The sequence below is a fragment of the Bactrocera dorsalis genome, chromosome 3 (genome assembly GCF_023373825.1).
Source record: "Bactrocera dorsalis isolate Fly_Bdor chromosome 3, ASM2337382v1, whole genome shotgun sequence".
NCBI classification, from domain to species: domain Eukaryota; kingdom Metazoa; phylum Arthropoda; class Insecta; order Diptera; family Tephritidae; genus Bactrocera; species Bactrocera dorsalis.
The window spans coordinates 23,080,086-23,189,075 of NC_064305.1; the positions used below are offsets into that span (position 1 = coordinate 23,080,086).

At 35.1% G+C, this 108,990-nt stretch overlaps 2 protein-coding genes and 1 long non-coding RNA gene across 3 annotated transcripts; 2 read left to right on the plus strand and 1 right to left on the minus strand.

Annotated features, from left to right (window-relative positions):
- The first annotated feature begins 12,138 nt into the window (after nt 1–12,138).
- LOC125777318 (jerky protein homolog) lies at nt 12,139–13,036 on the plus strand. The gene is given in 2 exon segments (XM_049451789.1): nt 12,139–12,961; nt 13,016–13,036. Coding segments are annotated over 2 exon segments (825 nt in total). The 5' UTR covers nt 12,139–12,157.
- A 5,002-nt stretch (nt 13,037–18,038) lies between these two features.
- LOC125777319 (tigger transposable element-derived protein 6-like) lies at nt 18,039–20,005 on the plus strand. Its single transcript, XM_049451792.1, has 3 exons — nt 18,039–18,360; nt 18,416–19,508; nt 19,580–20,005. The coding sequence occupies exons 1-3, from the start codon at nt 18,329–18,331 to the stop codon at nt 20,003–20,005; spliced, it is 1,551 nt and encodes a 516-aa protein (XP_049307749.1). The 5' UTR covers nt 18,039–18,328.
- A 15,947-nt stretch (nt 20,006–35,952) lies between these two features.
- Nucleotides 35,953–108,782, minus strand: LOC125777774 (uncharacterized). The gene is made up of 2 exons (XR_007422385.1): nt 100,912–108,782; nt 35,953–40,349 (listed from the first exon to the last, which is right to left on the minus strand). It is a non-coding gene; the product is annotated as an uncharacterized LOC125777774 (long non-coding RNA).
- Between the last annotated feature and the right edge of the window lie 208 nt (nt 108,783–108,990).

The following is a 108,990-nucleotide window of genomic DNA, read 5'->3' on the forward strand; positions in this document are numbered from 1 at the left end:
AAATTTTTTCTTTAGTTTTATGATTTACAGCACGAAACAGTAAAAGCAGCGGACGATGTCGGAAAACTTTATAAAGTATTACGTAGCGCAGCGCAAATCTTCGTGCTTTTCTCCAGGAATTTTTTTTTTTTTTGTTTATGATGTGAAGGATCCCCGGTTACCAGGTATAGGTAATCGGAACGAATTAGAACTATAACAGACCGAGGGTTATTGAGCTCGTTCAAATTTAACGGGAAGGCAAGAAGGCCTTGCCTTTATCTCAAGTTTGTTTCAAGAAAGCCGGGTCTTTAAAATGAAAACGACTTCCATTTATAACCCAAAGGCAGCAGTATCGCTCACATAACTGTATTTTTTGGTTTAACGTGACCAAAGTGATCTCCGTTATGTAACGATTAAATACCATAGCAGGATTCCACAAATGTTTCATTTGAATATAAGTGAAGCGAGTAAGCTGTAGTCATAGCCAAATAAAAGACTGCCACTCTTCAATTATTATTAGTACGTAACATCAATAATATAATTTTTTGCCTTTTTGCCTTCTTTTGCGTCGATTGTCTCAATGGATGCATCATATATAAAGGTGTATTTCCCATTTCCTTCATCTGATGGCATTATCTCTCCAATTGTGTGTAACGAAGTATATTTAGTGGACTACAACAACACTAATAACATTAATGATCTTTAACATAGCTTTTGTGCTTTCGCCCCTTGGTCACTGCAGCCGGCAAATCGGTATAGGTTTCCTGTGTGTGTGGTTATGACCGAAGGAATTGCGCCAAGAGTATTTCACAAATTATATTTAGCGCCTTGCCTTGCAACAAATTATAATATTTTGTGGATTTTTCGTAACGATGCTAAGTCGATTTTCAAAAAACAAAATATAATAATATTTTTACTGCTCTGCATTAGAGCCGAGTATTTTTTATGTTCGCTTGATTCGATCCGTGTCAAGCAGGTTGCGGCTTGCTGTGAGTCCGCATGCTGTTAAGACCCGCAAATATAGTAACATTCGCTAGAAGCTATTTGAGAAATATAGGCCTTAAGAGAAAACACATATCTTTACTGGTATCCATTGCGTTTGTGTTTCTCTCTCTCGTCATCAAGTTATTGCCCATTTTTTATGAGTTCTAACGGCATAGATCGGTAGTAGTCAAATTAATATTACTGTTATATTTCTTTTAAATATTTTGATATTTTTTTATGGTCCATATGGCAGCCTCGATTAGCTGCAGGGCCAAAATCTTCAAACATTTTTGGATGCTTTTTGAGTTTCTAATTTTTTCCTTGTGATTTAGTAGTCTTTTAAAAATCGCCAGAGCCTCGTCTGCTATATACAATAACAAGATTCACCGCGCGTAGGTGAGGTTGACATTTGGATTGGATAGGCTATGTATTGCGCGTCACAATCCCTTGAATCTCAATAGAAAAAAACAAAGAAACAAATTTAACATTAATAAGTACGTGTAATAGCATTCCCAAATGTATGTATGTAATCGATGTAGTGATACAAAGCTTAAAACTGTAAGAGAGAAACGCTATTTCGATAACCGAGTTCATTGAGGGAAGCTTTACAATAAAAAACGACTGACGCATTGTAGCCGCACACGCTTCTGTGCCGATGAAACTATTGAAAATTAGAATTGAATTCCTCGTCAGGTCTTCCAGCTCCCCTGGATAATGATATGAACAAATTTTTTCAACCAAATCGTTCAAAATGACGAAGAATGAAGAAGAAATTAGTATTTTGTTTGGATGTTTAGTGCATTTGAACAAACTATTGTATAGTGAAAATTAAAACGTATTCTTGTAGTAAATTGAACGATCTAAAAAAATGTTAATATGATTTTTTTCGAGGTCGACTCATTTATGGGGTTACATGGGTTTCTTCGGGTAAAAATAGCTTTTTTCCAAAATTTTTTCTCATAAAAATTAAATATTTTATTAAAATTTTTTATTATTACAAACATACACTATTGACAAAGAAATTCTGAAATTTTTGGAAAAAAATATTTTAAACTCGGCCATTTCCAGTGAACCCTCGGAAAAAAGATACGCCCGCGTAGGCAGGATAACTCCTTACAGGATCATCTAAAGTAAAAAAAATACGTGCTTTAGTTGAAACCTTAACTTAGAACTTGGACAAAGGAAAATACTGAAATGTGGATTATTAGCAGACATTTTTACAAAAAAAAAAATGAAAATTTCACGATATTTTTTCAAATAGTTTAAACGAAAAAAAACCTTCGTTCATGTCTTCAAAAATTGTATCTCAAAGACTTGTGTAAAATTTCATGAAGATCGGTTGAATAGTTTTCGAGAAATCTTGCCAACCGATTTCAAAAACACAGTTTCGAGAAAAACGCGTTTGAAGATGGCGCATTTAGCCTAGCTAGCCTCGAAGCACAAGTTCTCAAGGCTGTATCTTCGAAACTATTACTCGGATCAACTTGAAAATTTAGGACAATATTTGTAGAATTTAATAAATCAATAAAAAAAAATCGATTTTTTACAGCCCGTGAGCCATGTAACCCCTGAAACGTAGTCGAGGTCAAAATAAAAACGTAACTTTTTTAACTTTACGTAACACTGTGGTCTTTAATTTTGGTATGTAAGGGACTTGATAAAATTAAAGTCCGATTGCGACCATTTTTAAAGAAGAGTATTCAAACTTTGCACAATGTAAAACGAAGAAATCTGGTGGAAGTTCATATTGTACTATAGGGAAGTGGGCGTGATTGCGGTCAGTGGGTCATTATCTAGCTGTAACGTAAAGATGTCAAGACAAAAGATATTTTCTTGGCATGGTGTACTCCCAATTGTTAGAATCAATGGAAAAATGGACAAGTTTCAGTACCTGTACATTTAAAAAACCATATGGTTTGAATTGTAACCTCACTTTCTGCAATTATTTAATACGTAGGAATAAGCCTTTAGAGAAAACCCAAAGTTTTGTTATTTATTAAAAACTCTTACGAAACTGTACAAAAATATGAAGCCATAAAAAATGTGTAGCTGACCTCGAGCGCGCAACTTTTCAAGGCTGTATCGGCAAAAGTATTACTCGGATCAACTCGATAGGGCAATATTCTTGAGTTGTTATAGATAATAAGATAAAAGCTAAAGCGGTGGCTAAGAATTAAAAATGCATCAAATATGGAGTTCATCACACACGCTTTAGCCTAGGTAAGGTCCTTCAGCCGTCTAATCACTGAAGATGGCGGGAGATCACACTTGGACTGTTATGTGTCCTAGTACTGTTTCTAACCCTTGCAAAATATAATATATATTCAACAAAAATTCAATACAAATGTGGTCCTTACATTTTAATGCTCACAATTTGCACAAAAAATCTAGCGGTTATTAAAAAAAATTACAAACTCATATGTTTATAGAATAATGAATACCATAAATACATTTTTGAAAAAAAAGTACACAACCATCACTTTAATTCCTATCACACCTCTACGCACTTCTTTCGGCTCACTAATATTTGCATGATTAAATTGTTTGGTCATTACAAATTTTTATCTGAATATACGTGGGTTGAATTTTTTAAATAAATAAAAACATACAATGCAAAATAATATTACCTGATTTGCAAGAACTCAAAAAGATGTGGTCTCACATTTTTTTTTTTTTTGCATATTTTCGAAATTACATTTCTGTTCGGTTTTACTTTCGTTTTCGAGTAATACTGTATGCCTTCATCCTACAGATGATCCTATGCTCAGCGCACAAACTGATTAATCTACTGTCGCTGCACGCACACACAAGCGCCTATACATTATTTGCTATGTATGTGTATGTGGGAGGGAGGTGTTAAATAACAAACTAAGTATAATCACTTGAAGGCGTGTGTGCGTCTGCGCTGAAAGAAACACGAAATTGTAAACTATCAGTTTTCATTTTCAAAAGTACTCAAATATATTCATATACATATGTATGTATGGTATATAGTGAAATTGTAATGGATTTTACATAAAAGTTTTGGGTATATATTAGTGAAGATAAAATATACACATGTATAATTAAAAAAAAATTATATAATATATATTCATTAATTCAATGTGTGTTTGGTTGTGCAAGGTATTCTGAAAGTAGATACACATATTTTGCATGAAGAGTCAATTTGAAAAATACATTAAGTTTATTAATTTGCGTTTTAAAATAATTTTAATTTTTTGGCTCAAATTAACTACTGATTTACTAAATATTACAGTATTTTTATTGAAAAATTTTGAGATATTGTGTTCAAGTAACTAGTTTCTGCAAACAATTTGCTTTTGTTATACTTTTTATGTCTCCTCCAACACTACTGTAAATACTTACTAAGTGACAGCTCCACATTCGTCCTTGATATTCTTACTTTACCGTTCTACTTGTTCAACTTCAGCATTCACCAGCTTTGTGCTCACCAATACGCTGCAAAGTTAAGAAGCTTAAAACTAAATATTCCGAAATTTCTTCCCATAAAGCAAATATGCGCTGCAACATTTTCAGACTCTCACGGCTAAGCTAATAAGGACCCTGATTTTGATTCCTACTTTGGCAGTTGTACTACTTTCTTTTGGGTTATAAGAGTGCGGATCCAGAAGTCATCCGTAGATTCCAAATCAAAACAATTACCACGACAGTCTGGTTCTGGTTATAACCAAAAATAATTTTCATATAACAAAGCAAACCACTAGAGAATTCGAATAAGTGACCTCGAGGAAAAAAATCTTTGAAAGATTTGTGAACTTGGAACTTGGCTGTCCGGAAATTACTCTTTGTCGGAGTTACTTTTCAGACAGAAAACTTTCCCTATTCCCTAGCATGGATGGGTTCATATATTATATTTGGAACCTCATGATGGACTCCCTGGTTGGGCAGCTCGAGATATTTATTTTTAATAATATTTCGGCTTTGCTATAAGTAAGCATGTTCAATGATATTTGAACACAGTGACTTTGAATGGTAAAATTTACATAATGGGCGGTCAGAATGCCTTTGGCATATTTGTTGACTTCAAGGGGGCTTTCAATTAACTTAGCTGGGATCGCGTGATACAAATGATTCAGATGATCCTGAAAGAAGTTTTGCTGACAACGTGGGTGCAGCTTTTTTCCGAGGGACTGCCGGATATGGCATCGTAATGACTGCTATTTTGATATTTTTTTTGGAAAATTATACAAAATGTTTATTATATATGAGTCTTTTAAATAAAAAAAATTAATTAAAATATTTCATTTTTTATATGTAAAAAAATTATTGAAAAAGGCCGTTTTTTGCCCGAGGAAACCCATGTAACCCCTTAACTAAGCTGAGAATGGGTTCATATATTTGGAACCTCATGATGGACTCCTTGCTTGGGCAGCTCGAGTCCCTCTATATGTGTTGTGCATATAGCGACTGACTCCTTCTGGTTTCCTGCTTACCGGGCATGGGCCTCTCAAGGCATTTCGGAAATTTTGATAGCATGGGAATTAACTTTACCGACAGACGTTTAGAAAAAAAAGCTAAGTGGATTTTTTATCGATAATGGAAGAATTCAAGTTTTGTATTTCCGATTTATTTGAATATATTGAGGAGCACTACTACAACCAACCCGAAGATGAGTCTATTTATACTCTGGAAATAAAAAGAGTTGAACTCAACGCAATATACGTCAAGACAAACAAGTCTTACGAAAAAGATAAAGATAGTTTCTTTTTTAGCAATAAAATAGGGTCTTTGAAAATTGTCAACCAACAAAATCAACCCGATACTTTTCGTTGTGTTATTTTGACAAAAGTTGGTGATGTTTTCAGAGAGCCTTTGGTGTCCTCAGCTGGATTAGGTATTCTAGTAGGTAAAAATATAGATAGGGACATTCAAATTATTAAAAGAGTAGATTTAAATTATAAGTATTTTTCTATTCCAATAGGGAATAAATTTATTTTAATTCCTCATAATTTATTTTATAATTTTACATATGAATGGATTTTTCTTTCCTCATTGACTCCTCCTCATCGGAGAGCATTAGTGCACAGTAGCGAGATGGTAAAATTACTTTATTTTACTTATATGTTTTGCATTGTAACTTTCTTCATAGGAGAAGAAATAAGTCGATTTCGTATCGCCGAACCCCATTCGCAACGTGTGGCCACTCAACTCCAACCTAATAAAAGTGGCGATACTGCGTTGGTCCTGCAGAACATCCTTGACACCCTTGGTAGAATAGAATTTCGGCAAGAAGACATTATAAATCGGCTTTCAGCTGTAGAAAGCGCTCTAGCTGAGAAGGTATTTATTGAAATAAAATTATTATGTTTTAAATGGGGCCCGTGGAGAAGGCAAAGCAGTCATTATTTAGTGACGACTTGGTGTGGCTATACAACTGCGATGAAAAAGCGGGAAAAAGGGCTTTAACTAAATTAAAAATAGTGGATATCACTCTCGGTAAATATTAATCTATTTAGATACGTTCACCTTTTTAATTATTAATATTTTATATATAGCTGCATTTGCAAGTATGCACGTGAATACAATTTTAGCTTTAAGACATTTTGTTAGTTTAAGCCACAATCGCTATAAGCAAATTAGGCGTAATATAAGGAAGTAGATCTTTTTAAATTTAATTTTAAGATTTTTTTTTATTATACAGGGTAGGCCATTTAAAGTTGACCCATCTGGCAACGCTGTAACTTTTAACAGCGCTGACAAATCGGCTAATGTCATACCGCGTTAGAAGCGTCATTCGAAGACAATTTATACCATGGAACAGTACACTCCAAAAGAACGCGCTGAAATTGTTCAGCTTTATATTCAAAATAACTTTTCAATTGTGTTAACTCAACGTGCGTTTCGCAAAAAAAATAAAGTGAAAAGTGCTCCAGTTAAGAACACAATTAAGTCTTTATACGCAAAATTTGTGAACACCGGTAATCTCAGTAATGCCAGTCATGCACCCAGACAACGCACAAGACGTTCTGATGAAAATATCGAAGCTGTACGAGCCAGTATTGAGGAGACTCCATCGACATCGAGTTATCGCCGCTCTCAGGAATTAGACATCTCTCGCACCACTCTCCGACGCATAATTCATAAAGATTTGAAGATGTTTCCATATAAAATTCAAATGGCACAAAAACTAAACATAGCTGATTATCCGCGACGCCTTAATTTTGGCAAATGGGCCATCGAAATGGCTGAAAACGAACTTGACTTTTGGCGAAAACTCATCATGTCAGACGAGGCACATTTCTCGTTGAATGGAGGCGTAAACAAGCAAAATTGCCGATTTTATGCCACCGAAAATCCTCAATTAATTGAAGAACAGCCTCTTTACGACCAAAAAGTAACAGTTTGGTGCGGTGTTTGCGCGAATATGATCATCGGACCGTATTTTTTCGAAGACGATGATGGAGCCACGACAACAGTCAATGGTGAGCGTTATCGAGCCATGATAACGGATTTTGTGATACCCATTATTCGCGAAAATGACATGGATAACTTCTGGTTTCAACAGGACGGGGCTACATGCCATACAGCTCGACCAACAATCAATTTATTGCGACCATTTTTCCCCGGGCGATTGATATCGAAAAATGGTGATGTTGACTGGCCACCGAGATCACCAGATTTGACGCCACCAGACTTTTATTTGTGGGGTTATTTGAAATCCAAGGTATACGCTAATAAGCCAAAGACCTTAGCTCAACTGAAAGCCAACATTCGACGTGAAACAGCCGCCATATCATCCGAAACATTGGCCAAAGTCATGGAAAATGTCGAAAAAAGAGTGCATTTAGCTGTCAAAGCTAAAGGTGCCCATTTACGCGATCTAATTTTTAAATATTAGCTGAAACAAATCCCCTTGGACCAAAATAAATTATTTTTGAAATGAACAAAAAACATTGTTTTCTTTTGTTCTTTTTTTTTACAAAACAAATGGGTCAACTTTAAATGGCTATTATATTAATATTAGCTAGCAATGTTTTTTATTATAATAATAATAAAATTAATTCTAAAATTAAAAATTGTATTTTTGATTTAGAAAATGATGTTTTAAAATACTAATAAAAATTCGCTTAACATCTTAATATTGATTTAATCTTTATTTAATATAATTGGTTTTATTGTAATCATATAATATTATTGGATAAGAAATAATTAATGTTTTTCTTAAAATAATCTTAATCAGGTATTAATAATGCTTTTCTTTAATTAATCTTTTTTCAGATGATAATTATAATTTTTTTATTAAATATATTGTCTAAATAACAATGGTAGCCTTAATATATTTAATCATATTAAAATTTATGTAAATATGTATGAAAAATTATAAAATTAATAATTTAAAAATTAAAAGGTTTTGTTTGAAAACTTAAGATATTTTAAAAGTAGGAATATTTGGAGCAGTTCAGCTATATTTTTACATATATAATTTATATGACACTGCTGAATGAGCGCAACAGAGATGCATGATCACATGTGTACATGTAATGTTGGCAACACCCTGCGTGATGCTGGCAAGCAGCAACCAACTTCACATCTCAAGGAGTAGCGACAGTTGCGATTACAATTGGCAAAAGACAGTTAGCGAAGAAGTTGGCAAACGCAGCTGATCATATATTTTTCAATTCATTCATTCATTTTTCAATTAATTGTAACTTAATTACAAACAACATTTTTTAATAAACATTATAATCACTTCCTTCAAGTTCACCACTTTTTTCACTACTTTTGAGAGTTTGAAAACTTTTGGCTGGCAGGGTGGAAATGCAATAGATGCACAATAACAAATTAATACAAATTCAATAACTTCAAAACGGCTAATTAGCATAAATTGTAAAGTTTATATCTTTACGCAACTTGGTATCGACTGCTTAATGTATATGTATTAAAAAATCGGTTCTAAACAGTAATATAAGATTGTGAAATTGCTTCAAATATACTGTCGTTATGGCTATACGACAACTCTATGACAACTCCAATAACTTCAAAACGGCTAAATACAAATTCATTTGCTGATAAGATAATACGAATGGGAGTGACACGGACGTAGGACCAGAAGTGGACGTAGCTTTGACGTGACAAGAATGTAACAGATAACAACCCTGTTGCTACAGGACAAGAACGTAACAGATAACAACCCTGCTTCTACAGAAAAGAGACGAGACAACGAACGAACGAACAAGTAGAGACAGAGAACGATTATTAGCTTAACCGACTCTAACGAACGATCAAGCAGTTTCAGTTTTGGCATCAACCAGAGCGGACGCTCCGGTTATATCATACGTTAAGGACAATTGTATTAAGCTATAAGTGCATAATTCAAATAAATAAATTAACGCTTTTAATTAAATATAACCGCCTATATACGTGTACTTTTAGATCAGACCAACGACTTTTTATGAGTTAAGCGTTGGTCTGATAATTAATTCAAAAACATAGGCTAAGAATTTTGTATAAAAGGAGCCGCTCAACAATAATAAAATAGATTTGAAATACAGAACAGAGCAAATTGAAGAAATTATTCAACAATTCAAACATGCTCTTAAAGATGAAGTCGGATTTCCATTGCCAGAATGTAAACAGAAACCTCAAACTGGCGCACAAGAACAACAGCAAACTACGTCAGATTGGAAATTTACCATTTTTAGAAGGAAAATTGAGAACCTCCGGAAGCAAATGGCTCACTTGAGTTTCGAAGTGGTTGTCAACTCAGATCAAATCGCATATTTGGAAATTGAGGAAGCTTATGACGAAACAGTAGCAGAATATTTTAAAGGCCTCTCTCGTCTAAAAAATGGCTTAAAAATTTAAGAGCCAAAAGTAGCATTTCGTCATAATTTGGAATTAGAAAACTGAAAATTCCAAATTTCTATGGGGAAATAAAAGAATGAATATATTCTCACTCAAACAAAGATCTTTATTTTTCTCCCACCAGCGGTAAGAACTTAAAGATTCTTTTTTGAGTTCAATGTTTGATGATACAAATGAAACAGTATTAAGTGTTTTAAGTCATATAAGTAATAAAGAGGATCCAGTTCAGAGATATCGTGATCACCGCAAAACGACTTTTTTGAGTGTTAATGAATTTTCATATAAGTATTAAGTGTATAAAGTCATACAAGTTGGTTAATCCAAACAAATACTCCTCTGCATTACTCCCACAAATTACAAAAAGTAATAGAGACGTAATGCAGAGGTATATCAACCGCCCCAATTTTACATAACAGAACAGAAGAAACAAAAGAGAATAACTTTCCCGCGTTTTTGCAAAAAGGCATATTATTATCCCGCCAACTCAGGAGCGATATAGAAGTGAAAAAAATAAAGTGAGTTCCATAATTACACAAGTGAAATACAAGTGAACACGGAGAGCAAAACTTTTCGAAACAGAGTAAACAATTATTAGACAAAGTGCATATTACATTAAAAAGCAATAAGTACAATCTCAAATTACAACATAAAGTAATACGGATACAGCACAAGGACCCACGCAAATTCATCAACAATACTCCACAGCGAAGGAATCAACCCAACACACAAAACGGATTAAAGTGTTTGTAATATAAGGACTGCGTCGAATAAAATTGTCCGTTACATTTTTTTCCATACCGTGCATATAAAAATTTTAAATAAACAAATTTTTATCTTAGTAGCTCTGAAATAAATGTCAAAGAATATTATATATCCGTTAGAGTCAATAAAAATTTATTTAACGCGAAAATGGCAAGCGAAGTGGAAGTGCGCGAAAAAATTATTAAATTTTTTCAAAAGAAACCGCAGTGGTCGTTTAAAAAAATTGCCAAAGAGGTAGGGGCTAACCCTAAAACCATTTCTCGAGTTATTAAACGTTTTAAGGAAGATGTGCGTATTGACAGGAAGAAAGGTTCTGGTAAAAAGACGGGGCCACATGATCGGGAGAAGGCGAAGAAAGTTGTTACCATTCTCAAGAAGGACCCAAGCATTTCGGGCAGGAAATTGGCGAGGAAGGTTGGCTGCTCAGAATCTTTCGTACGCAGGACGAAGAAGGAAGCTGGGCTGAAGACGTACAAGGTTCAGAAAGTTCCAGATAGAAACGCCGTCAAGAACGAAACCGCAAAACAACGAGCGAAGAAGCTGAGGAAAGATTTTTTCAACAAATTGGAATGCTGCAAAATGGATGACGAAACCTACGTTTTAGCGGACTTTTCTCAGCTACCGGGACAGGAATTTTATACAGCCGATTTTCGAGGAAATGTTGCGGAAAAATTCAAAGCCAAAAAAGTGACAAAATTTCCAAAGAAATTTCTTGTGTGGCAGGCAATTTGCAGTTGTGGCAAAAGAAGCAGCTCATTCGTTACATCGGGTACAATCAACAGCGAAATATATGTGAAGGAATGTCTACAAAAGAGATTGCTCCCATTTTTAAGCCAACATGAAGTGTCCACGTTTTTCTGGCCTGACCTCGCTTCATGTCACTATAGCAAAACAGCCTTAGAGTGGTTCCAAAGGAATGGAGTGATTTATGTACCAAGAGAAGCAAATCCACCTAACTGTCCAGAACTAAGGCCGATTGAGAGATACTGGGCTTTAGTAAAAAGGGAGATGAAGGCAACAAAAAAAGTGGCCAAAGACCTTCAAAATTTTAAAAGAAAGTGGTCTTCAGCAGCTATGAGAGTATCGGACACTACCATAAAAACACTAATGGACGGGGTTCCGGAAAAAATAAAAATATTTATTAATAACACATAATTTTTGGTTTATTCTTCAGTTTTCCAAATTTAAAATAAATGTTTTTAATAAAATATTTTAGTTTATAAAAATCGGACAACTGGTTTAAAAGATTTTTTCATTTTTGTAACGGACAACTTTATTCGACGCAGTCCTTACAAGAACATGTATGTACAGCGCACGCTCGCTAATGTGAACACTCTATAGTTCGAACACTCCATAATGTGAACAGACTTTTTTATGCATTAACTACTCTATAATATGAACATACCCAAAAGGTTCTATAATATGAACAAAAGACGTTAAAGTATTTGAATGTAGTTTACACAGATCTCAGCTAATTCTGAATTTGGGGAATCCCCTAATTGTAGAATAAGACTCTCATTTGTATTGCATGTAATGAATGCGTAGAATACTTCAGTTGCAATTTTGTATTCGCGTGGAGTGTTTCGTTTTAGATTTTCTGTTAAAAATGAATTCTAAAAAACACACGTTTTTGACATTGAAGCAAAAAGCTGATATTCTCGATTCTTTAAAAAGAGGCTCATCTATGACGTTCTTAGCAAAGAAATATAATGTTGCTAAATCAACAATTTGTGGAATCAAAGGAAAAAAACAAGTGATTTTAAAGTTCGTGAACAACACATACTTGGGACCTGGTCAAAGAAGAACTCTGCGTCCTTCAGAGCTGCCCAAAATGGAGAAAGCTCTTTATCGTTGGTTTATCAAAATGCGGAATAAAAACTGGCCAGTAAGTGCCTTAATGTTGAAAGAAAATGCCAAAGTACTACATGCACAAGTAAAGGAAAATGAATCTAACTTCAACGCTAGTGATGGATGGCTTCAAGGATTTAAAAAAAGGTACGGTGTTCGACTGCTGCAAATATCAGGCGAAAAACTATTTTCGCTGCCTCAGCTCGTGGATCCATTTAAGGAAAAACTTAGAGCTAAAATGGCCGAACTGGAGCTGTGTAACGACCAGTTATATAATGCTTATGAGTCAGGCTTATTCTGGAAACTTCTGCCAGAAAAAACGTACGTGTCCAGTATGGAAAAGAGAGCTCCAGGCGTTAAGTCGGAAAAGCAGCGGATCACGTTTTTATGATGCTCAAACGCCACTGGATCTCATAAACTGAAACTTTTGGTAATTGGAAAGGCAAAGAATCCACGCTGCTTTAAAAACTTCCAATGCCCCACATACTATAAGAGCTCAAAATCCGCCTGGATGACGTCGGCTGTTTTCAAGGAATGGTTTCATGAGTCCTTCGTTCCACAGGTGAGGATTTATTTTGTATTTTGTTAACTTTTTTCATTTAAATTTGTTTTTTAGGTAACGTCATTTTTAAAGTAGAAAGGTTTGCCAATTAAAGCTCTACTCCTAATCGACAACGCTCCTTCTCACCCAAATGAAGCTCAGCTGGCAACGGAGGATGGACAAATTTTGGCAACGTTTATGCCACCAAACGTTACTCCCCTCATCCAACCAATGGATCAAAATGCCATAAAGATTACAAAGTTGCATTACAGAAACAGCCTTCTATGCCCAAGGCACACATGTAGTACATAATGTAGTATAATATAGAACCTATATGTGTGTCATCAGTATTTCACATATTTGTTCCAAAGCAAATAGAGTTCCGTACTACAATAGCATACTACATACCATTGAAATTCAGTGGTGTTCTGCAAAATCTCATTCTGTCAAAATCATATGTTTTCGCTGCCAGCTGACAAAATAAATAAATTTATCAGTTGTGGCGGTAAGACAAAAAATATGGAGAAAGTCCAAAAAAAAAATAATATATTGGGAATGCCGCAATAAGAAATATAATTGAAGTGTGGGCACAATTTAATTCCCAACTGCGTGGAGTTCACAAAAATAGCCTAATTTACTCGGCAATGAGCACGCAACTTGTAAATGAACACGGTGTTTTCCTAGCGCCAGCCGAGCTGCGAAATCGAATTAATAATTTAACAAAGAAGTACAGGTTTGTAAATAATTATACAATAAGACGTAGAAAGCCTAAGCAAGTGAACGCCGCACAACCTATAAACGAGGAGGTAGTTAGAACTGTTCAACAAACAACGTCAACAGGACAGCATTTCACTCTGATTTAGAACTTTGGCATAAAGTTCAACCACAAATTAAACACATATGTATTTGACAATTATCCCAAAGTATTCGCGCAACTCATATTAAAAAACGTTACAGCGGAACAAGACAGAATAAATATAGTAGAATTTAAGTGCCCTGTAGTGCGTTTCTGTAACTTTTCGTTACGATATCGAAAGAAATATGTGGAAATATCACATCATTAAAGGCAAAAACAGTATATATATATATATCGAATATCGATATTTATTTGCCATTTCTGGATTATACGGCCTTACTTTTTCCTTTCTACTTTTCGCTCTTTTTCTACTTGATTCTTTGAACAATAAACACGTGTGTCTGCTATAAATTAAAATATCCGCAACAAAGTGTTTTCTTTATTTGTTCCTACTGGAAATATACAAAACGAGAAATCAAGACAAACCAAGAAGATATTAAGGATTACAGATATTAATCCACTACCTAAAGGCTCTGCGGATTGATCTGTTTTCTACAGATTTTGTACAAAATATCACTTTTGCGTAACGAACGGTTTATAACAAACAATTGTTTTGAAATGTTTTTGTAACTCAGAAAAGTCACCTTTCGTTATGGTTGTGGTAAGTCGTTATCGATTTTATCGAAAATGTGCTATAATTAAAATGAATGCATAAACATCTGTCAATGTACACGAATATATTTGTTTTGTTTACTGCAAAACAGTTTTGTTTACTCTTATTTTTTTTATTCGTAAGTACAAATAATATTTTATATACTATATATATATTTTGAATATATAAATTTATTATCAATGTTATAATTTCTTAGTGAATCAAATTATGATAGCTGCTGCATTATTTGCCTTATTGGAGGACCAACGGAATATGTTACGCGTTTATCGGCGACATCTGAGGGATACAACTGACCCATTTCATTTGCCGGAAGCTCGCTTTGAAGAGCTATTCCGTTTTAAAAAAGATCCCGCAATAGCCTTGTTACAAGAGCTAAGTCCTTATATGAAAAGTGGCGAAAGGCGTAAGTTTGTCCCAAAATCATTAAGAATGACTGCAGCACTTCATTACTATGCGGCAGGATCATATTTGAGAGACGTTGGCCAAGATTTTGTGTGCTCATTAAGCAAGACAGTTGTGTGTCGTGCAGTAAAAGAAGTCACAAACATCATTGAAGGAAAATTAATGCGGAGGAATTAAGGTAAAACTATTAATAGATTCAGGCGCAGAAGCATCAGTGAGAAAACCAGGAATTTTTCCACAAGTGTTAGAAAGAAAATTTAGAATACCGAAAAATGTTATAACAGGAAGACAACAAGAAATAACAGACAAATACATCAAAACGTGGTTACCCAGTGAATTTAATGACAGTACAAAACAGACGATAACTTTTCTAGTAATGAATGCTTTTAAGAACAGAAAATATGACGGAATATTAGGAAATGACGTTATGATTCCGTTAGGAATTGAATTTTCATACAAGACGAACACATTGAACGTAAAGGGACAAATAGTAAAATTCAAGAATTTAGACGAAAATAAATGTGAAAAATTCAAAGAAAACAAACTAAAAAGTGTAATTGAAGAAAAAAATAGTGAAAAGTGTTACGAGAATATAGAATATTACGACGGTATAAAAGATTTATTTAACGAAGAAGATTCAAGTGCATACATTAATGAAATATTAAAAACTGAAGTGTTAGCCTTTGTGAAAGATGAAAACAAAGAAATTTTTAATAAATTAAAAAACGCGAAAATGAATTCCGAAGAGAGTGAATCATTACAAAATTTGATTAATAAAAATGAAGATTTTTTTTCAAAGAATGTGACGTGTTAACAAGTGTAAAAGAAGTGCAACATAATATTGATACAAGTACAGTTAGGCCGATATATACGAAATTATATAGGTACCCCAAAATACACAAAAGTGAAATAAAAAATAAAATTACTGAAATGGTAAAGAACGGTATAATACAAAAAAGCTGTTCACCGTATAATGCACCCTTATGGATTGTACCAAAGAAAATGGTCAATTCAGGAATGCAAAAGTGAAGAATAGTTATTGATTATCGCAGATTGAATGAAATCACAATAGAAGACAAATTTCCAATACCTAGTATCGAAAGTATTTTTGATAAGCTGGGAAAGGCTCAATATTTCACAACGTTGGATTTGGCCAAAGGATTTCATTAAATTCTAGTAAACCCGAAGGATAGACACAAAACAGCATTTTCGACAGAATACGGACATTATGAATACATTCGAATGCCATTTGGATTAAAGAATGCACCTGCAACTTTTCAAAGGATGATGAACCATGTCCTACAACTATTCATAAACAATATTTGTGTAGTTTATCTCGATGACATACTAATTTTCAGTACAAGCCTTCAAGAACACGTATGTAAGTTCAATTAAAAAGATATTCAACAAACTAAGAGAATATAATTTAAAAATTCAAATAGATACATTTTTTTAGGTCACATTATAACAAACGAAGGATTGAAACCAAACCCGAAGAAAATTGAAGTAATTGAAAAAATCAAGCTACCTACAACAGTAAAGGAAATCAAATCGTTCCTTGGAATAACAGGATATTACAGAAAATTTATAAAAGACTACAGTCGAATTGCTTATCTGATGGTAAAGTATTTGAAAAAAGATAAAAAAATTGATACTAATGATATTAAATACATTAACGCTTTTGAAAAATTAAAGCAATTATTAATTGACTACCCAATTTTAAAATATCCAAATTTTAAAAAACAATTTGTCTTAACGACAGACGCAAGTACATTCGCAATTGGTGCTGTAGTTTCACAAGACGGACACCCCATTTGTTACGCAAGTAGAACACTTTGCGATAGTGAAAAGAATTATTCAACCATTGAAAAAGAATTACTAGCAATAGTATGGGCATGTAAATATTTTCGACCATATTTGTATGGTAAACGTTTTAAATTACAGACAGATCACAAACCATTAATCTGGTTAAACAATTTGAAACAAGAAAACAGTAAGTTCACTAGATGGAAATTAGCTCTTAACGAGTATACATTTGATATTGAGTACATTAAGGGTAAAGAAAATAACGTTGCAGATTTTCTAAGTAGGCTACAGGTAAATGCTTTAGAAGACATGGATGTTGACGAAACAACTTGTGCAACTATTCATAGCGCAATTGAGGATACAGACGACCATATTTGGATAACAGAAAAACCAATAAATCTATCCAGAACTCAAATAATAATTTCTGAAAATAAAATAAAGGGGAAAGATATTTTTGAAACAACAATTTTTAAAAATAGACGAATTTTCATTTATGAGAATGTGATAGATGAAAATTTTGGTAAAATTTTAAGAAATTTAAATTTAAAAATTTTTACAGTATATTGTCCGAATGAAACAAAATACATACAATTTCAAAGACATTTTATATCGAGGATGAAGAAAAAGCCTTCGAAATCATAGAAAAAGAACATTTAAGGCTTAATCATCGCGGCATAGACGAAAATTTCAAAGAATTGAAAAACAAAATTTATATTCCGAAATTAAAACAATTAATTACAAGATTTATAAATAATTGTGAAACATGTCAATTAGCAAAACATGATAGACATAAAGAAAAAATTAAATTTGAAAAAACAGAAATTCCAAATTCTACTAACGAAATAATACACGGAGATTTATATATAGCAGAAAAACAAATATTTTTTACTTTTATTGATAAATTTAGCAAACACTTGTTTGTAGTACCAGTAACTGACAGAAATAGTCAAACGTTTATTGAAACATTAAACTATAGACATTCAATATTTGGAAAACCGGAAAAATATGTTTTTAACAACGAATTCAATAATTCATACATGCGGGAATATTTTAATAACGAAGAAATTAATGTACACTTTACATCACCACTAGTAAAAACGGGTAATGGTGATATAGAGAGAGTACACGGAACAATAAACGAACATCTAAGACTTTTAAAATCACAAAATAACAAAGAAACAATTACCAAAATAATACTAATAAAATCAGTGCAATATTACAATAATAGTATTCATTCAACCACTAATAAAAAACCAATTGATTTTATCTCAAGTAAAATAATGAATACAGACTTCATAAAAATAAAAGAACAAATTGAAAATAAACAAAACACATCAATTAATAACCAAAATTTGAAACGAAAAAATACACCAGTGGCTAGATGAGTTAAAAGTGTGGTTGCTGCTAAATTCTCATTTTCATATACAGTACTTTTCGGATATAAGCCTCCCGGTTAAAAGATTTCCCCGCTTATAAGGAAATAAAAGCAGGTCACAAAAAATTGCACATAAGCAATATACAGAAAAATCCCCGGTTAATGTGTTCCCCGTTTAAAAGGTTTACCCGCTTATAACATTGAAAATGTGCGAGCCCTTTAAAGAAATACGTACAAAAATCCCCGGATATAAAAAAGAAAAATCTGGCTACACTTATTTGATTTTTTTCTTTTTTTGCGGTATGGCAATCTGTAAAAACATATGTTTGTTGATTAATGGCGGCAAATGTAAAATTTTTGGCAAAAGTGTAAGTGAAATAATTTTTAAGTTTGCAAAATTTAGTAGCGTTTATTTTTTTACAGGATGGCTGGTAACAAAAGAAAGACGCTTTCCATAAAGGAGAAACTTAAAGTTATCGCTGAAAGTAAAACCATATCAAAACCTGAACTGTGTTCCAAATATGGGTGCTCTTCAAGTACACTAAATAAAATTTTAAGAAACGCAGGCGAAATTGCTAACAAATCGTCCACGCGCAAATTGTCTGCAAAAAGAATGAGGCAAGGTAAAGAAGCCCAGGTGGAGCAGGCGTTAATGATATGGTTTAATCAACTGAGATCCTCTGGAGCAGTAATCTCTTCAAACTTAATGCTGGAAAAAGCCAAGCAGCTTGCAGTGAAGCTAAAAAAAGATTTTACGCCAACGCAAGGATGGCTCTGGCGATTACAGAAGCGCAATGGCATTCAGTTAAGAAATATTCACGGCGAAGAACGCTCCACTGATAAGGAAAATGCAGAAATATTTCTGAGCACAACTCTTCCACATATTATAGCGAACTATGATCAGGTGAATATTTTCAATGCAGACGAAAGTGCCTTGTTCTTTAAAGCATTGCCGCAAAAAACGCTTACACATAAGGGACAAACAGTGAAAGGGTTCAAGACCTCTAAGGACCGGCTAACGCTTCTTTTTATTTGCAATGCCACGGGAGAATTTAAGGAAGTCATTGTCATTGGAAAGTCAAAGAGTCCGCGATGCTTTAAAAATAAAGTTTTGCCATTAAAGTATTACTCTAACAAGAAAGCGTGGATGACGCAGGAGATTTGGGGTAAAGTTTTAAATAAGTTGGATACACAAATGAGAGAACAGAATCGAAAAATTGTTCTGCTGGTTGACAATGCGGCTTGTCATAAGATTTCTGACACTTTGACAAACATTAACCTTCAGTTTTTGCCTCCAAATACAACTGCAATAACTCAGCCTCTGGATCAAGGAATTATCCACTGTTTTAAGGCGTACTATAGGCAGAGTATTATTCGGAAACAGGTTGCTGCAATTGAACGCGGACAAACAGTGGCTGAATTTGAAAAATCACTCAATATATTTCAAGTTATTCATATGATTAAACATAGCTTTTGGATGGTGAAACCTGAATCAATTCAAAACTGTTTCAAAAAGGTACGTTCGTTAAAATTTCACAATTTTTGCTTATTATATTCATTAATTTTTTTTTATTATTTTTTTGATAGGCAAAATTTATAACTACACCCACTGATCAGCAATTTGAAGATACAAGTGCTGAAGTAGAAAAAATCGTTAAGAGCCTGGCAGGTGCAAATACACAAAGCTCATTTGAAACATATATTGTATGTGATGACGACATTGTGTGCTATGGCAATTGGACTGATGAGGAAATTGTCAGTTCCATTGTTGATACAGAAGCAGATCCACTGCAAATTGATAACGACGGGTCTGAAGATGAAGAGGAGACTGAGGAAGTGTTAAAAACAGCGTCACTTGCAGAAGTTCTGCATTGTATTCACAGCCTCAGAGCCCACTTCCTGCCAAAAAATAAATACATTGCTGAATTAGAAAGCATGGAAGGAGACATTCTCCATAATGAGATGTCTTTCCAAACTAAAATAACAAATTGGTTTTTTAAACGTAATTTTTAAGACTTCTTTTTTCAAAATAATGTAATTTTTTAAGACTTCGTTCTGTGCAAAATTTTTTCAAGCATGGTCGACAAAGATCTCATTTGCTCCTTACATTTTTATGTTTTGTTTTTTACATGAATATTACTTTTGTTTTTTTCTTTTCACTATGTAGTGATGAATACATACACATGTATGTATACTAAAGTACTTTTAAAAAGTATCTAATAAATATTTACATATTCGTAGCTTAAAAAAGTAGTTGTTTCATATGTGCATTTTTATATAAGCTTCAAAAGGTACATAAAGCGGGACTTTCATATAAGCCCCAAAAGTGCTTTTAACCGGGGTTTTCATATAAGACTTCCCCGGATAAAGTGTTCCAATTTTGAGCATTTCGCTCGGCTCTTATATCCGAAAAATACTGTACATACGTTCAAAGTGCGTGCTGATAATTCCCTAAATCCATATAGTGACATATTCACTCTCACATCCATCTACTAATATCCAATTACTGCAGCATCAATATTTTGGTGACACATTCATTCTCACACCCATCCATTAAAGTCAAGTAAACAAATAACAAGAGCTGCGCATCATTTTTGCTGTGCAGAGAATTTAATGTAAACAAATGACCGATATTCAGTGGCGATCGCGCCTTAAGCGTCTTCGCTTATACAAACCAAATAATCTATAAGCTCTCATCCAATGAATCAAGCGACCAACTGCACACTCATTTTAATGTAAACAATAGCCAATAGCCAAAACCAAGATTTTCATTCTCTTTGTAAATTAGTCTTAAGCTGAAATCCAATTGACACACACGAAACCTTTCTTTCGTCGCGTACAATTTTAATAAATAATAAAACATTTTAAACATTTGTATTTAATTTATTAAAAAAATGGATCTTAGCGTTGTCCTTAGTCTTTCGACGGGACATTTATTTGTCTCAAATATTTCAGTATATAAGTTAACATAAGCTGCCCTTTATCAACAAGTCAGCGAATCCACATTCTCATCGCTGGCAGCTAGCAACATCAGTGATCTGCAGTGAATACTTGGCTTATGAATACACTCTCATATTCATGAATCACCCCAAATATTCACTCACACTTGCTCTCACTAAAAATATTATCTTCTCACAATCACATGGCTTGCTTGTGTAATAATGAGTGTGAATATGTCTCACAATCACTTATCGCTCACACTTGGCTTGGCTTGCTTCTCTGTATACAATTGTTTGAGCTATTCGTTGCTTACCATTAGATGAGTTGAAAGGCTCATGAATACATTCACTAATAGGTGGCTCATTGTTTATTCATGAATACATTCACAAATTCCTTGCCTATTCAAAATATATTTTATACCTACGCGGAGGGGTTTTAAAAGGAACGAAACGCGCGATTGTAGTGACTACAAAACTGAAACTTCTTTGTTTATTATCCTTTTAGTTAATTATTTTCTTAAGCTTTATCTTACATTCTAGAAATTGGAGAGCTTAGGTAGATGAGTCCTTGAAGTTTATACCTACGCGGAGGGGTTTTAAAAATAACGAGTGAGTCTAGTGACTTCGTAAAAACTACAAAACTGAAACTTCTTTGTTTCTTATCATTTTATTCAATTATTTCTTAAGCATAAATGAAAAGCTTTATCTTACATTTTAGAAAGTGGAGAGCTTAGGTAGATGAGTCCCTGAAGTTTATACCTACGCGGAGGGGTTTTAAAAATAACGAGTGAGTCTAGTGACTTCGTAAAAACTACAAAACTGAAACTTCTTTGTTTCTTATCATTTTATTCAATTATTTCTTAAGCATAAATGAAAAGCTTTATCTTACATTTTAGAAAGTGGAGAGCTTAGGTAGATGAGTCCCTGAAGTTTATACCTACGCGGAGGGGTTTTAAAAATAACGAGTGAGTCTAGTGACTTCGTAAAAACTACAAAACTGAAACTTCTTTGTTTCTTATCATTTTATTTAGTTTTCTTTTAAAATAGCACAATAAATCGCATTAAAACATAGTAAAATACATATATTCAAGAAATGTCGGCGGGTTATGTGTTAGGCAAGATGTGTGCTTACGACGGTCCGAGTACTCTCCTACCTATTTGAAAAGCGATAAAGAGGAAAAGATTTTCAAAGGCGAGTACAATTTGGTTTGAAGCTTTGAACAGTACACAGATTTAAGAGTAAGAAAATCGGAAAAGTAAGTCTTAGTAAATAAATTTTTTGGTAAATATCATCTTGGGAATTAGTAAAAACAATAAATTACATTATTTAGTTTTAAAATTAAAATAAGTTATACGAGGATTTGTTAATATGTATGTATAATGTCTACATAATCGACCAAGTGAGCAAACAATTAATGCGATTGTGACCAAGTTTCGCACTCAGTTTACTTTATTGGACATTAAACCAACCACACGAATGCGTACAGTGCGTACAGAAGAGAATATTGCGTCTGTTTCTGAGAGTGTGGCTGAAGACCGTGAAATGTCGATTCGTCGCCGTTCGCAGCAATTGGGTTTGTGTTATTCGACCACATGGAAGATTTTACGCAAAGATCTTGGTGTAAAACCGTATAAAATACAGCTCGTGCAAGAACTGAAGCCGAACGATCTGCCACAACGTCGAATTTTCAGTGAATGGGCCCTAGAAAAGTTGGCAGAAAATCCGCTTTTTTATCGACAAATTTTGTTCAGCGATGAGGCTCATTTCTGGTTGAATGGCTACGTAAATAAGCAAAATTGCCGCATTTGGGGTGAAGAGCAACCAGAAGCCGTTCAAGAACTGCCCATGCATCCCGAAAAATGCACTGTTTGGTGTGGTTTGTACGCTGGTGGAATCATTGGACCGTATTTTTTCAAAGATGCTGTTGGACGCAACGTTACGGTGAATGGCGATCGCTATCGTTCGATGCTAACAAACTTTTTGTTGCCAAAAATGGAAGAACTGAACTTGGTTGACATGTGGTTTCAACAAGATGGCGCTACATGCCACACAGCTCGCGATTCTATGGCCATTTTGAGGGAAAACTTCGGACAACAATTCATCTCAAGAAATGGACCCGTAAGTTGGCCACCAAGATCATGCGATTTAACGCCTTTAGACTATTCTTTGTGGGGCTACGTCAAGTCTAAAGTCTACAGAAATAAGCCAGCAACTATTCCAGCTTTGGAAGACAACATTTCCGAAGAAATTCGGGCTATTCCGGCCGAAATGCTCGAAAAAGTTGCCCAAAATTGGACTTTCCGAATGGACCACCTAAGACGCAGCCGCGGTCAACATTTAAATGAAATTATCTTCAAAAAGTAAATGTCATGAACCAATCTAACGTTTCAAATAAAGAACCGATGAGATTTTGCAAATTTTATGCGTTTTTTTTTTTTAAAAAGTTATCAAGCTCTTAAAAAATCACCCTCTATATTGGAAGGGTTTGTTTACTGCCGAAAATGCAAGCATTTGTTGAAGTTTAATGGCAAGCAAACAAGTAATTTGATGCGTCACAAATGCTTCGCTAACACTTCTGGACAGGAAGTGGTTATAAGAAATGTAAGCCAAGAAGATAAGGAATGCGCTATCAATGTCTGTTCACAATGGATAATAGAAGATTGCCGCCCTTTTATTGCCGTTGAAGGATCTGGATTTAAAAAATTAGCAGAATTTTTTATTAAAATTGGATCGAAATATGGGGAAAATGTGAATATACATGATCTTATTCCAAATGCAACTACTATCTCGCGGAGGACCTATAGAATGGCTGAGGAGAAGAAAAACGAAATTAAATCGTGTTTAAAAAAAGTTGTTGATGAAGGAAATGCTTCTGTAACCACGGATCTATGGACTGACAATTATGTGAACAGAAATTTTTTATGCGCAACACTTCATTTTTTTGACGGTTAAAATTTGAAAAACATAGTTTTGGGTATCAAGTCTATGGATTTCGAAAAATCAACAGGTATAAATATTCAAAACAAGTTACTGAGTATATTTTCACAGTTTGATATTTGTAACCTCGAATCAGTTATATTTGTGACTGATAGAGGAAGTAATATCAAAAGCGCATTACAAAATTACACGAGAATCAATTGTTCCAATCATTTGTTCTCTAACGTAGTAAACGCTGCATTTGAGACTACACATGATTTAAAAGCTTTAATCAGTTCTTGCAAAAGCCTCGTAAAATATTTCAAAAAATCGAATCTTCAACATGCATTGCAAACATCTTTAAAAAGTCACTGTCCCACACGATGGAACTCTTACCTAGTAATGCTTAAGTCCATTTCAGACAATTGGCCGACTATCGATGGTATTTTAACGGAAAATAATCAACAAAGTCGTTTGTTAGATATTAATATAAATATCGTCAACTCTTTAGTAGAATTGTGCCAATACTTCGACCCAATTTCTAACAAATTACAGGGGTGTAATTTTGTGTCAATATGTTTTGTACTTCCTTCAATTTTTAGATTAAAGACGATATGTGAAGCAGTTCAAACAGACGTTCCAGCAATAGTCAGCTTTAAACGTAACATATTAACATATATCGACAGTATATGGCTTGCTAATTTAAGCATTTACCACAAAGTGGCACTATTTTTATATCCTCCAGCAAAAGCTATGAGAGATGTCGATATTGAAGCTGTGAAGCATTTCTGCATTGAGGAGATATCAGGCAATATTGAGTTTTACACTTCCGAACACAATGAGACCCCACAAATTCCATATTCACCAATTACTTCAACATCAAATGCGTCTTCACCTGCAAATGACCTGAACTTCTTTTTTCCAAATATTTCAAACATGGGCGCGCAGGAACGTATCGAAGATGAGATAGATCGATATTTTACAGAAAGAATACAATTTGATCATGACTTTGACGCAATTCAATGGTGGAAGCAACATTAAGCTAACTTTCCACGCATATCAAAACTTGCACTTAAAATATTAACTATACCTGCAAGTAGTGCGGCGTCTGAACGTGTATTTTCCTTGGCAGGCAATTTAATAACTGATAAAAGAAATCGACTTGCACCCAAAACCGTAGATAATATAATATTCCTGAATTCTATATTTAAGACTAACTAATATGGCACCTTAGAAACTTAAAAAACAAAAATATACAATGATATTGAAAAGTAATTTTGTGCAATACCTCAATCTTAATATATATTTAGAAGCTATACTTATAATATATACTTGTATCTTTGGAGTTGAATCTTATGTATGTACATAAATCTTGAAGTAAATTTTATGCTTATTATTTTTATTTTTTACCGAAATTAACTGAAGTTTGCTATTTAGTTTTTTGATAATAATTCATGTAATTTTTATACCATTAAACTGATGTGATTTTTAATTTTAATTTTAATTCCATTGAAAGGAACTAAATTATCATTTTATAAAATAAAATGTAATATTATAAGTGATAACATATTAATGTATGTAAGTGATTTTTTTAAATAATAGAGAAAATTAACACAAAATATGAAAATCCAGTTTTTTATTTCATTATATCTAGTCATTATTTGAACCAGTTACAAAATCCTTGTTGTTATACAATAATATAATAGTAACTCTTACTAATTTCATAATGGATTTCTTAGCCTTTGGTTCATAGCGTTACGGCTCAAGTGGCTCAAGTGGCTTGCGCACAATTGAGCTTCTTCGTATATTCACAAGTGTTTTGTATTCATGAATGTCAGAGAGTCCTAAGCAAAGATTCATAAGTATTGTGAGCTCATAAGCAAACACTTGTGAATATATGCTTCATACAAGCTAAGCAGCTCACAAGCCAAAACTCTCTCTCTCATAATTGTAAGTGAGTAGTATTCACACTTATACTCATTCCGTGAATAATTTGCTTGCTTCATACTCAATTTTTCGCAAGTGGCTCAAAGTTGTGTTTAACTCATTCACTGCAGATCACTGGTCAACATAAGCAGCATTTCGTCAACAACAAAGTCCGCGCGTGGCCTGAGTCAGCGAATTCACATTCCCACGCTGACAGGTAAGGCACAGCGGTAGCGGCAAACTGCCAACGCAAGCGTCGGCGTCGTATCCGCTGCAATAACTCCACAACAACTGAGACAAGGTGCAGGTTTAAGACATTTAGAATGTAAGTTTAGTTTTAAACAGAGAACTCATCAGACAGGATGGTCTGTCTGATCAATAAAGCAATATAACAAAAACAAGACGGTTATTTGTAATTGGCGCCCAACTATATGGGAATAAAAGAAATTAAAGTTCGTTAAAAAATAGTAAAAACTATTCGGGAACAAAAATTAAAGTTCGATAAAAAATAGTAAAAACTATTCGGGAATAATTGTACGGACCATCAAGGAGGAGACGTCACAAAAAAAGGAATCACGGACCAAAGGGGATCGAAAATTTCTACAAAAATTAGACAATAGAATTAAGATTCAAAAATATATAAGTAGAGTGCAAAAAATATAGTATGTTGAATTGCTCTAATAAAAAAAGTAGATAAAAAAGAAAACTTGTGTTAAATATAACTGTAAATCTTTGCACGAGTTTTTGAGAAATAAATTTTGCGCAGGCCAGCTTATTGGTATCGGTTTTACTTCAAGCTCATGAGTGATCAGGACCTGGACAAAATATTTGAGAGACTTAACGGAATAGAAGTTAGTAAAAAACAGTGCAACAATAGGGATAATACTGAAAATTGGTGGACAGAATATAGAGTGGCAGACAAAAGACAAGAAATGGCGCTGAAACCAGACCAATTAAGGGCATTAGTGGAAAGTGCAGTTTGTAGTGCACTTGCCACTCAAAGAGAAAATTTCGAACAAAAGCTTGCAATTATTAATCAACGACTAAATGACGTTAAAATCGACACACCGAACATAGAAACATATAGGGAAACAGAAATTGTACCCGGGATTAGATGTGAGGAGCCACTCGATATTGTAAAGTCCTTACCGGACTTCGACGGTAAGCAGGAGAATTATGTATCGTGGCGGCAGGCGGCACACACCGCCTACAAAGTTTTTGAGGGCTATGAGGGTAGCAGCAAACATTATCAGGCTGTTGCCATCATTAGGAATAAAGTTAAAGGCCCGGCCGACATGGTTCTGGCCTCATTTAATACCGTTCTAAATTTTAAGGCCATAATTAATCGACTCGATTTTAGTTATTCCTACAAACGACCAATTTACTTCATCGAACAGGAGATGTCAACTCTCCGCCAAGGAAGTTTGTCACTACTACAATATTACGACGAGGTAGAGAAAAAGTTAACCCTTTTAACTAACAAAACGATAATGACTTACGAAAAATCAATTGCTGCATCACTGAACGAAAAATACAGAATGGATGCATTACGCGTATTTATTTCAGGGACTAAGAAACCCCTTAGTGATGTGTTATTCTCAGCCCGGCCTAAAGATCTACCTTCGGCTCTAGCGTTAGCACAGGAGGTGGAATCTAACCATGAGCGATACCAGTTCGCAAGCACATATGCCAGGAACCTGGAAGACAAATCCCAAAGGCTAAATATAGAGCAATCTAGGCAAAAAGGTACAAGGAGTAGATATCAGACGAATGACACGTATCTTGCGAAAAATCCCCATTTTAACAGAACGCGGGACTTCAACAGCAGGACTCCGCCGAAACTAGAGCCAGTACAGCCAATGGACGTTGATACCTCGCAACGCTTCAGAGAACTTTCAGCACAACAGAAAAATAGTGGATACTCATCTCGATATCCTAATAATCAAAATCAAAAATACGGACAGACAGTGAAGAGACCAAGTAATGATTCTGCAAAATTCACAGGACCAAAACAACAACGGGTTAACTACCTGCCAAACGTAAATTCTACTTCTAATCAAGAAGATACGACGTATCATGAGGTAGCAAACTCAGAGGCCTCATCAATCGAAGACGACCTTACTGAACCTAACCAGTTAAATTTTTTAGACAGGACTCCTTGCTACCGTTCATTGAAAGAACAGTTGCAGGGAGAAAACTAAAATTATTGATTGATACGGGGGCATCAAAGAACTATATAAAGCCTCTAAAAGTGCTTAAGCACATAGCACCTGTCGAGAATTCTTTCTTGGTAAAGTCAATCCATGGCTTTACTCACATTAAAGAAAAATGCACGGTAAACCTTTTTGACACAAACACTACCTTTTTTATTCTCCCGTCTCTTTCAACGTTCGACGGAATAGTAGGTCTGGATTTGCTAACGCAAACAAACGCAACAATAGATCTAAAATCAAAAAGAATAATAACTAATAATGGCTCAGAAGAAATAAAGTTTTCAAAGTGTGCAAATGTGAATTTCACACGAGTAGAGGACATAGAAGTCCCCGAGGTTGTAAAGGGCAAATTTCAGAAAATGTTGAAAAATTTATTACGCGTTTTTTCTGATCCTAATGAGGCCCTACCATTTAACACAAATATTGTCGCCACTATTCGCACCGAAAGTGACGACCCGGTGTATTCTAAGCTATACCCTTATCCAATGGGTGTAGCGGAATTCGTGAATACTGAAATTCGCGATTTACTAAGAAATGGTATTATCCGACCGTCTAGGTCACCATACAACAACCCAATATGGGTTGTAGATAAAAAAGGAATGGACGCACAAGGCAATGTGAAGAAACGTCTTGTAATAGACTTCAGAAAATTAAACGAAAAAACCATCGATGACAAATATCCCATCCCCAATGTAACCATAATACTATCAAATCTAGGAAGGGCCAAGTATTTCACAACACTCGACCTGAAATCGGGCTTCCACCAAATAATTCTCGCAGAATCCGATAGGGAAAAGACCGCTTTCTCGGTAGGCAACGGAAAATACGAATTCTGCAGGCTTCCTTTTTGATTGAAGAATGCGCCCAGCATTTTTCAAAGGGCTATCGACGACGTACTGAGAGAACAAATAGGAAAGTCCTGTTACGTTTACGTCGATGACGTTATTATCTTTTCAGAAACCGAAGAAAAACATGTCGAGCATATCGAGTGGGTGTTAAAAAGGTTACATGAAGCTAATATGAGAATTTCGCGCGAGAAATCACAATTTTTTAAGGAAAGCGTTGAATACTTAGGCTTTGTTGTGTCTAGGGGAGGCATTAAAACGAGCCGCAGCAAAGTAGATGCTATACATAACTACGAGAAGCCCGCCACTCTTTTCAATGTCAGATCCTTTCTAGGTTTAGCAAGCTACTATCTTTGTTTTATTAAGGACTTTGCGGCAATAGCAAAGCCTTTAACAGATATTTTGAAAAGAGAAAACGGCAAGGTTAGCGCCACACAATCGAAAAAGATTAAAGTGGAATTAGACGAAAAACAATCACTTGCTTTTAACAAATTGAAGGAAGTCCTTACATCGGAGGATGTTATGTTACTCTACCCAGACTTCAGGAAGCCATTTGATCTAACGACAGACGCTTCATCTTTGGGTATAGGAGCAGTACTGTCACAAGACAATAGGCCAATCACCTTTATTTCAAGGACTTTGAAAGATCGTGAGCAAAACTTCGCAACTAACGAACGCGAGTTACTTGCCATAGTCTGGGCCCTAAAAACCCTTAGAATCTATCTCTATGGCGTTAAAAATTTAAACATTTTTACAGACCATCAGCCACTTACGTTTGCGGTTTCAGACCGAAACCCAAATGCCAAAATTAAACGCTGGAAAGCGTTTATCGACGAGCACAACGCTAAAATTTTTTACAAACCGGGCAAGGAAAATCATGTTGCTGACGCGCTATCACGACAGAACATCCACGCTCTAGAGGAGAATGCCCAATCAGATTTGGCTACAGTCCACAGCGAAATGTCACTATCCTATACGATAGAAGGAACTGAGAAACCATTAAATTGCTTCCGAAACCAAATCGTTTTAGAAGAAGCAGACATGACTTTAAGACGAAATTTCATATACTTTGGCAATAAAACTCGTCATATAATTCAATTTACAAATAGGAAGCACCTTATTGAGGAGATAAAAATAGCTGTAAACCCAAATGTGGTAAATGCCATACATTGCGATCTACCAACATTGGCCAGCATACAAGATGAATTAGTAAGGAGTTTTCCGTCAACAAAGTTTTGGCACTGCAAAAACATGGTGTCTGATATTGTCAACAAAAACGAGCAGAGGGAGATTGTTGTTGCTGAGCACAATCGAGCTCACAGAGCAGCCCAGGAGAATATTAAACAAATCCTCTGCGATTACTATTTCCCAAAGATGACAAATTTGGCGAATGAAGTTGTCGCGAATTGTAGGATCTGTGGTAAGGCCAAATACGACAGACACCCACGTAAGCAGGAACATGGTGTAACTCCAATCCCCTCCTATACCGGGGAAATGTTGCACATTGATATCTTTTCGACAGATAAAAAGTACTTTCTTACCTGTCTGGACAAATTCTCAAAATTTGCGGTGGTGCAGCCTATACCTTCTCGAACAATTGTGGATGTAAAGGTCCCAATCATTCAGTTAATGAATATATTTCCAAACACAAAAACAATTTATTGTGATAATGAAGCTTCTCTAAATTCTGAAACGATAACCACATTGTTGAGGAATAGTTTTGGTGTGGACATCGTAAACGCACCACCCCAACACTGGACATCCATCACAGGCAGGCTAGGAGCATTAACGTTTTAGGTACTGCCCTAAAGGTTATCGCAGGTACGCCTGACTTTGACGATTTCGAAAACTTAAAGTTCCGACAACAGGAACTCGTAGACTCAGAGCGACATCAAGTAGAAATAAACACAAGGATACAAGAAAAGATAAATGAACTGACGGAAACGGTTAACCACATCATTAAAAACTCAAAAGCTGGACAGATTGACACTGGTCACTTGTATGAAATGTTGCTTGCAAGAAATAGGATCATTATAAATGAAATTGAAACTTTAATTTCAACTACTACCCTTGCAAAGATAGGGATAATAAATCCCATGTTGTTAAACTCAAATGATATAAAAAACATTATTGAAATGCACTCTACAAACACAACTATCACTGATTTAATGGAGGTATCATATATTAAGGTTCTATTAGATGGTAATCTTCTACATTTTATTATCAAATATCCCAAGCCAGTACTAGTCTGTAAGAGAATTATTATTTTTCCTGTCCAACACAACGGAACAATCCTGCACCTTGGGAATGACAACAATGTTGCCGATTGTCATAATCAAATTATGGCGATTGGAAATTGCAGCGCAACGCTCACATCAACGTTTTGCAAAAAATTACAACATCCAACGTGCGCGCAGCAGCTTCATTCTGGTAATGTTGCCCACTGCAGCACTCGCCCTAGCCACCTTGAACCAATTATGGTGGTCGATGATGGCATAATCATCATTAACGATAATACCGCTTTAGTCAAGACTACCGCAGACACCGAGAAGACCATAAAGGGAACTTATTTACTTTCCTTCGAAAATGAGATTCAAATTAATGGATCCTACTTCAAAAACGTAAACGGCATGTTTAAAAAATTACCAGGATCAGCAACGACGGCGCTCCTCAATATCACCAGTCATCAAGAGATTTTGAGTCTTCCATACCTTCACAAGATAAGTATGGAAAACCTGCGTTTTATCGGGAAAATCGAAGGGAGGACTATGATGGGACCAACGATATCAGGTCTCACTAGCATTGTCATACTAATTACCTGTTACGGTCTAATTAAACTATACCGAGAGCGAAAAAGAAGACTCAAATCCCAGAATCTTCAGAACGTCATAAACAATCTTAAGAAGTCCGTGGACGGCCTTCATTTAGAAGGGGAGGAGTTAACATAAGCTGCCCTTTATCAACAATAAAGTCCGCGCGTGGCCTGAGTCAGCGAATCCACATTCTCACGCTGGCAGCTAGCAGTCAACATAAGCAGCATTTCGTCAACAACAAAGTCCGCGCGTGGCCTGAGTCAGCGAATTCACATTCCCACGCTGACAGGTAAGGCACAGCGGGAGCGGCAAACTGCCAACGCAAGCGTCGGCGTCGTATCCGCTGCAATAACTCCACAACAACTGAGACAAGGTGCAGGTTTAAGACATTTAGAATGTAAGTTTAGTTTTAAACAGAGAACTCATCAGTCAGGATGGTCTGTCTGATCAATAAAGCAATATAACAAAAACAAGACGGTTATTTGCAATTTATATATCGAATATCAATATTTATTTGTCATTTCTGGATTATACGGCCTTACTTTTTCCTTTCTACTTTTCGTTCTCTTTCTACTTGGTTCCTTGAACAATAAACACATGTGTCTGCTATAAATTAAAATATCCGCAACAAAGTGTTTTCTTTATTTGTTCCTACTGGAAATATACAAAACGAGAAATCAAGACAAACCAAGAAGATATTAAGGATTAATATCTGTGTTCCACTACCTAAAGGCTCTGTGGATTGATCTGTTTTCTACAGATTTTCTACAGGTTATGGGCCCAGATCCCCATCGAAGATAAGTACACCTTGTGATTTACATTTATTATCATGGAAAAATCAAAAAGAAATATAAAGCCGTTCGACGGTGAAAAATATGCGATTTGAAAATTTCGAGTTAGAGCGCTTTTAAGCGAAAATGATTCGATGAAAGTAATTGATGAAACTGGTGGTGAAGTTACTGAGAAAAGTGCTGTTGAAAAAGGTGATGAGTGGAAAAAGTTGAAGAAATTGGCCAAAAATACAATTATTGAATATTTAAGTGATTCTTTCTTAAGTTTTGTCACAAATGATTGCAGTGCTAAGGAAATTTTTCATAATTTAGAGTCAATATATGAACGCAAAAGTTTGGCTACACAGTTGTCCGTCCGTAAACAATTACTTTCACTAAAATTAAAAGGCGATATGGATTTGATAAACCATTTTAATATATCTGATGATCTAATAACGGAACTTTCTGCATCTGGCGCGAAATTAGATGACATGGAAGTTATTATATTGCGCTCGAATGCAGCATTGCAACAACACAGCTTAGCGCATGTCATCACCACGCAACCTTTCGACAGTGGCGCTTAGCAACATCAACACCTCGCGCATATGTTTTCTAAGCTGTCCAACAACGGAACAGTCCGGCGCTTAAGAACACTGCGCCCATGTGTTTGCCTAGCAACATCGCAACGACGCAGGATAGCGCGTAATTCTATCACCACCTAACAACAGCAACACCTCGCGCATGTGTATGCAGTTTAAGCCGCCCAGTAACAGCTCTACCGTGTGCATGGGTTAGCCAAGCAGCCCGCCAACAGCCCAACTCGGCGCACGAGTTCATCGCTTGCTTAACAACAGCTTCACCATGCGCTTGGGTTAGTTAGGTAACCCAGCAACAGTATAATAAAGCGCATAAGATCACTGTGCGCAACAATAAGAACAACACCTGACAGTTCTTCGAGACAACTCATTAGTTACAAGTGATAAATTAATTAATAAAGTTTATTAATAAAACCTAACCTGCTTAACTTACACAACCAATAATATTACAGGAAAGGCATTAAAGAAAACAAAAATTAAAGAAAACATTAAAATTCTTGAAAAGTACCAAAAAGAACTCGATACCAACCACGAAAAGCTAATGGCGAATGGTATAGGAGAAGAAGATTACTTCAAGAAGAACGTATACAATAACACTATGATTAAAATCGAAGAGGCAATCAATGCATTAAAGATAAGCATTGCAAAAGACAAACCTTTAGTCGAATTTGATCAGCAAATTGAAACAGTTCAAATACGATGCAATAACCCAGATCAATCGACTTCCATATTCATGAGGAAAATTGAAAACCTCAGATGAAAAATGGAAGATCTAAGCATGGAATTAATGATCGACAAAGATCAAATAAAAGGCTTAGACTGTTCATTTACAGACATCCAAAATCTAAAAAGCAAATTAGATTTTAATGTTGAAATCGAAGACATATTCGAAAAAATATATGACGAATATTACGAAGAACTTCAGAAACTAAAAAAGAAATTAAAAAAAAAGTGCCTAACATTTCTTATTGCCCTAACTTGGATTTAGAAAAATTAAAAATTCCAATATTCTATGGCGATATTAAGGAATGGGCAAATTTTTATAACGTGTTCCAAGAAATGGTACACAATAACGAGCTGTTGCCGAGCGCAAAAAAAATGCTGCGTCTTCGTCTCAGCTTAAAAGGCGAAGCTGCGCGTTTAATACAGCACCTACAGATTTCAACAAAAAATTATGAACCAGCATGGAGTCTGCTAAAACAAAGGTATGACAACCAAAGAATTCTGTTCACAACACAGTGGGATCAACCAAATATAAATAGTGACAATGCTGAAAGCGTGAGACAACTATTAGATACAACAAATGACTGTCTTCTATGTCGCTATACAGTCACTGGGAATAAGCATTGAACAAGCTGATCCATTTATTGCGCGTGTAATTGTCCGGAAGTTAGACAAAGAAGGACTGAAATTATATGAGCAAACAGTTAAAAAGACGAGAGAAATTCAACAATTATCGGACATCAGAGATTTTTTGGATCAACACTTTCAAACATTGAAAGCAGTGGCTGATAAAGAACATCTTAGTAAAAATCGTAAACAACATATGTTCAAGGTCAATAATACCTTGAATAATACAATACAGCCAATCAAGCAGATGTGTTCCTATTGTAAAATTATAGGTCACACTTTACTGCAATGCAGAAGATTCAAAAGCATAACAATTGATGATAGGCGAAGAAGCAGCGCAGATATTAAAACTGCCGAGAATGAATAAGATCTCCCTAAATAAAAGTCTTGCATTGCCCCCCACCAGAGGTAAGGATTGTAAGAAACTATATTGAGGTATTAACACAGATTATATAGACAACACTTGGAGAAGTTATAATGGAGAGGTACACAACTGAACAGAGAACCAGAACAATAGAATTTTATTATTTAAACCAGAGATCAATTATTTTAACACAAAGAGCATATCGTCGACATTTTAACATTTTAAGTTAACATATAATTATAGCTGACGCTAATATTTGTCAACAGGAAGTAACATCCGCCACGGGCAGCTAAAGGTACAAATCCTAAGAATTATAATATAAGGAACAGGTAGAATAAGGTTACTTTTTAACTTAAGTATAAAATGTAAAATCAGTTGCAATTTAATTTTTTAATAAAGAAGGTCATACGGACCTTACAAAAAATTAAAAAACATTTTTTTTCGGTTCCGAAGTAAAGGTCCTATAACTTGTATGTTTGAAAATAGACATTTATTTTTAATAGTATTTCGGTTTTACTGATAAGTAAGCATGTTCAATGATATTTGAACACCGGGACTTTGAATGGTAAAATTTACGTAATGGGCGGTCAGAGTGTCTTTGGCATATTTGTTGACTTCAAGGGAGCCTTAAATTAACTTAGCTGCGATCGAGTGATACAACGACTGGAGGAACTTGGCTGTCCGGAAATTACTCTTTGTCGGAGTTACTTTTCAGACAGAAAACTTTCCCTATTCCCTAGCATGGATGGGTTCATATATTATATTTGGAACCTACCTCATGATGGACTCTCTGCTTGGGCAGCTCGAGATATTTATTTTTAATAATATTTCGGCTTTGCTATAAGTAAGCATGTTCAATGATATTTGAACACAGTGACTTTGAATGGTAAAATTTACATAATGGGCGGTCAGAATGTCTTTGGCATATTTGTTGACTTCAAGGGCTCTTTAAATTAACTTAGCTGCGATCGAGTGATACAAATGATTCAGATGATCCTGGAAGAAGTTCTGCTGACAACGCTGATGCACCTTTTTTCCGAGGGACTGCCGGAAATGGCATCGTAATGACTGCCATTTTGATATTTTTTTGGAAAATTATACAAAATGTTTATTAAATATGAGTCTTTTAAATAAAAAAAATTTAATTATAATATTTAATTTTTTATATGTAAAAAAGAAATATTGAAAAAGGACCGTTTTTTGCCCGAGGAAACCCATGTAACCCCTTAACTAAGCTGAGAATGGGTTCATATATTTGGAACCTCATGATGGACTCTCTGCTTGGGCAGCTCGAGTCCCTCTGTAAGTGTTGTGCATATAGCGACTGACTCCTTCTGGTTTCCTGCTTACCGGCCATGAGCCTCTCAAGGCATTTCGGGAATTTTGATAGTATGGGACTTAACTTTACCGACAGACGTTTAGAAAAAAAAGGTAAGTGGATTTTTTATCGATAATGGAAGAATTCAAGTTCTGTATTTCCGATTTATTTGAATATATTGAGGAGCACTACTACAACCAACCCGAAGATGAGTCTATTTATACTCTGGAAATAAAAAGAGTTGAACTCAACGCAATATACGTCAAGGCAAACAAGTCTTACGAAATTTCAAAATAAAAATTCCTCAAATAGATAGGTTTATTATTAATTGCAAAAAGATAAAGATAGTTTCTTTTTTAGCAATAAAATAGGGTCTTTGAAAATTGTCAACCAACAAAACCAACCTGATACTTTTCGTTGTGTTATTTTGACAAAAGTTGGTGATGTTTTCAGAGAGCCTTTGGTGTCCTCATCTGGTTTAGGTATTCTAGTAGGTAAAATTATAGATGAGGACATTCAAATTATTAAAAAAGTAGATTTAAAATATAAGTATTTTTCTATTTCAATAAGGAATAAATTTATTTGAATTCCTCATAATTTATTTTATAATTTTACATAGCATTAGTGCACGGTAGCGAGATGGTAAAATTACTTTATTTTACTTATATGTTTTGCATTGTAACTTTCTTCATAGGAGGAGAAATGAGTCGATTTCGTATCGCCGAACCCCATTCGCAACGTATGGCCCACCCAACTCCAACCTAATAAAAGTGGCGATACTGCGTTGGTACTGCAGAACATCCTTGACACCCTTGGTAGAATAGAATCTCGGCAAGAAGACATTATAAATCGGCTATCAGCTGTAGTAAGCGCTCTTGCTGAGAAGGTATTTATTGATATAAAATTATTATATTTTATATAAAAGGGGTCGGTAGAGAAAGTAATGCAGTCATTATTTAGTGACGAGTTGGTGTAGCTATGCAACTGCGATGGAAAAGCGGGAAAAAAGGCTTTAACTAAGATTAAAATAGTTGATATCACTCTCGGTAAATATTAAGCTATTTAGATACGTTCACTCGGTTTGCTCACATTGTAAGGCATTGAAATACATATAAAAACGAAGCTAATCGATTCTATTGCGCAAATGGTAAAGTGAAATTGATACCATTGGAACCACCACCAGAGACATTGCACTCATTCGTTTCAGAAATAGGAACAGATTCCATACACTTTTTGACAAATTTCCAACAATATAACAATTGCTTTCAAATGACTTCATTTGGGTCAACAAACAACTTTCAAGGTATGTATTATAGCAGTTAATCATAATTATTTTAGCGAACAATATGTTCTGTCATCTAAGTTAAGATGTGTCACTAATCATAATCATCTCTTAGTCATCGAGAGATGGTATTATTTGGTGAGACTTTTATTATTTTGGAACCCAATATAATTATTTGATGATAGATATTTTAATAGGAGAGGGATATAATTTTTAAGAATTTAAATGCACTTGGTCCACCATCAAAAGACTCAAATGCATGGAGAAAGATAAGGTATAAATTGAATTGAAAACGAATTTGTAAAATCTAACGTTTTGTTACAGGTTTGGATTGACTGGAAGTGCTATATCAAACGCAAGCTAACTAGCAATAAGAAATGATGAGCACAGGGGAAGGCAATGTCGTTTACAACGTATAAGTCCACTTGAGGAGAAAATTGTGCGCTTAACGGGGTAATTACATCCCTGACAAATTGACCGAACTTGACGAAACTAATGAAACGAACCCTAACACGGACAAGAACAGCTGACAACGACAGTTGAAGTTGACCAGCGCCGCGAGCAAGTCGCAATTTATATTTTAAAAACATAAATGTAAAACAAAAATCATTTAAACTAAGACTTTGTACGTGAATTAAAATAAAATAAAAACAAAGTGTATTGTATAAAAAAACATTGCCTACATGTTTGTTAAAATTGAAACGTAGAGATTAACATTCATGAGGTTGAATCAAACCAAACTCCGATCTGAAGAGTATATTCACCTTCGAGATGTGATTAATGGAAATACAAAGAATGTTGATCGGACGAGCACTATTCTCAAGATGCCATGTCGTATTTTCTCATTATGGTATAGCAGATTTGACTGCAAAACCGCAAAAACTTCATATCCATACTATAATATATAAATGAAGAAATAGGAAATCTAGAAAAACTCCAAGATAGTTTGGACAAAAAATGGTCAGAATTTCAACGAAACTATTTAGAATTGTTCAAAGATCCCAAAAATAAAAATATATAATTATTTTAAAAATGATGTTGAAGGGACGGTAGGTACGCTTTATTTGACAGCATGTGCCAAGTTAAGCGAATTGATAGCTATAATTCAAGAAAATAGTACTCCCAGGAAAATTAAATACTTTCCAAATCTTGGTTTAGTTCGCAGACTTCAATTCTTATTAACAGAATTAGAAAAAAATATTGAAGACTGCGAAATAAACGAAATATGCTCTCTAGACAGCACGAAAATGAAGAGTTAACAAGTAAATTCTATGATTTAAGAAATAGACTTTACAATCTTAACCCATTTAGACCTACCGTCTCATATACGATACACCAGATGTATTATTATTTTGAAATACCCTTGATAAGAAATTGTTTATATCTTGTGCTGGTGTCAAGTGCACGGTCTAAACAATACTACAAAAATAACTTTACAGTTCTATTCTGAAAAAACCTCTCAACTGAGTTGGGAGGAAAAATTTGAGAGATTTCTTGTGAGGCATATTTTGTGAAGCTATTCTTGCTCAAACCTCATAAGAAAAAAGCTTAAAAAAGTCACCACATGAGGTAAAAAGCTTTTTGCTGTCAAACAGCTGTTTTAATAAAAATAAGCAAACAAAAATGGACACACAAATGGATAATCAGCATATGTAAGTAATTTTGCAAATTTTAAGTATATATATATAAGTTAAGGTAACTGGCGTTGCCAACATCGATGTTGCTGGTCCTAACATGAGTGTTTGCGTTCCACCTCCTATTGAGTTGCTTTCAAACTCACACTCAAATGCTTTAATAATGCTCATATTATTATAATATGTTAAGAGCGCGCCTAGCAATAACAACAGGCGCTTGGTGACAACAACATACTAAATATATGTATGTACCTCGGCAAACCACGCTTAGTGATAGCGCTTGGCTTGGGTGTCTGAATGCAGGGCAACAACGCATAACACTCACTTAACCCTAGAAGGGTACGGTTAAATTGTAGGCGCTTATAGGTACCGATGAGTAAATTTTACTCACACAATTTAGTACGTAAAGAGTACCGATGAGTAAATTTGACTCACACAATTTAGTACGTAAAGGGTACCGATAAGTAAATTTTACTCACTAACTTTTTTTAAATTGTCCACAAGCGCGATAAATCAAACAACACCATTCAATGCTTGCGGCAGCCGATTAATGACAGAGTGGGACAAGCACTGCTAGTGGCTTGACTTTCAGTGTGGCCAACCTGCTGATTTATGAACAAATCTATTCCGTATGTGAGTAAATTTTACCCACAGTACCCTTCTAGGGTTAACAACAAGTTATTGCACCGCCAAAAACTACCGTACGCCAAAGTAGCAACAAATCTCGCTTACTTTAGCTTGGTAACAACATACGTATTAGATGGGACACGCGTTTTGATAGCGCTTGGCTTGGACGGCTGCATGCAGAGCAACAACAGTAGCGCCAAAGCACCAGGCACGCGAAAGCAACCACAAACCTCGCCTACCTTAGCATACGCTTAGCAACAATTAGTAGAGGACCGCAAGGGAAGCTGCTGCTCTGCTCAACGCACTAACTAACGCTGACAGAGGTTTAGTAAAGCGACATCGATGGACAATAGATTATTAAGTAATTAGCAACCAAGCGAGTAACATCGCCATAAAGTGTGAAAAATTGCATACGTTTAAATAAATTAACAAAGGAAAGCACATTGTCCTTTAATTTATATAATAATTTCATATATTTCTAGGCATATAAAAACGGAAAGGACAACTCAGGAGCAGCTGCACCATTATACGAGCATCCTGAGTTGCAACGTCGGAAGCTAACTCCAGCCAACCCTCAAGGGCTGCAAATACTTTGGTCGAAGTTAGCAGATAATTTAAATGCCTTAAAAGGTCCAACTCGGCCGGCAGCCAAGTGGAGGGAGGTAAGTTCATAAATGTGGGAAGCGATGACAAGACAACACGTAGTGGACACACCTATTAAGACGTACGCATACTCACTTCACTTACAAAGGGCAACACTGACCTATGACAATAGGCAGCACTGATAGGGCACAACCAACTTAACAAACAGGACAAGAACACAGTCGTTAAACAGTCGCCACACGTACAAGACGGTCAAACTTCACACATTCAGTTCAAAGGAACATTTAACATTTATAACATAAGTATTTTAAATAAAAGTGTTTAACTAAAAGCGTTTAAATAAAAGTGTAATCATAAAGTTGAACTTGAACCAAGTGCGTTTGTTTTTAAGGGCTATCCTACATAAATGCTTGTGTATGTTTCACATTATTAAAATATGTTTCCATAGTACTTAATGCATTGGAAACATCAGTTGCAGTCGCGAGCGAGTTAAGGCACATGTAATTTACAACACATCACTATCACATGGCAACAACCGACCACACGCAAAGGGTCAATGTCCAAAGTACGTGATAACACTAAACTACATTATCAAGAACGACAAATTATATCTATTGTACATTACCCATTAGTATAAATAGAAGCATAACCATACACGCTTCGTCTTTTGTATTTTGAATATTACTGAATAAAGAACGTTCTGCTGTCAATGCAGAAATATTTTTTTGACTAAAATAACCCAAGTGTTATTAATTGGCGTCCAACGTGGGGCACACATCAAAAAAGGATTCAGTGAATAAAATCCTTACGCGTGTGGCTCCTGATCAAAAGTAAAAGGATAACCTTTATCCTTCAAATCAACGCAAGTAAAATAAATAAAAAGTGTAAATTTAATAACAAGTTAAAACCTAAAAAATGGACGGCGAAATTCAAGCTCTCCAGACTATAGTTACCGAACTACAGCGAAAAATAGCTTCAATGGAACTAGCTAACCCAACATTAACTCCGCAAGCGGTGAAGAGGACGACGTATGTGTATATAATAATGCACAGGAGATAGATCTAAACATGTTCAAACTAATAGGAACATTCAGCGGCGATCCTAAAGAATATCGACCATGGAGAAAAATAGTGACCACTCACATGAATAACATTAGATATGCAATTCAGAGGAACAAACTTATTTGCTCAAGCAGTGCTCTTAATTTTAGAGAAAATAACCGGCAGTGCATCACAGGTCCTGGTTAACCATAACACCAGAACTAATTTTAATGCAATCATCGATCGGCTTGACTTAACCTATGCCGACCAACGACCACTGTATGTCCTGGAAGATGAAATGAGAAGGTTACAACAAGGAAATTCATCACTACATGAATACTACGATCAAGTGAATAGAAATGACGTATAAAAACGAAGCAGTCCTAGCATCACATAATAAAGAAGCACAATTAAAAGCCACGAGAACACACATCTCCGACATTAGAAGTTCCTCAATCAAAAACGCATTTACTCCAGATACTGTGCATCACTCACAGAAGCTCACGATATACATAGCTAGAACTATCCAACATGATGTCGGCTATCATCACCTAGAATACATACCCAGGATGCGACCACATCCGCAAAACAATTATACACTAAACAACAGGAACACATTTCCTCAAAGGATCCAACAACCCAGAGTAGAACCTATGGAAATAGACTCCTCAACACGATTCCGACGACCTACGCGTCAAAGAAACATACAACCACCAAACAACCAACCAGTCCAACCAAGACAGCAACCAACCTTCAATCCCTTCAGACAAGCAGTCCAAACATTTGGCAACCGATTCAAAAGGTATAGAGACGAAACAGACAACTGTACAAAGAACAAATATGAAAGAAATCCAATTAAACACGTAGGTAATCGGAATAACGCCAACACCCAATTTAGCTGGCACATCAATACAAATGGAATATTCCAAATACGCGGCACGAGATACTTATCTAGCATTTGTCGCTACTCTAAATACACATACTTACGTAAACTCGACACGAAGCGACAATTCCATGAAATAATAGAAGAAGTCATCACACAAATATTCCTCCACTGTACCGGACTGATAACAGATCGGCGTCGGCACAACAGCACTAATGAAAAAGCTATAAATTAAACATACACTCACAGCAGTGCATCATTCAACATCGAACGCATAAGTCGAACGGTTACATTCAACGATACTAGAAATATCTAGGACATTAGCAGCAGACAAGTATAGCAGATGAAGAAATATTTCAGGCAGTAAAAGAATACAACAGGACACTACATTCAGTAACCGAAGCAAGACCAGTAGATGTATTTTTTAACAGGAACCAACATCCTGACATAGCAGAAAAAATAAAAAAGAAACAAAATTACATGCTTGAATACCACAACAAGAAAAGAAAACAGAGATTTCCCAAAAGGACAAATAATCTACGAAAAAACAGACAGAAGAGATAAATCCAGTCATCGTTATACAAAACATATAGTAAAAGAAAACCGTGAGGACCCAGCCTTAACAACCAAGGGGAGGATCATACACAAGGATAACATACGCAATGTCAACAGAACAAATATGGATATTGCTGATAACAATACTACTACTACATAAACAACTAAAAACATACGATATAACGAACGTCGAAGACAAAAAATATATTCTAACACAAACAGACCCATCTTACATATACAACGAAGAAGATTATTTATTCCACATAGTGAATTTAACAACAATCTTAGACTATTATGAAACCATAACAACATCCATAAACGGACACCAGAACAATGAGCAAATAGCAGATACGATGCTCATACAAAGGATAGAAGCACTAAATGATCAGTTATTAACAAGGAGACACAAACGAGCATTAAATTTCCTAGGCAGTATATTCAGCTTCATAACTGGAGTTCCAGACCATGACGATGTCATAGCAATAAAAGAAAAAATAAATAATATCATAAAAAATAATAATAAACAACAAATAATAAACTCACACTTCGAAAAATTATTAGAAACGATTAACCTTAAAGCAATTAAACAAAGAATGGTATTGCAGGAAATACACAGGGAACTGTTAGACTTAACAATAACAATAAATTTTGCAAAAAATAATAAATTTTGTTCAGGTGCAATAAATATAGATGAAGTGGAAGTGGATCCTGAATACAGAAAAAATAACCCTTCCAGCTATAGATATATTAGAATACGCAGAAATACATATAGTCAGGGTAGACAACGCCTTCATTACTATATATAAATACCCAATCATATCGAAGCAATGTAATATCTCTAAAATATCATCATGGGAAACTTATATTAGACCCATTGATAGCACAATGTAATAATAAATTCATAACAATCACTAAATATAAAAATAATATGAGTAAATACATTTGTAAGCAAAACAAACAAGACAATTCTGTGGTCCCAATGTCCACACAATGAACTTAAAATTCAAACAACCGAAACTGATACTTGTAATAAATGTGACTGCTTTAAATCCCAATTAGACCACATCAATAAAAATATGCCAGAATATACAATGTTGATTGAAAAACAAGCAAGGCATCATGCAGATGCAGATAGAGCTTATAAATCAAAAGATTTTGATAAAGATCTGTCAAAAACTCACATAAATATAAAAACGTACACATTTGATTTGCAGCAAGTTTTACCAACTCCTTACCTCAAAACCTCAGTCTGCTACTATAAGAGGCAATTGAATACTTATAATTTAACCATATCCGCTTGTGAAACGAATAAGGCCCTTTGCTATATGTGGCACGAAGCAGTTGGGCAGCGAGGTGCTAACGAAATATCATCATGTATTTTCCAGCATTTAAAGAAGGTGTCAACAGACGGACATGTTGACTCAATCGTATTTTATAGCGATTCATGCGTTGGTCAAAATAAAAACTCCTTTGTGGGCTCATTAAAATGATTGAGCATAAGTTCCTTGAGCCAGGACATACACATATGGAGTGCGATGTGGCTCACGCCCTCATCGAACGAAAAAAGAAGAAGACTACTATCAAAATCCACCATCCACGTGATTGGTATCAATTCGTTCTTTCAGTTGGTACTAACAAAACGTTTGAAGTAATTGAAATGGAAAATAAATTTTACAAATTTGGTACAATCGCTAAAAATAAATTGAATTGGAGGAAAGTGAATGAAGATGAGGAAAAGTTTACGTGGTCTGATGTGAAGTGGCTCCGATATGTCGTTTAAAAAGTTTAACGCGTCTGGTTTCTATAATACAGAGGTCAGCATTTCAAAACGACCTGTGGAAGGAAACAGTAATCTAACATCCATATAATTTATTTCTTTAAATTTGTTTAATTTATTATGTTTCCAACCTTTTTCCAGAGGTTATTGACATTTTAACTACTATTTCCAAACAGCTTGACGATTTGACGACGAGGGTATGCGATTTGGAAACTAAAATCGATAAGCATTTAAAAGAAAATTTAAGTGAACAGTTTTTATATGCATACATTATTATTTTTCTCTACATGTCTCTTTGTTTCTTTTTCAGATTATTCATAAACGTGAAGAAATGGCGCAGCAAAAAACGGTTCGTGAATGCAAGGTCCTCATCCGCAAAATTCATCAATCGGTATGCCGAATGACTGGTGAAGATGTCGACAACGTTCAAACCGAAATTGCTTCCACCCTACCATTAAATACGCTTGCTGCAGCTTTGGAAATGGAGGAAAAATTGAAATGCGACGAATGCTGCTACAACGGTAAGTAAAATAAGTATAAACTTTTTTCAATAAACAATTCAGTTTTTACATACTATTTTTATTTACAGAAACAATTCGTTTTGAGGATAAAAGGTACTTCAGATAGTGTACATGATGTGTTGCGAAGTCTGTACACTGATGAACTTCTTTATTTATTTAACTGGGACGGTAGGGGTGGGAAGCAACCTCTCTCCAAATTCCTGCTGGTTTCCAACATTTTATACGGTAAATTCTGTTTTTTATTTAATTTTACTTACAATTATTTGTTTTAATTTGTAATTTACATTATGTTTTTTTATAGATTCATTCATAACGTATGGATTGGCAATGTTCGAAAAACAAGTTCGAAAAGCCATTGAAATGAGCCACCATAGGCACAAACAAAGAATTTATAGGAAGAGGAAAACTGAGGAGTGACCCCTTTAAATATTTAATAAAAAGTTATATGTATTTCTGATATTATTAAAAATAATTATTTTAATACATACTAGATTTTAAGAAAGCATTGCAAAGCAGGAATTGAATTAATAATGAAATATTTATTTTAATTTAAACTTTAATGTAATTTTTGTTAAAAATAATTTGAAAAAAAATTAAAAATTAAAAAAATTAAAAATCTTTTATTTTGAGATTCGAACTCGAGTCTCACGGAATACCAAGCCGTGCGTTTAACCACTAGGCTAGTATAGCATGCAGCGTCGCGCTTTCCTGGAACCAGTTTTCCCCGTTTGCCTTAAATTTAACTAAAGTGTGAGTAGCGAGGATATAGTTTTATTGTAGCAGAAAATGTGTGCTCAAGAAGGTGATAAAAAATCACATGTATACAAAAGTTTTGGGAGGTTTTCTGATTCGCCTTTAAGAACGTGATAGGAAAGTGTGACAATTAAACCGGCACGCGTTACCGGCATGTCACTAGGTAACATGCCCGGCACTGTTCTAACTGGGTACACCCAGCAAAACTTCGCTAACGTATTCACCAACAAATAAGCAAATCTTAAAAAAAAAATAAAAATTTACGTGAATGTGAAAACAGGTCACATGTTGGGAATATATTTCGTACTCCCTCCCTCCACAGTTGTGCTACAAGAATGGTTGTGCTATATGCAGATATGCATTGTAGTCGTTTGATGTAAGAAGTAATCAGTATCAGTAGAAGTAATCAGTATATAACAAAGTGGAAAACTGCATTTCTCGCATTTTTGTGAAAACTTGTGAAGTGACTAGACGTGCGCGCGCATCTTTAATCGTTAGTTAAAAAAAAAAGAAATAAAAATGTTGGAATCAGCTATACACTTTGACAGCGACAAAATTGAGGCAAGTATTTATTATATACAGTTATTAATTGGCGCCCAACGTGGGGCACACATCAAAAAAGGATTCAGTGAATAAATCCTTACGCGTGTGGCTCCTGATCAAAAGTAAAAGGATAACCTTTATCCTTCAAATCAACGCAAGTAAAATAAATAAAAAGTGTAAGTTTAATAACAAGTAATTTTAATGCAATCATCGATCGGCTTGACTTAACCTATGCCGACCAACGACCACTGTATGTCCTGGAAGATGAAATGAGAAGGTTACAACAAGGAAATTCATCACTACATGAATACTACGATCAAGTGAATCAAGCGTTAAACCTGATCCTGTCCAAGTTAGAAATGACGTATAAAAACGAAGCAGTCCTAGCATCACATAATAAAGAAGCACAATTAAAAGCCACGAGAACACACATCTCCGGCATTAGAAGTTCCTCAATCAAAAACGCATTATACCCCAGATACTGTGCATCACTCACAGAAGCTCACGATATAGCAAGAACTATGTTAAGAATTAGGTGAATTGGTGCGATATGGCATCGACGAAATACCACGACGTCAATGTTGAAATAAATGAAAGATAGAGATGTAATGAGTAGTAATGAGTAGCAATGTTTAGTATTAATTTGGATTCGGTCAAATAAACATCGTTGGGTTTTCTATCTTTCCCTCTTAAGAGAAACATTTGGTCCATGTCGAGAAGAATTTGTGATCGGCCTCGATATAAAGAGGAGATAAGATTAAAAAGACAAACAAGAAATTATGCTTTGAAAAGACATTTCGAATATTTTCACAAAAAAACGGAATGAAGAAGAAAGACAACGTCTTTTTAATGAAGAAAGAAAAATTTTTTTGCAAAGAATTAAAGGGTGGTTAACGGAAACCGAGGGTTTGGAGGATATAGGCCGTTCAAATAAAAAAGTAAAAACGGAAATTTCATGCTTAATTAGCTTTGATATTGTAAAACAAGGCAGACCTTTTGCTGATGGGGTATTTGTTAAATGTCAAGAACCGATTCTTAATCGACTTCGACTGCTGGAGATCGATTCCGAAAAATCGATTATTTTACGAGAAAACTCGATTTTCGAGTAGAATCGGAATCGAGTTTACCATCCCTACTGGCAGCTATCGGGGCACATATAAAACCTCCGCACAATAACCACCACAAAAAAAATGATTTTTTTCCATGTAATTTATATGGAAAAAAGAAAATTTGAAATAGGCACCTCTTAATATTAAGAGATCATCTTTTGAGTGACTTTTTTTTTACACATTTTCGAAAGTTTTGAGCCTGTTTTTCAGTTGAAAAAAAAGGTTGCCTCAGAATGACACACCCTAATACACATACATATGTATGTGCACATGTAGTGGCAGTCAAAGTGGCTAAAAGAAAACAAGAGAGCGAATGTTCTGGAATTGGAACTTATTCTATATTTCTTGCTTATAAGATGGAGTGAAAAGGTAAAAGATTGAAAGAGTAGCAGTACATATATATGTATATATACATATGTAGATACTGGCGTCGCCTACGTAGTTTGACGATGAAATTATTTGTTAAAATGTAGAAAGGACAGTTGGTGACAAGAAGCACAAGGTGAAATATATACATATATTGAGAAGATATTTATTGTTTTATCATTTGGCGAAAGATTGTTAAAAGACAGTAAGTCTACTCTTTGCAGAAGCAGAGAAAAGCGTATATAGATTGAATCGGAAAAGGTGTAATTGATATATTATCTTTATTGTATAAACAGCAGAATGGGAGGACAAGAGCTTTTGGACAGCCTATGCAAATCAATTTCGCGAACAGGTCAAAGTTCGTGCAGAGAAGCTGGAAGTTTATTACGCACGCTTTGTAGATGCACACGAGAAGCAGTTGGATCAGGACAGTGCACAAGTCAATGCATATGACGAGATCGCAGCTTTAGTGGAGTCGCGCTATTTTACAGCCCTGTTGGCTGCTAAGATTAAGGAGCTAACACCAATGCCGATTGTACTGGAGCAGCAACCTATGACAGCTTTTAAATTTTCTTACTTAACATTTACGACAGTTTAATCGTCTGCCAGTTATAGGAGGGGTACCGCGAGCGGATGAGCTTCAGCGAATGTCTGATGTGACACATGAAGTGTTGCGGCAACTCCGAGCTCATGGAATCCCAGTCGAGTCTTGGGATATGATAATTGTTCATATGTTGCATGAAAGGTTAGATTCAGATACGAGTAGGCAGTGGGAACTACAACGAGAGACAGAAACCCCAACTATTAAACAGATGTTAGATTTCTTGGATCGTCAAGCAGCAGCTTTAGCTAATGTAACAGATGCACGTTATTCACGGTTAAAGACGTCAAGGTAGTTTTTAACAATGACCAAAACACAGGTAGTAAACGGGAACGTGTAGCGAAAGGTGAAAACTTCCACCAAAGCAGGTCGTTAGGTAAAAGATCATTTCCATGCATTGGTTGTGGTGGCGATCATCCACTATGGACGTGCGATGACTTTATCGCACTCAATTTGAGATCTCGTGAAGATTTTGTGAGAAGAAACAATATCTGTCAGAATTGTTTTAAGAAGGGGCACGGAGCTGGTAATTGCTTTCAAAAAGGGTGTTCTCGTTGTCCAGGGCAGACTAAACATAACAGCTTGCTTTGTCCGATGAGGGAGGTGGTAAAACAAGCACTAACGGTTAAGGTTGATGAACCTTATCGCAGGCGCAAGTTAAAAGGCAAATGTGGAGCAACAAGCACTAAACGGCGTCGTAGCGCAGAAATTGGATACGTTCATCCTGAGCAATCAAATATCGCAGAGAACCTTGTTGCCTTGTCTAAATGGGTTAATAAGGAAGCCTCCAGACTCATCGAAACTGCTGGGCGAGAAATCCGACTGAAACGCAAGCACCCTTCCGACCTAGTAAGACAACAGTAACAGCAAATGTATTTCTTAACATTTAGCTTTTAAGTATCTCTTCTAATTATTTAGACCAGAATTGTTGTTAGTATTTTATTTTTATATACTAGGTACAATGTAAAATAATAATAAAAAAAAGAAAAAATAACTGTGCTTGTGTATTTTAGTAACCAAATTGTGAGGATCGGCTGCAAGTTGTATTGCAAATCTGCCTTCAACCTCGACAAATTTTTCAATTGCATGGAACCTTCTTAATGTAAAATTTACTAATAAAATTTTACTAGCAAATAGTTATTTCAAACAAATTTTAGATGCACCAAACTGACTGAGACTGCTTTTAATGTACGAAATTTTGAAGAAAAAATTTCTGGAAGTACACAAGCATTGAAAAGCCTCAGTTTGTCTGCAGATAATTTGTTACAAACTTTATTAAACTATATATATAAAATTAGACATAAGGATAAGCAATGGCACATCGTAAAAAGTAATGCACATTGTTTATCCTTTTCCTACCGAAGAAAAAATACGTAATTAACCAATAAAGAGAGAAGCGATCGACTCGAACTAAAAAACAAGAAATATAAAAACCTTATATTTACTTTGTTAAGCTTACTTATGATTTTACCATGCATAAAATGTTTAAATATAAGTTACTTTCAAAATATTTCTGGAGTATCTGTTGGGTTGACCAAGACAATGTGGGATATAATTGTTCACATCGATTTATCAATACTCGGTTGAAAGATATCTTATTTCAAATTCAATTTCATTTGATACACTCAACGATATTTGAAGAGAATTTAGTGAACTCAATGATTCAGCAGCAACTCAATGATTGAACAGCTTCACGACATCATCGCGTTCACGGGGAGGAGGATGAAAAGGAAAACTAGGACAGTGTTACCCTTCAAAGGATCATTATACTACTCTTTGTTTGGGCTGATGGATGAAGAGCATACAAAAGTTTTTACGGAAAAAATTGAGAAGGATAAGGAGAACGAAAACTACTAGCTGGGATTGCTGCAAAATCATGCTTATTGGAATAACTTTAAAATAATAAACGACTAAATTTATTCAATGAGTTCAACTCTCAAGTTATTCGCCTATCGCGTCGCACGAAGAGGTAACACGAGTGAGCGAAATTCCAGGGTTCCTGGAAGGGCTGACAATGACGCGACAGCACGTCATCAAGCGCTCCAGGAGAACGCTATTCTTCTGCAGGGCTAGAAGTTGGAAGGCGATCGCGTATTGGTGCGATACGGCAAGGAGAGATGCGTGCTACATTTGTACGACTAAACATATAAGGCCGGCGATTAACATTAATTTTACTAGTTTTAAGTACTCATTTGTGCATTTGTACGACTAAACACACAAGGCCAGAGATTAAAATTAATTCTACTAGTTTTAAGTACTCATTTGTGTATTTTTACGACTAAACACACAAAGCCAGAAATTAAAATTGGTATTACTAGTTGTAAGTACTCATAATCATAAGACACCTTGTACCATAGGTTAAGAAATTGCTGCTAAATAAAGATTTCCACACCCGCTCCCCGTCCACGGCACATGCCAACCAGGACAGCCAGCCAGCCTCCAGCCAAACCATCGTGGGAGATCGAAACCACTCCTTCCACCTGTAGCCAGCGAAGTATCGTTGTCCGAAGAGAGGGGGGGACTGTAACGTGGCTTTTACCACCTTACAATAATTTACTTCAACACTGTACATCATTTACCCTCACCAAACCTCAACACAGAGCTTTCCACCATACTAGAATTATCCTACCCGTACTAAACTTCACCTCACCGCATTGACCAAAGCTACGCACACAACTTACCTCACTACGCTGACGAAAGCTGCGCTATGCTGCTATATAAGCAAGCTATCCTAACAGCAGACAGCAACGCGAACAGACGTATAGTAGCGCAAAAACAGACGCAAAACATAAAGCTTAGCAAGGCCGTATGCCTGCTTAGCTACAGAAAACTATACAGCAACAGTGCAGTGAAACTATACAACAACAGTGCAGTGAAACATTACAGTGCAGTGATTAGTGATCGGGAAAACATTGCGAATTTGCAAGACGCAACAAAAAAAAAAACACAGTTTACAAAAGTGTTCAATCTGCACAGCTACCAGTATTTCACTCAGAAAATGTTCCGATACCAAGATGTCCAAGTCCAACCGACAGATATATTTCGCCAACAGTAATGGTTAGTTTGCTCAGAACGTTGTCTTTGCTTAAGATTCTTACTATTACAAGATGTCACTTAATGTATAAGTATCAAAGGGTAAATTAAAATATTGACGAAACGTGGGGGAAAAACATTAAAAAATGGATTAAATTTCAGTTTTTTCGACATATTGGCTATAAGGACACAAAAAACATTGATTTTGGGGTTTACAGTCATCTAAGAACTTAAAGACGGACTTATTCTGAGAAGCTTTGCCAAAGAAAGTTTACCAAAAAAGTCAACATTAAAAAAGTTAGAGACCGACGAAAAATGTGCCTTTCTCTTACAATGGGCCATTTTGATGAAAAACTTCAACAAAAATTTTTGTATGAAACCATGATTGTAACTCAAAAAAGTAATGATGTAGTTCGATTCGTAGGACCCCAAATAGGGGGAAACCGTCGAATTTGGTCTTGTCTCTTTTTTTGACTATCACAGTGATATTAATTAAATACTGTCATATGCAACTATGTTAACGTTTTCCTATCAGCTGATTTGCAAGTAGCAGAAGATAAATATGTTGTAAAAAATGGAATCTGACGACGAAAGTGATATAGAGTGCGAGGTTTTAATAAATATGTTTATAAATCGCCGCTCTCGTACAGGGTGGCTGATGAAAGCCGCTACCAAAAAAAAAATTAAATAACTTTTTTTCTATTTAATGAATCTGGTTAATTTTTTATTTTGCAGATTGACTTTTACATTTAACAAAAATGGATAATTGGGACACTGAAACAAGAATTTGGATTGTCCGCCGCTATCACGCACTGGAGTCCGTAGTTTCGGTTCAAAGAGAGTATAGGCGCACGTTTGGCGGCAATCCTCCGATATTTACGATTATTTAAAATAAAAGACTATTTAGGTGGGGAGGAAGCAGAACTATTCCGAAACCGAAAAAACTACTTTATAATTAATGTGCAAACGTTTTGTGACAGCAAACTGAACATAATGGATATCGTGGGATGAACTTCATTTGCACGCAAATTGAAGGAAAAGTGTCCGCGTTAATGTATAAAAACTTTGGTGCGAGTTAACACCCAGCCATACATATGTATATGATTCACTTAGCAACAAGCCAATACCACATCACACATATACAACGTGATCAACACACAAAACATGGAATGACATCATCATACAAGAATGTAAAGTCACCACGTGACCAACAAGTAAACCAAGTAAACAAGCATGACATCATCCAAGATATCACGCCACCGGAATTAGCCCATCAGGAGCCGACACGAGTTGACTGCACTACTATAAAAGAGTGACGCGCATACAATTCTTATCCTCAGTTTGAATATAATCTTAGGCACAGCCAGTAATGTACTATTGTTCATTGTGTAAACATATAATATATATGTCGGCGCACCCTAATAGTGTGTGGATATTGATATGCGCGTGTGAGTATATGTGTATACAGTTTAGGGAATTTTATTAGAAGTCTAAGTTCCTCATTATTCCATCAGCCGTTAATTGTTCTGTGATTGTTTGTCATTTCAAGAAGTACCGCTTTAGCGGGGCGACAACGCGGCGTCGCAACCATCAAGTGTGGTTGTCTGCATGTCGCCTCTTCAAGGAGTACCGTTTTAACGGGACGACAGCGTGACGTCGCTATCGTCGAGCATGGTTCGGTGGTAAGTTTAAAAGGAAGAAAACGACGTACATAGAGGCTGTCGAGTTGAGGACTTGATCATGTTAAGTCGGTTTCTAGAATTAGTAGTGGGAAGATATTGTGAAGTAAGATAATATTGTGAAGTGTAAGTGTGAAACCGAAACTCGCTACGCTATAACCAGGTCTAACGAAGACAATGGTATTCCGACATATACATATAAGTATATGAGGGAGGAATCCAAGGGAAATATATTTTTCTTTGTATAATAACTAAATATTATTCTTAATTTGCGCATAGAAATAAGAAATTATTTATACGTTCTTAAAAAAACAAAAGGTGCAATTGCGTAGGAGTTAAATTTTTTGAGATCGACATGCAGAGATCGACGATAAATCCGTTATTCCTCGCTATTTTTCGATAAAACTTTTTTTAAGTATCCTTCAAACGTTGCACTTTCATATAATAATAAGTAAAATAAACCTACAGCAATAATTTTTTCTAAAAAAATTCATGAAAAAAGGTCTTTTTTCAAACAGTGTCGTGCGGTAGCTGAAGAGAGCAGCGAGTATATACTCTCACAACGAGTAGAGTATATAGACATAGGCCCCTATTATGAGTTGCATTCGATCTTCGACAACGATCGAAAATGCTGGTCGAACGAATTTGCATTTGGTATTACGACCCTCATTCGATGAAGATTGGCGTCATTGTGAATTGCAATCATTTTGAACGTTCACGATAGTATGGTGTAAAAACTAAAAGCGTTTTGTTTACGAAGTGTGAAAGTAAAACTAACAAATATTTTATAAATAAAGAAAATATAAATAAAAGTTAAAATAAAATATGACTATGACTGAGTTGTGGTTTGGCGATTCTTCAGAGGAGGATGAAAGCTTACTGGAATTGGCTAGAAATAGAAAGAAGCTAAGGGACGCTTCCAACCCTTTGGAATTGGATTCCGCTACGTAAGTACAATGCTATTTGTTAGAGGTTTCTACATGTTCAACATTTAGAAAATTTTATTTGTAGATTTATAAAAAACTTCCGTTTGTCGAAAGAGGCGTTTGTTGATTTGCTGTCCGCTACAGAGGAGATGCTGCAGCGATGCACACGAGCGAAATCTATTCCCAATATACTAAAATTGGCAACAGCTTTACGATTTTGTGCTCGGGGATCGTATCAACTTAGTATAGGGATTGAAAACATGCTTGGACTTGCACAGCCCACGGTGAATGTGGTACTATCTGAGGTACTCGATGCCCTGGAGAATTTCATTTGCCAAAGATGGATAAAATTCAATTATACCGAGGCTGAAATGCAACAAGCAAAATCACATTTTTATAGTAATACCAGATTTCCTGGGGTAATCGGTTGTGTTGATGGTACACACATCAAAATTGTGGCTCCCAAAAAGGAGTTGCAGCATTTATATTACAACAGAAAAGGATTCTTTAGCATTAATGCTATGATTGTAAGTATGCATACAAGTTTATCGTAAATTTGTAGTTGAGCATTTTTGGACTTTATATTAATTACAGGTTTGTGATCATACAATGAACATACGGTATATAAATGCAAAGAATCCGGAGGCAACGCATGATTCAATGATTTTCAACATGTCAGCATTGAAAGCATATTTAGAACAGCAAGTCGAAAATGGTCTTCGCAATACTTGGCTACTTGGTACATATGTATATGTTTGACTAAAAAAGCAAAACGTTATATTTTTTAGAATAATTTTTTTTCTGAACGCTGGATACGCTCTAAAAACTTAAAACCACTCATTAATGGCGCAATCGGAAAAGGTGAAGAGGGAAATATTTATCGTAAACTTCTTCAACAGAGAACGGCATCGGCTGAATGAAAAACATTCGTACGCGTTCAACAGCCGAATAATCACACTGTTCGGATCAGCCGATCAAACTTGCATGCGCTCACATTTTCGTTGTTGATTTTAAATACACTCGGGTGTGTGCGATTTTTTGTTTCACTCCGAGTTTGTTCGGCTCGTGTTCAATATAATGATTTCGGACGCATGCTCATTCGGTTCAACAATCATTGTTTTGAACAAGAACAACACTCAACTCGCAAAAATCAACTCGTATGATTTTACTCATGAGCGCAGCAAGCGGCACTTTTTCTGCACAGATGAAATGTGAGAAGAACGAAAACAAAAACAAGCTACAACAACAAGCTGCAGTTCGTGGAACGCATGGGGCTTACATAGAAATTGTTACTGTACATGCACGCTCACATCGTGCCGTCTTGTCGCTAATAGTTTACTCATAATCGATCAACTCAAATTGAACCGAATGATGCTTTCGTCAGCACATGCTCATTTTATTGAACGCTGACTTTTGTTCAGTGAGTTGAATTGAGTGAGAAATTTTGAACCGAAGACTCAAGATCCTCGGAATGATGTGTACGGCAAAATTAGTTGATTTTTACTCATCACTCTGTTTTTTTCAGTGAGTTGGATTGAATGAAAAAGTTCGCGTATGAGTAAATCAAGAAAATAGTGATTTTTGCAGTTCTCTGTTCTTCAATGACGTGAAAAATGTTAATAATTATACAAACAAATAAATTAAGTATATAAATAAATCAAATTTGAAGCCGTAATCGGCATGTTGCACTGTTTCTTCAAGTCACATTATGGCAACTTACTTATTATTTAGTTCATTGTTGCAAATTTCAATTGGTAAATGTAAATAATGCAGGTAGTAAATTTCATATAAATATTAAATTAGATATATAAAAATTAGTGGTATAACGGAATAAGTTTAGAAAATATTATTCTCACTGAAACTCAGCGACTAAAAAAGTGAATATTCTTCAGATTAGTTTTCGCATTGACTCTTCACAACTTATGGTTTGAAAATCATTCTTTCTTGACATTTTTTTATATTACAATTTTATCGATATCTACACATAATTTTTCATATAAGCTGATACTTATTGTATATATACATATTTATGTATGTACTTGTAAGAATTTAGCTCATTCAATAAAAGTTTTTTAAAGTGCGGATTCACTAAGTTATTCTATACAACACTCGAAAAAATAATTCAAAGATTTTAAACATTGAATAGTCAGAACGTTAGTTTCGAAAGATTTTAAAAATATACTTAAGAAATATTTTTTTTAACGTTATATGCATATGTACTTAACGTTTTGCAAAACTCTAGCCTCAGTTTTTGTACTTAAATTATGTTTTTCACTTAATTTGCCATCAAAATATTTTTTAAATTTTTTTTTAATTTTAAGTAATATTTTTTAATTTTGTTTTCTTCCGTCGCTTTCTAAATACTTATATCTATCGTTACCTTATGCTTGTTGATTTTATTTGTAGATGTATGTGATATAGTTGATATTCATTAAGACATGTTATTTACTAAAATTTCCACATTGTAGGTTATGGTGAATTTATCTCGTAGGGTTGGGGTTATGTTCACACTTGTACACTCAGTAAATCTGAAATATAAAATATAATTTAATTGCAAAAATAAAATATACAACATAGAAAATAAATTACAATATATTGTTATTTTTTGGAATTGTTAAAAAATATATACATCGGGACCAAAAAGCACCTGGAAATTGTAATTAAATTTCCCGGGTAAATGATATTTATTTAAAAAAAAATCTATTTTGCTAAGTTAGTAGGACTATCTTTAATTACTATGCGCGAACTGTCTCGGTACACCTCAGTAGTCCGTTGCGATTTTTACAATGGATATAAATATCCGACAAAGAATTTGTCTCAAATTTTGTATTTCTAATCAAATGTCGTGTGGAGAATTGTTGAGAATGTTGGAAAACGCTTACGGTGATTCAAAAACCAAAGACCCATGACTGGTACAAGGCCTTAAAAAACTGTCGAGGGATCTTTGAAGACATGCTTCGTTCTGGAAGACCTTCCTCCTCTTCAACTGTTGAAAATATTAAAAAGTGAAGGATATGGTGCATGAAAATTGTCAGGCAAGAGAGTAGACATCTCTCGCAAGTTCGTTCGAATAATTTTAGTGAATATTTTGAGTATGAAGAGTACAATTGTGATCGAATTTAAAGCCAAAAACGTGATGAATACCATCGATCAACCACCGTATTCACCAGGTTTGGCTCCGTGTGATTTTTTTCTTGTTCCTAAAACTGAAATTGCCGTTCCGTGTAACTCGTTTCCAGTCGATCGAAGAGATATGTAAAACAAAATTCGTTGAAGGAGTTGAAGGCCATCCCAAAAAGTGCTTATGAAAAGTGTTTCGAGGACTAAAAAATCGTTGGAATAAGTGTATTACATCTAATGAGAATTACTTTGATGGCGACAAAATAATTATAGGTGAATAACTATATATTTTGTGTTTTATTAACAGTTTCCATGTACTTTTTTTGTCAAAAAATATACTGCGTTTTATAAAGTCTCCTACGTTTTCTTTTGGATGTAACAAACATCATGGCAAACTTAATATATCTTTTTCAGGGTATAAAATATAATCGACTTCGATTTGAAACTTATTATTATACTAGCTGACCCCGCAGCCGTTGTCCTGCGTGAAATTATGTGTTTTGAAATGAAAAGAAATTTGAAATGAAAATTCATATTGTGTTGATAATCATTTAATTGAGATTTTTCTACATTTTTTTTTAATGTAACGCAGCTTGATAAACAAACATTTTTTGGTTTCTGTCCCGGTGCGTTAATGTACAGAGAAGATGGTTTTCCAACTCGTGTGCACGCCACTTATATCTGGCCGTGTGAAAAACATAGCATTTCCAAATTTATGCCATCCACTATGCGACTATCCTGTTGATCGTCATCTCAAATTCAATTTTCACTGGAAACGGAATACATTTGAGCTGAAATGGCAAATCGTTAGAACTCAAAGGAATTCGTACAATCAAGCATTCTGCGCCCTTGTTTTCGATGGGTGCTTCACAATCAGTCGGGTTTCATTACACAGTTTCGGTGCATGAAGATTGCGAAACATAATAATGACAGGTCCAACTTTGAGACGAACAGGATGCGGTGGCATACCAAGCCTCTTCAAAGAATTTAGAAATTTCACTGGATAATTGACGGCGTCGTCGTCATTGTCAAGATGATCGATCGATTTGTATGAACGCAAGTCTCCCGGAATTTGACTTTGAATCTTCCAGTTTAAGTCATCAACATCGGTATTTTTGGCAGCTAACATTGCGCGTGCACTTAAGGAATCGTAGTTACGATAATTTGGCCAATGTCCGAACATTCGTGATGAGTTCATCTTTCGTGAATTGATAAGCGGCGAATGGAATTGATATCAAACCATCGGAAGTATCAACCAGAATTGACCCATTTCTAATTTGTAGCGAAGACGATGTAAAACGTCTTCAGCAATGTCGATGTTTATATCGAAAAGTGTGCGAACTTCATTTTCATTCCAGTGATTAATATGTTCCAGCAATTGTTATTGCTGGCTTACTTTTCCAAAACTTGCACACATCGAACCATTCACAGTACGCAATGACTCAAATGAAGTTGAACCGCGTACATTTATCAATAGCAACCGAAGGTAGAAACAATCGTCGTTTTTCGGGTGGATTGTGTAAATTCGTCCTAATGCATTAGTTAATAAGACACCTGGATGTCAATCTACTGGTTGGCCTTGCTTTCTGCGTAACTATTTCTTCGACGATGCATTCCATGTATAATATCAAAGTATTTCCGAATGTCCTTGCAAATGGATCACTGACGAAAGTTGTGCTTCCTTTGGTCACGTACTTCCAAACGTATTTTATCGATTTCACCAAACTGCAATACTAAACACTGATATGAGTTTTGAATGTGAATTAGACAATAATGGTGAATACAGTACGATCCATGTGTTGTCAACTTCGATATTCACTCTTCTAAGTTGAATGCTGAACGTTCTGTTATCTGGTGGGCGACGCCGATAGAGTTGATATCTACCATTTCTAGTTTGTGCTTCCGAAAGAGAAGCACGTGGATAGTGTTTCGTGCATTTATTGTCAGACATACAAACCGAAGTGGGATTGTAATGTCCGCAAGGTCCATGAATCATATTGGTTTCCACTACTTCCTATAATACTGGATCTTTATCTACATCAGGAATTTCCGCAGAAATTGTTTCATCAATTTGATCTGGTGTAACCATCATCCAAAGAAGAATGTGTGCATGCAAAATAGAGGTTTTTGCCACTCAACAAAGTACATCTCATCCAACAGCACCACATATACGTTGCTTCAAGATAAAGACAATCAAACATCGTAACTGTTGTAGGAAAAGTCGTGCTGTAACATCGTGACGATCACTTGCTGATTGACCGCGAATTATAATTCCGAACGTATGTCTCCGCATCCTGGGAGTACTTCTTGCCTTGCCTTGCCTTGGCCTGCCATACTTTGTTGGCAAAAAGAACACCGACCGATATTAGGTCGACCTCTTGGTGGCTTCGTAACAAATTTCAATCTGCAATTGACCTCTTTGTGTGAAACACATGTAAAGTTTTCACTGAATAATTTTCAATAATTTTTCTTTTGAATAGACGAAATAAAAAAGCAAGCGACCGAAATTGAACGAATCAAATAATTTACAAATCAAAATATTGAAAAACAAAACAAACAAAAATTGAAAAAAATGTGTATGGAAAAAATTTACTTTTTAGAATTGTCCAATTTTTCGACTTTTCCTCATAATGATATACATATATCCACAGATATCGCCTTTTACTTTGGCATCGTTTTGTTTCATACACGTTTACGCCAATTTAAGGTTTGAATATTGGATACTGCGATGGTAGCGCCATCTATCGATCAAACATTCCAAAATTAAAAATTGATTAAAAATGAAAAAATAATTTAAAAAACATTTTCCAGTGGACCAAATTGTAAATATAAACCTTTCCCGAATCTCCTTGAACGTACACACAAAATTTCATCAAAATCGGCCCATCCGTTTAGGAGCAGTTCCTAGGCAAACACACGGTCAGAAGATTTATATATATATAAAAGATAAAAGATATAAAGATTGGAAATTCTATTTTTTTTTTATTTATGAACTGTAAAATTAAAAACTAGAACGGCAAGATTTTTTGTTGACACTATTTTGGCATGTAAAAATATGAATTGTTAAAAAATTGTATATTATTTTGCATTAATAAATTAATTTAGTTAAATTAAGAAACAAAGTCGTCCATATTTATATAATATATTTTGTGTAAAATAAACTAGTATGCACTTACCATTTTCGATAGTTCTTAGGCGCTGTTTATATTTGTGAAGGAGTTCCTAAAGGATTCATGTCCATGATCGTTATAACGGTGTTCTGCAGTTCATTATTAAGTTAATCCTTAGAAAATTTCTCGAGCTTCGGGAGTTTACTAGTGTCTTCTAGATTCAGCTTTTGATATTTTTTCTATAGTTTTATGATTTACAGCACGAAACAGTAAAAGCAGCGGACGATGTCGGAAAACTTTATAAAGTATTACGTAGCGCAGCGCAAATCTTCGTGCTTTTCTCCAGGCAAATATTTTTTTTTGTTTATGATGTGAAGGATCCCCGGTTACCAGGTATAGGAAACCGGAACAAATTAGAACTTTAATAGACCGAGGGTTATTGAGCTCGTTTACGGGAAGGCAAGAAGGCCTTGCCTTTATCTCAAGTTTGTTTCAAGAAAGCCGGGTCTTTAAAAGGAAAACGACTTCCATTTATAACCCAAAGGCACTCTTACTTTAGCAGTATCGCTCACATAACTGTATTAACGTGACCAAAGTGATCTCTGTTATGTATCGATTAAATACCATAGCAGGATTCCACAAATGTTTCATTTGAATATAAGTGAAGCGAGTAAGCTGTAGTCATAGCCAAATAAAAAACTGCCACTCTTCAATTATTATTAGAACGTAACATCAATAATATACTTTTTTGCCTTTTTGCCTTCTTTTGCGTCGATTGTCTCAATGGATGCATCATATATAAAGGTGTATAACATAGTATCCATTTCATTCATCTGATGGCATTATCTCTCCAATAGTGTGTAACGAAGTATATTTAGTGGACTACAACAACACTAATAACATTAATGATCTTTAACATAGCTTTTGTGCTTTCGACCCTTGGTCACTGCAGCCGGCAAATCGGTATACGTTTCCTGTGTGTGTGGTAGTATTTCACAAATTATATTTAGCGCCTTGCCTTGCAACAAATTATAATATTTTGTGGATTTTTCGTAACGATGTTAAGTCGATTTTCAAAAAACAAAATATAATAATATTTTTACTGCTCTGCATTAGAGCCGAGTATTTTTTATGTTCGCTTGATTCGATCCGTGTCAAGCAGGTTGCGGCTTGCTGTGAATCCGCATGCTGTTAAGAGCCGCAAATATAGTAACATTCGCTAGAAACTATTTGAGAAATATAGGCCTTAAGAGAAAACACATATCTTTACTGGTATCCATTACGTTTGTGTTTCTCTCTCTCGTCATCTAGTTAGTGTCCATTTCTTAAGAGTTCTCACGGCACAGATCGATAGTAGTCAAATTAATATTACTGTTATATTTCTTTTAAATATTTTGATATTTTTTTATGGTCTATATGGCAGCCTCGATTAGCTGCAGGCCAAAATCTTCAAACATTTTTGGATCAAAAAGCATCCAGTTTCTAATTTTTTTCTTGTGATTTAGTAGTCTTTTAAAAATCGCCAGAGCCTCGCCTGCTATGTACAATAACAAGATTCACCGCGCGTAGGTGAGGTTGACATTTGGATTGGATAGGCTATGTATTGCGCGTCACAATCCCTTGAATCTCAATGGAAAAAACAAACAAACAAATTTAACATTAATAAGTACGTGTAATAGCATTCCCAAATGTATGTATGTAATTGATGTAGTGATACAAAGCTTAAAACTGTAAGAGAGAAAGGATGTTTCGATAACCGAGTTCATTGAGGGAAGCTTTACGATAAAAAACGACTGACGCATTGTAGTAGCGCAAGCTTCTGTCCAATGAAACTATTGAAAACCAGAATTGAATTCCTCGTCAGGTCTTCCAGCTCCCCTGGATAACGATATGAACAAATTTTTTCAACCAAATCGTTCAAAATGACGAAGAATGAAGAAGAAATTAGTATTTTGTTTGGATGTTTAGTGCATTTGAACAAACTATTGTATAGTGAAAATTAAAACGTATTCTTGTAGTAAATTGAACGATCTAAAAAAATGTTAATTTGATTTTTTTCGAGGTCGACTCATTTATGGGGTTACATGGGTTTCTTCGGGTAAAAATAGCCTTTTTCCACAATTTTTTCTCATAAAAATTAAATATTTTATTAGAATTTTTTATTATTACAAACATACACTATTAACAAAGAAATTCTGAAATTCTTGGAAAAAAATATTTTAAACTCGGCCATTTCCGGTGACCCTTCGGAAAGATGCGCCCGCGTTGGCAGGATAACTCCTTACAGGATCATCTAAAGTGAAAAAATACGTGTTTTAGTTGAAATCTTAACTTAGAACTTGGACAAAGGAAAAAACTGAAATGTGAATTTTTAGCAGACAGTTTTAAAAAAAAAAAAAAAAAAAAAAAATGAAAATTTCACGATATTTTTTCAAATAGTTTAAACGAAAAAAGCCGTTCATGTCTTTAATAATTGTACCCCATAGACCTGTGTAAAATTTAATGAAGATCAGTTGAGTAGTTCTCGAGAAATCTTGCCAACCGATTTCAAAAACACAGTTTCGAGCAAAACGCGTTTAAAGAGGGCGCGCTTAGCCTTGCTAGCCTCAAAAGCACAAGTTCTCAAGGCTTTATCTCCGAAACTATTGCTCGAATCAACTTGACAATATTCTATAGGTGTTGTAGAATTTAATAAATCAATAAAAAAATCGATTTTTTACAGCCCGTGACTCATGTAACCCCTGAAACGTATTCGAGGTCAAAATAAAAACATAACTTGTTTAACTTTATGTAGCACTGTGGTCTTTAATTTTGGTATGTAAGGGACTTGATAAAATTAAAGTCCGATTGCGACCATTTTTAAAGAAGAGTATTCAAACTTTGCACAATGTAAAACGAAGAAATCTGGTGGAAGTTCATATTGTACTATAGGGAAGTGGGCGTGATTGCGGTCAGTGGGTCATTATCTAGCTGTAACATAAAGATGTCAAGAGAAAAGATATTTTCTTGGCATGGTGTACTCCCAATTGTTAGAATCAATGGAAAAATGGACAAGTTTCAGTACCTGTACATTTAAAAAACCATATGGAATGAATTGTAACCTCACTTTCTGCAATTATTTAATACGTAGGAAGAAACCTTTAGAGAAAGCCTAAAGTTTTGTTATTTATTAAAAACTCTTACGATACTGTACAAACAAAAAAAGTGAAGCCATAAAAAATGAGTAGCTGGCATCGAGCTATAATCGCATAAGCGGTGTCTACGCCAATTAAGAAGAAGAAGCTGACCTCGAGCGCGCAACTTTTCAAGGCTGTATCGGCAAAAGTATTACTCGGATCAACTCGATAGGGCAATATTCTTGAGTTGTTATAGATAATAAGATAAAAGCCAAAGCGATGGCTAAGAATTAAAAATGCATCAAATATGGAGTTCATCACACACGCTTTAACCTAGGTGAGGTCCTTCAGCCGTCTAATCACTGAAGATGGCGGGAGATCACACTTGGACTGTTATGTTTCCTAGTACTGTTTCTAACCCTTGCAAAATATAATATATATTAACAAAATTTCAATACAAATGTGGTCCTTACATTTTAATGCTCACAATTTGCACAGAAATTCTAGTGGTTATTAAAAAAAATACAAATTCATATGTTTATAGAATAATGAATACCATAAATACATTTTTGAAAAAAGTACACAACCATCACTTTAATTCCTATTGCACCTCTGCGCATTTCTTTCGGCTCACTAATGTTTGCATGATTAAATTGTTTGGTCATTACAAATTTTTATCTGAATATACGTGGGTTGAATTTTTTAAATAAATAAAAACATACAGTGCAAAATAATATTACCTGATTTGCAAGAACTCAAAAAGATGTGGTCTCACATTTTTGTTTTTTTTTTTTGCATATTTTCGAAATTATATTTCTGTTCGGTTTTACTTTCGTTTTCGAGTAATACTGTATGCTTTCATCCTACAGATGATCCTATGCTCAGCGCACAAACTGATTAATCTACTGTCGCTGCACGCACACACAAGCGCCTATACATTATTTGCTATGTATGTGTATGTGGGAGGGAGGTGTTAAATAACAAACTAAGTAACGGGTGATTTTTTTGAGGTTAGGATTTTCATGCATTAGTATTTGACAGATCACGTGGGATTTCAGACATGGTGTCAAAGAGAAAGATGCTCAGTATGCTTTGACATTTCATCATGAATAGACTTACTAACGAGCAACGCTTGCAAATCATTGAATTTTATTACCAAAATCAGTGTTCGGTTCGAAATGTGTTTTATCGACAAATTTTGTTCAGCGATGAGGCTCATTTCTGGTTGAATGGCTACGTAAATAAGCAAAATTGCCGCATTTGGGGTGAAGAGCAACCAGAAAGCCGTTCAAGAACTGCCCATGCATCCCGAAAAATGCACTGTTTGGTGTGGTTTGTACGCTGGTGGAATCATTGGACCGTATTTTTTCAAAGATGCTGTTGGACGCAACGTTACGGTGAATGGCGATCGCTGTCGTTCGATGCTAACAAACTTTTTGTTGCCAAAAATGGAAGAACTGAACTTGGTTGACATGTGGTTTCAACAAGATGGCGCTACATGCCACACAGCTCGCGATTCTATGGCCATTTTGAGGGAAAACTTCGGACAACAATTCATCTCAAGAAATGGACCCGTAAGTTGGCCACCAAGATCATGCGATTTAACGCCTTTAGACTATTTTTTGTGGGGCTACGTCAAGTCTAAAGTCTACAGAAATAAGCCAGCAACTATTCCAGCTTTGGAAGACAACATTTCCGAAGAAATTCGGGCTATTCCGGCCGAAATGCTCGAAAAAAGTTGCCCAAAATTGGACTTTCCGAATGGACCACCTAAGACGCAGCCGCGGTCAACATTTAAATGAAATTATCTTCAAAAAGTAAATGTCATGAACCAATCTAACGTTTCAAATAAAGAACCGATGAGATTTTGCAAATTTTATGCGTTTTTTTTTTTAAAAAAAAGTTATCAAGCTCTTAAAAAATCACCCTTTATAATCACTTGAAGGCGTGTGTGCGTCTGCGCTGAAAGAAACACGAAATTGTAAACTATCAGTTTTCATTTTCAAAAGTACTCAAATATATTCATATACATATGTACATATGTATGGTATATAGTGAAATTGTAATGGATTTTACATAAAAGTTTTAGGTATATATTAGTGAAGATAAAATATACACATGTATAATTAAAAAAAAAAAATATATATAATATATTTTCATTAATTCAATGTGTGTTTGGTTGTGCAAGGTATTCTGAAAGTAGATACACATAGTATGCATGAAGAGTCAATTTGAAAAATACATTTAAGTTTATTAATTTGCGTTTTAAAATAATTTTCATTTTTGGCTCATATTAACTACTGATTTACTAAATATCACAGTATTTTTATTGAAAAATTGTGAGATATTGTGTTCAAGTAACTATAGGGTGATTTTTTAAGAGCTTGATAACTTTTTTTTAAAAAAAAACGCATAAAATTTGCAAAATCTCCTCGGTTCTTTATTTGAAACGTTAGATTGGTTCATGACATTTACTTTTTGAAGATAATTTCATTTAAATGTTGACCGCGGCTGCGTCTTAGGTGGTCCATTCGGAAAGTCCAATTTTGGGCAACTTTTTCGAGCATTTCGGCCGGAATAGCCCGAATTTCTTCGGAAATGTTGTCTTCCAAAGCTGGAATAGTTGCTGGCTTATTTCTGTAGACTTTAGACTTGACGTAGCCCCACAAAAAATAGTCTAAAGGCGTTAAATCGCATGATCTTGGTGGCCAACTTACGGGTCCATTTCTTGAGATGAATTGTTGTCCGAAGTTTTCCCTCAAAATGGCCATAGAATCGCGAGCTGTGTGGCATGTAGCGCCATCTTGTTGAAACCACATGTCAACCAAGTTCAGTTCTTCCATTTTTGGCAACAAAAAGTTTGTTAGCATCGAACGATAGCGATCGCCATTCACCGTAACGTTGCGTCCAACAGCATCTTTGAAAAAATACGGTCCAATGATTCCACCAGCGTACAAACCACACCAAACAGTGCATTTTTCGGGATGCATGGGCAGTTCTTGAACGGCTTCTGGTTGCTCTTCACCCCAAATGCGGCAATTTTGCTTATTTACGTAGCCATTCAACCAGAAATGAGCCTCATCGCTGAACAAAATTTGTCGATAAAACACATTTCGAACCGAACACTGATTTTGGTAATAAAATTCAATGATTTGCAAGCGTTGCTCGTTAGTAAGTCTATTCATGATGAAATGTCAAAGCATACTGAGCATCTTTCTCTTTGACACCATGTCTGAAATCCCACGTGATCTGTCAAATACTAATGCATGAAAATCCTAACCTCAAAAAAAATCACCCGTTAGTTTCTGCAAACAATTTGCTTTTGTCACACTTTTCATGTATTTTCGAACACTACTGTAAATACTTACTAAGTGACAGCTCCACATTCGTCCTTGATATTCTTACTTTACCGTTCTACTTGTTCAACTTCAGCATTCACTAGCTTTGTGCTCACCAATACGCTGCAAAGTTAAGAAGCTTAAAACTAAATATTCCGAAATTTCTTCCCATAAAGTAAATATGCGCTGCAATATTTTCAGACTCTCACGGCTAAGCTAATAAGGACCCTGATTTTGATTCCTACTTTGCCAGTTGTACTACTTCCTTTTGACTTATACGAGTGCGGATCCAGAAGTCATCCGTAGATTCCAAATCAAAACAATTACCACGACAGTCTGGTTCATATAACCAAAAATAATTTTCATATAACAAAGCAAACCACTAGAGAATTCGAATAAGTGACCTCGAGAAAAATATTCTTTGAAAGATTTGTGAACTTGGAACTTGGCTGTCCGGAAATTACTCTTTGTCGGAGTTACTTTTCAGACAGAAAAGCTTCCCTATTCAGCATGGATGAGTTCATTTATTATATTTGTAACCTCATGATGGACTCTCTGCTTGGGCAGCTCGAGATATTTATTTTTAATAATATTTCGGCTTTGCTATAAGTAAGCATGTTCAATGATATTTGAACACAGTGACTTTGAGTGGTAAAATTTACGTGGCATATTTGTTGACTTCAAGGATCCTTTCAATTAACTTAGCTGGGATCGCGTGATACAAATGATTCAGATGATCCTGAAAGAAAAAATTATTGAAAAAAGACCGTTTTTTGCCCGAGGAAACCCATGTAACTAAGCTGAGAATGGGTTCATATATTTGGAACCTCATGATGGACTCTCTGCTTGGGCACCGACAGACGTTTAGAAAAAAAAAGCTAAGTGGATTTTTTATCATTAATGGAAGAATTCAAGTTTTGTATTTCCGATTTATTTGAATATATTGAGGAGCACTACTACAACCAACCCGAAGATGAGTCTATTTATACTTTGGAAACTAGTTGAACTCAACGCAATATACGTCAAGGCAAACAAGTCTCACGAAATTTTACAGCTTCTGGCAAAATTCCTCAAATAGATAGGTTTATTATTAATTGCAAAAAGATAAAGATAGTTTCTTTTTTAGCAATAAAATAGGGTCTTTGAAAATTGTCAACCAACAAAATCAACCCGATACTTTTCGTTGTGTTATTTTGACAAAAGTTGGTGATGTTTTCAGAGAGCCTTTGGTGTCCTCAGTTGGTTTAGGTATTCTAGTATAGATGAGGACATTCAAATTATTAAAAGAGTAGATTTAAAATATAAGTATTTTTCTATTTCAATAGGGAATAAATTTATTTGAATTCCTCATAATTTATTTTATAATTTTACATAGCATTAGCGCACGGTAGCGAGATGGTAAAATTACTTTATTTTACTTACATATATGTTTTTCATTGTAATAATTGTAACTTTCTTCATAGGAGAAGAAATAAGTCGATTTCGTATCGCCGAACCCCATACGCAGCGTATGGCCCACTCAACTCCAACCTAATAAAAGTGGCGATACTGTGTTGGTCCTGCAGAACATCCTTGACACCCTTGGTAGAATAGAATTTCGGCAGGAAGACATTATAAATCGGCTTTCAGCTGAAGAAAGCGCTCTAGCTGAGAAGATATTTATTGAAATAAAATTATTATATTTTAAATGGGGTCCATGGAGAAGGCAAAGCAGTCATTATTTAGTGACGAGTTGGTGTGGCTATACAACTGCGATGGAAAAGCGGGAAAAAGGGCTTTAACTAAATTAAAAATAGTGGATATCACTCTCGGTAAATATTAAGCTATTTAGATACGTTCGCCTTTTTAATTATTAATATTTTATATATAGCTGCATTTGCAAGTATGCACGTGAATACAATTTTAGCTATAAGACATTTTGTTAGTTTAAGCCACAATCGCTATAAGCAAATTAGGCGTAATATAAAGAAGTAGATCTTTTTAAATTTAATTTTAAGATTTTTTTTATTATACTACTACTATTATATTAATATTAGCTAGCAATGTTTTTTATTATAATAATAATAAAATTAATTCTAAAATTAAAAATTGTATTTTTGATATGGAAAATGGTGTTTTAAAATACTTATAAAAATTCGCTTAACATCTTAATATTTATTTAATCTTTATTTAATATAATTGGTTTTATTGTAATCATATAATATTATTGGATAAGAAATAATTAATGTTTTTCTTAAAATAATCTTAATCAGGTATTAACAATGCTTTTCTTTAATTAATCTTTTTTCAGATGATAATTATAATTTTTTTATTAAATATATTGTCTAAATAACAATGTTAGCCTTAATATATTTAATTATAAAAAATTTATGTAAATATGTATGAAAAATTATAAAATTAATAATTTAAAAATTAAAAGGTTTTGTTTGAAATTTTAAAAGTAGGAATAATTTATATTTTTACATGACACTGCTGAATGAGCGCAACAGAGATGAATGATCACATGTAATGTTGGCAACACCCTGCGTGATGCTGACAAGCAGCAACCAACTTCACATCTCAAGGAGTAGCGACAGTTGGCGATTACAATTGGCAAAAGACAGTTAGCGAAGAAGTTGGCAAACGCAGCTGATCATATATTTTTCAATTCATTCATTCATTTTTCAATTAATTGTAACTTAATTACAAACAACATTTTTTAGTAAACATTATAATCATTTTTTACATACATACGTGTGAAGGGAAAAGCGGTTAGAGCTTTGAAGTTCACCACTTTTTTCACTACATTTGAGGGTTCGAAAACTTTTGGCTGGCAGATTGGAAATGCAATAGATCCACACTAGCAAATGAATACAAATTCAATAAGTTCAAAACGGCTAATTAGCATAAATTGTAAAGTTTATATCTTTACGCAACTTGGTATCGCTTGCTTAATGTATATGTACTAAAAAATCGGTTCTAAACCGTAATATAGGATTGTGAAACTGTTTCAAATACACTGTCGTTATGGCTATGGCTATACGACAATTCTATGACAACTCCAATAACTTCAAATCGGCTAATTAGCATAAGTTTGTAAAGTTTATATTTTTACGCAACTTGGTATCGATTGCTTATCATACAAGTCATACAAGTAATAAAGAGGATCCAGTTCAGAGATATAGTGGTCACCGCAAAACGACTTTTTTGAGTGCTAATAAATCTATACAGTGGAGTCTGTGTATAGTGAACCCCCGGTATAATGAACACCTCGATATAGTGAACGCCTAAAAATTTACATTGAGTACTCTAAATAGTGAACTATCGAAAACTCGAAATAGTGAACAGAGTTTTAAACGCAACGGCAAGCATAAACTGTTAAAAAAAACTTAAACAGAAATAAAGTCGGGTATTCTCCGAAAATGCTCATTTTATGTTTACTGGAAAAGCTGCTGCTATGTATTTGGTCCCAGTCTTTATTTGTCTCTTGTCGGGTGCAAAGCGCTTCTGATAGAATGTGTACTGTTGTATGTATTTTTAAAAGTGTTTATGTGCTAATAAGTTAAGTGTTATCATGCCTGTGAGGAAATTCCTTCCATTAAAGCAGAAACTTGAAATTGCTCAAAAACTCGAGAAAGGTGCTAGTTTTTCATCCTTAGCAAAGATTTATGGTGTGGCCAAATCAACAATTTCGGGAATAAAAAAAATGCTCGTAGTATTATATCCCACCAGGCAGTCGGAGCATCTAAGCGGAAGACTCTTAGAAAAGGCGAGTATCCCCGTGGTAGTTTATAGCTCAACGAAACAAAAGTTGTCCAGTTACTGGGGAAATGCTTAAGAAAAAAGGGGAGTGCCACAAAATCCCCCCAAAAAAAAATCCCCAAACACATAATCCCAAAAATCAAAATCCCCAAAACTAAAATCCCCTAAAACGAAATCCCCATCTTTTTTTTGAGGCAGTGTCACAAAATCCCCATTTTTTTATTTTTATTAAATATTATTAGAGATCATATAAAAAATAGTAAAACCGCTCTTGAGTTGAGTTTTAATTCGTGGTTACATATATGTATATGTACCCATATATGACAATACAACGCATGACGGATTTAGAGGAAAAAAAATAATTATTTCATCAATTTAGCGACTAAAAAGCTAAAAAAATATTATTTAAAAAAGCGGCCCAGACCCGGATTTGAACCCAATGACAGCTGCAGAGGACAAGAAAACTTTGGTTTTCAACAGCATTGTTATCGAGTAGAAAACAAAAGAATATAGAAAATCAGAGCATAATATAACATTGTCATCCATTAACCAATATATGTATGTACATACATATGTATGACTTAAATTACAAATAGTACCGTTAACTAAAATAATATTTAAATTTAAAGAAAATGGAAGTCGACGTTACTGTGTCAAACAAAGGAAGTAATAATATAATAATAATATTTTTGGATGGTTTTGATTACCATTTTCATTCCAAAAATGAAAAGAAGAAAGAGTTCCACTGGTTGTGTGCGCAAAGAAAATCCCTAATGTGTAAAAGTGTTGTTGTGACAAAAGAAAATAGTGGCGATCATGAAATACAACGCGCTCCTACTGCCCATAATCATGATCCAAAGGCCCATATTGAGTATAGAATTCCGTTTTTCTGTGTGAAATACATTGAAATTAGGTTTAAAATCGCCGCGAAAACCCAGAAAAAAGCAATGAAGCTGCACGCTGACTTTAAGGAAAAAGAAGGTAGCTTTCATGCCAGCCCCGGTTGGTTATCTGGATTTAAAACTCGCTTTGGAATCCGACTTTTAAGAGTGTGTGGCGAGAAACTTTCATCGGATGATCCCTTTAAGCATAAACTCAGAAACATTATTTACGAATTGAAGCTTTGCGAGGACCAAGTATATAACGCAGACGAGACCGGCTTGTTTTGGAAAATGCTTCCTGATAGAACGTGTGTCAGTCAAACAGAAAAAACAGCTCCGGGAAGAAAACAGAAAAGGCCAGAATTACTTTTCTTGCTTGTACAAATGCAACTGGTCAGCATAAAGCCAAACCAAAGTGATGAAGTAAGATCACAACATGCGATTATTCGACGACAACAGCGGCAACATCTTTCTTTTGTGAACATTGAACGGGCAGGTTTTCTATATGATCCAAACATTCAGTAGTTTGTCAATATTGCAATGCAGTCAAATTTAAAAATGAACTGCCAGGGTTATGTTGCGCCGGGGGAAAGGTTAAGTTGCCAGAATTGCTTCCACCACCACAGCCATTGCCGCATCCAGATCAAGAACTCCAAATTTACTTTCTGGGAGATTCACATGATGAAGTAAATCGGCGTTGTGCTATCTTCAATACAACGAAAAGAGAAATAATCGAACAATTGCAGCAAATGTTACACGAACACAATGGCCTCATTAAACTGTTTACGATTTCGTTGGAACGTATGCCAACAGATGATCATAGTATAATCATACAAGCGGACAAAAGACCAACAGGGACACATGAAAGACAATATAATGCACCTACAGTTAGCGAAATATCAGTTGTTGTTGTTGGAGAAAATTTCCAGTCTCGTGATATTGTTATCAAACGTAGAAATCAAAACGCACTAAAACGGATAAGTGAGACACATCGGTGTTACGACGCAATGCAATATCCGCTCATGTTCTACCGTGGAGAAGACGGATATCACTTAGGATATAAGATGATAAATCCGGTGAATGGTTAGTAAAAAAAAAAAATTTTTGTTTGCTACTTCATATAGGTAATTTAAGCTTTTAGGTGTCGAGACAAATAAAAAAGTCATTTCAATGAAGTTTTACGCATATCGAATGATGATTCGCCAAAACTATGACAACCACTTACTGAGATATGGACGGTTATTTCAACCGTATGCAGTTGACATGTACGTTAAAGTTGAGACAGAACGACTTAATTACATGCGATACAATCAGTCGAAGTTGCGATCTGAAGAGTATATTCACTTAAGAGTTATGGAGGAGGAAAATAATTAGGAATACAAAGTAATAGCTGGTTTGAGGAGAACCAGCAAACTTCTGTATGTTCCAAAAGAGGAGCAAATATATAGATTCCAAACAAGCAAAGGCGGCAAAATATTACTATTGCTACAACAAAAATTGTAAAATTGGTGTAGCAGTTGATTTTAGTAACACTAAATACTGTCGCAAGATTGGTAAATTATATGCCCATCAGCATGGTCCACAAACTGAATTATTAAAAAAAATAGAAGCAATAAATTATATTAAAAAGGAAGTGGAAAAAGCTCCATTAAAACGAACAAGCGTGCGTGAAATTTTTGATAACAGTTGTAAAAAATTTAAAGAAGCGTCGCACTCATTAAAATATGGTACGATGCGAAAACAGTTATTTAATATTAAACAAAAAACATTTCCAAAAACGCCAATGGATTTTGAAGAAATCATTAAAGTATTAGGAAATGAAAAAGTTTATAAGCAGTTTGGGATTTCGCGTTTTGAGAAGGATGAGAGCACTTTCTATATTGATACAGTGACCATAACCAATTTTCCCTATTCCATATTTGTGTCACCTACAATTACGAATTCTTTGCGTTCCAAAAACTTATCTGAGCCTCGTATCTATATAATCGATGCGACATTTAATGTGATTCCCGTTTTGAAGCAATTTAAACAGCTTCTCATTATTCACATCATCCTTGCAGACCATGTAAGTAATCTATGTGTAGCTATTGCGTAAAAAAATATAATTATTTAAGTTTGCTTCTAGGCTTATTCTTTTATATACGCTTTAATGTCTAAAAAGTCGCAGGAAACATATACACATCTTTTTCAATATATCAAGTCAAACATTCTAGACTTGCATCCTCACACTGTCGTCAGTGATTTTTAAATAAGTATGCGCAATGCATTTAAAATTGTCTTTCCAACTTCAAAAATGGTTGGATGCTGGTTTCATTTTACAAACGCTTTACGGCGAAAAGCGTCAAAAATACCGAATTTTGTCAATAAACTCAACAAAGATAAAGACGCTAAACGAGTATTTAACAAATTTATTTATTTAACGTTATTGAAACCAATAGATGTGACAAAAGCTTATGAAATTTTAGTAACCGAAGCAATGGATTACTTCAAACCGTTTATAAAATATTTCAATTCACAGTGGATGAAAAAGGTATTGCAATACATATCTAATTCTAACTACGTATTTTGAATAGCGTTTTCTTTTTATTAATTAAAGGTAAAGCCCGTCAACTTTTCAGTTTATAAAGAACCAATTAGAACGACTAACTCTGCGGAAGGTTTACACAGCCGGCTCTATATGAAAATAACCAAACATGGAAATTTTTAAAAATTTTTAGAAATGTTGTGTGACCTTGATGAAGTGAAATCAACTGATTATATGAAATCAATATTAGGTTTAGTTTCATTATGCAAGAAAAAATCTTCTTGCTTCTTTCAAAAACGCGATATATTCATTAAACAACATTTAAATCTCTTGAAAATGAAAAAAATTTCTTTAAATGAAATTTTAATTCAGTTTTCGAACATGAACAATATAATGGGTTGTAAAGATTTTTTAAACGAAATCGACAGTTCAGATAGCGAGGCAAGTGATGACGACGAAAATGCCGAAAGTTTAAGCGAAGATGAAACTCGAAACGGTGTTCTTTGCGTTATATGCTGCCAACGAGAACGGCAACTTTTGTTTGTCCCGAGCAAACATTTTAAAGTTTGCCAACAATGTTTTGGAAATATGAAGCAGCATGCAAATGATCACCATATAAAAACGTTATGTCCAATTTGCCGAGCAGTTATAAGAGACTCCTTTCCAATATACGGTTAGACTTTTCTGTTAATGTTTAATAAAATAAAGATATGGTTACTTAATATTTCACAATTTATTCGATATAACTATTTAAAAGGAAAAATGTGAGTTTATCAGGATAGTTTGGCGGGTCTGTGATTACTCTCATTCGCGCCCCGCCGTCTGCACGCGCTGTGCCGTCCTCGCGCTGATCTTAGCAAATAAGATTTTTGTAAAGAATAAAATGATTATTAATAAACTGAACGGCAAGCCGCACAGTGCGGAAAATTAGCCGGAGTTTTTTGTTCAAACGGAAAATATGTAATTTCTGATAAATTACATATAATATCGTAATTCGCGCGACCCAAAAGTGCTGACGTAGCGTCTGCATTGAATGCAAGTTAACGATAGCCTCCGCATAGAAACCTTAGCATAACTGTAAACAAAATTGAATCTTTGTACTCCGCAATTACACTGCCTCATAAACTAGAAACATAATTCACTTTTCTGATTATTTAAGAATTCGATACGCTTTTTCCGTTCTGTATCCAAAAATCCATATCGCTCGCCCTCACACGAAGGCATAACAATAACAATCATAAATAAACCACTTAACATTCCGTTGGAATTTGATGTCACAGCTAAAAATGTAATTCAACACTTTGTTCTGGACTCAATCAAGCTGATGCTTACACTTCAGCTCTAACCTTAAGTAAACAAAACTAAATTGTATAAATACTAGTATTTTAGAAATAAAGAATTGATTTGTATCTTACAACCCAGAGTAACCACAAGCGTTTTTATTTAATCCGCGCGTTCACGGATGTAAAATATACATTTTTTTAAATTCCCTCGTTACGGGAATTAATTGGCGCCCAACGTGGGGCACGAATCAAAAAGTGCCTAATAAAGTTTAAATTTATTAAAAATATAAAAAATCGAGTTATTAAAAATTGTGAAAAATTGTAAAATTAAAAGTATAAAAAATCGCGTTATTAAAAATTGTGAAACTAAAAAAATTGTAAAATTAAAAGTATAAAAAATCGCGTTATTAAAAATTGTGAAATTAAAAAAATTGCATTATTAAAAATTGTGAAATTAAAAGTATAAAAAATCAAGTAAAAAGTGCCCACTAAAATAAGAAAGTGATAAACTTTTTAATGACCAAAAAAGTGTAAGAGAAAAACTTTCAATAAAAAATAACTGCTTGAGTAAGAACATTTAACGAAATGACAATCGCAAGATAAAAAAAAATGAAAAAAAAACAAGAAATTTTTTTAAATAATCGATTAGAAAAATAACTGTCAAAGAGTGACTTAAAAGTGCAACAGAATAACAGCCAAGCAACAGGGGTAACAACATCAGCGGACGTGTCAACAGTAGTAGCAGCAGGCATAAAGGAAACAGCAGTAACACCAACAGCATCATCAGCAGAAATTTTAAAAGAGACAGCAGAATATATTTGTAAGTTAAAATTAAAATAATTTTGTATATTGGAAATGGGAAATAGCCCAAGTATCAAATATAAAAAATTGTCATATTGCGATTTTTGTAAGGGCGATCACGAAATTAAGAAATGTCTTAAACTAAAAAAATAAAGAAATTAAAAACTATAACTAATGGTTTGTACAACCAATAAATTAAATATTTAAAAGCTGCGATTCACCACCCAAGGGACCCTCCAGAGAATTATAAAAAATTAATTCAACCAAAATTTTTTTAAATTAAAACAATAATTAAAGGCTCGATCAGCCATATAATAAAAATATATTGAAACCGCGATTCACCACCGCAAGGGGGACCCTCCGGTTTATAACAAATTAAAATTCTCTGCGATTCACCACCCAAGGGACCCTCCAGAGAATTATAAAAAATTAATTCAACCAAATTTTTTTTTTAATTAAAACAATAATTAAAGGCTCGATCACCCATATAATAAAAATATATTAAAACCGCGATTCACCACCGCAAGGGGGACCCTCCGGTTTATAACAAAGCTTAATTCTGCGATTCTGAACTCCAGACCCTCCAGAATAAAAAAGCACCTCTTCCTGGAAGTGATAAAATCAAAAAAAATTAAAAAGAAAAACCAGAAATTTAAAAATTAGACAAAATGGCTAACGGTGACGCTTTGACTGTAGACCTAATAACTCGCCTTATTGCTGACAGCAATATAGCGTTACGTGAGGAAGTAGAGCAACTACGCTCACAAATAACAGTCAATACCACTAGTGCAACTGATTTTTTAACACAGACGAGAGACGACTATATAGCTTGCCTAGAATCATTAGATGTAGTTAAATCCGTACCTGAATTTACTGGTAGGATTAATTCATATGTTAGTTGGAGAGAGGCTGCGCTTAACGGTATGAGCCTATACGTGAGGGGCAGTAGGAAGTACTTTGCCGTACTCACAATACTAAGAAATAAAATAACGCATGATGCAAATGGTGCATTATGTATGAAAAATTATAAAATTAATAATTTAAAAATTAAAAGGTTTTGTTTGAAATTTTAAAAGTAGGAATATTTGGAGCAGTTCAGTTATATTTTTACATATATTATTTATATGACACTGCTGAATGAGCGCAACAGAGATGAATGATCACATGTAATGTTGGCAACACCCTGCGTGATGCTGACAAGCAGCAACCAACTTCACATCTCAAGGAGTAGCGACAGTTGGCGATTACAATTGGCAAAAGACAGTTAGCGAAGAAGTTGGCAAACGCAGCTGATCATATATTTTTCAATTCATTCATTCATTTTTCAATTAATTGTAACTTAATTACAAACAACATTTTTTAATAAACATTATAATCACTTCCTTCAAGTTCACCACTTTTTTCACTACTTTTGAGAGTTTGAAAACTTTTGGCTGGCAGGGTGGAAATGCAATAGATGCACACTAGCAAATGAATACAAATTCAATAACTTCAAAACGGCTAATTAGCATAAATTGTAAAGTTTATATTTTTACGCAACTTGGTATCGATTGCTTAATGTATATGTACTAAAAAATCGATAGTACACCTTAATATAAGATTGTGAAATTGCTTCAAATATACTGTCGTTATGGCTATACGACAACTCTATGACAACACCAATAACTTCAAAACGGCTAAATACAAATTCATTTGCTGATAAGTAATACTAGTGGGAGTGACAGACGGACGTAGGACCAGAAGTGGACGTAGCTTTGACGTGACAAGAATGTAACAGATAACAACCCTGTTGCTACAGGACAAGAACGTAACAGATAACAACCCTGCTTCTACAGAAAAGAGACGAGACAACGAACGAACGAACAAGTAGATACATAGAACGATTATTAGCTTAACCGACTCTAACGAACGATCAAACAGTTTCAGTTTTGGCATCAACCAGAGCGGACGCTCCGGTTATATCATACGTTAAGGACAATTGTATTAAGCTATAAGTGCATAATTCAAATAAATAAATTAACGCTTTTAATTAAATATAACCGCCTATATACGTGTACTTTTAGATCAGACCAACGCACTTATTATGTGTTATGCGTTGGTCTGATAATTAATTCAAAAACATAGGCTGAGAATTTTTTATAAAAGGAGCCGCTCAACAATAATAAAATAGATTTGAAATACAGAACAGAGCAAATTGAAGAAATTATTCAACAATTCAAACATGCTCTTAAAGATGAAGTCGGATTTCCATTGCCAGAAAGAAAACAGAAACCTCAAACTGGCGCACAAGAACAACAGCAAACTACGTCAGATTGGAAATTTACCATTTTTAGAAGGAAAATTGAGAACCTCCGGAAGCAAGTGGCTCACTTGAGTTTCGAAGTGGTTGTCAACTCAGATCAAATCGCATATTTGGAAATTGAGGAAGCTTATGACGAAACAGTAGCAGAATATTTTAAAGGCCTCTCTCGTCTAAAAAATGGCTTAAAAATTTAAGAGCCAAAAGTAGCATTTCGTCATAATTTGGAATTAGAAAACTGAAAATTCCAAATTTCTATGGGGAAATAAAAGAATGAATATATTCTCACTCAAACAAAGATATTTATTTTTCCCCCACCCGCGGTAAGAACTTAAAGATTCTTTTTTGAGGTCAATGTTTGATGATACAAATGAAACAGTATTAAGTCATTTAAGTAATAAAGAGGATCCAGTTCAGAGATATCGTGATCACCGCAAAACGACTTTTTTGAGTGTTGATGAATTTTCATATAAGTATTAAGTGTATAAAGTCATACAAGTTGGTTAATCCAAACAAATACTCCTCTGCATTACTCCCACAAATTAAAAAAGTAATAGAGACGTAATGCAGAGGTATATCAACCGCCCCAATTTTACGTAACAGAACAGAAGAAACAAAAGAGAATAACTTTCCCGCGTTTTTGCAAAAAGGCATATTATTATCCCGCCAACTCAGGAGCGATATAGAAGTGAAAAAAATAAAGTGAGTTCCATAATTACACAAGTGAAATACAAGTGACAAGCGCACGCTCGCGAATGTGAACACTCTATCGTTCGAACACCCCATAATGTGAACAGACTTTTTGATGCATTGACTACTCTATAATGTGAACAAACCCAAAAGGCTCTATAATATGAACAAAAGACGTTAAAGTATTTGAATGTAGTTTACACAGATCTCAGCTAATTCTGAATTTGGGGAATCCCCTAATTGTAGAATAAGACTCTCATTTGTATTGCAAGTAATGCGTAGAATACTTCAGTTGCAATTTTGTATTCGCGTGGAGTGTTTCGTTTTAGATTTTCTGTTAAAAATGAATTCTAAAAAACACACGTTTTTGACATTGAAGCAAAAAGCTGATATTCTCGATTCTTTAAAAAGAGGCTCATCTATGACGTTCTTAGCAAAGAAATATAATGTTGCTAAATCAACAATTTGTGGAATCAAAGCAAAAAAACAAGTGATTTTAAAATTCGTGAACAACGCATACTCGGGAACTGGAGAAAGAAGAACTCTGCGTCCTTCAGAGCTGCCCAAAATGGAGAAAGCTCTTTATTGTTGGTTTATCGAAATGCGGAATAAAAACTGGCCAGTAAGTGGCTTAATGTTAAAAGAAAAGGCCAAAGTACTGCATGCACAAGTAAAGGAAAATGAATCTAACTTCAACGCTAGTGATGGATGGCTTCAAGGATTTAAAAAAAGGTACGGTATTCGGATGCTGCAAATATCAGGCGAAAAACTATCTCCGCTGCCTCAGCTCGTGGATCCATTTAAGGAAAAACTTAGAGCTAAAATGGCCGAACTGGAACTGTGTAACGACCAGTTATATAATGCTTATGAGTCAGGCTTATTCTGGAAACTTCTGCCAGAAAAAACGTACGTGTCCAGTATGGAAAAGAGAGCTCCAGGCGTTAAGTCGGAAAAGCAGCGGATCACGTTTTTATGATGCTCAAACGCCACTGGATCTCATAAACTGAAACTTTTGGTAATTGGAAAGGCAAAGAATCCACGCTGCTTTAAAAACTTCCAATGCCCCACATACTATAAAAGCTCAAAATCCGCCTGGATGACGTCGGCTGTTTTCAAGGAATGGTTTCATGAGTCCTTCGTTCCACAGGTGAGGATTTATTTTGTATTTTGTTAACTTTTTTCATTTAAATTTGTTTTTTAGGTAACGTCATTTTTAAAGTAGAAAGGTTTGCCAATTAAAGCTCTACTCCTAATCGACAACGCTCCTTCTCACCCAAATGAAGCTCAGCTGGCAACGGAGGATGGACAAATTTTGGCAACGTTTATGCCACCAAACGTTACTCCCCTCATCCAACCAATGGATCAAAATGCCATAAAGATTACAAAGTTGCATTACAGAAACAGCCTTCTATGCCCAAGGCACACATGTAGTACATAATGTAGTATAATATAGAACCTATATGTGTGTCATCAGTATTTCACATATTTGTTCCAAAGCAAATAGAGTTCCGTACTACAATAGCATACTACATACCATTGAAATTCAGTGGTGTTCTGCAAAATCTCATTCTGTCAAAATCATATGTTTTCGCTGCCAGCTGACAAAATAAAAAATAAATAAATTTATCAGTTGTGGCGGTAAGACAAAAAATATGAAGAAAGTCCAAAAAAAATATATTGGGAATGCCGCAATAAGAAATATAATTGAAGTGTGGGCACAATTTAATTCCCAACTGCGAGGAGTTCACAAAAATAGCCACATTTACTCGGCAATGAGCACGCAACTTGTAAATGAACACGGTGTTTTCCTAGCGCCAGCCGAGCTGCGAAATCGAATTAATAATTTAATAAAGAAGTACAGGTTTGTAAATAATTATACAATAAGACGTAGAAAGCCTAAGCAAGTGAACGCCGCACAACCTATAAGCGAGGAGGTAGTTAGAACTGTTCAACAAACAACGTCAACAGGACAGCATTTCACTCTGATTTAGAACTTTGGCATAAAGTTCAACCACAAATTAAACACATATGTATTTGTCAATTATCCCAAAGTATTCGCGCAACTCATATTAAAAAACGTTACAGCGGAACAAGACAGAATAAATATAGTAGAATTTAAGTGCCCTGTAGTGCGTTTATGTAACTTTTCGTTATGATATCGAAAGAAATATGTGGAAATATCACATCATTAAAGGCAAAAACAGTATATATATATATATCGAATATCGATATTTATTTGTCATTTCTGGATTATACGGCCTTACTTTTTCCTTTCTACTTGGTTCCTTGAACAATAAACACGTGTGTCTGCTATAAATTAAAATATCCGCAACAAAGTGTTTTCTTTATTTGTTCCTACTGGAAATATACAAAACGAGAAATCAAGACAAACCAAGAAGATATTAAGGATTACAGATATTAATCCACTATCTAAAGGCTCTGCGGATTGATCTGTTTTCTACAGATTTTCTACAAAATATCACTTTTGCGTAACGAAAGGTTTATAACGAACAATTGTTTTGAAATGTTTTTGTAACTCAGAAAAGTCACCTTTCGTTATGGTTGTGGTGAGTCGTTATCGATTTTATCGAAAATGTGCTATAATTAAAATGAATGCATAAACATCTGTCAATGTACACGAATATATTTGTTTTGTTTACTGCAAAAAAGTTTTGTTTACTCTTATTTTTTTTATTCGTAAGTACAAATAATATTTTATATACTATATATATATTTTGAATGTATAAATTTATTATCAATGTTATAATTTCTTAGTGAATCAAATTATGATAGCTGCTGCATTATTTGCCTTATTGGAGGACCAACGGAATATGTTACGCGTTCATCGGCGACATCTGAGGGATACAACTGACCCATTTCATTTGCCGGAAGCTCGCTTTGAAGAGCTATTCCGTTTTAAAAAAGATCCCGCAATAGCCTTGTTACAAGAGCTAAGTCCTCATATGAAAAGTGGCGAAAGGCGTAAGTTTGTCCCAAAATCATTAAGAATGACTGCAGCACTTCATTACTATGCGGCAGGATCATATTTGAGAGACGTTGGCCAAGATTTTGTGTGCTCATTAAGCAAGACAGTTGTGTGTCGTGCAGTAAAAGAAGTCACAAACATCATTGAAGGAAAATTAATGCGGAGGAATTAAGGTAAAACTGTTAATAGATTCAGGCGCAGAAGCATCAGTGAGAAAACCAGGAATTTTTCCACAAGTGTTAGAAAGAAAATTTAGAATACCGAAAAATGTTATAACAGGAAGACAACAAAAAATAGCAGACAAACACATCAAAACGTGGTTACCCAGTGAATTTAATGACAGTACAAAACAGACGATAACTTTTCTAGTAATGAATGCTTTTAAGAACAGAAAATATGACGGAATATTAGGAAATGACGTTATGATTCCGTTAGGAATTGAATTTTCATACAAGACGAACACATTGAACGTAAAGGGACAAATAGTAAAATTCAAGAATTTAGACGAAAATAAATGTGAAAAATTCAAAGAAAACAAACTAAAAGTGTAATTGAAGAAAAAAATAGTGAAAAGTGTTACGAGAATATAGAATATTACGACGGTATAAAAGATTTATTTAACGAAGAAGATTCAAGTGCATACATTAATGAAATATTAAAAACTGAAGTGTTAGCCTTTGTGAAAGATGAAAACAAAGAAATTTTTAATAAATTAAAAAACGCGAAAATGAATTCCGAAGAGAGTGAATCATTACAAAATTTGATTAATAAAAATGAAGATTTTTTTTTTCAAAGAAGGTGACGTGTTAACAAGTGTAAAAGAAGTGCAACATAATATTGATACAAGTACAGTTAGGCCGATATATACGAAATTATATAGGTATCCCAAAATACACAAAAGTGAAATAAAAAATCAAATTACTGAAATGGTAAAGAACGGTATAATACAAAAAAGCTGTTCACCGTATAATGCACCCTTTTGGATTGTACCAAAGAAAATGGACAATTCAGGAATGCAAAAGCAAAGAATAGTTATTGATTATCGCAGATTGAATGAAATCACAATAGAAGACAAATTTCCAATACCTAATATCGAAAGTATTTTTGATATACTGGGAAAGGCTCAATATTTCACAACGTTGGATTTGGCCAAAGGATTTCATTAAATTCTAGTAAACCCGAAGGATAGACACAAAACAGCATTTTCGACAGAATACGGACATTATGAATACATTCGAATGCCATTTGGATTAAAGAATGCACCTGCAACTTTTCAAACGATGATGAACCATGTCTTACAACTATTCATAAACAATATTTGTGTAGTTTATCTCGATGACATACTAATTTTCAGTACAAGCCTTCAAGAACACGTATGTAAGTTCAATTCAAAAGATATTCAACAAACTAAGAGAACATAATTTAAAAATTCAAATAGATACATTTTTTTAGGTCACATTATAACAAATGAAGGACTGAAACCAAACCCGAAGAAAATCGAAGTAATTGAAAAAATCAAGCTACCTACAACAGTGAAGGAAATCAAATCGTTCTTTGGAATAACAGGAAATTACAGAAAGTTTATAAAAGACACAGTCGAATTGCTTATCCGATGGTAAAGTATTTGAAAAAAGATAAAAAATTGATACTAATGATATTAAATACATTAACGCTTTTGAAAAATTAAAGCAATTATTAATTGACTACCCAATTTTAAAATATCCAAATTTCGAAAAACAATTTGTCTAAACAATAGACGCAAGTACATTCGCAATTGGTGCTGTACTTTCACAAGACGGACGTCCCATTTGTTACGCAAGTAGAACACTTTGCGATAGTGAAAAGAATTATTCAACCATAGAAAAAGAATTATTAGCAATAGTATGGGCGTTCAAATATATTCGACCACATTTGTATGGCAAACGTTTTCAATTACAGACAGATCACAAACCATTGATCTGGTTAAACAATTTGAAACAAGAAAACAATAAGTTCACCAGATGGAAATTAGCTCTTAACGAGTATACATTTGATATTGAGTGCATTAAGGGTAAAGAAAATAACGTTGCGGATTTTCTAAGTAGGCTACAGGTAAATGCTTTAGAAGACATGGATGTTGACGAAACAACTTGTGCAACTATTCATAGCGCAATTGAGGACACAGACGACCATATTTGGATAACTGAATAAATCTGTCTAGAACTCAAATAATAATTTCTGAAAACAAAATAAAGGGGAACGATATTTTTGAAACAACAATTGTTAAACATAGACGAATTTTCAGTTATGAGAATGTGATAGATGAAAATTTTGGTAAAATTTTAAGAAATTTAAGTTTAAAAAATTTTACAGTATATTGCCCGAACGAAACAAAATACATACAATTTCAAAGACATTTTATATCCAGGATGCAGAAAAAGCCTTCGAAATCATAGAAAAAGAACATTTAAGGCTTAATCATCGCGGCATAGACGAAAATTTTAAAGAATTGAAAGATAAAATTTATATTCCGAAGTTAAAACAATTAATTACCAGATTTATAAATAATTGTAAAACTTGTCAATTAACAAAAATTTTTTCATGATAGACATAAAGAAAAAATTAAATTTGAAAAAACAGAAATTCCAAATTCTACTAACGAAATAATACACGGAGATTTATATATAGCAGAAAAACAAATATTTTTTACTTTTATTGATAAATTTAGCAAACACTTGTTTGTAGTACCAGTAACTGACAGAAATAGTCAAACGTTTATTGAAACATTAAACTATAGACATTCAATATTTGGAAAACCGAAAAAATATGTTTTTGATAACGAATTCAATAATTCATACATGCGGGAATATTTTAATAACGAAGAAATTAATGTACACTTTACATCACCACTAGTAAAAACGGGTAATGGTGATATAGAGAGAGTACACGGAACAATAAACGAACATTTAAGACTTTTAAAATCACAAAATAACAAAGAAACAATTACCAAAATAATACTAATAAAATCAGTGCAATATTACAATAATAGTATTCATTCAACCACTAATAAAAAACCAATTGATTTTATCTCAAGTAAAATAATGAATACAGACTTCATAAAAATAAAAGAACAAATTGAAAATAAACAAAACACATCAATTAATAACCAAAATTTGAAAAGAAAAATACACCAGTGGCTAGATGAGTTATAAAAGTGTCTTCAGATTTCCAAGCACAAGTGCATAAAAGTGTTTTCCAATATTTCAACTAAAAGCGCATAAAAGTGTCTTCGGATTAGCAACTACAAGTGCACAAAAGTGTTTTCCAATATTTCAAATAAAACCGCATAAAAGTGTTTTCAAATTTTCAAATACATACATCAAAAGTGTGGTTGCTGCTAAATTCTCATTTTCATATACATACGCTCAAAGTGCGAGTTACATATATAGTTCCACAAACAACAATATGTAATGAAAACTCCAACGTAGATGAAATAATAAGAAAATACTTAAACCAACCCAACAACATTACTGTATAAAACATTTGTTTATTTGTTGGCTTGATTTAACTTGACACTCATATAAATGTGTATAACGAAAATGCAAGTGTCGTTGCTTCATAAAAAATTAAACAACGATACTTGCAATGTAAACAAATTTAAACATTGTAGCTCAAATTTCATGTCACCAAACTCAAATTTATGAGTACTACATGAAATGTTATTACTTTTACTTTTATAAGCAAAAGTCAAAGTAATATCAAATTACGTAGGAATATTTGCACTTAAGCCACATAAATGTCAATGTAATTGGAAAAGTATAAAAATAAGAACGAAATTATTGTAAAGTCAGTCTTAAGATTCACTTGAATAAAGGAAGATATAACAGCTTAAGCTTGTTTTTCAATTCGACCTTATTTTACATAATAAGTCTTAAGATTCACTTGAATAAAGGAAGATATAACAGCTTAAGCTTGTTTTTCAATTCGACCTTATTTTACATAATTTGCGTGCTGATAATTCCCTAAATCCATATAGTGACATATTCACTCTCACATCCATCTACTAATATCCAATTACTGCAGCATCAATATTTTGGTGACACATTCATTCTCACACCCATCCATTAAAGTCAAGTAAACAAATAACAAGAGCTGCGCATCATTTTTGCTGTGCAGAGAATTTAATGTAAACAAATGACCGATATTCAGTGGCGATCGCGCCTTAAGCGTCTTCGCTTATACAAACCAAATAATCTATAAGCTCTCATCCAATGAATCAAGCGACCAACTGCACACTCATTTTAATGTAAACAATAGCCAATAGCCAAAACCAAGATTTTCATTCTCTTTGTAAATTAGTCTTAAGCTGAAATCCAATTGACACACACGAAACCTTTCTTTCGTCGCGTACAATTTTAATAAATAATAAAACATTAAAAAAACGGATCTTAGCGTTGTCCTTAGTCTTTCGACGGGACATTTATTTGTCTCAAATATTTCAGTATATAAGTTAACATAAGCTGCCCTTTATCAACAAGTCAGCGAATCCACATTCTCACGCTGGCAGCTAGCAGTCAACATAAGCAGCATTTCGTCAACAACAAAGTCCGCGCGTGGCCTGAGTCAGCGAATTCACATTCCCACGCTGACAGGTAAGGCACAGCGGTAGCGGCAAACTGCCAACGCAAGCGTCGGCGTCGTATCCGCTGCAATAACTCCACAACAACTGAGACAAGGTGCAGGTTTAAGACATTTAGAATGTAAGTTTAGTTTTAAACAGAGAACTCATCAGACAGGATGGTCTGTCTGATCAATAAAGCAATATAACAAAAACAAGACGGTTATTTGTAATTTATATATCGAATATCAATATTTATTTGTCATTTCTGGATTATACGGCCTTACTTTTTCCTTTCTACTTTTCGTTCTCTTTCTACTTGGTTCCTTGAACAATAAACACATGTGTCTGCTATAAATTAAAATATCCGCAACAAAGTGTTTTCTTTATTTGTTCCTACTGGAAATATACAAAACGAGAAATCAAGACAAACCAAGAAGATATTAAGGATTAATATCTGTGTTCCACTACCTAAAGGCTCTGTGGATTGATCTGTTTTCTACAGATTTTCTACAGGTTATGGGCCCAGATCCCCATCGAAGATAAGTACACCTTGTGATTTACATTTATTATCATGGAAAAATCAAAAAGAAATATAAAGCCGTTCGACGGTGAAAAATATGCGATTTGAAAATTTCGAGTTAGAGCGCTTTTAAGCGATAATGATTCGATTAAAGTAATTGATGAAACTGGTGGTGAAGTTACTGAGAAAAATGCTGTTGAAAAAGGTGATGAGTGGAAAAAGTTAGAGAAATTGGCCAAAAATACAATTATTGAATATTTAAGTGATTCCTTCTTAAGTTTTGTCACAAATGATTGCAGTGCTAAAGAAATTTTTCATAATTTAGATTCAATATATGAACGCAAAAGTTTGGCTACACAGTTGTCCGTCCGTAAACAATTACTTTCACTAAAATTAAAAGGCAATATGGATTTGATAAACCATTTTAATATATTTGATGATCTAATAACGGAACTTTCTGCATCTGGCGCGAAATTAGATGACATGGAAGTTATTATATTGCGCTCGAATGCAGCATTGCAACAACACAGCTTAGCGTATGTCATCACCACGCAACCTTTCGACAGTGGTGCTTAGCAACATCAACACCTCGCGCATATGTTTTCTAAGCTGTCCAACAATGGAACAGTCCGGCGCTTAAGAACACTGCGCAGGCAATTAACCTTGCCCATGTGTTTGCCTAGCAACATCGCAACGACGCAGGATAGCGCAGATAGGAAGGCTGCGCTGTTAGCATAGCAGGACAATTCTTTAAGACAACTCATTAGTTACAAGTGATAAATTAATTAATAAAGTTTATTAATAAAACTTAACCTGCTTAACTTACACAACCAATACTATTACAGGAAAGGCATTAAAGAAAACAAAAATTAAAGAAAACATTAAAATTCTTGAAAAGTACCAAAAAGAACTCGATACCAACCACGAAAAGCTAATGGCAGATGGTATAGGAGAAGAAGATTACTTCAAGAAGAACGTATACAATAACACTATGATTAAAATCGAAGAGGCAATCAATGCATTAAAGATAAGCATTGCAAAAGACAAACCTTTAGTCGAATTTGATCAGCAAATTGAAGCAGTTCAAATACGATGCAATAACCCAGATCAATCGACTTCCATATTCATGAGGAAAATTGAAAACCTCAGAAGAAAAATGGAAGATCTAAGCATGGAATTAATGATCGACAAAGATCAAATAAAAGGCTTAGACTGTTTATTTACAGACATCCAAAATCTAAAAAGCAAATTAGATTTTAATGTTGAAATCGAAGACATATTCGAAAAAATATGTGACGAATATTACGAAGAACTTCAGAATTTAAAAAAGAAATTAAAAAAAGAAGTGCCTAACATTTCTTATTGCCCTAACTTAGATTTAGAAAAATTAAAAATTCCAATATTCTATGGCGATATTAAGGAATGGGCAAATTTTTATAACGTGTGCCAAGAAATGGTACACAATAACGAGCAGTTACCGAGCGCAGAAAAAATGCTGCGTCTTCGTCTCAGCTTAAAAGGCGAAGCTGCGCGTTTAATACAGCACCTACAGATTTCAACAAAAAATTATGAAGCAGCATGGAGTCTGCTAAAACAAAGGTATGACAACCAAAGAATTCTGTTCACAACACAGTGGGATAGAATAATGGATCAACCAAATATAAATAGTGACAATGTTGAAAGCGTGAGACAACTATTAGATACAACAAATCACTGTCTTAACGCTATACAGTCACTGGGAATAAGCATTGAACAAGCTGATCCATTTATTGCGCGTGTAATTGTCCGGAAGTTAGACAAAGAAGGACTGAAATTATATGAGCAAACAGTTAAAAAGACGAGAGAAATTCAACAATTATCGGACATCAGAGATTTTTTGGATCAACACTTTCAAACATTGAAAGCAGTGGCTGATAAAGAACATCTTAATAAAAATCGTATCGATATTAAAACTGCGAGAGAATGAATAAGTTCTCCCTAAATAAAAGTCTTGCATTGCCCCCCCACCAGAGGTAAGGATTGTAAGAAACTATATTGAGGTATCAACACAGATTATATAGACAACACTTGGAGAATTTATAATATAGAGGTACACAACTGAACAGAGAACCAGAAGAATAGAATTTTATTATTTAAACCAGAGATCAATTATTTTAACACAAAGAGCACATCGTCGACATTTTAAGTTAAGAAGGTCATACGGACCTTACAAAAAATTAAAAAACATTTTTTTCGGTTCCGAAGTAAAGGCCCTATAACTTGTATGTTTGAAAATAGATATTTATTTTCAATAGTATTTCGGCTTTACTGATAAGTAAGCATGTTCAATGATATTTGAACACAGTGACTTTGAATGGTAAAATTTACATAATGGGCGGTCAGAATGCCTTTGGCATATTTGTTGACTTAAAGGGGACTTTCAATTAACTTAGCTGGGATCGCGTGATACAAATGATTCAGATGATCCTGAAAGAAGTTCTGCTGACAACGCGGATGCACCTTTTTTCCGAGGGACTGCCGGAAATGGCATCGTAATGACTGCTATTTTGATATTTTTTTTGGAAAATTATACAAAATGTTTATTAAATATGAGTCTTTTAAATAAAAAAAAATAATTAAAATATTACATTTTTTATATGTAAAAAAAAAATTATTGAAAAAGGCCGTTTTTTTGCCGGAGGAAACTCATGTAACCCCTTAACTAAGCTGAGAATAGGTTCATATATTTGGAACCTCATGATGGACTCTCTGGTTGGGCAGCTCGAGTCCCTCTGTATGTGTTGTGCATATAGCGACTGACTCCTTCTGGTTTCCTGCTTACCGGGCATGGGCCTCTCAAGGCATTTCGGGAATTTTGATAGTATGGGAATTAACTTTACCGACAGACGTTTAGAAAAAAAAGGTAAGTGGATTTTTTATCGATAATGGAAGAATTCAAGTTTTGTATTTCCGATTTATTTGAATATATTAAGGAGCACTACTACAACCAACCCGAAGATCAGTCTATTTATACTCTGGTAATAAAACAAGGACGTAGCCAGGTAGCTTCTTCTGTGGAAATAGATGTCACTGAGGAATGCCATGTAAATGATGTGGGCCGCTATGTTGGGCGAGCAGCTGTCGTCCGTGGGTTCCAAATGCTGCCTATGATTTTAAAACTGATGCCATAGCTTTGCAAAGAAAATTCAACCATGGGTGGTTGGATATATATGCGCCGTGGTTGGTGTATTCCAAGCGGTTGAAAGGTGCACTGTGTAAGTAATCGTATTGGGTTCATTCATGATCCGACCATTCACAAATTTTAAACAAATTACACGAGTTCTTCAAAAAGCATTCTCAAACAAGTCTCCACATTGCTGCAGCAGCTGCAGCGAAGGCTTTTATTGAAAATGTGCCCGTTGACGTACAATTGAATAGAAAACACACCAGATGAAAACTATGGAAGATAATAGAAATATTATAAAATCTATTATTTCATGTGTGTTATTTTGCGGCACACACGGCATGCCTCTCAGGGACAGAAATTCCGACGAGGGCGTTCTTCTAGACTTAATAAACTTGAAAATCGCTTCAGGCGACTCAAAGTTAAAAGAACATTTACAGACAGGTCACCGCAACGCAGTTTATACTTCACCACAAATTCGAAATGACATCATACACATTTTCGGAGAAATTATTAAAGGACTTATTGTGAATGATACAAAAACAACAAATCCTTACACCGTCTTAGCAGATGAAACTGCTGATATATCCGGCAAAGAGCAGCTTTCAATTGGTTTGCGCTTTTTCGACGAACAAAAGGAAATAATAATAGAAGAATTTGTGGGATTTATTGAGCTCTCAGCCCAAAATGCTTCTAACATTGCTGAAGAAATAGATAAGTTTTTGGTGTATCATGAGGCAGGAAAAGAAGGTGGTGTGCAAGCAATTTTAAGAAGAAAATATACCCGCGCAGAATATTTTCATTGCTCCAGCCATAAACTGAACCTGGTTGTCAATGATACAAATGCGGTTCCAGAAATAAGAAATGCCATATCAACAACAAAGGACGTTATAAACTTTTTTCGCGATTCAACCACGCGAAGGAACTGTGCGCCTACTATATCACGTTTGTGTGAAACCAGATGGTCGGAAAAATATAAGGCAGTAAGAAAGTTTTCTGAAAATTTTCCTGAAATTGTTGAAGGACTGGAAAAATTATCCATAGATGGAAACTATAGCACAAGAAAGAGTGCATACCAGCTTCATTCAGCGGTGACAAAATCGGTGTTTATCGTTTCCCTAATGACAATTGCAAAATAGGGCGAGTTCCAAGTTGCATTTTGCTTTATATTTGTACAAAGTATCGAGTTCCTGAATGCAACCTGCTTATAATATGCAATGTATCGAGTTCCGATTAACATTTTATGCGTTATCGATACGCATAAATCAAGCATATGACGCATCAGAAATTTTGATTATTCTCAAACAAAACATAATGGCTGAAGAAGAAAGGTAAGCATAAAAATCTTTAAATATTGAAATTTGTTTTTGTATTTGTATTTTTATTTAAATATCTTTTTCCTCCTTTTCAGTGATAAAAAGTGGACGCATGAAAGGAAGCTGTTGCTTTTAAATAAAAGGCTGTCCAATGAAGTTGATTTTTGCGCCAAAAGGAAAAAGAAGTCCGTCCTTTGGAAAAAGGTGTCCCGTGAAATTAAGGCAGTAGATGCAGAGTTTCCTTTTTCACGGGATGACATAACCAGAATGTTTATGAAATTCATGGTAACGTATAAAAGAATTAAGAGGCGGAATAAAACGTCTGGAGAGGCTGCTACAACGTGAGAGTTTTTTGATCAAATGGACGAAATTTATGGAACCAGGACCGACATCGTTGTACCAGAGGAAGTTTTGGATTCATCTTTAAGTGACATATTATCTGGTATAAATGACCACATCGCAGATGACGCTAATAGTGACACAGGATTTGCCCGTGAAAAAACTCCAGCATTTGCGCTATCTCGGTTGCATCTAGGGTTGCCAGACGTACTATCTTTATAGTATCGTACTGTATTTTTCGCTTGAATACTATATACTGTTCACAATAAATATAGTACGCTAAAATATTATATTTATACTCTAAGCAATTTAATTCATACTTTTCTAAAAATTTGAATCCCTATTCAGATGCTGATAAAGCTGTGCATAAAAGGTTGTTTGAATTTGCGAATATCTAACATATCGATAAATTGATAAAGCATTTTTGGCACTAGCTCAATAAGCTGTTTTTCGCAGGTAAATTTTAAGAATGTCTTCAAGTGATTGCTGCATATTATATGAAACACCTTAAAAACAGAGAAAAGTTAAAGTAAAAAGACTGCAAAAGTTTAAAAACGAATGGAAATGTAAATTTCCATGGCTTGAAAAAGATGAAGATCAGTTTAAAGCAAAATGTTCTATCTGTGCAATAACTTTGTGAGAACTAAATATCTTATAGAATTTAGGCCACACAAAGGCCCACCCTATTGTTCACAAGCATATATACGCAGCGGTAAAATCACGCCACCGCCAGCAACACACGCCATCCCAACGCAACATGCGGATGATCAGTCAGTCAGCACGGGACTGTGACAGCGTACACACGTTTTGACACCAAACTACGCAGCGAGTTTATCCTCTGGCTAGTCTTGGTACCCTGACTTGTGAACGCCGTATGTTAAGGGTGAGCTCGGTAGTGAGTTTATCCTCTGACCGACTCAACCGTTAACATCGCGGTCGCTAAGACAGTAATCCGGGATCTTTAAAATTGACAGTCGTCTAGTTAGTGAGCGAGCGCCGGCAGAAGTAGCCGAGCGTAGTTGGCGCAGCACGCGAGGGTGAACGCGTATAGCAGGGCAGCGATAGGGAAGCCCACACGAGCGTCGGCAGAAGCAGCAGCGCGTGATTGAAGCGGTACGGAGCAGCAAGTCGTCTAGCACCCAGGAGCGCGGCAGAGCAGGGAAACGGTATTGCCCTAACGGAGCACATCGAACCGTTACCCTAACAGCGCCGTCCTCGGGCGACGACTGTACAACGCAGGAGACGTTTTGTGACTTGAATTAATAAATTATATTAGATATTAATATAAGTTGAAATAAATAAAGAACGATTCGCAGAAGAGCCCCAACACTTACAAATTTATTGTAACGAACCCTGGACACGGCGAGTATACCTCACCAATTATACTTGTAAGAAGCAGGGGCAGCAAAAACCTTCGTTACAACTTTTTCAATTGATAAAAGTGGCATAGGTCAAGTAAGATTCAAAATTGTTTAATACGTGGTTTTTAGTTTAAAGTTATCATTATTTTAGATAAAACTATACATAGTGAATTTAACACACACGCAAGTAAATTAAAAATTACGCAACAATCTTCAATTTTAAATAAATTTCTACGATTGGGTACTGCTGAACCAAACGAATCTAAAGAAACAACGGCTGCTGAGTTAGCCTTAGTTTACCATACAGTAAAGCACAACCTTTCATATAACAGTGCAGATTGCGGTGCCAAACTTTATAAATTACTTTATGCCGAATCTAAAAATGCTAAAACCATTCAATTGGGTCGAACGAAACAAGCACCAATTGTCGAAAATGTTCTGGGCCCATATGCATTGAAACAAGCTCTGACACATATAAAAGATAAAAGTGATTTTTTTGCATTGCAAATAGACGCGTCAAACCGAAAAAATGTAAAACTATTCCCTCTTGTTATTCAGTATTTCGATACAAAAGCAGGAATTTGGTATCGATTGCTTAATGTATATGTACTAAAAAATCTGTTCTAAACCGTAATATAGGATTGTGAAATTGTTTCAAATACACTGTCGTTATGGCTACGGCTATACGACAACTCTATGATAACTCCAATAATTTCAAAACGGCTAAATAGCATAAGTTTGTAAAATTTATATTTTTACGCAACTTGGTATCGATTGCTTATCATACAAGTCATACAAGTAATAAAGAGGATCCAGTTCAGAGATATAGTGGTCACCACAAAACGACTTTTTTGAGTGCTAATAAATTTTCATATAAGTATTAAGTGTATAAAGTCATACAAGTAATAAAGAGGATCCAGTTCAGAGATATAGTGGTCACCACAAAACGACTTTTTTGAGTGCTAATAAATTTTCATATAAGTATTAAGTGTATAAAGTCATACAAGTAATAAAGAGGATCCAGTTCAGAGATATAGTGGTCACCGCAAAACGACTTTTTTGAGTGCTAATAAATTTTCATATAAGTATTAAGTGTATAAAGTCATACAAGTAATAAAGAGGATCCAGTTCAGAGATATAGTGGTCACCACAAAACGACTTTTTTGAGTGTTAATAAATTTTTATATAAGTACTTGTTCAAATTACTTGAACAATACTGCAACTAGAAGTCTGCAGAATATCGTCAATTTTTGTTATATTCGGGTATAATTGTGGTAAAAGATTGCGGACGATTTGCATCCTTCTACGTTGCGAAAATCTTGTAGAGTAGAATCCACTGTTGCCAATGAATTGTTGAAATAATTTGTTAAGTTATTTAGTAATTTTAATGGACAACATTTGGTTAGTTTCAATATTCATAGTCTTTTACATTTAAAAATTCGGGCATCTAGAATTTTAGTAAGAATTAGAATTACAAGAAATTTTGCAGGTTCTAGCAAAATTCCTCAAATAGATAGGTTTATTATTAATTCCAAAAAGATAAAGATAGTTTCTTTTTTAGCAATGTTTTTCATTGTAATAATTGTAACTTTTTTTACAGGAGAAGAAATGAGCCGATTTCGTATCGCCGACCCCATTCGCACCGTATGGCCCACCCAACTCCAACCTAATAAAAGTGGCGAATCTCGGCAAGAAGACATTATAAATCAGCTATCAGCTGTAGAAAGCGCTCTAGCTGAGAAGGTATTTATTGATATAAAATTATTATATTTTATATAAAAGGGGTCGGTAGAGAAAGTAATGCAGTCATTATTTAGTGACGAGTTGGTGTAGCTATGCAATTGGGATGGAAAAGCGGGAAAAAGGGCTTTAACTAAGTTTATTTAAAATAGTGGATATCACTCTCGGTAAATATTAAGCTATTTAGATACGTTCACTCGGTTTGCTCACATTGTAAGGCATTGAAATACATATAAAAACGAAGCTAATCGATTCTATTGCGCAATTGGTAAAGTGAAATTGATACCATTGGAACCACCACCAGACATTGCACTCATTGGTTTCAGAAATAGGAACAGATTCCATACACTTTTTGATAAATTTCCAACAATATAATAATTGTTTTCAAATGATTTCATTTGGGTCAACAAACAACTTTCAAGGTATGTATTAATAGCAGTTAATCATATTTATTTTAGCGAACAATATGTTCTGTCATCTAAGTTAAGATGTGTCACTAATCATAATCATCTCTTAGTCATTGAGAGATGGTATTATTTGGTGAGACTTTTATTATTTTGGAACCCAATATAATTATTTGATGATAGATATTTTAATAGGAGAGGGATATAATTTTTAAGAATTTAAATGCACTTGGTCCACCATCAAAAGACTCAAATGCATGGAGAAAGGTAAGGTATTAATTGAATTGAAAACGAATTTGTAAAATCTAATGTTTCGTTACAGGTTTGGATTGACTGGAAGTGCTATATCAAACGCAAGCTAACTAGCAATAAGAAGGAAATGATGAGCACAGGGGGAGGGCAATGTCGTTTACAACGTATAAGTCCACTTGAGAAGAAAATTGTGCGATTAACGAGGTAATTACATCCCTGACAAATTGACCGAACTTGACGAAACTAATGAAACGAACCCTAACACGAACAAGAACAGCTGACAACGACAGTTGAAGTTGACCAGCGCCGCGAGCAAGTCGCAATTTATATTTTAAAAACTTAAATGTAAAACAAAAATCATTTAAACTAAAGCTTTGTACGTGAATTAAAATAAAATAAAAACAAAGTGTATTGCATAAAAAAACATTGCCTACATGTATGTTAAAATTGAAACGTAGAGATTAACATTCTTCAGGTTGAATCAAACCAAACTCCGATCTGAAGAGTATATTCACCTTCGAGATGTGATTAATGGAAATACAAAGAGTGTTGGTCGGACGACGCCTATTCTCAAAATGCCATGTCGTATGTTCTCAGTATGGTATAGCAGATTTGACTGCAAAACTGCAAAAACTTCATATCTATAATATAATATATAAATGAAGAAATAGGAAATCTAGAAAAACTCCAAGCTAGTTTGGACAAAAAATGGTCAGAATTTCAACGAAACCATTTAGAATTGTTCAAAGATCCCAAAAATAAAAATATATAATTATTTTAAAAATGATGTTGAAGGGACGGTAGGTACGCTTTATTTGACAGCATGTGCCAAGTTAAGCGAATTGATAGCTATAATTCAAGAAAATAGTACTCCCAGGAAAATTAAATACTTTCCAAATCTTGGTTTAGTTCGCAGACTTCAATTCTTATTAACAGAATTAGAAAAAAATATTGAAGACTGCGAAATAAACGAAATATGCTCTCTAGACAGCATAGAGAGACTAATAGAAAAAATTCGTGGTACTGTGCTTAGATTTATTAACCAGCACGAAAATGAAGAGTTAACAAGTAAATTCTATGATTTAAGAAATAGACTTTACAATCTTAACCCATTTAGACCTACCGTCTCATATACGATACACCAGAAGTATTATTATTTTGAAATACCCTTGATAAGAAATTGTTTACTTCTTGTGGTGGTGTCAAGTGCACGGTCTAAACAATACTACAAAAATAACTTTACAGCCCTATTCTGAAAAAACCTCTTAACTGAGTTGGGAGGAAAAATTTGAGAGATTTCTTGTGAGGCATATTTTGTGAAGCTATTCTTGCTCAAACCTCATAAGAAAAAAGCTTAAAAAAGTCACCACGTGAGGTAAAAAGCTTTTTGCTGTCAAACAGCTGTTTTAATAAAAATAAGCAAACAAAAATGGATACACAAATGGATAATCAGCATATGTAAGTAATTTTGCAAATTTTAAATATATATATATGTGGGATCAGTAGACTCGACCGTACGGTCAACAAGATCGCGTACGAACCAAATGCGACCGTGCTAAATATAGCAACCGTGCGCATTACAAAATAAGCAACGCTGACTTGACCGAGTAGCCAACCCGCGGACTGACAGGCGACATTCTGACTCTGAACTTAGCAGCGTGCGGTTGAGCATTATACAAAACTTACTCGTGTTTTCCCGATTATATCACTTACTTGTGCATTTTTCCAGTTATATCAGACTTACTTGTGCATTTTTCCAATTATATCAGATTTACTTGTGTTTTTCCAATATCAGATTTACTTTTTTACATCAAATTTACTTGTGCATTTTCGATACTAGACTTACATACTTGTGTTTGTCAATTAACTACTTGTTTAGGCCAGCGCCTAATTTCTTTTTACCACCCCCTAGTGAGTATATAACAAACCATTGCCAGTTAGCTGTTAATAGTTTTGACTCAACTGTTAATAGCTTTCACTCAACTGGCAATGGTTTCGTTGAAAACTCCCACTTAGCAAGCGATTCTGCTAGTGAGGCTAAAGTACTTTGTTTAGAGAGCGAATCGAGGCAAGACGTTTTTCCACCGGCCACCACAACAAGCATCACCACAAGCACAAACCATAAATGTAAGTAATTTTTGGTAATCACAAATTAATAAAATAAAAGTTTCAAACATTTTAATTTGTTATATGAAACACAAACTTTGTGGTTTTATTCACTAATACACTTCTGTTTTCCCGTTTTTCATATTCTCAACGATCGACGCATCGTCCATAAATTGACTCGTCGAACGTTCGAGACATATTCATGGTCCTTCGAGCCGGATATTAATCACGTATTATTTTCATAAATACAAGTTTTCTCAACCACCATACAATTGGAATTCACAAGGCGCTGCAAACCAGCAAGCAAGTTTTCATACACACAAGGATTCACAAGGCGCTGCACACCAGCAACTTTTTTTGTTAACACAAAGTGACCTGCCACCAAAAAAAAACCCACAATACACTTCACAGCAACGCAGGCAAACCAGATTAATTTCAGGAAGATGACTCGCTACAGTACCTTGAAGAAAACCGCGGCGCTACACCCGAACCGTTACCCGCTTTCTTGCACGCTGTGCAAGGGAAAGCATCCATTGCGGCTCTGCTCGTCCTTCCGGGCCAAGACACCGGAGGAGCGCCTACGGGAAGCTCTCATAGGCAAATATTGTGTTAATTGCCTTGCGATAAACCACAGGTCAGCGAATTGCCCCAGCGACGCACGGTGCCGGCGCTGCAACGAAAAGCACCACACAATGCTCCACATCGGGGAAAATACGCGTCGCCGCCCCACAGTGCCTCAAAACCCGTCGTGGAGCGAACAAATGAGCTCCGACGATGCTCTATCTATCTATGCGTCAGACGCTGGAACGGAGACTAGGCCTCTGCAACCAGCACCGGAGGGAGAATCATTGGAAACTGGAGCGGAAACACGGCCTTTCCGCCCATCACAGCGAGGGGAAACGGAAACCCGGACTTTCCGCCCCCTTCTGCGACATGAACGTCGCTCCCACCAACGCCGTCTGCACCGTCGCCAAGCGCACAACCCGGCAAGACTGGAGACCAGGTCTCTCCAGCTTCACCGGGCTAGCTCCTTTAGAGCCGGGCTAGCGGATCGAGCCAGCATAGCGACTCCTTCCTTGCTGCCAACGACAGCCATTCTACCGACGGCGGTGGTAAAGATTGAGGCAAGGGGACGTCTACACTTGGTCAGGGCTCTGATAGACGCATGCGCCCCTACGTCGCTGATTGCACACGACCTTGCAAGGGAACTCCAACTTGTGCAGACCCATATCGGTGGTCAACACGGCTGCCTCGTAGTACTGCGAGGCAGACATGGGACAAATACCCGAATATCGACGCATGTAAGGGTAATGAATGATTATATGCGCATCAGCCCGACCACTACGTTGGACTCGGCCATAGCAGCTCCATACGCTCACATCAAACTGGCGGATCCGAACTTCCACAAGTCATCGCCGATACGCTTGGTGCTCGGCGCGGATATCTACTCCCGCATTATGACCCAACAGGTCATGCCACTGACGTTTGGGCAGCTCCTCGCTCAGGGCTCCATATTCGGTTGGGTGCTTTCGGGTACGGCCCGGTACTAAGTTAAGTCGTGGCTATCGTTTTTGATTCATATTTTTAAAATAATTATAATAATAAATAAATGAATTTATAACATATTTTCTACATTTATACATTTTCTATTAAGCTACTAAGATTGTACATTTGTATATCGTTATGGTGGTCGATGGACATTTAATTTTTTTTTGTTGCTCACCGCAAGGGGGCCGGTATGTTTAGGCCAGCGCCTAATTTCTTTTTACCACCCCCTAGTGAGTATATAACAAACCATTGCCAGTTAGCTGTTAATAGTTTTCACTCAACTGTTAATAGCTTTCACTCAACTGGCAATGGTTTCGTTGAAAACTCCCACTTAGCAAGCGATTCTGCTAGTGAGGCTAAAGTACTTTGTTTAGAGAGCGAATCGAGGCAAGACGTTTTTCCACCGGCCACCACAACAAGCATCACCACAAGCACAAACCATAAATGTAAGTAATTTTTGGTAATCACAAATTAATAAAATAAAAGTTTCAAACATTTTAATTTGTTATATGAAACACAAACTTTGTGGTTTTATTCACTAATACACTTCTGTTTTCCCGTTTTTCATATTCTCAACGATCGACGCATCGTCCATAAATTGACTCGTCGAACGTTCGAGACATATTCACTACTTATTTAAGAAAACTGCAATTGTAATACAAATTAAGTCACCGTGAAAGTGTAATAAACATTAAAAAAAAAGACAAAGTGCGTTTTTATTAGGGTCGAACCCGCAAACATATATAAGTTAAGGTAACTGGCGTTGCCAACATCGCTGTTGCTGGTCCTAACATGAGTGTTTGCGTTCCACCTCCTATTGAGTTGCTTTCAAGCTCACACTCAAATGCTTTAATAATGCTCATATTATTATAATATGTTAAGAGCGCGCCTAGCAATAACAACAGGCGCTTAGTGACAACAACATACTAAATATATGTATGTACCTCGGCAAACCACGCTTAGTGATAGCGCTTGGCTTGGGTGTCTGAATGCAGGGCAACAACGCATAACACTCACTTAACAACAAGTTATTGCACCGCCAAAACTACCGTACGCCAAAGTAGCAACAAATCTCGCTTACTTTAGCATACGCTTGGTAACAACATACGTATTAGATGGGACACGCGTTTTGATAGCGCTTGGCTTGGACGGCTGCATGCAGAGCAACAACAGTAGCGCCAAAGCACCAGGCACGCGAAAGCAACCACAAACCTCGCCTACCTTAGCATATGCTTAGCAACAATTAGTAGAGGACCGCAAGGGAAGCTGCTGCTCTGCTCAACGCACTAACTAACGCTGACAGAGGTTTAGTAAAGCGACATCGATGGACAATAGATTATTAAGTAATTAGCAACCAAGCGAGTAATATCGCCATAAAGTGTGAAAAATTGCATACGTTTAAATAAATTAACAAAGGAAAGCACATTGTCCTTTAATTTATATAATAATTTCATATATTCCTAGGCATATAAAAACGGAAAGGACAACGTAGGAGCAGCTGCAACATTATACGAGTATAATGTTTTGCAAGCAGCATCCTGAGTTGCAACGTCGGAAGCTAACTCCAGCCAACCCTCAAGGGCTGCAAATACTTTGGTCGAAGTTAGCAGATAATTTAAATGCCTTAAGAGGTCCAACTCGGCCGGCAGCCAAGTGGAGGGAGGTAAGTTCACTTCACTTACAAAGGGCAACACTGACCTATGACAATAGGCAGCACTGATAGGGCACAACCAACTTAACAAACAGGACAAGAACACAGTCGTTAAACAGTCGCCACACGTATAGGACGGTCAAACTTCACATATTCAGTTTAAAGGAACATTTAACATTTATATACATAAGTATTTTAAATAAAAGTGTTTAACTAAAAGCGTTTAAATAAAAGTGTAATTATAAAGTTGAACTTGAACCAAGTGCATTTATTTTTAAGGGCTATCCTACATAAATGCTTGTGTATGTTTCACATTATTAAAATATGTTTCCATAGTCCTTAATGCATTGGAAACATCAGTTGCAATCGCGAGCGAGTTAAGGCACATGTAACTTACAACACATCACTATCACATGGCAACAACCGACCACACCCAAAGGGTCAATGTCCAAAGTACGTGATAACACTAAACTACATTATCAAGAACGACAAATTATATCTATTGTACATTACCCATTAGTATAAATAGAAGCATAACCATACACGCTTCGTCTTTTGTATTTTGAATATTACTGCATAAAGAACATTCTGCTGTTAATGCAGAACTAAAATATTTTTTTGACTAAAATAACCCAAGTGTTATTAATTGGCGCCCAACGTGGGGCACACATCAAAAAAGGATTCAGTGAATAAAAGACTTACGCGTGTGGCTCCTGATCAAAAGTAAAAGGATAACCTTTATCCTTCAAATCAACGCAAGTAAAATAAATAAAAAGTGTAAATTTAATAACAAGTTAAAACCTAAAAAATGGACGGCGAAATTCAAGCTCTCCAGACTATAGTTACCGAACTACAGCGAAAAATAGCTTCAATGGAACTAGCTAACCCAACATTAACTCCGCAAGCGGTGAAGAGGACGACGTATGTGTATATAATAATGCACAGGAGATAGATCTAAACATGTTCAAACTAATAGGAACATTCAGCGGCGATCCTAAAGAATATCGACCATGGAGAAAAATAGTGACCACTCACATGAATAACATTAGATATGCAATTCAGAGGAACAAACTTATTTGCTCAAGCAGTGCTCATAATTTTAGAGAAAATAACCGGCAGTGCATCACAGGTCCTGGTTAACAATAACACCAGAACTAACTTTAATGCAATCATCGATCGGCTTGACTTAACCTATGCCGACCAACGACCACTGTATGTCCTGAAAGATGAAATGAAAAGGTTACAACAAGGAAATTCATCACTACATGAATACTACGATCAAGTGAATCAAGCGTTAAACCTGATCTTGTCCACGTTAGAAATGACGTATAAAAACGAAGCAGTCCTAGCATGACATAATAAAGAAGCACAATTAAAAGCCACGAGAACATACATGTCCGGCATTAGAAGTTCCTCAATTAAAAACGCATTTACTCCAGATATTGTGCATCACTCACAGAAGCTCATGATATAGCTAGAACTATGCAACATGATGTCGGCTATCAACACCTAGAATACATACCCAGGATGCGACCACATCCGCAAAACAATTATACACTAAACAACAGGAACACATTTCCTCAAAGGATCCAACAACCCAGAGTAGAACCTATGGAAATAGACTCCTCAACACGATTCCGACGACCTACGCATCAAAGAAACATACAACCACCAAACAACCCACCAGTCCAACCAAGACAGCAACCAACCTTCAATCCCTTCAGATAAGCAGTCCAAACATTTGGCAACCGATTCAAAAGGTATAGAGACGAATCAGACACTGTACAAACTGTACAAAGAACAAATATGAAAGAAAACCAATTAAACACATAATCCGAACAACGCCAACACCCAATTTAGTTGGCACATCAATACAAATGGAATATTCCAAATACGCGGCACGAGATACTTATCTAGCATTTGTCGCTACTCTAAATACACATACTTACGTAAACTCGACACGAAGCGACAATTTCACGAAATAATAGAAGAAGTCATCACACAAATATTCCCCAACTGTACCGAACTGATGACAGATAACGAAAATATATTCAGCGGCGTCGGCACAACAGCACTAATGAAAAAGCTACAAATTAAACATACACTCACAGCAGTGCATCATTCAACATCGAACGCACAAGTCGAACGGTTACATTCGACGATACTAGAAATAGCTAGGACATTAGCAGCAGACAAGGAAAGTACAGCAGATGAAGAAATATTTCAGGCAGTAAAAGAATACAACAGGACACTACATTCAGTAACCGAAGCAAGACCAGTAGATGTATTCTTTAACAGGAACCAACATCCTGACATAGCAGAAAAAATAAAAAAATAAACAAAATTACATGCTTGAATACCACAACAAGAAAAGAAAACAGAGAATTCCAAAAAGGACAAATAATCCATTCAAAAACAGACAGGAGAGATAAATCCAGTCATCGTTATACAAAACATATAGTAAAAGAAAACCGTGAGGACCCAGTCTTAACAACCAAGGGGAGGATCATACAAGTTAATGTACCACTGTGGCTGGCCAATTTTGTATGCTGGGTTACGCCAAGAATAGCGGCGTCGCTACTTGTATGCTGGGTTGCGTAACTCAATGCGTTTTGCAACAGCTCTCGCAGAGCGTAAAACTGCATACCACTTAGCAGCAGAAAGACGCCAACTCAAAGCTGCGTAACGGGACATGATCAAAGAAGAAGAATTGGACAGCGGCAAAAAGACAAAAGTAAAATCATTCTAGAACTGAACGGCGAAGGTGACGAGTTAAATCGTCATAGTACATACCTTTAATTTAACATTTAACGACACATATTCAATTAATTGGTCTTACTGTTGAAATAAATAAATTTAATTTGTGTAACAAATAAACGTAATGAATTTGTAATAAATAAACGTAATTAATTTACACAAGGATAACATACGCAATGTCAACAGAACAAATATGGATATTGCTGATAACAATATTACTACTACATAAACAACTAAAAACATACAAAATAACGAACGTCGAAGACAAAAAATAGATTCTAACACAAACAGACCCATCTTACATATACAACAAAGAAGATTATTTATTGCACATAGTAAATCTAACAACAATCTTAGACTATTATGAAACCATAACAACATCCATAAACGGACACCACAACAATGAGCAAATAGCAGATACGATGCTCATACAAAGGATAGAAGCACTAAAGGATCAGTTATTAACAAGGAGACACAAATTTCCTAGGCAGTATATTCAGCTTCATAACTGGAGTTCCAGACCATGACGATGTCATAGCAATAAAAAAAATAATAATATTAAACAAAATAATAATAAACAACAAATAATAAACTCACACTTGGAAAAATTGTTAGAAACGATTAACCTTAAAGCAATTAAACAAAGAATGGTATTGCAGGAAATACACACAACTTTTAGACTTAACAATAACAATAAATTTTGCAAAAAATAAAAATTTTTATTCAGGTGCAATAAATATAGAAGAAGTGGAAAAGATCCTGAATACAGAAAAAATAACCCTTCCAGCTATAGATACATATATGTATATTCTTATATTTATAGTACATAACGCAACTGGAAATATATACATATGTACAGCCTTGGCCAAAAGTATTAGGCACTCCATTAAAATACAAGTATTCTCAAATGTGGCTATCAAAGTTACCACTTCCCTTTGTAAATGTCTTACATGGGTGTTTAACCCTTTGTCGACCACGGGGACACCGGTGTCCCAAATAGAAATAATACAATAAAACAGTAATTAAAAAACTTATTTTATCTTTTTGTTATTTTATCTTATAGTTTTTGAACGTACGTTTTTCATTTTATATGCTGGCAACACAAAAAAAATATCGTTCTTTGTCTATGGCTATTGAAAACTGAGACTTCGTTAAGCGCGCGAATCGAGTATTTTGTAACAGTGCATAAAAGGTGTAAAACTATTCTTTAAGAATTTACAGTGTGAAATAATCATAGCCTGGTAAGTAAATTTTTATTTTATATATTTATAAAACTATTATTTATGTTGTGTATAACGATAAGTCATAATAAACATAAAGGGACACCGATGTCCCTATGGCCGTAGAGAGATACTATTTATGAGGAATAATTATGTTGTCGTACTGATGTTTTTCGTCAGTTACCCTTCATTTTCTTATTCGTGTCGTTACAGATTATGTTTCGCAAAGGACGCGGCCTTTTCGAACTTAAAGAAAATGAAGTGCAACAGATTTTGATGGCTGATAACAGTGACGAAGAGGGCAATTTACTGCTTGACGAAGAGGATCAAAGGCTTTTGACTCAGCATGATGATCAAGGGATTGTGGACGTGGAAATTGACGGTACGATAACTGAACATACTGACTCAACAAGACCTGAGCCTTCCACATCAGCACCTGTAAACGAAGCACAGCATCAAACCGTCTTCAAGTGGAATTCGAGAACATACGCACCAAATGTTTTTCGTGATGTGGAATACGACTTCGGGAAAGTGCAAATCTGTCAAGAAGCTGAAAATGGACTATTGACTCTCTTTGATATATTTTGTTCAGCGACAAATTTTGATAATTTAGTGCAATATATAGTATCGGAGTCAATACGATATGCTCATCAAAATGGACGGGAGTTTACTATTGATCTCGAAGAAATGAAAGCATTTCTAGGGATGAATGTAGTCATGGGCTATCATATCTTGCCATCATTGAGGGATTACTGGTCTACAGAACCAGACATGGCAGTACAATTCATATCGAATGTTATGCCAAGGGCTCGATTCGAAGACATTCGCCGGAACCTACATTTCTGTAACAAGGAAGCGGTAAGAGACACAACTAGCTCTAATTATGATAGGGCATACAAAGTTCGGCCAATAATAGAGCATTTCAATGTATCGTTTCAAAATGCCCTCAATAACAAAGTAAAACAATCAATCGACGAGCATATGATAAAATTTAAGGGTCATAATGTAATGAAGCAATAAGCCTGTCAAATGGGGCTTCAAATTATGGTGCCGATGTGATGCTGCGACCGGTTATCTATTTGAATTTGATCTGTAAACGGTTCATCTACAAACGCAAACGAACTTCTGGAATCGAGTATGGATTAGGTGAATCAATAGTACTACAGCTAACGAAAAAGGTTGAAGGCTTAGGATGTGAAATTTATATGGACAACTTCTTCAATTCACCTTTACTACAATATAAGCTGATTGATCAGAATACTAAGGCGTGTGGAACACTTCGAACTAACAGGAAACAACTTCCAAAAACTGCACCTGCTGACAAAACAATGAAGCGTGGCGATATTTACTCAACGAGTTTTCATGGCATAAGTTATGTCAAATGGATGGATAATAAAGGAGTACATTTGTTGACCAACTTTTTGTTGCCTGTAGAAACGGACATCGTAAAGCGCCGCAAAGCTGGTTCAGCCGACAAAATTGATGTCAAATGTCCTAGGATTGTGTCACATTATAATAAAAATATGGGTGGAGTAGATCTTATGGATCAACGTAAGGTGTGCTATGAAATAGATCGAAGATCGAAGATAAAGTACTACCTTCGCCTTTTCTTCGATTTGTTCGATATATCGGTAAATAATGCACATACCATATATACTAAGCTGCACAGTGAAAAGCAATTAGAGGGAAGCCTGCTGTCCACCTTACAGTTCAGACAGGTAGTCGCCAGGAGTTTGGTAAACGGCTACAGTACTAGACAACGTGGAGTCCCTACTACAAAAAATAGTGCAGTGAGCAAATATGTGAAGCGGCAATTATCGATGCACCCCATGGAAAAATCCTCCACCAGAAAGAGGTGTGCAAATTGTGCGAAATATAAAAAAGAAAATCGAACAAACAATATGTGTGTTCTGTGTAACGTTCACCTATGTTATACCAATGAGAGAAATTGTTTTGCTGATTATCATAACTAATAAACAGTATTTCTATAATATAAGCGTATTTATTAACCTATTACCCCATTCTCACAAGCAAACTTAATAAAAGTAAAATTGAGATTGTTTGAGTGAAACGTATCTCTTATCGACCATAGGGACATCGGTGTCCCAAAAAATTCCAAAAAAACTATAATAGTTTAGTGTGTTTTGATTTGAAAATTTATTTTTTATAGACCTAATGAGTCAATATAAATAGCTAAAATACTTGCATAAGGTCCCATAACCTTATGGTCCTGAAAGGGTTAACAAAAATGGATAACTGGGACACTGAAACAAGAATTTGGACTGTCCGCCGCTATCACGCACTGGAGTCCGTAGTTTCAGTTCAAAGAGAGTATAGGCGCACGTTTGGCGGCAATCCTGCGAGCAGATGGACCATAATGAGACTTGTAAACAATTTACTTAATTTCAACTGATGTGCAAACGTTTTGTGACAGCAAACTGAACATAATGGATATCGTGGGATGGACTTCATTTGCACGCAAATTGAAGGAAAAGTGTGGTGTTAAATGTCCGCGTTAATGTATAAAAGCTTTGGTGCAAGTTAACACCCAGCCATACATATGTATATGTCTCACTTAGCAACAAACCAATACCACATCACGCAAGTTAATACAACACCTAGCAACAATTCGACAACATAACTTGCGCAACTACTACATAACTTACTGACTTAAGCAAATCGCCGCAGCAGTTTCAGTAACAACGACTTGACTTCCGACACGCGCACCCGAAATGCTTATGCACCTTCACAAGCCAATTCCTGGAAGTGCATCACGCCACCACACTGCAGGCTAGACGGAATTTAGGTATAAAATTATGTTAATCACTAATTTTAGGCACATTTTATGTCAATCAATAAAGTAACGCGGTCGCGCTGCCATCCATGCAGCACCGTTGTTAAACGCGAAAACAATTTTGTTTTTTTAGCTTTCTAGCTTTCTCAACGAGAAGAAGATTTTTGTAATTAATTCTAAGTTTGGGTTTCAACAATAAACACACGGCTCGCTGCCAAATAATAATTGTGTTTTAAATGTGAACAAATAAATAAATAACTGGCGCCCAACGTGCTAGTCGCGACTGAATAAGTTAATCGAGTAAAGGCCCTTAAGAAGTGCCTCGCGCTGGGGCTCAAACTACTAAACAGGACGTGACAGCAGAATCAAAAAGGGATAACTTCGGTGGAAGAAAGCCCGCACCCAACGAAGAGTGCGCAACGTTGAACCCCAAGTAGATAATTTTCAAAAAAATTCGACCATCCTGAACAGTTGTTTACAGCTATACTTGAAATCCGTTAAAGATCAGTGATCAAATTCGTGATAAATTGCAGTTTATAATTAAAAAAATAAAATAAAATATAGTTCAAACCTGAAATTAAAAAAAAAGAATAATAATAATCAAACAAAAACACAAAATGGACGTAGAGGCTGAAGAGCCCGAGGGCTCCTGGGCTTATAATGTGAAAGAATCTACCAAAAAAGCAAAATATGTTAATGATAAAATTAATATTGAAAGCAACATTATAATAAAACCACTATCAACAACAAACACACCAAACATATTCAACCCGGAAAAACTTACATACGATGAAGATCACCAAGGTCCATTCATCTTATATATAAAAAAAGAAATGTGGTGTCGTGGGACACCAGGTAGGAACGAAGTTCCTTCGGCTAATATAAAATCGATACAATTTGCAAACAAAGTTTGCTGATTAGTTTTTATTTAAGTACAGATAAGTATTTTAAGAAATACTCGGAATGAATTACGTAAAATAAAAAAAAATTGTAATTCAAATTAATAACTTAAATAACAAAATAATAGTCAAGCCTATAACTTGCCCAAGTGACTAAAAGAATTTCACATTTCCGAGGTCTCTACAATCGACTTGGAAGTTTTGGGTATAGGTGGTGTTTATATGCAGTTCTTTGATTTAGCCGAGACTTACTTGCAGTTTCTTGCCCCATTGATAGGTTTCTTTTTGCAAAGGTGTGTTTTATTAAACATATAATGTCTCCATACAGCCTAGGTCTTCGAAACTTCTACTTTGACCCCAGCTTATTCCTCCCATTCCGTCCAATACGATGTTAAGGGAATATTTAAGTCTAGATTCAGAAATTTCAAGTAAAAAATGTAAATTAATATTTTTAAT

What these genes read in the sequence shown, in the direction of transcription:
- LOC125777319 (XM_049451792.1), top strand. Translation starts at nt 18,329, where the DNA reads ATGGCGGCAAATGTAAAATTTTTGGCAAAAGT. An exon ending in GTAAAATTTTTGGCAAAAGT is followed by an intron (nt 18,361 to 18,415) that starts GTAAGTGAAATA and finishes ATTTTTTTACAG; the next exon opens with GATGGCTGGTAACAAAAGAA. An exon ending in TTCAAAACTGTTTCAAAAAG is followed by an intron (nt 19,509 to 19,579) that starts GTACGTTCGTTA and finishes TTTTTTTGATAG; the next exon opens with GCAAAATTTATAACTACACC.